The following is a 144179-nucleotide window of genomic DNA, read 5'->3' on the forward strand; positions in this document are numbered from 1 at the left end:
GCAGTGTTACTAATAGTTAATTTTTCTAATTTATTAGAGATATGTTCGAATAAATCATTTTTATTTTTGGAAAAAATCAATTTTAGATGGGATGGAATTTCGTGGGAAACAAATAAAGGAATTTCTTCTATTTCTTTAATAGTGAGTTTTATAGGAGATATTTGGGTTTCAATTCTTTCTAATTGCTTACCCATGATTTTTAGATATAAATTAGTATAATTGTTTTGTTGTATTATATTATCAAGGTTTTTTTCAGTATTTGCAATATTATATTTTTTTATTGGTGTAGCTAAAATTTGAGTATTCCTCTGATTGTACTTGATGACTTCAAAAGGAAGATATTCTTCATAAATAATTTGGTTATTTTCTCCTTTAATCTATTGATTAGTAGTCCTGTTTATGGTAGATAATTGATTTGATTTATATATCTCAAACCATGTAAAGAAAGGTATATTGATCTGTATTTTTTCTAAATTTTCGTAATATTTTTCTAAATATAATCTCTTTCTATTTTTGTAAAGGTTGAGAAAAATGTTATTCTTTTGTGACTATTTTCTTTTTTCATATAATTTTGTTTGAGATATTCTTTGTTAATTTTAAATTCTTCTTTATTCAGGGTATAAATTTGGGCATCATCTCCAACTACTTGAGAATACGTCGGAGAAGAATGTTCTTTTTAGGATTATGAGAGGTAGATGCTTTATCAGGATGGTTAATAGCTTATACTGACGTATCAATAATATTTTCAGGAATGATTCCTCGGATCTGGGTGTCAAGATTTTGGGATCTAGTATCAAAAGATCTGGTGTCAAAATTTTAGGATTTATTTCTAGAGATTGATGTAAGAATAGATCTAGGTGTATGATAATTGGAGGGTGCTGGAGAGGAATAATGTGAAAAAGATCTTCTAAAAGGTTGAAAAGCTATTTGAACCGTCCCATCCATTTTTTGATCTATATATTCGAGATTATCTTTAGAATTATTTTTTATCTTGGGTGTTGGGGTAATATTCTCTAATTGCCATTCATTAGGAAGTGTGACTTGATTCCAATTGATTTGTTTAGGAATTTGTATACTAGAATTTTGTATACTGGATTGTAATAATAATGTATATCCTTTAGGGCTAGTAATTAGAGCTTGTGGTTCTAATGTTGTTTTCATTAATTTATAATGAATCCTATAAACTACTGTTAAAGCATGTGACCCTTTTATCATTTGATAGCCATTTGTCTTAATATTTAATGTTAAGGCGTGTAAAATATTACCATCAAATAATGATAAAGAATAATTGGGATAACAATTAAAATAGACCGGTCCTTGGAACAGGCTGGATTCTACCATTCCAAGTAATGAATCATGAAAGTTATAATGTCTTCCGTCTCTTAAACAAAGCAATACTGAGGTGTTTAAGCCATTTCGAGTGAGTGGCTTTATAGCTACTTGTACTAGTCCAATATGAATAAAAGAATAATTTTGGTTTTTATGACGATTAATAGCTTCTTTTGTTAAGAGTTGTAATGATTCATAGTCATTATTTAAACTAATAGTTTTCTCCACTGTTTTAATTGTATAATTTGTAAGGAATGATAATTTAGAAGAAAAATTAGAGATTTTGTATATTTGATTTTTTGGAACATCAGGAATTGTCCAGTCTTGTAGATTTCTTTCTATATCTAATATACTGTAGCCTTCTTGATTAATATTATCAGATTCTATAGGGCTACTAGTGGTAGATTCATTAGGTTTGAATAAAAAATTCATTGAGACAGATTTTAAACAAAAATTTCCTATTTCCAAAGAGAAATAAGTAGATTAAGAACTTGAGGGAACACCACCGGGACCACCCTTATAGCCTTCTGGCTTGAATGGGCTGACCATCGGTTTTTCTTGGCTTACCAACACAAGCTTCCCAATATACATTATTCTCTTTAGTTATGGGTTATATTTGTAAAATTTGTATCAGTGATTCCTTACTCTTTTTTTATTTTATTTTATTTTATTTTTATAAAGCAAGTATCTTCAAATGGTTTCCTATACTATTAATTTCGTTTCTTAGGAAAGTGCAGTCAGCTTCATAGTATTCTATTGCCACTTGTCTACTTTGATATACATGATATTTGGACATCATTAATGTATAATTCTGCCTCATTAATTGTTGTTGTCTTTTAAGATCTTTTATATTATCCATCAAGATTTGTAATTCCATTCTTAAATTATATTCTGTACATTTTAACTCATACAAATCGCGAAAGCCAGTACTATGAGCATAATAGAAATCCATCGAAAATAGCAGGAAAAATAAGATAGTAATAACAATAAGTGGAATAAAATAGCAATAACTATAGCAATAACAATACTATCACCTCATATATATATATATATATGTGTATGTATATTATATGCTATAGATTATTAAAATATTATATATAATATATTATTAAAATTATATATATACTTATAAATATAATAATACTAATATTAGTTCAAACAGAATAAAATCTAGTTCGAATGGGTTTATCTCATAGAAAGTGTTTGGAGGAAAATTTTATGCCAAATACTCTGAAAATTCACTTATTCAAACGTGAAATGCCCCATTCAAACTTACAGGTGGAATTTGGTTACAAAAATATCCTCTGATCTTCTCTACATTTAAAGAAGATGTGAAGAAATATTCTGATTTGTTAGTTCGAACTATCATCTTATCCATTTGAACGTAAAAAGTTGAATTAAATCATAGCAGAATTTGCGGCTTTTTGAAATTTTTGTGTTCGAACCCGTAAATTACCCGTTCAAACAGGACTTCACAGATTCAAATACCTATACCTTCAGTTTATTTTTACGCATAAACTGAAATTTTTGGAGGCAGAGCACAAAGAGTCGATTTTGTGGTCCGTAAGTGAGTGTTGTGGAGAGAGAGAGAGAGAGAGAGGAACAGTTCTAGTGAGAGAGGAGGGATTCATGAGAGAGATGAGAGGTTTAGAGGAGGTATGCATTATTTGTTTGCTATTTTTTTGTATTTCGAGTTACTTTGTATTTGGTTTATTGAATTTGATTTAGGGTTTTCTCATAATGTGTTTTATGCATATATAGGTATCATGGATTCATATGTTTATTGGATAGCAAAATTTTGAGGTAAGATTTCTAATTTTTAGTGATTTGATAATTTATTGTTTTTAACTAATTATATTTAGAAGTTGGTATATTTTTGTTTGTGCAATCCCATGGGAAATGTATCCTATTAAAATATAAATCTTATGAGATTGTGCTTGTGAAAATTATGTTTTCTGGTTTAGTGTTTTGTCTCTGTTTCGTATCTGGAATCTGGGTTCGTCCTGTTTGAGCACTATAATTTTCGTTCTTATCTCGTTCGAACAGAATCTTGTTCAAATAAAATCCTGTTTGAACAGACTTATAAGATTTTTAATTAAAAACATAAGAATTATTAATATCACATGACAATCAAATTACCCGATGGCTATGATTCAAACATGTCAAGATGTGTTTGAACACATGATTGAAAGATAACTAGTCTTAAAAGTCACGACAATCATGTATTTCGATAGCGTCTATCGCCGGTTGGTGCATAGAAAACATACTCGAGATTTTCATATAGCTCTCATAGAATTAGGGGGATTTTTCAGGGACAATTGTAGTAGAATGTTGAAAGTTGATGTATTGTTAAAAATGAAAGCTGACATTGTAGTGATATTATACAAATTGAAGAGTTTGTACCATCTTTCATTCTTTGATGTAATGGTTTATTTGGCTGTGCACCTACCTCGTGAGGCTGTAGTCTCTAACCTGGTTCAGTATAGATGAATGTATCCTATTGAACGGTTTTTTAGAAAACTTAAACGATTTGTGGGGAACAGAGATCATCTGCAAGGTTCAATTACAGAGTCATACCTTTTATTAATTATATTTCCATGGGGTTGATACTAGATTTATGAGACCGGATCGAAATTATGAAGGTGGACAAATAGGAGTCTCATCGGCATTTTTCGCATTTTTCCAGACCGTACGTCTCGTAGGCACACAAGGGAGCTATGACCTATGTGGATGAGAGTTTGAAAGAATTTAATGGTATGTCTTGAATAACTGCGCAGAAATTGACCACCAGTAGTTGAGGTTATTGTTGATCCTCTAAATAAAAGTATATAATTTAAGTTCATGTATAATAATATAGATGCGTAGCAAACATATACAACAAATTCGCACGAATGGTGTAACTGACATTGAAAAGACGCACGAAGAGAAATTTGCCTCGTGGTTTGAACATCTGGTATTACTGTAAAACCCCATCTTATAATACGAATTTCATACCACTAAACTCAACTTCTTTTTCTATTTAACATTGATATAACTATAATAATATTCATAGATTGTATCAAAATATGGTAAATATTTAGAAGAAATCTCACCAGAACTGTATGTTTTGGCATGTGGTCCATCCAGGCATGCCATTCAATACTCAAGATGTTTAGTGCGTGAATATAGGTTTCACACAGCTGACAGAGAATGATATAAGAAAACTCAAAATTGTGGTGTCGTAGTCGAAGGAAGCTATGAGAATGATAACATTGACTATACGGAATTGTGTAAGATATCATAGCGTTAAAGTACGTAAGGGGATATATGGTCTAGTTGTTTAAATGTAATTAGTAGGATGTCTCAAATCCAAGGTTAGGAGTGCGTAACAATGAATATTTTGTGAGTGTCAATAAATCCCGCACATGATATGAGGATGATCCTTTCGTTCTCACTTGCCAAGCGAATCAAGTTTTTTATTTAGATGATCCGGAGTACGAGAAGCCATGGCGGGTAGTGGAGAAGTTTGCACCAAGAAATGTATATAATTACATTCCAAAGGTAGAAGAACTACATGAAAAAGTTGATAGTCCAGCAAATGAAGAAGCATATCAAGAAAACGAAACTATTGTGGATCCATCTGATGAATCATCTGTCAACGATGCTCAGATCCTTTCTCAAGTTCGTGGATCACATTCTGGATATTTGAGGGGTTTAGGATGTTGCGTTAAACCATCCTCAAAATTATCATCCTTTTCTTGAGCCAGATCAAATAACAACAAGACTAAGAATTGGAGAAAACAACACTTGAGATAGAACGATTAAGGTCCAAGGAAAAAGAGTTGCTAATCCAATTAGATGAAGCAGCAGATTTTGAGGCGAGATTAAAAGAGAACATACAGAAGAGACTGGAGACGGAGATACAAAAAGTATTTGAACAAGTTCAGTTAATGATATCCCAAAACTCTATGCCATCACCACAATCTTAAAATTTATTTTTTCTTTAATTGTTTTTCTATTATGATGTTCTAAAGCATTTGAAAATTTGTGATGTATGAGTTGTAATTTGTGTAATATTAATATGATATTTTTAATTAAATTATATTATGTATGATTAATACCGTTCGAACGGTAAATAACCAGTTCGAACGTTAAATTATCATATATAAATCTATTCAAACAAAAAAATACCCATTCAAATAAAAACTAACTCATTCGAACGACAACTTAGAAATACAGTCCATACGTAAGTCCGTTCGAATAATAAAATATTTGTTCAAACAACATTAATATGCAAAACCCCGTTCAAATGGACAGAATTTTCGAAAATAAAATGTCTATTCGAATGAACAGAATTTATGTTCAAACACAAATTATTTGAAAAATTTATTAGTTCAAACGCATAAAATCCATTCCAATACTCCGTCTATTCGAACAAGATCATATATGGTTACTAGTTCAAATCAAAATTTCTTATTATTCTAACAGTACGTGTCAGTTCGAACTGAAACGATTCCATTCAAACAGTTTTTTTAGACAAAATTGGTTCGTCTAAAAAAAATGATTTCGTCCTTAAAAATTATTGTTTGAGATGAAAATATTTTTGTCTTCAAAAACCTTTTGAGACAAGCTTTTCGTGAAAAAATATAGATGAAATGTTTTCATCTCTAAAAACATTTTAGGACGAAAATTGGATTTTTTGAGACAAAATGATTTGTCTCAAAAAACTCAATCTGTGTATTACGATAATTATTTTTATGCAATAAACTACATATAGAGAATTAAAGAGATGGGAATTAATGCGTACGGTAAAGCCTACTATATACTAGTACGTGTAATGTAAGTACTTAATTATGAAATACATGATCGACCATATTACTAATAAAATAGCAGTACTTGACACCGCGACTTTCTGTCACGTTAAGGGTGTTGAATATTGGATGTTAATATATGAAAACAGAGAGAAAAAAAAAAAAAGGAGAGAGAAAATAGATAAGAATTAATAAAAATGAGAGAGGTTTGGTGTGGCGCCCCCAATCCTCCTTATAAAAATACACAGGGATCGAGACGCCAGGATGGTGACGACACGGTCACACATCCCAACGAAGTGCCAGTGTGTGTACATGCAACAGTGTTCAAATAAAATAACGCAGCGGATAGTCAACTAAGTACCAGAATTTATTTACAATCAAACATCAGTAAAGATTTAAATAGCAGTTATACAGTCATCCATAAAATAATTTACAATAGTTTTAAAAGTACAAACGAGTGATCCCAGATCACTCCTCAGGCGGAGCCGTCTCCTCAGGCTCGCCCTCCTCCTCCTCATCAGCATCAAAATCTGCGATACCACAAAATGGTCTCGCAGGTAAGTATAACCCAAACAACAACGTAATACAAAATGCATTAAATGCAACTAACATGCATGCACATGAAAACATGCATTTTTTCACAAAACATCATTTCCCCGAAAATGATAAATTTTCCAACACACACCAAAATCTCATTTTGGTCCAAATTATCCGTAAAACATTTTCTCAGAAAATGATTTACCCAAAAATCAACTCGCACTATTTTCCCAGAAAATAGTGCATTAATCCCAAATACACCATGCATTATTTCCATATGCACCATGGTCTCCCCTATGGACCATCCGCACGTCCTGGCTTCGCAGCGGTGCTCAGTTCCGCGCCCAGCGCGTACATGGCCAAGCACCCACACTACGCAACGAGCGATGCCCAGTTCCGCTCCCAGCGCGTACGTGGCCAGACATCCTCTAGTCCCCGCCAGCAGAAGGACCACGGAGTCGGCACGAGACCCTCTCGTCCGATCCCATTGTCGCCCGGCGACAATCCAGGGGACGTTACTCAGTATATTCCGCTCCCGAGTAACCAGAGGAGCTCCACCGAGTTAATGCCCCATCTCGGCTTGGGGTCGTGATACACACGCACCAAAAATATTATCACATAAAATTATAGCTTTTCAAATCACATGAACATGAATGCAATACACGAAAACCCAGTTTTCTTTTACAAACATGATCATGCATGAAATAATGAAATGCACATGTACCAACACAATATCTAACATCCATCAATGAACAATACCAACAAATCCAACCAACCCATCAACAATCGATATCCAATTCAACCAAATCAACCAAACAACTCCAATCACAAATCCATCCGACCCCCGAACTCTTCGGACTCAGTCCGGCATGCCAAAAATACAGTGAAATGGGTTAGTGCAAAAATACATTTAAATTACGAAAGTTCTTTGGAGAAATACTTACAGTGCAATATAATAATTTTCCGAGGATCACGAAGTTGAAAAAGGTGACGTTTGAGCAACACCACAGTGTAAAATACACTGTGGCCGTGGGTCACAAATACCAACTTTTCAACGAGGACAAACGAAGACCCAAGATTGATAGGGTAGGGCCTAGGGAGGTCGGTGAAGCTAGTGGTGGTGGTGGTTTGCCGTGGGTGGCGGCGCAAGGGGTGGTTTTAGGCCAAAAAAGTGCAAATCGGAGATGGACTTGGTGGGGCTTCACCGGTGACGGATCGGAGCTGGGGTTGGGTCCAATGGGTTGCCAAGAGGCCGGGGATGAAGTGGTAGGAAGATGGTGGCCAATGGCGGTGCGACGGCGGCGCAATGGCAGAAAGTGTGCCGCGGCGTCGTGGGTTTCGTGGGCTTCGTGGAGGCTAACGGCGGCACGAACGGCAGTGATATTGGTGGGGTAGGACGGCCGGCGGCTGGGGAATCTAATGGGCTGGGCGGTGTCGACCACCGCCGGCGGACGGCGGCGCAGCTGGTGGGGGGAGAAACGGACGCGGGGAGAGAGAAAAGGAGAGGGAATTCGCGCGCACGGGGGAGAAAGCCAGGGAGAAGAAAAAGAAAAAGAAAAAAAAAGAAAAGAAGAAAAGAAAAAAGAAAAGGAAAAGAAAAATAGAGGGAAAAGAAATGAGGTCCAATCCTCATAACTTGGGTCACAAAAATGATCCAACGGAAACGATTTTAAAACCACAAGTTAAATAAAATAATTTAAACGTAATGGTAAAGTCAAATTGAAATAATTAAATTCTACGGTAATTAATTTAAATATTAAAAGCAATTTAAATGCATAACAATAAATAAATATTAAGAAAGCACATAAAAAATAATTTCCACCAAATAAAAATCATAGAAATAAACTCACTAAAAATCCAACCAATTAAAAATAAGAGAAATTATTTTAATTACATAAAAATAATTTCTTCAGTAAAAATACACTAAAATACGGGGTGTTACATCCTCCCCCCCTTAAAAAAAATTTCGTCCACGAAATTGGCAATGTCAAATATTGCACCAAGACAAGATCAAGATTCAACCAAGAGAATACTTAGAACATACCGTCAAAATCAATCAAACAAGTATGGATATTGCTCCCTCATGTCGGCCTCTCTCTCCCAAGAGAAATCTTGAGCCAACGGATCACCCCACGCCACTTTCACCATAGGTATTACCTTGGACCTTAACTCTTGCTCTTTCCAATCTACGATCTGGGTCGGGGCAACTTCATAAGTAAGGTTGGGCCGCAGTTGAATGCGTTCGGGATCCACAAAACGTGGCTCTTGCTGTCCAAAACTCTTCTTCAATGAGGACACATGAAACACGTCATGAACATCTCCAAAATAATCTGGCAAGGCAACTCTATAAGCAACAAGTCCAACCTTCTCTACGATCTGAAAAGGGCCAATATATCTTGGACTAAGCTTTCCTTTCTTACCAAAGCGCTTAACGCCTTTCATAGGAGAGACTTTAAGATAAACCCAATCTCCTTCTTCAAAGGATAAGTCTCTTCTTCTTGTATCTGCGTAACTTTTCTGGCGACTTTGCGCTTCAGCCATCTTCTTCCTGATAAACTGAACTTGATCCTTCATTTCTTGAATTAACTCAGGCCCAAGCAATTTGTTCTCGCCAACTTCATCCCAACATAAAGGCGATCTGCACTTCCGTCCATATAAGGCTTCATACGGGGCCATCTGAATGGAGGAATGAAAACTGTTATTATAAGAGAACTCAATAAGTGGTAAGTGATTCTCCCAACTTCCCTGGAATTCCATGACACAAGACCGCAACATATCCTCCAGAGTCTGAATAGTACGCTCTGATTGGCCGTCCGTTTGGGGGTGATACGTCGAACTAAACTTCAATTTAGTGCCTAATGCCGCCTGCAAACTCTTCCAGAAATGGGACGTGAATCGCGGGTCCCGATCTGACACAATACTCTTGGGTATTCCATGCAAACGCACTATCTCCTTGACATATAACCGAGTCAACTTACCCAACGAGTCAGTATTATTAACAGGCAAGAAATGGGCACTCTTGGTCAACCGATCCACAATCACCCAAATGGAGTTCTTCCCACTAGGAGTCCTTGGCAACCCTACCACAAAATCCATAGAAATATCATCCCACTTCCATTCCGGAATAGGGAGAGGTTGGAGTCTACCAGCAGGTCTCTGATGTTCAGCCTTCACCTGTCGGCATGTGTCACATTTCTCAATAAACAGGGCGATGTCCGACTTCATTCCTTCCCACCAGAAATTCTTCTTTAAATCCCTATACATCTTTGTGCTTCCTGGATGAACCGAATAAGGAGCTGCATGAGCTTCTGCTAAAATTCGCTCTTTAAATTCAGAGTCTCGGGGAATCACTCTACGATCCCGAAACCTAAGAATGCCATTCTTATCCTAGCTGTAATGCAAGGGTCCTCTAGACTTTCTGACTCTTTTCCTGATAGTCAACAGATTAGGGTCCTTTCTTTGAAGAGTCTTTAATTCATCAAAATCCACTACTCGGACATCCAAGACTGAAGATAATAATTCTTCTTGCTGTGAACTCTCGATAAGAAGTCTCCTCATTCCACAAAGGAGAGAGTCCACATCTGAAGATTCCACTTCATCCACTTGTTGTGACTTCCTACTCAAGGCATCAGCGACTAAATTTGCCTTTCCTGGATGATACTTGATTTCACACTGATAGTCGCTAATTAGCTCTAACCACCGTCTCTGCCTCATGTTTAGATTCTTCTGAGTAAACAGATGCTTCAAGCTCTTGTGATCAGTATAAACTTCACAGGCTTCACCATACAGATAATGCCGCCAGATCTTAAGCGCAAAAACTATTGCCGCCAACTCCAAATCATGCGTGGGATAATTCCTTTCATGAATCTTCAGCTGACGAGATGCATAAGCAACAACCCGTCCCTCTTGCATAAGAACGCATCCCAACCCGAATTTGGATGCATCACTGAAAATCACAAATGGCTTGTGTGGCTCCGGAAGTGCCAAAATAGGTGCCGTTGTCAATCTTCTCTTCAACTCTTGAAAACTTCTCTCACATTTGTCAGACCATACAAACTCAGTATTCTTCCTAGTCAAGGCAGTGAGAGGTCCTGATAGCCGAGAAAAACCTTCCACAAATCTTCGATAGTAACCGGCAAGTCCCAAGAAACTTCGTATCTCACGAACTGTCGAAGGGCGAGGCCACGACAAAACAGCTTCTACTTTACTAGAATCTACAGCCACCCCTTCTTGAGAAATCACATGTCCAAGAAACTTAACTTCTTCTAACCAGAATTCACACTTGCTCAGCTTAGCGTACAATTGATGTTCTCTTAATTTCCCAAGTGCCAGGCGAAGGTGACAAGCATGCTCTTCCAAACCTCGAGAATAAATCAAAATGTCGTCGAGAAACACCACCACAAAAGAATCTAAGAAAGGCCGAAACACCCTATTCATTAAATCCATAAAAGCAGCAGGGGCATTAGCTAACCCAAAAGACATCACCTTAAATTCATAATGCCCATACCTCGTCCTGAAAGCAGTCTTGGGCACGTCCTTATCTCTTATTCTCAACTGATAGTACCCTGACCTCAAATCAATCTTCGAAAAGATAGCCGCTCCCTGAAGTTGGTCAAACAAATCATCAATTCTTGGTAGAGGATATTTGTTCTTAATAGTCACTTTGTTAAGCTCCCGATAATCTATACACATTCGGAGAGTACCATCTTTCTTCTTGACAAACAACACGGGCGCTCCCCACGGTGAAGTACTAGGCTGAATAAATCCCTTGTCGACCAGTTCTTGCAATTGAGTCTTCAACTCTTTTAATTCAGCCGGTGCCATGCGATAAGGTGCTTTATGCACAGGAGCCGCACCAGGTTCCAAATCAATAACAAATTCCATATCGCGAAAGGGAGGTAATCCGGCAAATCATCTACAAACACATCAGGAAACTCGCCCACAACTGGAATATCTACTAACGACTTCTTCTCAGATGGCGTAGACTCAACTTGGACCAAAAAAACATCTGCTCCACGAGCTATATCTCTCCTAACTTGAATTGCTGATATAATTGTTGGTTTTGCCTTCAACTTACTTCCCGCGAATTCCACATAATCATCATCCGAGAGTTGAAAACCAATTACCCGACTTCTACAATCAATATTTGCTGAATATCGATATAGCCAGTCCATTCCCAAAATTATATCAAATCCCAGCAACTTGAATACAATCAAATCTGCATCCAGTGTCCTCCCTCCAAAATCCAAGGGACAGCCCAAAGCAACTTTAGAGCACCACACCATCTCACCATTTGGAAGTGCCACTACTAGAGTTTGCGATAAAGGCTCCGTGACCAGATTACACATCCGTGCAAAAGTGGCAGACACAAAAGATCGAGACGCCCCAGAATCAAACAAAGTACATGCATAGAAATCATATAGGCGAACTCTACCTGAAGCAAACACATCCACCAGACAATCCCAAATAATCCAACCATAACAAATATTAAATCAAATTAAAATGATTAAATGCATACCAGTAATAACCCCAGCATCGTGGGTCTCTGGAGCTCCGTAATCCACATCACCAGGGGTCACTGCATAAACCCGAGCTTGTACCAACTGTCTCTGGTTGCCCCTTCCACCTCGTCGACCTCCTCGCACTCCTCGCGCTTCTTGCCCTCCTTGAACTTGACCAGGACACTCCCGAGCAAAGTGACCCGGCTGGCCACATCTAAAACACTGAATTCCTCTCTGGCCACACTCACCCTCATGGGCTCTATTGCACCTGTTACAAACTAGAGCTCGACCTCCAGCACGAACACCGGTGGTCGTCTGCGGACGGGCACTAGTCCTTTGCACGAACTTATGAGGCGACCCAGAACTACTCCCTTCGCCAAGGTAACTCCGCCTTTTCTGACCCGGAGGGGAACCTGCTCCAAAACTGTTTTCCCGCTCTGCAATGCTGGCTAAATCCACTAACTCTTGAAAGTCCTTAATCCGAAGGCAGGCCACTTGTTTATGTACCTCATGGCGCAAACCCTCCAGGAAGCGCTCGACCCGCAACTCCTCCGTAGTAATGAGGTGAGGAGCGAACCGTCCAAGCTCCATAAACTTTCTTGCATATTGCTCCACAGTCATGCCACCTTGGACCAAATTATTGAACTCCCGAGCCTTTTGCCTTCTCACTGAAGCAGGAAAGAACCGGTCATCGAACTCTTTCTTGAAACGCTGCCAAGACACAGCAGCCAAGGAACCCAACTCCATTTCTAATAATGTCCGCTTGGTCTCCCACCAATTTGCCGCTTCACCTTGCAGCATATAACTTCCATATAATACCATCTGAGCCTCCGTGCATCCACAAACTTCAAATGTTCTTTCCAAATCTTGAATCCACCTCCTAGCTCGCATTGGGTCCTCCTCCCCAATGAAGGCAGGGGTCCTATGCGTTAGGAAGCGCTCATAGGGACACCCCACTTGGGTTCCTCTACTTGAATATCCCTGCGACGGTCGGAAATTCTGTTGAAGAAATTCTGTCATTCTATTTAATGCTCTTGCCATAGCATAATTTCCATCACCTCTAGGTAACTCATCTTCAGGCACCTCAGCTTGCCTTCTTGGTCTCACCATAATCCTGTCATAGAACATTCTCCAACCCCGCTTAAATCCAGATAATTTATACTCAACCAAAAATAAACAATAATTAAAGCGATAAATAAAATAATTTAAATAACAACAATTAACATAAAATGACATAGCAACAAACTCATAATATAAAATAAATAACTTAACTTACATCACTTTTAAAATTTTTTTTTTTTTAAATAATAAAAATAATAAAAATAATTTTCTGGTACTATCTTAAAGGACATGTGGTTTTACCCAGAGCCGAACTGCTCTGATACCACCTGTGGCGCCCCCAATCCCCCTTATAAAAATACACAGGGATCGAGACGCCAGGATGGTGACGACACGGTCACACATCCCAACAAAGTGCCAGTGTGTGTACATGCAACAGTGTTCAAATAAAATAACGCAGCGGATAGTCAACTAAGTACCAGAATTTATTTACAATCAAACATCAGTAAAGATTTAAATAGCAGTTATACAGTCATCCATAAAATAATTTACAATAGTTTTAAAAGTACAAACGAGTGATCCCAGATCACTCCTCAGGCGGAGCCGTCTCCTCAGGCTCGCCCTCCTCCTCCTCATCAGCATCAAAATCTGCGATACCACAAAATGGTCTCGCAGGTAAGTATAACCCAAACAACAACGTAATACAAAATGCATTAAATGCAACTAACATGCATGCACATGGAAACATGCATTTTTTCACAAAACATCATTTCCCCGAAAATGATAAATTTTCCAACACACACCAAAATCTCATTTTGGTCTAAATTATCCGTAAAACATTTTCCCAGAAAATGATTTACCCAAAAATCAACTCGCACTATTTTCCTAGAAAATAGTGCATTAATCCCAAATGCACCATGCATTATTTCCATATGCACCATGGTCTCCCCTATGGACCATCCGCATGTCCTGGCTTCGCAGCGGTGCTCAGTTCCGCGCCCAGCGCGTACATGGCCAAGCACCCACACTACGCAACGAGCGATGCCCAGTTCCGCGCCCAGCGCGTACGTGGCCAGACATCCTCTAGTCCCCGCCAGCAGAAGGACCACGGAGTCGGCACGAGACCATCTCGTCCGATCCCATTGTCGCCCGGCGACAATCCAGGGGACGTTACTCAGTATATTCCGCTCTCGAGTAACCAGAGGAGCTCCACCGAGTTAATGCCCCATCTCGGCTTGGGGTCGTGATACACACGCACCAAAAATATTATCACATAAAATCATAGCTTTTCAAATCACATGAACATGAATGCAATACACGAAAACCCAGTTTTCTTTTACAAACATGATCATGCATGAAATAATGAAATGCACATGTACCAACACAATATCTAACATCCATCAATGAACAATACCAACAAATCCAACCAACCCATCAACAACCGATATCCAATTCAACCAAATCAACCAAACAACTCCAATCACAAATCCATCCGACCCCCGAACTCCTCGGACTCAGTCCGGCATGCCAAAAACACTGTGAAATGGGTTAGTGCAAAAATAAATTTAAATTACGAAAGTTCTTTGGAGAAATACTTACAGTGCAATATAATAATTTTCCGAGGATCACGAAGTTGAAAAAGACGACGTTTGAGCAACACCACAGTGTAAAATACACTGTGGCCGTGGGTCACAAATACCAACTTTTCAACGAGGACAAACGAAGACCCAAGATTGATAGGGTAGGGCCTAGGGAGGTCGGTGAAGCTAGTGGTGGTGGTGGTTTGCCGTGGGTGGCGGCGCAAGGGGTGGTTTTAGGCCAAAAAAGTGCAAATCGGAGATGGACTTGGTGGGGCTTCACCGGTGACGGATCGGAGCTGGGGTTGGGTCCAATGGGTTGCCAAGAGGCCGGGGATGAAGTGGTAGGAAGATGGTGGCCAATGGCGGTGCGACGGCGGCGCAATGGCGGAAAGTGTGCCGCGGCGTCGTGGGTTTCGTGGGCTTCGTGGAGGCTAACGGCGGCACGAACGGCGGTGATATTGGTGGGGTAGGACGGCCGGCGGCTGGGGAATCTAATGGGCTGGGCGGTGTCGACCACCGCCGGCGGACGGCGGCGCAGCTGGTGGGGGGAGAAACGGACGCGGGGAGAGAGAAAAGGAGAGGGAATTCGCGCGCACGGGGGAGAAAGCCAGGGAGAAGAAAAAGAAAAAGAAAAAAAAAGAAAAGAAGAAAAGAAAAAAGAAAAGGAAAAGAAAAATAGAGGGAAAAGAAATGAGGTCCAATTCTCATAACTTGGGTCACAAAAATGATCCAACGGAAACGATTTTAAAACCACAAGTTAAATAAAATAATTTAAACGTAATGGTAAAGTCAAATTGAAATAATTAAATTCCACGGTAATTAATTTAAATATTAAAAGCAATTTAAATGCATAACAATAAATAAATATTAAGAAAGCACATAAAAAATAATTTCCACCAAATAAAAATCATAGAAATAAACTCACTAAAAATCCAACCAATTTAAAATAAGAGAAATTATTTTAATTACATAAAAATAATTCCTTCAGTAAAAATACACTAAAATACGGGGTGTTACATTTGGATACGTATGCAATGAAAATGTATCTAGAATATTGAAATGATAGTATTCGCTCATGAAGAGGATTACATATGTTTTAGTCAGAGATTATTTTCCTACTATTCTAGGAAATTTTTAACTTATGAACATCAACCATATTAATAATACAATGGTACGTATAGTTGATGTGACTTCCTGTCACGTTAACGGTGTTCATAGGGAGTTATATATATATGTTTGAAAACAAAAAATAATAAAATAAGAATTGATTTAAAAAAGAAAGGAGTGGGTATGCCAAGAAAAATGTATATTCTACATTGAAAGAATAGTATTCTGTCAAGAGAATATAGCGAGTAATATTAGATGCAATCTTACAATATATAAGTCTCACACACTTTTTTTTTAAAAAATATAAATAAATCTGATAACGACATGAAAAAAATTATTTTTTAATTATGGATCTTAATTTTTTCAAAGATACTTCATACCCTAATATTATATCTAATTTTATTCAAATTTAATATGTTTTAATACTATTTTAATACAACCTATAGAGAAATGTACTACCATTTCGGAAGTTGTTTTCTACACGAGAAGTTGAAGACAGCATGTATTATATGGCATCCTAATATCATCTAAACTACTAACTGCATTTTTATTATTTTTCAGCATAGATAATATATAGATTATAATCATAAATATATAACCAATAAATATCTTTCTGCAGGAGTTGAAAAATCATCCACGTAATAAAATAGTAATTGGTTCAGCCACGTGATTAATATACATTTAATTTCGTGGGTTTCTTACACGAAGTCTTTTTCAGCGGATGGACCCGGCAGACATCTTTTAAGATCAATTGACGAGAGACGAAAGCCAGGTTTAGGGACACAAAAAAAGACACTGTTTTCGTGTCTATATATTGAGGCCACAAATTATCGAAGAAGCAAGCAATCTCGATCAGTGCACGAACTTACGTAATAGAAGAAGATAAAAGCTAGCTTTCGATTGATAATGGCTGTTTTCGCTGTACCCATATGGCTTCCACTTCTCCTTCTCCTCCCCATTCTGCTACTCTTGAAAAACAAAATTCATGGTCGGAGGCAAAACAAAAACCTTCCACCAAGCCCTCCAAACCTTCCCATTATAGGCAACTTGCACCAGATTGGTGATTTACCTCATCAATCTTTGTCGCGACTTGCCCAGAGATATGGCCCCGTGATGCTCCTCAAATTCGGTGCTAAACCGATTGTTGTCATATCTTCTGCTGAGGCTGCAAAAGAGGTCTTGAAAGTTCGTGATCTCGACTGTTGCAGTCGACCTCTCTCAGCCAGCGCTGGAAAATTGACGTAAAATTATCAGGACATAGTCTTTGCACCTTATGGTGAATATTGGCGAGAGATAAGGAAAGTCTGTGTTCTTGAGCTTTTTAGCGCGGCAAGGGTGCAGTCATATCGTTCCATCAGGGAAGAAGAAGTGGCTTTGCTTGTGAATTCAATATCTCAGTCTTCATCTTCTGCAACCCCTGTGAATCTCCTGGAGAAGATGTTGCCTCCTACTGCAAGTATTCTCTGTAGGATTGCTTTTGGAAAGAGCTTCCGGGGGAGTGATTTGGATAATGAGAAGTTTCAAGAAGTTCTTCATGAGGCTGAAGCCATGCTTGCAAGCTTCAGTGCATCTGAGTTCTTTCCATACGTGGGATGGATTGTGGACAGGCTCTTTGGTAGATTTCAAAGAATTGACAAGATCTTCCATGAGTTGGATAGCTTTCTACAACTAGCAATTGATTTTCATCTTAATCCTGACAAGACAAAAGAGGAACACGAAGACCTCGTCGATGTGCTGCTGAGAATAGAAAGGGAGCAAGCCAAGTCTGGTGGAGCAAAATTCACTAAAGATAACATTAAGGCTATCCTCTTCGTAAGAACACAATCTTTCCTCTCATGCAATGTTATTTATTACGGTTTCCTAATTTATTTTTGCTTCAAGTTTTGATCTTTAGGTATACAGAACATATATACAAAAGCATAATCTCTCAACTTATTATCCCAACTTAATTTCAACTAGAAGAAAAATATACATACAAAATGAATCCTGTGGTATTGGGAAAGGATCCCTCGAGTTCTTACCCGGACATAAAATTCTCAAATGGTAGAGAGAAAAACACGTCAAGGGGACTGATCTATATCTTTATTCATGTTACGTAGCCTTGTAAGTGGGAGTTCGATCCCCTTACAATCTTCAAGTCTATAATTTATATATATATAAATTCTTTCTTATTCACTACTATATATAATCTCCACTTGGACAATAAGAAAAGATCTTGATTAAAAAAGTAATATAATAATAATAATAATAATAATAATAATAATAAAAGACTTTGTATTTGATATCTTTATGAACATATGTACGGTTCTGATCACCTTCTGCTTAACCCTCATATTTGTGTACCAGGATATATTTGTAGGCGGAAGCAACACTGCTGCAGTTACCACTGTATGGGCAATGGCAGAGCTTGCAAGGAACCCACGAGTGATGAAGAAAGCACAAGATGAAGTCAGAAATGTCGTCGGAAGCAAAGGAAAAGTCGCAGAAAGCGACACTCCTCATCTTCCTTACCTCAAGACGGTATTGAAAGAAACTCTCAGATTGCACCCTCCGGCTGCAATGCTTCTTCCAAGAGAAACTATGGCACCCTTTAAGATCAGCGGTTACGACATTTGCCCAAAATCATTGCTGCAAGTAAACAACTGGGCAATAGCAAGAGACCCTGAATATTGGAGAAACCCAGAAGAATTCAACCCAGAAAGGTTCGATGATAGCTCTATTGATTATAAAGGGCAAAACTTTGAGTTATTGCCATTTGGATCTGGTCGAAGAGGTTGTCCTGGGATGCATATGGGAACGACCACAGTTGAGCTTGCACTCGCCAATCTTTTGTACTGTTTCGATTGGAAATTACCTAGTGGGATGAAAGAGGAGGACATTAACATGGAGGAATCGACTGGTCCCGGCCTTACCCAGAAAAGAACACCACTAAAACTAGTTCCAGTCAAACTGTTTTAGTGGGAGTCAGAAAATAGCGTTAGCTAAGGAGCTTCCCCTCTGGAATAGCCTCTTCTGTCGATACATAGATATGTTGCTACACTACCGCATTTGAAATAAGTGGCAGCTAACAAATGGCGTGTATGCCTTACTTTGTTTCTGATGATCATTGTTAATTTCTCTTCCTAATAAATGATGTAATTGAGCACAAAACCCCTGCACGATTATGGGACTTTGGGCATTGTTATTGTTCAATTTATCATTTTGTATTACATTGATTTCGTATCCTAGATGAGTTTTAAGGAGATTTCAATCTTGTTTTAGATGGTATTCTTCATACTACTGATACGATATAATTTTATTTATAAGAACATTTTAGATTAAATTCTTCTTAATATATATATATATATATATATATATATATATATGTCAATCTACACCATTTATGAGATTTTCCAATATTACCTTATCAGCGATTTTATAGTACATGAGTGGACTTTTACTGTACCACCCGGGTCTAGCAAAGAGTAGTTTTCAAAATATTTTTGTTTTTGGATTTATACATATGAAGAGCCTAGTTAATTTTCGAGTATTATTTTTTTTAATATACTGGTTGCAGGTCAAAATTGTATTTTGGCAAATAACGAATTTTTTCATGGGCTTGCTATTTTAATAATTTCCTTAAATATTTTTAGATCGGATGAAAAATCTTTTTATGAGCCGATGATTTTATGGAACAAGTGTTTTTTCTTTTTTTAAAAAAAAAAATTGAGTCAAGGCCCAAAACTTAGGGAAAAAGCCCATGGGCCAAATATTTTTTTTAGGCTAAAGAGCCCAAGCCTGTGGAAACGATTCTAGACTCCGTCATGCTCGGTTTCAAGTCTATTTTCCATTTTCATGCATGTCCCTTCATCCTTTTTCTCTAGGTTTTTATCTGTTTACTATATATATATCTTATATATATGTTAAGCATTCTCAACCCTAGAATAATTGCCACTCGTCCTCCTTTTTCACAGAAGGTCAAACCGAGATCTCCACTCCGCTGCCGCTAGCAAGGACCCTTGTCGTCAACCACAGTCTCCATCACCCTCCGTTTTCTTTCACTATAAACAAAGTGTGAATCTGCTTCTGTGACCCACTGCAACCCCAAGTTGTTATCGCCCAATTGGTCCACCCTATATGAACCTCAGTCTAGACCTCACCACTGTAGCGAGCCATCGTTTTTCCTTAAAACACCAAACCAAAGGTCTCGGTTTGCATCTAGTAAACAGCCACCCCAAAGCCAATCCATGTGCTAGAACTCCACAGAACACAGTCCATGCTGGTACCTCTGCCACTCTGAGTTCACCACTCAACCGTGCCCCACCGCCCTTCTGTGAACCTCGGCCGGTTCTCATCTATCCGTAAAACACACCACTCTTGTTTTTACACCAAGAAATAGAGAATTGTTTCCACCACCGTGAGCCATCAACCTACCAACCCACGCCACCAGCCGTCGTACCGTCGCTCCCAGTCCGCCGCATGCCACCTCAGTCTCTCAGTAAGACACCAACACTCCTTCACCGTATCTCCCTCTTTCAGCTTGCTCTCCCTCCGTCTCTTCTCTCACATTATCTCCCTCTCCCTCATTTCAGCACTCTCTCTTTCTCTTTCCCTATGCAACGCCAACAGGAAAGTCACCATCACCTCAGCCCAGCATCCATCACGCTCCCACTGTGCCACTGCCTCGATTTTCCTTCGGTAAGTCCCTGCCACCGCTCACGTTTTGGCCTCTCTTTGTTTTTATTTTGTTGTTATTGTTAGTTACTTAAAAAGGAAACTATTATGTGTCTCAGGTAGCCTGGAAGGTGAAGGGTGTTATTACCATTTTGCCCTTTTATTTTGAAAACATCAATTGATTTTGTATTTTGTGTTTGTAACGTGGGCTGCATGTGATTTTTATTTATTTGGACTTAGGTGCATGTGGATTTATTTTGTTAAGTTGGTATTTTTAAGAGACTAATATTTTTATCGGAATATTTATTAAGTAAATATATACTGATAAACTTTTGTAATGATCAGTAAATGCAAAATCTTATTTTGAATCTTTTTAAAAGAATATTTTTTATTTAAACAAAAGTATGATTTTCTACTTATAATGATTTCGATATAGTTATGTTATTTAGTTTTATAAATTATAGTAAGATCCCAATAGTAAATAAGTTAGAATTTAATGTTTTAGTCGAAGTTATTAAGTTAGATATTGATGAGTTTAGAAATTGATGGTGGTATTTTAGGAATTATGAGAATTTTAGATTTTGAGGATTAAAATAAGTTATTTTAGCTTCTGAGGCTTGAATATTGAAATACCTGTTTGATTGGAAATTTACGGGAATTACGTGATTATGTTATACGTGACGATTATTTTTTTGTTCAGCATTTTTTAGGAAAATTCTGAAAAGCTAAGAAGTCCAAGTAAGCAGAGTTCTTATGCTAGATTTTGCATAAAAATAAATAAAATGGGCTGAGATTGATTTTTGGAAAAAGATGCATGTCATGTTATGAAAATAAATTTGAAACGATCCTAGTTATTTGTTTCTGCATAACTCATGAAATTTTGTACAAGAATAAAGTGCTTTCTATCATGACCGGTGTAGACATGAGTAAAATTTTGGCATTCTGTTTCTGAACAATGCAAAAGAGAGTAAATATGAAAAATTGTGCATAAATCATATTTTTGTGATTTGATTTTGTTCTGCTCTATTATGAAAATATTTTGTACTCTGATATAATATGATGCGATTTCTGAAACCTCTGGCATGACATTTTGTTTCTGTTCTGTTCTGACCATACCACGAGTTTAAAACTGTGGCCTCTTTTTGGGTTGATACGAACTTTTCTGTTTCTGGTGCTCCCACTTTAGAAATAAAGTAATTTTCTGCGTAGTATTTCCTATGTGCACACTCGGGACTCCAAAAATGATAAGGGGAAGATTCACATTCTGTTTCTGCTCCGTTGGTTGTCAGAGTTTGCACAACCCTATCACGAGACTTAAACATGAAAATTATATCCTGATATGATGTTTCAGTTATGATGTGCCAAAGAAATTTTGAATAAGAATATTTTTGAACTTTCGCTCTGATATTTTTGATAACATGCTCTCACACTAGATTCTGAAAATAAAAAGTATTTTATTCTGCATTCTGAACTCTGTAAATACTCATGTTTGCATATTGTTATATGTTCTCTGCTTACTAAGTTATTGATAACTCAACGCTTATCTCCACAATATTTTTCAGATAATTTGAATATTCAGCTGAAGATCAAGAATATGGAACATGGGTGAGATGAGTTAAAAATAATGAATTAAACATAGAAGGTTTATATGAGTATGAAGCTTTTTATTCAGTAAACTTGTTGTTCTCTGATGATGTGATTTGTTGGGAGGTTGATGTTTATATTAAGACTTTGTATTGTCTTAGAATAATTATACTGGAGTAATTGATGTGAATTAATTAGTATTTTGTGTGATAGAGAGAAATTGGAGTATGTATTATGTGGTTGGAAAATGATTTTTAGGTGACATGAGTTAATTCTCCGGACCCCTTGGAGACGGGACGTTACATTTATTGCCATATGAACCGTAATAGTCATATCTCATTAGTGCCTCCTATCTATAAATGACCAATTTTGTCCCTCCAGGAAGGATTGTTCATCCAACCATCCCCTTATTGTTTCAAATCATGCCCTTTGACCATGTAGCTATGTAACCTAGGTGTTTCTTTAATCCCATATGAGCTACATGCTCTTTGAATCCTTTTAAAGGCAATCTATTGGTCATAGAATCAACTACCATTTCAATTTATAGAATGAAGTCAACCTTGATTTCTCCTCTTTCTACTAAATCTTGAATATAGTTGTAATTCATATGAATGTGTTTTTTTTTTTTTAATATTGTTATTACAAAACACATTAAACGATCTTGCATATATATCCAACCTTAAACTATGAATAAAGCATTTGATCTAGGGTTCATTGCTTACCATTGTATTGTATGCAATGTACTCAACTTCTATAGTAGACTTTGCAATACTCTTCTGTTTTTTACCCATCCATGAAACAACCATTACACCAAATCCTCAAGATCTTATTGTGTTCCTTCTGTTTCCCCTTGCTAGGACGTTGTGATTTGTAATAACCTTCTCCCAACATCTTCTTTTCTTGAACTTATCTAGGTATGTATTTGCTATTGTTTTTTTCCTTTTATTTGGATTGTTAATTAAATCTTTATGTAAAATACAAGTTTTAGGTGTGTAAGTCTCACGGGCTTTTTGTAAGAAAGTGAGTTTCATTAGAAAGAAGTAATTTTGTTTATAGATTATTATGATAGGATCTATTTTTTTAATAAAAGACATGTGTGAGATTTGTACAAATCATTATTCTTTATATATATATATATATATATATATAATATTTATATATATATAACCTATGATAAAAGATTAGTTAGGTCGTATGACATAAGTTTTGTCGTAGTTGATTGGCTAAAATGCTCCTGATACAACTCTGAGGTTAGATTTGGCTGCGTTTGGATGTTGAGGTAATCTCAGATGATCTAAATTGATATGTAAATAGTAATTTTTAAGTATTTCATTGATATGTGTTTGAATGTAAATAGCTTGAGATATGTGTTTGGGGTAATGATAGACTTACAACCCTTTTACCACCACTTTACTATTCTTAGTGTATTTGTTTTTTCTAAGTGTTTTTTTAATATCTTTAATCATTAAGAAAAAATTTAAAAAATATACAATTTCATTAATAGTCACTTTCTTAACCATTAAGTAAAAGAAATTTTTTTAAAAAGAATTAAAAAATTAAAAAGAGTAGCAGAATGTTAGTAGAAGAATGGTAAGACTATTATTATTTATGTGTTTGAATGTATGAAGTAGGTTAAAATGAGTTTAAATTTTTTATAGGAAATTAAAAAAGTAGTAGGTCACATCAATGATTGATTTGAAATTAGTTGAGATGATTTAAGATGATTTCAACAATCAAACACACCTATTAAATAACTGTACTAGAGTTATTCAATAATAATATATGAGAGGAGCTTTGAGAAAAAAATTATTCTTATTTTTCAGATAAGTGAGTAGGACTAAAAGAAATATAAATGGTCATATTCACAAGTTTCAAGTAATACACATAATATTAGGAACTCTATTATTTTTTAATATAAAATTAAGATAGAGAAATGATATTTGCAGTCATATATTATGCAAGTATCATGCATTTTTTTAAAAAAAAAGTGAGTAAATATGGGATTCACATAAAAAAATAATTTTTTTAATAATGGACCTCACTCTTTTTTAAAATGAGTGTGCAATGCTTACACAACGTATTACTATACCTAATATTACTAATTAAGATAATAATATAAAAATGTGTGTGTGTGTGTATATATATAAATTTTATAAAAATTATATTATTTAATAATCAATCATAATTTTAATTTTATAAACAATTCATTTAATAAACAAATTCAACAATTTAAATTCATCCGAATTGATCACGATCAACTTACTTAATATTCTTATTTATTTATTTACAGTATTTGTGTGTGATGGTGGCATAGGATGAGCAAAGTGAGAAATATAATTTCTCGTTTGTTTTCACAATTATTTTTATCTTATCTCATCTAATTATTATAATTTTCTTAAATTCCTACAAAAAATAAAATAAAGAAATTCAATTTTTTCAAATTTTAAAATAAAAATAATATTAAAAAATATATTTTAACAATATTTTATTGAACTTTTAATTTTAATCTTATCTCATCTACGAAAATAAACGAGGCCTAAATCAAATCAACTTTTGTTGCCAAAATTTAATTTTCTTAAATGAAAGTCATTTTTATTTAATAAAATTCAAAGTTATTTTGAAAAGAAAAACTATTTTTGATGCCAAATATTTGTGTTGCTCCCTTAACTGGACGCTACGAGTGAAATGTCTAAGTGATAAAAGCTTTTAAAGGATCTACAATCGCTGAAGAAGTGAATCGAATCGATCTCTCTGGTTTAGGAACGAAGAGCACCACCTACAACATTAGGGTTAATTCAGTCAAAGAGGGTTTTGCCCCCGATGGATCTCCTCTACACCTACACTAACCAAAATGACATCGAACTCAACGACCAAGAGGACCAAAACCAAAACCCTAATCCCAACAAGCCATCACCAAACGCCTCCCCACCTGCCTCCTCCCCGGAAAGTCCACCGCTCCCAAGGTTGATGACATCATGCTACCCCTGACGGTGGCACAGGCCCATTAGGCCCTGTCCCGATCTGGCACGTCGTTGCCTTCAACCCCACCTACGACCAGCTCTAGGCCCCCATTTACAACCCCACCCACCCCTACGCCAAGGACGACATTGCCCAATGCATGTGCAACCACAAGCTCGGCTTCGTCGAGGATGCATCCATCGAACCCTTCGTCTTCGATGAGGAATACAACACTTTCCACAAGTACAGCTACGCTGCCGACCCCTCCGACTTGGCTAGCAACAACCACGTCAGAGATCTAGACGCTTTCCGTGAAAATGACTCCATTGCCATGAAAAAAAATATAGTTATTGTGACGATTTCAGACGTTCAAGTGAACAAACAATGGCAAGTAACATGCAGCGAAACAATAATCGTCGGAAAAGACTTATTTAGGTAATTTTAGCCACTTTTTGCAATGAAAAGTGGCACTGCAAAAGTGCCTTTTTCTTGTAGTGATAGTAGGAGTAGGGATATAAAAACTTTAATCTCAACTCATCTAATCTCATTTTCAAAAACAAACGAGGTTAAATGTTAATTATACTGAAGCGGGGTGCTTAATTAACTTAATAACAAACTATTAATTACTTGATCTGTACATACGTACGTACGTTCAGCTGGTTGAATCTAGCTTCAGTGGGTACGTGCGCGCAGTTACGTAATCTTCATTCTTAATGCAACAATCTCGATCGCCGGCAAGTGGCCCGCGGGACTATGGCGACGTTCCATGCCAGAAATATTCTTTTAGTCAAGAATTTGACTACCAAACTGCTTTCTAGGAAGTCCTCCTACGTCTTTAATTCTGGGTTTCTAGCTAAAACGCAACCTGCAGGAGTACATTCATAGCCTTATAATCTAGAATATGGTTAGGCCGTCAGCGTGTATATATATATATATATATATATATATATATATATATATATATATATATATATATATATATATGGTCATTGAGAGAATTCAATTAGACCGTCTGATGATCAACGTACTGCGCTCTAGGATGAAACTTTTGAATGAGACTTCTATTTTATCTTTTCATGAACTCCATATGGAAGACCAGATCATGGATATATATTTTACAAGAAATATAAATATAGTTTACATGAGAGAAATGAATGGTCATTATCATATTAAAATAAATATATATCTAAGAATAATATTAGAACCCAATATAGGACTAGTCGGTCGCTTGGGTTGAAATTGGAAGTTTCGATCGGATGAAGAGTACTGCATGCATGCATGTGTTCTAGATCAACAAGTCTAGCTAGTTGTTGAAAACGGATACAAATTTTGTTCAGCTCGATGTATTATTACGATAATTATTTTTATGAAATAAACTATATATAGAGAATTAAAGAGATGGGAAATGCGTACAGCCTACTAGTGTAATGTAAGTACTTATGAAATACATCGACCATATTAATTACTAATAAAATAAAATGGCAGTTGACATGACGACTTTCTGTCACGTTTAGGATGTTCAATATTGGATGTTAATGTATATATGAAATCAGAGAGAGAGAGAGAGAGAAAAAAAAATAGAAAGAGGGAAAGTAGATAAGAATTAATAAAAATGAGGGAGGTTTGGGTATGTCATGAAAATGTATCTAGAATGTTGAAATGATAGTATTCGCTTATGAACAATATCAACCATGTTAATAATACAATGGTACGTATAGTTGATATGACTTTCTGTCTCGTTAACGGTGTTGATAGGGTGTTATATTTATATATATCTGAAAACAAAAAATAATAAAATGAGAATTGATTTCAAAGAGAAATGTACATTCTACATTATAAGAATACAATCTTACGATGTATAAGTCTCATGCACTTTCTTTAAGAAAAAAGAGTAAATTTGATAACCACATGATAAAAAATTATTTTTTTAATAATAGACTTCATTTTTTTTCAAAGAGAATACACGAGACTTCACACTCCCAAGATTATATCTAATAGTATTCAAATTTAATATGTTTTAGTACTATTTTCATACAACCTATTAAGAAATGCACTACCATTTTCTACATGATCAGTAGGTCATGCATGCATTCATGAGCTTCTAATAATAATTAACAGCTAATACTTGTATTTTCGTTATTTTTCATTGAATAAATAGTAAATATAATTAATAACCAATAAATGTTTTCTACACAAGTTGAAGACTGCATGTATTGTATGGCATCCTAATATCAACTTAACTACTAACTGTATTTTTATTATTTTTCAGCATATATAATATATAGATTATAATCATAAATATATAACCAATAAATATCTTTCTACAGGAGTTAATGAAAAATCATCCACGAAATAAAATAGTTGGTTCAGCCACGTGATTAATATACATGTCGTGGGTTTCTTTGAAGTCTTTTTCAGCGGACGGACCCAGCAGCCAGCAAACATCATTTAAGATCAATTGACGAGAGACGAAAGCCAGGGTATACAGACAACAAAAAAAGATACTGTCGTCGTGTCTATATATTGAGGCCACAAATTATCCAAGAAGCAAGCAATCTCGATCATTGCACGTACTTACGTAATAGATCAAGAAGATAAAAGCTAGCTTTCGATCGATAATGGCTGTTTTCGCTGTACCCATATGGCTTCCACTTCTCCTTCTTCTCCCCATTCTGCTACTCATGAAAAACAAAATTCATGGTTGGAGGCAAAACAAAAACCTTCCACCAAGCCCTCCAAGCCTTCCCATTATAGGCAACTTGCACCAGATTGGTGATTTGCCTCATCAATCTTTGTCGCGACTCGCCCAGAGATATGGCCCCGTGATGCTCCTCAAATTCGGTGCTAAACCGATTGTTGTTATATCTTCTGCTGAGGCTGCAAAAGAGGTCTTGAAAGTTCGTGATCTCGACTGTTGCAGTCGACCTCTCTTAGCCAGCGCTGAAAAATTGACGTACAATTATCAGGACATAGTCTTTGCACCTTATGGCGAATATTGGCGAGAGATAAGGAAAGTCTGTGTTCTTGAGCTTTTTAGCGCGGCAAGGGTGCAGTCATATCGTTCCATCAGGGAAGAAGAAGTGGCTTTGCTTGTGAATTCAATATCTCAGTCTTCATCTTCTGCAACCCCTGTGAATCTCTTGGAGAAGATGTTGCCTCCTACTGCAAGTATTCTCTGTAGGATTGCTTTTGGAAAGAGCTTCCGGGGGAGTGATTTGGATAATGAGAAGTTTCAAGAAGTTCTTCATGAGGCTGAAGCCATGCTTGCAAGCTTCAGTGCATCTGAGTTCTTTCCATACGTGGGATGGATTGTGGACAGGCTCTCTGGTAGATTTCAAAGACTTGACAAGATCTTCCATCAGTTGGATAGCTTTCTACAACTAGCAATTGATTTTCATCTTAATCCCGACAAGACAAAAGATGAACACGAAGACCTCGTCGATGTGCTGCTGAGAATAGAAAGGGAGCAAGCCAAGTCTGGTGGAGCTCCGTTCACTAAAGATAACATTAAGGCGATCCTCTTCGTAAGAACACAACCTTTCCTCCCATACATTGTTATTTATTACGGTATCCTCAATATAAATATACAAAAGCATAATCTCTCTACTTATTATCCCAACTTAAGATTTCAACTAGAAGAAAAATATACATACAAAATGAATTCTGTGGTATAAAATTCTCAAATGGTAGGGAGAAAAACACGTCAAGGGGATAAATATCATGTAGGACATATATCTCATATCTCTCAGCTCCCACTTACAATCTTCAAGTCTATAATATATATATATATATATATATATATATTATTTCAACACTTGAGGACAATAATAAATATTTTTTTTTTCAATTGAAACTTTATAAGAAAAGATCTTGACTAAAAAAAGTAATACAATAATAATAATAATAAAAGACTTTGTATTTGATATCTTTATGAACATATGTACGGTTCTGATCACCTTCTGCTTAACCCTCATATTTGTGTACCAGGATATATTTGTAGGCGGAAGCAACACTGCTGCAGTTACCACTGTATGGGCAATGGCAGAGCTTGCAAGGAACCCACGAGTGATGAAGAAAGCACAAGATGAAGTCAGAAATGTCGTCGGTAACGAAGGAAAAGTCGCAGAAAGCGACACACCTCATCTTCCTTACCTCAAGACGGTATTGAAAGAAACTCTCAGATTGCACCCTCCGGCTGCAATGCTTCTTCCAAGAGAAACTATGGCACCCTTTAAGATCAGCGGTTACGACATTTGCCCAAAATCATTGCTGCAAGTAAACAACTGGGCAATAGCAAGAGACCCTGAATATTGGAGAAACCCAGAAGAATTCAACCCAGAAAGGTTCGATGATAGCTCTATTGATTATAAAGGGCAAAACTTTGAGTTATTGCCATTTGGATCTGGTCGAAGAGGTTGTCCTGGGATGCATATGGGAACGACCACAGTTGAGCTTGCACTCGCCAATCTTTTGTACTGTTTTGATTGGAAATTACCTAGTGGGATGAAAGAGGAGGACATTAACATGGACGAATCGACTGGTCCCGGCCTTACCCAGAAAAGAACACCACTGGAACTAGTTCCAGTCAAATTGTTTTAGTGGGAGTCAGAAAATTAATAACGTTAGCTGAAGAGCTTCCCCTCTGGAATAGCCTCTTTTGTCGATACATACATATGTTGCTACACTACCGCATGTGAAATAAGTGGCAGCAAATTAATGGCGTGTATGCCTTAATTTGTTTCTGATGATCATTGTTAATTTCTCTTCCTAATAAATGATGTAATTGAGCACAAAACTCCTGCATGATTATGGAGACTTTGGGTGTTGTTATTGATCAATTTATCATTTTCATGTATTATATTGATTTGGTATCGTAGATGAGTTTTAAGGAGATTTGAATCTTGTTTTAGATGGTATTTTTCGTAATATTGATACGACATAATTTTATTTTTAAGAACAGTTTAAATTAAATTCTTCTTACTATATATATGTCAATAATTAAATTTTTTTAAGGAGCTTATTTTCAATACATCGATTTACAAATATAATTTTTCACGAAATGATATAAAGACGTCACGCCCAATATGAAAATATATTCATCAAACAATATAAAAGCCCACTCCAAAATAATTTGGTGTAATACCAGCCATTTAGTTCCATGTTCGAACGTTTGTTCTTTATATGCGAACGTTCTGATCAGAAATAGTAATTTAATAAAATTAAAAAGTATACATATAGTTTCATATTACACCATAAATATAACAACTAATAATGTCTTATAGAGTTCCAAAAATAGACAATAAAAGTTTATAATAATAATGATGACAATAATATATTGATCATTTCTTCTTCTTTTTTCGCCCACAATGATCTCTCTGAAGTGACATAACACATTCCATATGGATCATCATCTCCCTCTGTATTTGCTATTGGATTTTAATGCGTATTCTCTCATCGTGGTCTCTTTGTTGCTCTTGCAAACATGTCTCTAAATCAGACTATCGCGATAAGAAAGACTCCAAATCCTACTGTCTCGACTTCATATGCTCAATTTCTTGGCGTGCTACATCTAAGTCTTTAGTAAGATTGTTAACTTCTGAAATCGAGGTCGTGGATGATGAATCGACACGCTTGAAAGAACATCACAAACCTCTTAACAAACCAGACTTGGTCCCGAGCACTTGCGTGAATATGTTTGTCACAAGGAGAGGATTCCTCAGAGGCTAATTAGATCTCAATCATTTTTCCTACAATTATAACAAAAACACACAATAAGTAACATATTAAAAGAAATGAGAAATCAAATATAATATGAATTCACATGTTGCATAATTTATTCACAGAAAATAACCTCACTTACTTAATTATCTTTAGCGACAGGATCAACCCACTCACTATGCTCATCAGTGTGAATAGCAGCATAGATATGAATGAAAGAGAAATTTTCAGGATCATCACATTTCTAACAAAGCCACATTAGTAATTTTAAAAAATAATATTAGTACTCAAATAAAAGAATATTATAAAAATGAGTGAATTTAATAAGTTATTAATTACTATTTTATCAGCAAGACGTTAGAATGACCTTGAACCGACGCGATAGTGGATTGTCAAAACCGTTCTATTCTATACATTGATAGAACATAAGTGTTGCAGGAGAAATTAACAATGTTAAATATAATATATGAAACCAATATAGATGTAAATAACTTATAGGGAATAAATCTAAAAATACCTGATAATCTAGACTTGCAAAAAGATCACAATACTTCCTACAATCGTTTAACTTCGTTTTCTGGAACAGCCTCTTCCAACATCTCGAATTTCTTGAAATGGTCATAACATCATCCCTTGTGATGCCTATATAATGTAGCCATCAACTCATTCACAGTTTGCACTCCTAGCTATGGCCAAAATTGAGGTCGAATTTATTCTAAGAAGTGAATTGCGTAAAAAATATGAAATCAAAACATCTCTAAAAAAATTTACGATTGTATATAAACTCACAGTACAAAACTCAGAATGTGAACCTTCACCTCATTCGGAACATCTTTCCATGATCACACATAAAATGGGGCATAAGTTCGGACTAGTGTACCAACATATCCTCCAGTGAAGTTATCAGAAATGTTGATCTTGATTTTTCGGCGCCTTCTATTTCTTTCCAGAGCAAGGTCGCATGTTAAGTCACATCCACGACGTGACAAGACATTAGCTAATTTTTTTAAAATTATTAAATACAGTCTCCAATGTAATGAAATATAATTAATTATCAACAAGATTTTCTTACTGGTAGGTGTCGACTGGTTGTCTGTCTCTTGTACATCAACTTGTTCAGGGGCAGAGTCCTTAGTTGGGAAGTCATGAACGAGTTCGGGACTTGGGGGAGGAGGCACATTTCTTCGTTGTTGTTTTGGTGGCATCCTTGAAATGATTAATATTTAAAAAAAAAATTAGTATAGAATAATTTATAAAGAAAAATGTAATGTACTGTCACCTATGTAAATAAAATATTTAATTCTTTTATTCTTCATCTCCAGATGTATTTTTCATGCTTGTTTCATTATCGACTTCAATAACATTTTTGTCATTATCATCTTCTTCTTCTTCTTCTTCTTCATCGACTTTCTCTTCGAATTCTTCTTCTTCTTCATCTTCTTATTCTTCTTCTTCACTTACTTTATGAACTGAATGATCATTTAATATGAATGGGTCGAGATGTACGGGTGGGACGTCATCTCTACATAAGGGGATTAGTTCATGTGCACCAAGGTCAACAAATAAATTAATACCCTATCCATTTTCCTGGTAGGCCTCTATAATCAAAGTGTCATCTTCATCTCCACAATGATCATAATCCGCTACCATTCCTGCATCATAGATATTCTGAGGCACAAATTTTTGTACGACTCGTCTAGTTATCTCTCCACTATTTTCATCAGCTCCTTTAATTGGATCAACCACGTAATAGACTTGAGAAGCTTGACAAGTCAATACGAATAGATAATTTCTGTATCATTTACATGCAGTATTGACACTCGTAAAGTGACTATCCTATGTATCGAAACTCGACCACCGCCTATATTCCACCAATCACATTTAAAAGCCTATGTCACATTCACACCCAAGTATTTCAATCCAATAATGTCACGTATGATACCATAGTAGTCAATATCATATGTTTCATGACTTCCCTCGACCAACACACCACAATTTTGCATCTTTCGATTATGTTCACAATCCATAGTATGGAATCTATAACCTCAAAACCTGTATGCATGCAATTTAGAAAAAACTAATGAGGGATCATTAACACGTTATTCCAAAATCTAACAATTTAAATAATAACAAAATTATTAAAAGTAAACAAGAATTAAAATGGTTCAAAATAATTTTTAAGTCATGGGATATTAAAAATGCATACGCATTGTTCAAACCATCCAGGAAATTATTCTTCGTATCTCGCCTTTATATTCTTTACGTCTTATGTCCTAAGTTTGTCCATGTACTTACTGTATAGAAGTACAAAAGAATAGCATATTTGAACACAATAGTTATATAATAATTTTTTTAATTAAAATTATTCTAAGTATGCAGCGACTTACCCGAGATAGTCATCAATATCCTGACAATTATTCAACACGTACCACTGAACTTTTTCTAACTCTCATTAATTAAGTCGTATCCCATTTGTGCACCGAAGGGTCGTACATTATAGGAAAACATTGATAGTTCACGAGGGGGAGCAGTAGCAAGATCAGCATTCCGCTCTTCACGATTAAATCGTGTCTTAACACCACGAAAATATAGAGAGTAAAATGTCAATCATTCATCGTATATATAAGCCTTTGCTATTGAACCCTCAGGTCGGGCTTTATTCCCAACAGTACGCTTCAATCTACCCAAATATCTTTAAATTGGATACATCCAACGGAACTACATCGGGCCACCTAACAGTACCTCCTGAGGTAAATGTATTGCTAAATGGACCATTATATCAAAAAATGATAGTGAAAAGATCTGCTCGAATTTACACATTATAATAGCAATGTCTTATTCCATCTTCCGTAACATATCTCGATTTATTATCCGAAAGCACAAATCCTTGAAAAACATGCAAAGTTCAGTTTTGGCGACACATACATTAGAAGTCAGTTTCCCATGAATTCCCACCGATAACAATTTTTGTAAAAATACGTGACAATCATGACTTTTCAGTCTACTTATTTTTCAATCATCAGGGCTCACGTATCTACCAAGATTGGAGGCATAACCATCTGGCAACTTCACACGTTGCAACCATTTACAAAAATCCATCCTCTCATCCCTTGTCATCGTAAAACATGCATGCGGCAGAACCATCTTAATGCCTTCCATTCGCAAATGCAGATTATGTTTAATTCCTATTCTCTCAAGATATTTCCTCGTCTTAATAGTGTCTTTCATTTTTTTGTTAATGCTAATCAATATCCTCAAAATATTATCACAAATATTCTTCTTTATATGCATTACATCCAAACTAGGTCGCAACATGCATGATGGCCAAAATGGTAAGTCAAAGAAAATACTACGCTTTGTCCAATTCAATTTTGCTGCGCCTCATTTTCTCTTGTTCTTTCTCTGACCTTGCCAAAATTTTTCGCTCTAACTTCCAGTAGCTGTTCGACTATCTCGTCCCCAATCAACTCCTTCGGTGCAGTTCTGTCCTCAACTCTCCCATCAAATTTAGCATCTTCCCTTCGCCATGCATGATTTGCTAATAGATACCATTGATGACACATAAGCACATATTCTGTGAATATTTTAGTCACTCACTTGCAGTTTCTTTATTACACGTGAGACATATTAACTTCCCTTTAGTACTCCAACCGAAAAGATTCTCATATGCTGAAAAATCATTTATCGTCCACATTACTGATTTGAAAAGATATCGATGTATATGCAACAAAAGTTCTGACTCCTATTTCCCATAGATCTTTCAACTCTTCAATAAACGACTACATGAATATGTCAATATCATTCCCCGGTGATCTTGGGTCGGGGATAAGTAAAGTTAACAAAATGTTTGGTACCTTTATGCACCTCCATAGTGGAAGATTATACGGAATCAACATTATGGGTCAAGTGTTGTAACTTGTACTTATATTGCCAAAGGGATTGAATCTATCCATTGTTAGTCCTAGATGCACATTGCGAGCTTCGTTGCCAAACTCTTGGTATTGATCACCAAACCTTTGCCATGCAAGTAAGTCAGTTGGGTGCCTCATATATTCGTCATTCTTAAATCTTTTTTCCTCGTGCCATCTCATATCTTGAGTTTTTTTTTTTTACACATATATAACTTTTGCAATCTGGATTTCAGCGAGAAATAATGCAAAATTTTCACCGGAATATTTTTATTACCCTTTCACCTCGACTCTCCGCATACGGGACAAGCTTGTTTTTGCTCATTATCCTTCCAAAATAAAACACAATTATTGTTGCATGCATGTATGGACTTGTACTCAAACCCTTACTCCTTTCTCAATTGTTTCGCTTCATAAAAATTCTTTGGCAATGCAGAACCTTTAAAAAGCACCTCATTAAATAAGTCCAAAACCATGTTGATTACTTTTGCTATGTTTTGTACATCTAGGATAAAGCTCACGCTTTGCATCTTCCCACATTGTAGAGAAATCCTCTGATTTAGTCCCTCGGTCACTTGAGTCATCCTCATCTATTTCATCCATAAACATCACAGCTTCAATGTCACCCAACATCTCCTCCATCTCATCTCGTTCATTAAGGTCATCCTGCTCAGTATTTTCATCCATGTGTTGAATATTAATATCATGACTGAACATAACCTCGATTGATTGTTTATATGACTCACTATGTATTAGTTGTTAATATATTAGTACATAACATTAGTTGTTAATTATATTGTTATTAATATATTAACAATACTAGACTATTATACTATACTAGTGCCACTATGTACTAGTATAACATATATACTATTACATAGTGTTATTAGTATAGTTTGTATTATGAGCTTAATATATGTTAGTAAATAACATTAGTTGTTAATTATACTTTATTAATATATTAACAATACTAAACTAGTATATATATTATACTAATGCCCTATGTACTAGTAAATAACATTAGTTGTTAATTATACTTTATTAATATATTAACAACACTAAACTAGTATATATAGTATATATATTATACTAGTGCACTATGTACTAGTATAACATATATACTAGTACATACTGTTATTAGTATAACATATATTATTAGCCTATAATATGTTAGTACATAACATTAGTTGTTAATTATACCTTATCAATATATTAACAACACTAGACTAGTATAGTATATATACTAGTACATAGTGTATAAGTATAGTGTACATAGTGTATATGTATAGTATATTATAATATATATTAGTACATAGTGTATAAGTATATTATATTAAGTATATTACATATAGTATAATAATAATATTCTTGATCGATAATCACATATTCACACTATAAAATAGCTATATTATCAATAATAATATTATTAGATTATATAATATATAACAACTATTATATATTATATTATAAATAATATGTTATTTAGTATAAATTATAAAAAGTTATTCTAGAGACGTTTGAACGTACCAATATAACATTCGAATGTATCAGGAATTAAGTGATAAGCATTCAAATGTAACAATATAATGTTCACATGTCTTAGGAATTAAGTGACAAACGTTTGAACGTTAAAATAGCAACGTTCAGATGGCTTTCTCACTCATTCTGTAACGTTCGCACATTAACACTATAACGTTCGAGCGTTACGTGTATATAAGCTTCCATCCGAATGCGAAACTGCATTTCAAACGAATCCTCTCATTTTCCTCTCGTAGTCTCTATCGCAAACAGCCGCCAAATCCGTTGTTGCCGTCGTCAAACTCCACCACAAACGTCACAAAAGGGGTAGGCATCCCTCTTTAACCTTTAAGTAGGTTTTTTTTTTTTTTTTTTTTTTTTTTTTATGTTTAATGGAGGTTTTGAGACTTTCCAAAACTCATTGGTGGGTGGACTTTCATCTTGATTTTTTGACCACTACGAGTTGCCAATGGCCAAATGACTATTATAGAAAGCTTTCTTGAAGTATATACTTCATTTCTACTGTGGCTTTTGGCCACTTTCATTGTGTTTGAGGTGTTAGGTAATGACTGAGTCAACTCAGCCATTTCTGTCTCATAACGTTCAATCGTTAGTTCCTCATATTCGAGCGTTATATCTTTCAAATGAGTAAGACTACATAAACATTCGCACGTTAACCAAATAATGTGCGAACGTTCTATAGTACGTGCGAACGTATTGAGAGTATCTGCGAATGTATATTTTATATTTAAACCTACGTTTGTAATGTTCGCACGTATAATCGTTCATATTCTTGAGCGGCACATATGTGCGAATGTTAGTATTATATGCGAACGTTATTTAACATTCGTTCTAATGTAAAACCTTTCAGTTACCAGAAAGGTCAAAAACGTTCAAACTAATAGTTAATGTACATTTGAACATCTTAATAAATAGGTTCAAGAGCTTCCTCACATGGGAACGTATTTGTTTTGTACTTTTGAATGTAATAATTTTCTATTTATTTTATTAATACCGTGCAAACGTATATTTGGTTTAATTCGAACGTGTATTTGCCTTTATCACGTTTGAACTTAACTCATCTTACGTTGGAATGCTTATCCTAGAGGAAATTAACGTATGAATGTAAAACTTAAAAGGTTCGCACATATAAGGTTAACGTTCGAACGTGATATTTTACGTTCGAACGTCTTCTTGAAATAATTTAGATTACAGTACATAATATGCATCATAGTGCTAATATTGCTCAATTTTTTTCATTTGTTTAAGGAAATGGCTCATCTTTTAACGACTAGGAAAAGGGCGAGAGAAGGAACAAGTGAGGACACATCTCGAATTAGGGCTCGAACAGTGATGTCCGAACGAGAAGTCATGATCAACTAGTTCGACAAACTCATATAGGACCATAAGAGCGTTAGAGACGTGTTCATTACGAGAGACTGGATGAGTATCTGCACATTAAGGGGTAGCATATACCCTTCAATAGTTTGGGAGTTTTATATGGAGATGTACTTCATGCCTCAAGATGCATCTTTTCACACGATGATAGTACACGGTGTTCAGTTCAAGGTCTTAATGGATGTCATCGTCGAGTTTATGGGGATCTGTCGCATAGCTGAGATATCGACTGTAAGAGATGCTCAGCCTAGGGATGGATCCCAAGTAGATGTAAATGTAGGCACTTATGCATCATCTACTGGCCCAGTTGACCAGTCGGAAGGTGAGGATACTGATGAGGAGGATGATGACTGAGATGAGGATTTATACATCCTCACTAGGAGAGACCGAGAGCAACTCGATAGGAAGATCTCCTTCAGCCAGGTGCAACTCCTCCCTTTTTTTTGCACGTTGTATCTTATTATTGCAATAAATGTGGATCCTGTGGCACATAAGGAGACATTTAGTCAGACTTGCGCACAGTTCCTTATACGGGTGGCACGTGGAGAGCTCATTGACTTTCCACTTCGTATTTTTAAGAGAATCCATAATAAGGCGAGCGTCGTCTCTACAGACAACTTTCCATATAGAGTCCTTATTACCAAGCTACTACTGGCCCAAATGGTGCAACCCCAGGCGGAGGAGTGGCTGACAGAGTAGATCAGCCCTATCGACATGACCACACACCTTAAGAGCATTTGACAGGGAAGGGGGCATGCTCGATGTTAGCTTAGCCTTGCACGAGATATTGTTCCTCCAATCCAGTCTGGGCCCGATGTTGCTTCCCATATTGGGAGTACTAGACAACTACTGACAAGTACATCTATGGAAGATGCGTGGCCTATTTGGCTCAATGCACGCTTTGCTTGGGTTGATGCGATGGTCTCAAATATTACAGTGTACATCGACTGATAGATTACCTCAATAGAATAGAATGTCACCGATTTTGTCACGGATGTTGGCTATCAAATAGATATCCTAAACGAAAAGGTCAACACATTGACTAAAGATTTTAATAAATATGTAAACAACTTGTACTGAGTATTTTTCACTTCTATCATGTTATTTACAAAATCTTATCATATTTAGTATTTTCTTTTTATAATATATAATGAACAATATTATTTAATATATCTACTGGTTTTGAATTTCAATCCTCAATCTTTTTAATGTTAGCTTATCCAACTTTAATATTAAATCACTGCACTTCAATTCTCAATATTTTTTAATTTGAAATATCCAACTTTAATATTAAATCAATTAACGTTCAAACGTTGGTGCCAAAAATTTCCACGTTCGCATGTAAATAGCCTCAACGTTTGAATGTCCAAGGCACGTTCTAACATGAATATGTATACGTTTGAATGTAATGCAATTTCTCAACTACCTTCAGTGATGGTTTCCATAAACCGTGACAGTTTGGGTATTGTCACAATTGCCAAACCGTCAAAAAACTCATTTATGTTGTAGTGTCTACTAGCTGCTTACAACATTCAAATGAATTCCCAAGTAATTTTCATGTTTATTAAGGAGAGATCACAGATTTAAGTAGAGATCATAAAAATCTGTAATTTTATTGTATTTGTCCTCAAATGAGGATTGCTCACGGCGGAGAGTGCTGGACTTCTCAAGTTATTACACCTGAAATAAGTAGCGTACGTTTATTGTTCTACTTTATTTTTTGTAATATCTTGTATTTTTCAAGGTATATATATTCATCTGTAATTGTTAAGGCAACTAATAAGGCTTCAGTTCCATACAGCGATAAAGAGATCTATATATGTTACCAGCACTAGATCCATACAAACTTGGAAATACCAATATTTCCTTGTACAACCACCTGGTTTATGGTCTAGCATTATCACAAGGATCTATTAATTATGTTATAATATATTGCCATGTAAAATCTATTATTATAAAAAGGAATACAAACTCCCTTCTCGGTACTTCAAGCTAAGAGTTCTTCTCCTTCAATTCGTTCTCAAGGTTTTAACAAACCTTTACATGGTATGAACAAGCCATGCCTTCATAAAGCTCTTCTCTCAATCCTCTCACTTTTAATATGATGGCACACATGCTTATTACCAAATTAACCTTCACTAGTTATCTCTTATGGAAGAGTCAATTTCATCCCTCATTAGTTGTCAACGTCTCCTAGGTTACATAACTTACGTTGATGGCTCCATCACTGAACCGCCATCTACTATTTTGGACAAAGATGGTCACATGGTTTTAAATCCTGCTCACACGACATGGAAACTGACTGAACAGCTGATCCTCAGTCTGATTTCTCCTCTTGGTCTGAAGAGGCTATGAGTGTGACCACCTTCTCCTACGACACATGGTGGGTTCTTGAATACTCTTTCTCTCACAAATCCAAAACTAGGGAGATTCAATTGAAGGATAAACTTCAACTCTTCAAGAAATGTATCCGATATGTTGCTGAATATTCTCGAGTTTTCAACAGTGTGTGTGATCAACTTTTAGCCATGAGTTGTCCCTTGGTTGATACGAATAAAGTGCATTGGTTTCTCTGAGGATTAGGTCCTAGTTTTTCTTCCTTTTCCACCACCATTATGTCTCACTTTCTAATTCCCAGTTTTAAGGATGTTGTACCTAAGATTCACAATCATGATCTCATTGTTAAGTCTCTTGAGACTCAATCCGAACCTTCCGCAACATTCACTACTCAATGGGATGTACATCAATTGGAAAATGGAGGCCGTCCAACTAGGAGCAGAGGTGATTGCTTGGGCCGTGGTGGTGGTCGAACTTCTTACTCCTGCACCAATGGCTCTCATAATTCTCGACCATCTTCTTCAACCCACAACAAATCGACATGTCAGATTTGTAGCAAACTAATCTGACATGTCCCATTTGGCAAATAAACCTATGATAAAAGATTAATTAGGTTGTATGGCATAAGTTTTGTTGTAGTTGATTGGCTAAAGTGCCCCTGCTACAGCTCTGAGGTTAAATTTGGCTGCCATTGGATGTTGAGATGATCTTAGATGATCTAAGTTAATATGTAAATAGTAGTATTTTATGGTTCCCATTGAGATGTATTTAAATGTAAATAGATTAATATATGTGTTTAAATGTATGAAGTAGGTTGAGATGAGTTTAACTTTTTAACTTTTTATAGGAAGTTGACAAAATAGTGAGTTCCATTAATAATTAATTTGAAATGAGTTAAAATGAGCTGATCTGATTTCAATAATCAAACATACCTATTAAATAATCATACTAGAGTTATTGAATAATAATAGATGAGAGAAGCTTTGAGAAAAAAATTATTATTATTTTTCATATAAGTGAGTAGGACTAATAGAAATATAAATGGTCATATTCACAGGTTTCAAGTAATACACATAATATCAGGAACTCTTTTATTTTTAAATATAAAATTAAGATAGAGAAATGATATTTGTAGTTATAAATTATGTAAGTACCGTGCATTTTTTTTAAATGAATAAATATGAGACCTACAAAAAAATAAATATTTTAATAATAGACCTCACTTTTTTTTAAATAGAGTGTATGACGCTTACACAACATATAACTATATCTAATATTACTCATTAAGATAATATCTTTATATATATAAAGAGCCTACAAAATAGAATTTCCTTATTTTAACGGAATTTTCTTGTTTTAATAGAATTTCCTTATTTGCATTAACTTTACGTTAATCCTCTGTTTGCAATAATTTGTTAAGCCTCCAGTATAATAACTTTAAATCGAAAACAATGCATAGGAATAAATCAGCAATGAAATACAAACCGACACAAACAACTCTCCAAAAACTAAAATCCTTTCCTTCTTTGTCTCTTCATCTTCTCTTTTTCTCTTCATCTTCATGAATCGTATCTGCAATCCCTGATCTGCTAAACACTGGTTCGCCAAAGCCCATTGATGCTTGTGATGCGGATAAATGAGCTGGTTTCATTATCGAAGGCGAGGCCTTGGTGTCGTCGCTGTCTTTGGGTAAAATAATTTCAAAGCTTTAGCTTTTGCATGTGCTCTTGAGTGTGTTTGAAATCTGAGTTTTTGTTTGAGTTGTGCATTTAGGGGTTGGTGGTGGATTTAGGTGGAGCTGCCGTAGATGCTGATAAATCAAAGGCGGTCGGCACTGCACTACGTTTGAAGAAGCTCACGGCGAATATTAAGCTGGATTTGATCGTGTTTCGAATTTGATCGTATTTTGGGTTTGGATTTTCGTAGTTTCTACTGGACCTATGTTTCGTGCATTTGGGTTTGTCTAGATGGTTTTGCATTTTAGGGGTTTTGGGTTTAATTTCTTTGAATTTTTTTAATCATTTAAAGCTTTATTTACTTTATTTTTTTGACATTTGAATCTAGGGTTTACTGATATTTTGGTTTTCAAGGGCGCCAATTTTTGCCCCTGTTTGATCGAGTGTAGTGATTTCAGTTTTTGTCTCTTTCATTTTCGTCCGTTAAGTGGATTTCGAAGAAGTTAATTGTTTTGGGTGTCTGAACAGTCTATGGCGAGGCTTTTTCGGAACGCTTCCATTTTTAGACACTATCTACATATTCCGGAGGTCACTCTCTTCACCCATTTGCATACCATTTTTTAGAGCCTTTTTTCATTCAATGTTTATTCGGGGACTCTGTTTCTCACACTCTCTTTGATCACTGACCAAGTGTGCGCACTTTTAAGAAATGGAAGTTTGGAGAGATTGGAATCTTAAGGTTTGGGACCATTGAAGATAATGGTCCTCGTGCAAATGAGCCTATTGCACCTGTTTGACCCAATGGAGTTTGGTAGCTTGTTTCTTCTAAGAGGCAAAAAAAAAAAAAATGTAACATGTTTAGTTTTAGCCTCTTTCGGGGCTTTTTTTTCTTGGGAAATAAAATGGGAATTTTCATATATGAGCATTTCTTTTGTTTTTCCCTGTGTTTTTGGTCATTGAAAAAAATATATGCTTTTGTTGTACTATGTATTTAAGGTTTTGATATAATTGTTTCTCTTTATTTGCCTCTTTTACAGTTTCCAGGTTTGGCGCATTTGAAACTTATTTAAGTTGATCTATTTATCTGATTGCTTATCTGCAGGGCTTTAGAAGAGTCAAATTGGGCATTTCTTCTCAGTTTTGCGAATTTTCTACAAGAGGTGCTAAAATTATCTGGCTGTTGACAGAACCATAGTTTGGGAATTCTTAAATTGGTGATTTAGGTCGTTGTTGAATTTTATTTCAGCACCTTTGGCGTGTCATAAATCAGTCTTGTTTCTCTAGGCCCATTGAATTTATGAAAGACTCATCTGGATCATATAAATTCTTTGTTTTCTATATTGGAAGTTTTCTTTTTTGTCGTCCAAATGTATACGTGAGGTAGTACGATCCATGCGTGGATGCCATTTATTTGTACTAAGGCTTAATTGAGAGTGTTTATGAGTGGAAAGTTTGACAAACTGTACTTTATTTTGTGTTGCATTTGTTTTTTGATGCCCTTTCTCTGTCTCTTAATGAAGAGTCCCAAATTTACAAGAAATCCAAAGAATAGAAAGCAAATGAAGATGTTATAGTGGAGAAGGAAAAGATCATTCAAGAGAAGTCAAATTACATTGCTTCGTTGCAGAGTGAGATCGCATTGCTCCAGAGGATTAGCATAAACCTCTGCATGACCATTAACTAACAACAATTACTAATTTCTTTAAAATTACAAGTAAAGTGTACACGCCTTATTATATTCAAAGACCTCTAATTTTAATGAAATTAGTAGCTACTATTGTTTAATGCTTACGGCAGGTCTCTATAATTTCAGAAAAGAAGGGACTTTAGATGCGGAGTAGGTTGGTAAGGCTTATGCATGTGATGGTGAATGCAAAATAGGGAGAATGCAACCTTGGAAACCCAGGTAAATGAAACTAAGAGGAAAGTAAACTATTTGACTTTGAATCTAAAGAGAGTTACTTATCTTGCTAGATTTTGTTTGGAAAGTATAACTTATGGTTTTGTGTCTCGTTGAAATACATTTTGTTATGGCATACAACATTACAAATGTGTAAGGATGCTATTTGCTATTTAAACATTATAGTAGTTCAATTCTTCCGATTTTCCAAGTTAGCAAGGATACGTGGCTTGGCACAGTAGAAATTGAAGGTTCTAGAAGCAGGACTTCTCTTGATTTCTCACCTGCCACTAGAGAAGATTAATGCGTTTAGATGTTAAAATGAGTTGAGTTGAGTTGAGATGATAAAATATTGTTAGAATATTATCTTTTAATATTATTATTATTTTTGGATTTGAAAAAATTGAATTGTTTATTATATTTTGTGTTGAAATTTAAAAAAATTGTAATGATAAGTTGAGATGAGTTTAATAACCAAACGAAGCTCACAACGGCTCCTGCAGATTATTTGTAGGGCCCTAGAGAAATCCAACTAGAAAATACAATGAGTCGATGCAAGTCTGCGTGGTGTTGTTATATCTCTTACTTGTAGATAATTTGCCGAATTTGCAAGTCTGCGTGGTGTTATTATATCTCTTGCTTGCAGATAATTTGCCGAATTTGCTACTTAGGCATGTCATTGGACGAATGGGTTTCCATTGAACTAATCTTTTCATTTTCTGAGCTATGCACTAAATTATTCATTAATCATTTTTTTTTTTTTTTTTGTAAAAAATCATATTGTTTTTTCTGTTTGTGCACATTACTAATCTGTACAAATCTATTTCACCCAAACTAGGCAACCGTGCTTTGCACGTTGGTCCTCACCTAGTTATATAAAAATGTGTGTATATATATATTTTATAAATCTTATATTATTTAATAATCAATCATAATTTTAATTTTATAAACAATTCATTTAATGAACGAATTCAACAATTTAAATTCATCCAAATTGATCACGATCAACTTACTTAATATTCTTATTTATTTATAGTATTTGTGAGTGATGGTTAGGATTGTAAAAATAAATCGAAGAACCAGAAAATCGGCTCGAACCAGTTGGTTTGGTCCGGTTTTGGACTGGTTCGGTCCGAGACTAGTTCCTCCATTTTAAAAATCAGTCATAACTGGTCCGGTCTCAATCTTATATTTTTTAGGACTAGATCGGTTTGCATATTTATATATTTTTAATTAATTTTTAATATTATATATAATATTTTTTATATTATATATAATTTTTATAAATTATAATTATATATGAAATAATGTTATATTATAATTTATAACATAAAATTTTAATCTTAAACATGAACATTTATTTGATCATATTTTTAAATATAAAATATATATTAATTACATTTTATGATTTAATAAATTCTCAACATATTTATTTTGATAAATATTAATATATATTAGTATATTAATTACTATATTATCACTAACATATAGTAATAGTATTATACCGATAGTATACTATATATACTAATAGTATTAGTGTATTACTAATATTTATATATATATATAAGTATAAAATATTATAGATTTAATATATATGAAAAATCAAAAAATCGGGTCAGAACTGATAAAATCAGAAGTATCCGTTTAAGAGAATAACTGGTATAGTATCAATTTTTAAAAATATAAAATCGATTTATACTAGTTTTGTTTAAAATTTATTTAAAATCGAATAAACCATATCGATTCCACCCAGCGACAGTGGCATAGGATGAGTAAAGTGAGAAATATAAATCAAATTTTGTTGCCAAAATTTTATTTTCTTAAATGAAAGTCATTTTTATTTAAAAAATTCAAAGTTATTTTGTAAAGAAAAACTATTTTTGATGCCAAATATTTGTAATGCTCCCGTAACTGGACGCTAGGGCGAAATGCCTGAGTGACTAAAGATTTCAGAGCATCTAAATCGGGGAAGCAGTGAATTGAATCGATCTCTCTGGTTCGGGAACGAAGAACACCACCTGCAACATTAGGGTTAATTCAGTGAGAGAGGGTTTTGCCCCCGATGGATCTCCTTCGCACCTACACTGACCAAAACGACGTCGAACACGACGACCCAGAGGACCAAAACCAAAACCCTAATCCCAACACGCCATCACCGGAAGCCTCCCCGCCTCGCCTCCTCCCCGGCAAGTCCGCCGCTCCCAAGGTTGACGACACCATGCTAGCCCTGACGGTGGCGCAGTCCCACCAAGCCCTGTCCCGGCCTATCGACCCGGTCCAGCACGCCGTCGCCTTCAACCCCACCTACGACCAGCTCTGGGCCCCTATCTACGGCCCAGCCCACCCCTACGCCAAGGATGGCATCGCCCAGGGCATGCGCAACCACAAGCTTGGCTTCGTCGAGGATGCATCCATCGAACCCTTCGTCTTCGACGAGCAATACAACACTTTCCACAAGTACGGCTACGCTGCCGACCCCTCCGCCTCTGCCGGCAACAACTACGTCGGAGATCTAGACGCTTTGCGCGAAAACGACTCCATCTCCGTCTACAGCATACCGCAGCACGAGCAGAAGAAGAGGAAGATAGAGAAGAAGAAGGAAATGGAGGAGGATAAGGACCCCGAAGAAGTCGTCGACAAGGTGGAGCTTGATAATCCTGCGAGCGACACCTGGTTGATGAAGAACCGGAAGAGTCCTTGGGCAGGCAAGAAGGAAGGTCAACAAACCGAATTGACGGAGGAGCAGAAGAAGTACGCTGAGGAATACGCGAAGAAGAAGGGCGAAGAAAGAGAGAGAGGCGGCGAGAAGGGCGAGACTGTTCCAGATAAGAGCACGTTCCATGGTAAGGAGGAGAAGGATTATCAGGGTAGGTCTTGGATCGCGCCGCCCAAGGACGCCAAGGCCACGAACGAACATTGTTATATACCCAAGAGGTTGGTGCACACTTGGAGCGGCCACACCAAGGGCGTGTCCGCAATCCGGTTCTTCCCGAAACACGGGCATTTGATTTTGTCAGCGGGGATGGACACGAAGGTGAAGATTTGGGATGTGTTCAATTCTGGCAAATGTATGAGGACCTACATGGGCCACTCCAAGGCGGTTCGGGACATTTGGTTTTGTAACGACGGCACCAAGTTTCTGACTGCCGGGTATGATAAGAATATCAAGTACTGGGATACAGAGACCGGGCAAGTGATATCAAGTTTCAGTACCGGGAAGATTCCGTACGTTGTTAGGCTTAATCCGGACGAAGATAAACAGAACATCTTGCTGGCGGGGATGAGCGATAAGAAGATTGTTCAGTGGGATATGAACACGGCACAGATTACGCAAGAGTATGATCAGCATTTAGGAGCCGTGAATACCATTACTTTTGTCGATAATAACAGGAGGTTTGTTACTTCAAGCGATGACAAGTCGCTTCGTGTATGGGAATTCGGGATTCCTGTGGTCATAAAGTATATTAGTGAGCCGCATATGCACTCTATGCCATCAATTTCGCTCCACCCTAGTACGAATTATCTTGCCGCGCAGAGTTTGGATAATCAGATTCTTATATATGGCACGAGAGAGAGGTTTCAGCTCAATAAGAAGAAGAGGTTTGCCGGGCACATTGTGGCCGGGTATGCTTGCCAGGTCAATTTCTCACCTGATGGACGGTTCGTTATGTCTGGAGATGGTGAGGGTAAATGCTGGTTTTGGGATTGGAAGACATGCAGAGTCTTCAGAACTCTTAAATGCCATGAGGGAGTATGCATTGGGTGTGAGTGGCATCCATTAGAACAAAGCAAGGTTGCAACATGCGGCTGGGATGGATTGATTAAGTACTGGTACGTGAGCCTTTCATTCTCTGGTATTATAATTAGTCAACAAAACCCTTTTCAAGGTATTCATATATGAATCTTGTTTTGTATGTGCCTTGTGTGTGTGGGGGTGATATTTGTAGTTATAGAGTGCCTAAACGCCGTGCACTCCTTTTAAAAAAAGTGAGTAAATATGAGATCCACGTGAAAAAAAGTTTTCCACTCTTTTTCTAAAGGAGTGCACGGCGCTTGCATAACTCATGACTGTATTTAGCATTACTCGTGTGATCTTAAACACATGCGCTGTGTGAAAACACACACATATCACTATTTCTCATGGATTGATTTAGGAAACCAAAAATTGCTCTTTGTGGATCCACAGTCCATTGCCCTAACATATCACTATTTCAATAGCCGTTGTTTGTCTTCCTTTCATTGTAAGCTCTATTCTCTCTACATGAAGAATCTCCCTCTCCTTCAAGCCCGTATTTGCACACCTAACATTCATGCATTTAAGGATTTCCACCTTGAAATGCTAATCGAGATGAAGGGGGCTGCCTGACCCAAGAATCAATCCAACTAATGCTTTAAAATTCTAATTACTAACCTGCTTGCAACAACTCATTATTGGTATGGTCATTTGGTGTAAAACCCTGGATTGAGTATAGGATTTGGTGAATGGTATTCCACTATTCTTGGGAGGGAGAAGTTCTTGGCCTTTATAATGATCAAAGCACCTTCTACGAAAAATGTGGGATCTCATTCACTAGAAAGGACGAGATTTTCATTCTCCCAGACAATGTGGGATCCCATTCACAACATCCTGTACTCACTCTGGGACATTGCATCTTGAGCCTAGGGTTCTCTACTATTATTAAGCTAGGAGTTTAAAGCATTGGTAATGTGTTCTTCATTATTATGTTTGTTGTTGCAAACATGGTGTTCCTTTCTCCAGAGCTTCATTAGCTCACAGCAGCTAGGCATTTCATTCATTCAGTGAGCTCACATCCTTCCAGAACTTATACGTAAACTGAAAAGGAGGGTGAAAATGCCCTTGTTTGTTATCTTAGATCTTCTGAGAAATCCATTCACTTACATCAAAGGCTGATGATAAAATTACATTATATTCTATGAAATGCATCATAATTGGCACATAGATTTTTTAGCACTAACTCAAAAGTAATTCTTTTTTTATAAGAAGATATTTTTTTAATATTGAAATAGGCATAGTCCACTAGAACACAAATAATTATGAGGGCCTTCTTTTAAGCAATACGCTTCAGACACTTGAGAGCTGGGGCATCTCAAATGCCATTGACTCTCTCATAACTCTGAAATGCATGCGTGTTGAGTTGCTTGTATTCCAGCCTTCCTAGTCTAATAATAATTATGGCCAAACAATACCAATTAAAATGACATAAAAACCAAATTGTTTCCCACTGACCTGAACCTGTTCTCGTTATCACTTTTCTCCCATATGGCAGTCTAGGAGTTTAAGCTTTTTAATCTCATCACCATTTATAATGTTTGGTGTGTGCGATTAAGGGTATTTTTGTCAGCATGTGAAATGAGGCTGCTAAAACAATGTTCATTATCTGTCGGTAATCTAAATTAGTAGAACATAAGGTAAACGGTACTTACAGCATTACTGGGAGAGATGTTACCTTCAGACTATATAATGAATCCTGTTTTATATACCCTTAAACCCATAGGGTTATAGAGTTTTTGCTTCCAACGCTTCCCTCACCTTCACGTTGCCATCCACTTTGTCATTGCTAGTACTACATGGACAGAAATTCTCTCTGTGGATATTGTTAATGCAAGAAATCTAGAAGGTTCCTTAATACATAATTGGTTGCATTGGCTCTTTGTCCAAAACTATATCCCAGTATCAGAGTTGGTTTCTTTTTTTCTTTTTATAATTTTTATGTCATCCATGTAAAATGCCCAGAAGGATGACAAATTTTCTAATGTATGTTGTTCCAAATATGTTGTCAATATTACTCATGGGTACTGTAAGCCTGCACTTGTTACTCTACAAGGGTACTATAACCATGCAACAGTACAATTCTGCTCATGCTCTTTTAGCCATGATTTGTGAGGGTTTTCATGCCTTTTTAGTCATTTTTAAGTTAGTAATAGTAGATGGCTGGGATTGGAGATGTTTAAGTTGTGAGATAAATTTTATAATAACTAGTAAGATAAATGTTATCAACGAAATAGCCAGATAAATAAGTACGATGTGGTCAGTTTCACTTGGATCATCATGTCTCTTCTTGCTGCCTGTATGGACATGATCATGCAATAGGGCTGCCACTCATTTTCTCTTCTTCTGTTGACTTTTAGATCTTCCTTCTGAAGAATAATGTTAGTTTACTAGTGATTCTTGTGACCTATGACCTGCCTCTCTCAATTTCATATTGAATGAATGATTTTCGTCACCCTTTCGTTTCTCCTTATACTTCCTATGCAATGCCTACTATATTTTAAATCATCACATTAAACCTGGAGTTCTGAGAATTGTTGGTAAAAGTGCACTTAAGCGCAAATTGCCAATGCCAAAGTGTTTCACTTAACAAAAGCAAAGCACATTTACAAAAGTGTGCTTTAAGGGGCTCTCTTTTGTGCTTTTTTGTATGAGCTGAAAGTACAAAATAGTGCGCTTTTGTAATTTGAAAAAAAAAAGGCTACGTTTGGAACATGAAAACAGTTGAGCTCATCTGAGTTGAGTTTAAATTTAAGCCTAGCCAAACATCCAAACACAACTCCCAAATCACTAAACATCACTCAACTCAAGACATTTTTATATGTGGGACCCACAACCATTTTCAACTCAACACCTCTTTACACGCGGGACCCACAACCTTTTCAACTTTCCATAAATACATATAAACTCATCTTAACATCCAAACACATCTTAGGTGGGTTCCACAAAACTCATTCCACTATCTCAACTTACTACTATTCATAAAGAACTCAACTCATCTCAACTCAGTTCAACATCCAAGCACAATCTAAAACTCATTTCTAGACCAAGAAAATGATGTAAACAAATATTTTTTAGTGTTTAGTTGACATTGAAGATCATTTACGTCTCATCACCACATTATGTCTCATTTGATGTGACTTATCAAAAAATGTCTCATTTTATGTGTATGCTTTGAACCCGATATAATCTTCCAAGTTGGTTTTCGAGATCGGTTGATTGATTGCTTATGTTAGCATAACCCGAGATACCTAAAATATTGAGCTTTTTGGTATATTTTGATTGAACCATATACTTTAGTTTGATTATGGTTATCAAATATCATAGGTGTGCCTTGCGTCTTTGTTTGTTTTTTTTCATGGTATTTAATGTGCTTTACGTCAATCAAGCGCGCACTTGTACTTTGTGTCTAGGCTCTAAATGGCATTTGCAGTTAAGTGCGCCTAGTGATTTAACCAACATTTGTTGCAAGTTGCAACTTTGCTCCCACCTTTCACCTTTCACTCCCTGTATGTCACATGATAGCTCAGTGAATTCGTTCAGCATTATGGGTGGTTAACAGTTCACTTCTTTAAATCTGGTTTGCAGGGACTAGTTGCTTTTCTGCACTATATGGCAAGTTGCTAATATCATCTGATCAAAACCTTCCTTGGACACACCAACCAGCTAGAGGACAATAGAAGCCAAACTGTGCCTTCGAAGTTAATATTGTGGTATTGGGTCCTTCGATGGAATAAAAGTAAACATGCTCGGTCAGAGTTCAGAACTTACAAGGGCAACACTAGAAAAAGGATGGACAAAATTGAACAACTTTTCTGAGTTAATTTATCTTCAATCGTGTTATCAGAAGAAGTCAGTATGCGAAAAATGCTCTTCAGCTTGTATTACAATTTACTTCTTTTTACCTCTTGTAGAATTATTTTGCTCATCTTTTAGCCTATTTTCACATCAAGACTCGAGCAGTTTGGTGATGGAATGTATTTGTATTAGTCTTTTCTGTTCTTGTTGGGAATATCATCAGCTGAATTTGCATCTCTTACTCACATGATAGAACCTATCTGTAGATGACGGGTGAATGGGTGGATGCAAGCTTGACATTTCGTAAAATTTTACTCAAATTGGCAAAGCTTGGAAACCTTTTGAATGTGGAACTTATCTCATGTCAGCGTATCTTATTCAAGATTGGACTCAAGATCAAGTGATTTGGAGGTCTAGAGATTGGTCCAACTCTAGGACTTAGAACGGGAGAGAAATAGCTTGAATTTTACATATTTATAACGGTCAAAAATGAATTTTTCAAGAAGTACTAAATGCCTAATTAATAATTTAATGATATGAAGTTAAGTTTACTTGAATTTGAAATTTTTGATAAATATTTTTATGAGAATTTTAAAAAATGACGGCACTTATTCAAAATGGGTTTTGGAAGAATATTTTTCACAAGGTTTTTTTTATATTTCCTATTTCTAAACACGAGGCAAGTATACTTCATTGGCCAGACCACAATTACCCTGGGACCCGAAATTCAGAAAACCCACGAAAATTATATATATATATATATTTTATGAATTTTTACTCGAGATAGATTTTATAAAATTTAGTTTTTTATTGTTTCAGGTAAAAAAAAAAAGAAAAAATGAAAAAAGAAAAAAAAGGGACATACGAAAGAATCTAACAAGGTGTTATTAATAAAGTGCTATTTTTATATTTTTATTTTTTGAATTAGGGAAGGAAAGTATCGAACTCGGGCAGGATTGGGGTGAGAAGAGAATTTTATATTTTGTTTGAGAATTTAAAATATTATGTTTTAATATTATTATTATATTGAGATTTGAAAAATATGAATTGAGATTTAAAAAAATTGAATTGTTTATTATATTTTGTATGAAAATTTAAAAAAAATGTAATGATGAGATGAAATGAGAATTTTATAAGAGAATTTGTTAGAATGATTGTTTTGGCAATTTTTTTATTTTTTTTGAAGGTAAATAAAGTGTTATTTGATAGTGGCGATAAAGATGTAAATAACTTCGAGTCCGAGACGCAAAAAATAAAACATAGTGAAACCGAGATGGGGTGTGTGTGGATGATGAGGCATCTGCTCCATTCGAACCCTTCGATGGCCTCTCTTTCCCCTCCTTTGCACCAATCCCCCCTCTCCTTCTCATCTCCCAAACCACAACTCTCTCTCATTTCCCTCGTCTTCTCCCTCCCCCGTCGCTCGCTTTCGACTGTCGCTTCTTCTCCTCCGACCCCTCACGTTTCCGTCCACCATAATTCCTCTCAATACGGTGAGTCTACCTATACGTCATCTGTATTCGTTTTACGAAGATGGAATAGTATTGAGTGGAGTTTCCATAAATCAATTTATGATTTTGGATTTGTGATTTCATGGTTTCTTTTTTTTTTTTTTAATGTGGGGGCGTGTTTTTTATTTTTATTTTTAATTTTGGATAGGATATGCTGGTGGAATTGGAGTTTCGGGAGATGGCTCCAAGGTGCTTCTTAAGGGGATGAAATACTCTGAGCTCGAAGTAATTCCTGAGCTTAATCTTTATCCGATTTGCTTTTCGTTTTCCTTTATTTGTTTCTTTGTACTCAGCTGCTTCCATTACGGTGGTGCAGTTAACTCTATATATGTCATTTCTCATAATAGATGGGAAAAATCTTCAATTTAAACATGGTTAAGTGGTGTTTACGATATATTTTTTTCATTGCTTTTAGAATCTTTTTTTGGCTATTTAGAGAAATAATAGTTCTTTCAATGTGCTAAATTAGCGATACCTGAATGCTTATAAGAAATTACATTATATGTAATGTGGGCAATTTTACCTATAAAAAAAGTGTAATGTGGGCAATTTTTCAAAACAAGATATGCCTGGTTGTGTATTGTTTTTAGTTTCTGAAGTATAATTGGATTCCCATTTTCATGGAAATATCTATACTTTGAGCTTCTTGGTTGAGATCTTCTTGGTTGAATCTCAAGACTTAATATTTCTAATAGTGAGAACTTGCTTTGTCAGAATTGGGTTCAGTTACAAGGATACAGACCTGGTCAGGCTCTAATGCTATGGAAGCGCCTTTATGGAAATAACATTTGGGCACATCACAGTGATGAGTTGGAAGGTTTTCTACTACCTTTTTCAGTAGCATATTAGAATATGTCACTGCATTGTTATGTAATCTCCCTAGTAACTTGGTTGGCTGCTGATTTAATATATTTGTCAATTTTAAGTTCATGCGATGGTTAGATATATATATATATAATTCTAGGTCAATATTCTCTCCCTCTGATTGGCCTGTTAAGTCTTATGAATTCTAGTCTGTGTTGTATGATAGGTTTGAACAAAGATTTCAAGAAAATGTTGTGTGAAAATGCTGAATTCAAGGCTTTATCTTTGAAAGAAATTCTCACAGCATGTGATGGAACTAGGAAGGTAGATATGATCTTTTCCTTTTCTAGCTGCACATCTAATTCATGTTATTTATTTGTCTTTAGAAATATTACTTTCATTTCTTCAGAATCTTCTCATTGATTGTGAAAAATGGCAGGAGGTTGCAGATATTATTTAAATTGGAAGATGACCTGGTAATAGAGACAGTTGTCATACCTTGTGATAGGGCAGGACTACTGTTTGTGTCTCCAGTCAAGTGGGTTGCGCCATGAATTGTCAATTTTGCTACACTGGCAGGCAAGCTTTTATTTTTCTCCTGGAACCATGCAACATATATATTCCAATTTCTAGTGTCCTAGACAAGCTGCATGTATTTTGAATATCAACATATTTTTCAGGATGGGTTTAAAGAGACATTTAACTGCAGCTGAGATAGTAGAGCAAGCTGTATTTGCCCGGCGTCTACTCACGAGTGAAGTTGGTTCCATTACCAATGTTGTATTTATGGTTAGTCGACCTTTCCAGACACAATTTCATAACCCTGGATCTTTTTGGCCAACATAAACATAATCCAAACATCGATTAGCATACAAAGGCTTTCATCCATTCAACCTTGCAATTCTCTTTTCCTGCAATGGTGCAGTAGTGCATTTTGTTCTAGAGTAAATGTTGTAATTGTGAAGCATATGTGGTTTGAAATTTTTATTGAGGTATTTTATACGTTCTATTGATGCTGCTTTGGTTCTATATCTTCTCACGATAGAAAGAGAAAACATCACTTTTTATGAGGAAACGACATGCATTTTATAGGTAATTTTTTAGTTTAAGGGGCTACATCCATTGTATTAATGACTATGATAAAGGCATGCAAACACTTTGAACTAGTTCTTTATAGGTAATTTCATTTGCTTTAGCTTCTCTTCATCTTTTAGCTATATAATCCTTCATACATGCTTGACTAGACTTTCAAGACCAGAAGTTGTCTGTTCTTGTGACTGTATTTTCTTTTTCTTCTTCTTTTGCTCTCTTGATTTAGTCACACACTCACAGGGACTCAATTAAGCCTCCGATCTCACTGCCACTCCTTGCTTTTCTTTTTTTTTTTTTGTTTGGGGGGGGGGGGGGGGGGTTGTTGCGTGTGGCAGAACTAGATGTCACAAAGGCCATTAGCAAATTAGCAACTGTATTTTCTTCATTTGTGTATGATACATGTGAAATTCGTAACTTAGAGAAGAGAAAGAAGTAATGTAAAAATATGAACCTTCTTTTTGTAAGTAATGTAAGTATTCTTATAATAGGGTATGTGCTTGTATTTGTAGGGAATGGGAGAACCACTTCACAACATTGACAATGTCATAAAAGCTGCAGAAATTATGGTGCATGATCAAGGCCTTTATTTCAGTCCTCGCAAGGTCACTGTCTCAACCAGTGGGCTTGTTCCTCAGCTGAGGCGTTTTCTTCGTGAATCCAATTGTGCTTTAGCTGTTAGCTTGAATGCAACAACTGATGAGGTACTACTACAATTTATCTGGTATGCAGAACACACAAGTGCAAAGAAGGTTTGCCTCACTTACACCATAAACATTACAGGTCAGAAACTGGATAATGCCAATTAACCGCAAATATAAATTAGGCTTGCTTCTTCAGACTCTTCGGGAGGAACTTCGCTTGAAGCATAATTACAAAGTTCTCTTTGAATATGTAATGCTTTCAGGAGTGAATGACAGGTCGGATAAACCTTTCTGCTTTTCCACATTTTTGACTTGGATATATCATTTATTTGCCATTTCCAGCTATCATGCAAGGCTGCTACATAGTTTTATGTGGTTCATCCAACAATATTTGTGGCTTATCGCACTGGCTTTGACTTAAATGATATTATTTTTTTTATCAGTAAATAAGAAATTTTATTGATAATAGGCAAAGCCAAGTGCACAGGACATATACAAGAGCCACACTTAAATGATATTATGCACTATTATAACCAATCTAAAAGATTTCCATGAGAAAGAGAGAGGGGGTGGGGGAGGGGATGTGTCTTTGTGGGACAGATGATATTACTGGAAATCTGATAGCTTTGTGGTGGGTTCTTACAATAGCCATGTGTTATGCTGGTCAAAGTGAAGACATCATGCCATTGCTATGCATGACCTTGTTCTTATTTTTCAGTGATTTAGTGATGTTCCCTAGTTAGTATCCCTTTGCTAACAAGTCCTTTTCAACATGTTTTTTCTTTGGACAATGGCTGTAGATTTTAAAGGGCTTGATATTCATGGCTTCCTTGTATCTATTTCTTCTCTGCTCGAACTAGGTGTTTACTTTTGTATATGTCCTGTGTACTTGCTATTCGCCTATTCTTTTATTCATACTAATAAAATTCTTACTTATCAAAAGAAAAAAGTATCCATTTGCTAACAAGCTATTGATGGACTGGATATGTAGGTCATTTAGTCACTGTTCTCCATTCCTTGTGCTTGGCCTGAATTTTTCAGAATTTTTCTAGAGTTATCTTTCTGGTGTTATTCAATTTTTTTTTTTTTTTTGTTAATGCCACACATTTTTTGCATTCCTTTTTTTGCTCCAAGCAAAGAGATCCAGACAATATCTTATGTTAAAACGCCAGTCATTGACTTAGTCTGTGTTTCTGTTTGCAGCATTGAGGATGCCAAGAGGCTTATTGATCTTGTTCAGGACATTCCATGCAAGATCAATCTTATATCATTCAATCCTCATACTGGATCCCAGTTTCGACCAACCAGTGAGGCAAAGATGATTGAGTTTCGAAATGTTTTGGCTGAAGCAGGGTGCATTGTTTTCTTGCGACTTAGTAGAGGTGATGATCAGATGGCTGCCTGTGGTCAGCTTGGCAAGCCTGGTGCAATCAAGGCTCCTTTGCTCCGTGTACCAGACCAATTTCAAATGGCAGTGAATATGTGAATGCGATTTATTTTCGAGAATGTGATGATGAGTTGTGCCAAATTGGTGCAAGTGCAAGTAGTGCAAAAAAAAAAAGAAAGATGATGCTGAAGGATCTACATATGCATTTGGTAACAAAAAAAAATGGTATTTTCTGATACCTTGGACTTGTTTGTGTAGCAGAATAATATGGAGCTGAGCTTGAGTGTTTGACCTCTATGAAATATGATTTTTTCCTTTTAGTAGTTACACCATTTTTCCCTTTCCCGTCCTGTTATTGGTGGCCTTGTAGCCATAATTTATAGGCTAGATTTACACCCAGCGGAGAAAACACATTGATGCCCTAAGAGGGTTGTCATGACCAACTTATACAAAAAAAAGAGGGTTGTCATGACCATAACTTCCCATAACAGAGTTCAGAAAGCATTCAATTGAATGAAGAGGATGCTAACTTTAGATGCTACCTCTCTTATTGCTCATAGACTTGTACTGGTTTTGTTTTTGTTATTCCTTGATGGTATTACACTAATACTAGAACGAGTGCTAGCCTGAAATCTTTTCTTTTTCGCACAACCATTTGAAAACTTGAAAAATACTACATGTATATTCTAATTTGATCTTACCATGCTGATGTGGCATTGTTTATTATCCTTCGAATTTCTTTCTAAGAGAGAGAAAAAGAGAGAAGAGAGAGAGAGAGAGAGAGGTGGTTCAAGGTTGATATGTGGGAGCAAAATTGCTTCGGATGGTGATTTGTGTAGTGTGATTTTTGAGCGAAGTGTTTAGAGCATCTGAGCAGAAGTTTACGTATATTCTCTTTGAATGAAATAGGGTACACAAAAAGTATATAAAAAGACATTTAAAGATGTGCGAAGTCAAAATGTGTTCTGTTATCTTTAGAATTTTCTTTCTTTTTTGGATAACTATTAATTATTTTTTACAAGCATCTTATTAGGAGCTTATATCCCCTGGACAGGCCCCCTTGGTTCTTTCTGCCTCCCGCTCTTGCATGGGCTTGGCCCCCCAAGCTCGTTCCACCTGGGCGGGTGCCCCCGTCTGAATGGTAAGGGGATTGGCCTCCTGGTCCGTGGCCCCAATGGGCCCATTGGGCTCAGAACATGTATTTGAGCTATTTTTGAGTCTAAAATCCATTTTTTGAGCTAAATTTGGCCTAAAACCTTATTTTACTAATATATTAAATTAAAATCATAAAACACAAAATTAAAATTAAATGTATAAAACATAAAGCTGTTAAGATCTAAGTTCTAACTAATAATTTTAATCTAAAACTATTACAGATTAGTATAAAAGTATTACAAATTGTCAAATAATTTGAATGAATAACAATGTTTAAATAATTGAAATACATTTAGAAAAGAGAAACAAATGTAACAATATGAACATGTAGGCTTGTAGCAAGATGAGATGGATACTCCAAGTCGTAAGCAACATTATAAACCTGAAAAAAAATGAGAATACTAATTAATAACATTATTAATATTAGAATATGTACAAACTACAAAAAATTAACTAACAAAGTTAACAAAGCAATAGTGGTGTATCAAAGTCAAATTGTGACTGATGTAGATTGAGATGGAGCCTCCTTTCCCGAAATTATCTATGCACCAATTTAATTTGAAATTAAGTTTGTCAAATAAATACAATACAACCTATTATAAGCAAAGGTAAAATAATGAATTAAGAGCGACTACTACTTCCAAACTGATTAATATCATCCTCCTTATAGCTCTTTGCAAAGTTTACCACCTCTGAAACTTGAATATGCTTTAATGTGATTCAATTCTTAGTGCAAATCAAAACCTCCATAATGTTAGAAGACAATGAACTCCGAAATAGATCCAATATGCATCTAGGGTTGTGCAAAACCTCCGCTGACTCCGACCAGTCAACACTCGCTCTGGCTCCAACTTCGACAGAGTCAGAATTTGAAGTCGGAATCCATATGGGCTCCAAACTTAGACTCCGAACTTCTACCTTAAAAAAAATGTTAAACAACATCGTTTTACATATGATAGTTAACTAACTAGCTGAAATTATGTCATCCCATTTCAAGTGGAACAACATTGTTTTGTGCACATCGAGGTCCAAAACTCAGGACCCCCTTCTCCCCCTCACTCTTTTGCGAATCTTTTCTCTCCTTTCTATTTCTCTATGCCCTTCAGTCGTTTTGCTCCTTTTTGTTGTTGTCACGACACCGTCTTGAGCCCAGCCCCATCGTCGACTACTTCATATCAGTTATCGCGACGCTGTAAGTATATTTTGGCATCCTAATTTTAATTTTTATTGATTTCAATTTTTAGGGTTCCAAAATTTTAGGGATTCTCCAATTATTTTTGCCACTGAATTTAATGTAAATTTAATTTAATTATTGAGTTCATTTTGTTGTTTGAGGGCTGTCCCTTTTTTAGGGATTTGAAAATTTTTAGAGTTTTTCTCCGAATTGGGGGTTTTGAATTGGGGGATTTCATTATTATTGAGTTCATTTCGTTGTTTGAGAGCTGCCTAGTTTTGTACTAATATTATTGAATTTCAATTTTCAACCTTTGAATTGGAGGATTTTGATTTTCATACTAGAGTTTTTCTAAAAATTGGGGGATTTGAATTGGGAATTCCACCAGATCACACAATCTATTATAAATAATGATGCTCAAAGCTCATACAATCTATTAGGAATAATGATGCTCAAAGCTCAAATTATAATCAAATCTTATTTATTAAAAACGTTTACATAAACTGCACAGTTAAACAATGGGTTAATTTAATTAAATAAGTTTTGTCTTTCCACAATGCATATGTGTGATTAGTATATTTTCTTTTAAATCTATGTGATTTTTAGCATTTTTTGTTTCTTTTTAAAACAACACACATATGGTTTAAAAAATAAAATACATGTTCAGTGCTGGCCACCACTACACGTCTGTTAACAAAAAAAGAATCTCAATTCCTGGATTCCATATGGTGTGGTAGTTGCGCGTATTCTAGTAAAGAGTGATCTGGCCAAATTCTGTGAAATGGTCTTAATGTGTTTCCAACAATATATTCTGGATACATATTACTTTGAATTATCTGAAAGTCATTAGAACTTCTTAATGTTGTCTATCCTACAAAAATTAACATTCTCAAGTTTAGGAGAATTCTCATGGAATATCAGATAGAACTCCTAACAGCTAATAAAGGTTGAAGCTTTCATTAAGAACATTCATAAAGGTTGTGATGTACAATTTTTTGTGAATACTGACAAAGAACACTAATGCAAAGTTTCTTGATGGTCTTGTTCATTCATGGCCTTGGTTTAGAAAATAAAACTAGTTAATTATAGTATTATCCCCTTTTGAAATCAAAACATGAGACGACCACTAATTAGACTTCTTTTTTCTTTTATATTATTTTTTGAAATGGACGTTACAGCATATATATATATATATATATACACACATTATAGATTTTTTTCCCTCTAATTTATTTGCTTCTTAAATTCCTTATTTTTTCTTTTCGTAGCATGTATTTATTGGTTTTTTTATTTATTTTATAAGTGTAATTGATATGGATATGGATGCTATACCTACTCGGGACCATCGTCCACAAGGAGATGCTACAGTTCCTACACCAGCAAATACTTCAACCCTTAGACTCACATCTAGAGTAGTTACTTCTTGTGTAGTCGAGTATTTATAGATATAGAAAATGATGATTTTCATAATGAAGAGGAGTTGGATATTGATGTCGGTCGACTGCCATGACCTAATAAAAAAAAGTCGTGGACATGAGAACATTTCACCAAATTTTTCGGTGATCGTGAGAATCCTCAAGCAAGATGCAACCACTGGGTGACTTTATGGTTGTCATTCGAAGAAGCAATGCACTTCTGTATTAATAACACATCTTACGAGTTGCTAGCGATATAAAATACACAAGGGATTGGTGGCCAATGATCAGAAGAAGATCAGTTATGAAACTTCTACAACCATTGATGGTACGTAGAGTAAGAAATGATCAATCATTCGATACAGTGAGAAGATGTTGAGTGATTTACTTGCTGAAATGATCATTACTAATGAGATTTCTTTTCGCACCATTGAGAGAAAAAGCTTTCGTAGATTTGTGCAATCTCTTGAGCCCTGATTTCTCATGCCTTCATAATGTACGGTAATATAAGATTGTTTGAAAATGAATGCCAAGGAGAAGGCCGAGATGAAAGACATGTTTATTACCACTGACCAGAGTGTGTCATTTACAATTGATATATGGATGCCCATAGAGAATCTTAGCTATATGTGTATCACAACTCACTTTATTGATAATGAGTAGACATTGCATAAGTGAATTATTGGGTTTAAACAGATTGAAGATCACAATGGTTTATTCATTGGAAATGAGATGGATGACTATATAAATTATTGAGGGATTATAAAAGTATTTGGTATCATAGTTGATAATGTCAGTGCCAATGACACTACAATAGATTGGTTCAAGCGGAATACGACAGTAAAAGATGATACAATTCGTGACAATGAGTTTATCTATGTTCGATGATGTGCTCATATCATCAGCTTCATAGTTAATGATGGGTTGAATGAAGTTGATTATTCAATTATCAAAGTCTGCAAACTTGTGAGGTACGTGAAGGATTCCCCCAAAGGCTTGGCAAATTTAAGGTTATAGTCGAACAACTTGAGATCTCATCTTCTAGTATGTTGAGTTTGGACGTTCCCACTCAATGAAACTCCATATACACAATGTTGGATGTAGTGCAAAAGTAACAAAAAGCGTTCAAGAAGATGGAAGCCGAGGATAGGAGCCTGAGATATGCTTTGCTGGAGCTAATAGAGGGGAGAAGGGGGCTCGTGGGCCAGATATTGTTGATTGGACGAATGTGAGTTACTTTATTCAATTTTTGAAATTCTTTCAAGACATAATTGTGTGCATATCTGGTTCCAAATGTTGTACTGCAAATATGTACTTTGAGGAGCTCTCGAGACTTTATGACCACTTGCAACAGTATTGTGATGACACTGTCAAATTGTTGAATGGTACGACTATGAGGATGAAATTCAAATATAATAAATATTGGAGATGTTGAGAAGATAGACAGATTATTCTTTATGGTTGCGATTCTTGACACTCTATATAAGTTGGTTATTGTAAAATTTTTTTTAGGGACATCCTTGATGATGAGAAGACTGATTAGTTTATTAGAGTGTTGATGAATAATATTGATGACTTATACAGCCATTACAACAACAATGGTTAGTCTTCAAGCCAATGTGGTAGCTCCTCATGATCGACTGGCTTGACATCTTCCTTAGATGACAAACAAGAAGGGGTTCAATTGTTTTGATGCAAAAGTATCATCAAATCCTAGTATCGAAGAATATTGTTCAATGTAATTCTGAGGTTGAACGTTATTTTATGGAAGATGTCAAGGCACCTAGTACTACATTTCATATATTAACTTGGTGGGAGGTTCATTATACTAAATTTGCAGTTCTTTCTCGAGTAGCCTAGGATGTGCTAGTCATTCCTGTCACTACGATTGCCTTTGAGTTAGCGTTTAGCATCAAAGGTCGCATGTTGGATGCTTATCGAAATTCATTGGTTCCAACCACCATGGAGGTCCTCATTTGCACACAAACCTGTCTAAGTTCAACACCTATTGGACTAGATATTGCTGATGATGCCAACAACTATAAGTTTGAATCGGGTAACTTTATGATTTTAACTTTCATTTTCAAATTATTAATTACATACTTTTAATGTTTTTATTATTTGAGCTATAATTTTTATATTTTTTTAGGCCTAGCTGTGAACTCCAAAATAATTACAAATGATTGAGATGGACACATCATGGGATGGAGTCTAGACTATCCAATAGATCATTAACTTTCATGTGAGGTACTTTAATGTTAGTATGTTTAATCTGGCTAAGTAGTTTAATGTATAATTTTTTTTTTTTAAATTTCCAAAACAATGTAGGGTGCTTGGAATTTGAGGCCGATGGTGCTAATAATTATTTATTGTAAATTATAGCCTTTTTTATTATGATATATTATTACATTGTAAATTGGTTGATGACTTTGGTGAAGTTGGTTAGGGTTGGTTGTGATTATAGTGATTGTGATTGTAATTTTGGTGGTTGTTTGGTGGTTCCAAGCATTTTTAATTTACATTGTGTTTGTGATTATGCGTTTTTTTTTTCTTTTGTTTTGTAATGTATGTAATTTACTCAATATATTTATGTTTTTTTTATAGTATTTTTCAGAAATGGGAAGCTCACTGGGTTGTTGGTGATTTTTAGTCTTTTTTTTGTTTTTTTTTTTTTTAATTTTTGTAACAGGTTTTCAGAAATGGGGAGCCCAAATAGAGATTAGGCCTTGGATTGACCCAAGTTAGATTGGAGCTTAGAGCTATGATAGCCAACTCTAAATTCTAATCGGAGTCAGAATCTAACTCCCAGTGGAGTCAGAGTCCGAAAATACCTTCGATCGAAGGTGGGCTTTCCGACTTCATCAGAATCAAAGCCCACTCCTATATGCACCCATCAGTGCTAAACGCAAACTCTAAGGCTACAGTAGAAATAAGAATAACCAAAATACTGAGAGCTATATCTCCAAGGATGTGATACTTGACTAGATTTACCTTCTACCAAGTTATGATATCAAACTACTCCGCATATAATTGTATGTGCACCGACAATTGTCTCTCCAAATCCAATTGATTGTTTAAATTCTTTCGAAACTCGAGGGTATAGCCAAAACTTATACCTCACTTACATTTTTCTAGCCTATCGATTTCAGGAGTAAATGATGCGGTGGATGGTGAAACTTCTATAGTAATACTCCTGTATGCAACGAACTCATAATTCAACCTATTGAGGGTGTCATAATTCAACAAACTCATAACTCATAATCCGCCCTTCCCTTGATGTTAGTGCTTTCAATCCATACACCATGCCATCAATTTTGTACTACGGGTTAAGAGCAATAACCACATATAGGAAAATGTTGATATTATTCAAATCTCCCCAATACTTTTCATACTTGAGCCTCATGATTAATGCCATAATCCATAAAGTAGGATCAATACTCTTGCACATTTCATTAAATTACTCTTTCACTTGACAAACTCGTTGATAATATTCATTGGATATTACATACAAAGACCCATAAATGATATATGTCACCTCATAATCGATGGGTCACCTTGATCTCCCTTTGTCATTGTTAAAGTAGTGGACATATTGCATGTCCTCCTCACCCATGACATCAAAGGCATTTATATACTATTCGATCGTTTCTAACATCAAGAATATTGAGTTCCATCTTATAAAAAAATCAAGACACAACATCTTCTTGAATTCAATGCCTGTTGCACGAACAAATATCTTGAACTTCTCAAGCCTACCCGGTGAAGATCTAACAAACCTCATCGTATTTCTTACTTTTGCAACATACTCGTGAACACTCGAACCATCAGTTACAATAAAATTGAGGATATGTGCACAATATATAGCATGGAAATACTCACCACTCAATATTGGCATATTGTCCTCTAAAATATTATTCTTCAAATACTCAACTGCGATATAATTAAACAAGACAATGTTAACTGCTATGTCACAACCCGTTCCAAACTTCATTTCTTTATTGCGAACTTTACCACATTTCCAATGGCCTCACCTTTGTGATTGGCAATTAAACAAAACTTCATAATTTTTTTATGTAACTGCCAATATCTATCTACAAAAGCATTTAAAGACATGTAGTACAAGTTTTGGATGGACGTCCATGTATCAGTAGTAAGACAAACTCTTTGACCCTTCAATTTGTTTCTTAATAAATATTTATGTACACCATAGAGTTTAAGAGCCTCCTTCATCATTGCGTCAAGAAAGAATGTTAATCTTAGGTTCCAAGTACTTAGTAAAGGCTTGGAACCCTTCACCCTCCACAAATTGAAGGGGTAACTCGTCTATTACGATCGTATGAGCTAAATGACTCATACACCCCTCTAGATCATACTTTACAAATCCCTACAACGTACTTCGCCCACTATTCTCCTCCATCTTCTTAAGTCCAATCTCCAATCTAGACTGAATCTTTTCAACTAAAGAACGTCTTGTTAGACTCTTCTTATATTGTTATTCTAAACAGCTTTTCAATTGGGATGTACACTTTGTTTGTGGGTCACTCGGGTCACTACCCTCAAACTTAGTAAAGTGTTTCCACACTATCAAAATGAGCTTATTCTTTTATGGGATCATGGATGTAGGGGTAGGAATAGGTGTAAAGGAGTTAGCACTAGTTCTAATATTCGGGCTTGACCCACTATCTATAGATTAAAGGTTCAACAAACAATCAAACACCTGACAATGACAAGATGCAAAAATAAAACAGAAATTAAAATCATATAAATCACACAAAAACTATTTTGGGGTTTCAGAAACCCCACAACAACTTGGGGTTTCAAAAGTGAAACCTCAAAATCAATTAGGGTTTCAGATTGAAACCCATCATACAAAGTACAAACTATTTTAAGGGGTTTAGTCTCCAAAACCCTAACATAAATTAGAGGTTCAAATTGAAACTCTAAAACTCATAGCATCCAACCTAAGTTGAATCAGAAAAAAACACCAATCAAACTCTACAACACCTAAAATACAACTCCATCCTCCATTGAAACAATCTTATTCTCCATACTCCATTAAAAAAAAGAAAAAGAAAAGGAAAAGGGGTTTCAAGAGATACTTACATATGCAAGACATTGCTAGTACATGGAGCTACATGGTCTCCGTTGTGTATTGGGATAATGGTTGGAAACTTCTCTGCCATTTGGATTGAAGAATTTATTGAGGAAATCGAGTTTTAAATTTCTAGAAACCACACGATTATATAGCCAAAGGGAATACACTATGCCTAAAATCATCCCAAGCGCTGCCAAATTTCCTAATAAAGCTACTAGTACGAGGAAAACTCATATTGGTCAAAGTGGAAGAGAAGGAAATGGTAGAGAGATTGAGCATGGTGAACCTCCGCAATATATAACAAATTGAGTCTTATATGAGTCATATAGAACACCAACACAGAGAAAAATGGTTGAAGGAACTAGTCCATGAGGCTGAGAGTGACTCGAGACAGGGGAAATGATTTCATTAACCCGATAATAAAACAATACCATTTTAAAAAATTTAAAACGATGTCGTTTTATTATATATATATATATATATTCGTGGGCCAGGCAAATGAGATAAATCCTAGGTGGGGGTGGGGTGTTGGGGGTAGGTGGGCTGGATGCAGAGGCCCACCCACCACCCACTCCTATATCTTATAATTTTTAGGTGTAGGTTTGAACATGTTTTTTTATAGTTAAGAGTTCTAATATTTCGGGATGTTATTATATTTATTTTTAATGTTGTAATTTTGTAGAGTAAAATGAATGCAGATGCTCGAAGCAACAATTATACTGCAACCAAGAGTAAGTTATGTTGTCTTCAAAGAATTTCAACAATGCTATTCTCAAATCTTGCATGTTTAAGACTTAAAAAGTGTGTTTAAGATAATGAAATGAATCGATTTGCAACAGCTTAACAGACAACTAAATTAGAAACATAATTATTTCATTTGCACGAGAACCTAATAAAAGGAATTTTATACGCTAATGTGTCAATCAGTTTTCTTTTGAATTAAAATTTTGAGTTGACTTTTTTGCTGAATGAAGACTTATGAAGTCAATGTGTAACTTATTTTTTACAAAGAGTTTGCGTAGAAGTAGTAGCTATGAATGGTTGTAACAGTGTTATCCGTCTCAAAGAGTGTTGGTATTAAGGCCTTGTTTGTTTACAGGAAACATCTCATCTCATCATTATAATTTTTTCAAATCTTCACACAAAATAAAATAAATAATTCAACTTTTTTAAATTCCAAAACAAAAATAATATTAAAAAATATATTTTAACAATATTTTATTCAACTTTTTAACTTTAATCTTAACTCATCTCATCTCATCTCATCTCTGAAAACAAACGAGTCCTTATTTCTAAACTTGTTGAGCTAAAATGATATTTTTGCTAGGCTATATAATATATATACTCTCACTACCTCACACATTAGATTATGTATAGTTTTTGGATTTTAATATTTTTAAGAAGATTCATTTTATTTATCTGTCTATAGCATATATTAAAGTTGTTTTTATTTTTTTTAATTTTTATTAAACTAATTAATTTATTCTTTTTATCCTTTTTATATTACATACTTGTTAAAGAAAAAAAGTAAAAAGATAAAAAAAAAAATAAATGTGTGATGTAAGATTGATGAATAATTAAAATATATATTTTTTTAATATTATTTTATTTTAAGATTTGAAAAGTTAAATTATTTATTATATTTTGTGTAAAATTTAAAAAAAATTATAATAATTAGATTAAATGCGATAAAATGAAATGAGTTGATAATTATTGCGAAAACAACGAGGAAGATGCCCATTTTCTCAGTACAGAAATTAAACGCAATTTAGATTTTGTTTTTGTGCCCCGTGACTCCGTCGTGAGTCGCAGATCTCTCGTTTTTCCCAAATTTCTAATAATGGCTGACCCTCCTGCAACCCCAGAACCCAATCATTCACAACCCGAACTCGACACCCCCAATCCCTTATCAAGCCAACCCGACTCGGCGCCCGCCTCCTCACCACCACAACAATCGTCGATTCCGTCGTCCCCACCTATCACTGCTAAACCTACTTCAAACGCTCCCGCTCTAGCCTCTGCGTTTCCGCCGCCGCCTCCACCATTGCCTATGGTCTCCTATGCGCCGACTCATGTCTCCGGCGGAGCCGTGGCACCTTCATTCCGGCCGGTTCCGCAGTTCTTGCCGATGCCGAGTCCCGGTTTGACTAACCCCAATTACCAGAACCCTGGCGGGGTTCATACCCCCGGCGTGAGCATGGCGGTGAGTGGCGGCGTTGGGGCGGGTCCGATGTCTGTGCCGCAGCCGATGCTGCCTTATCAGTTTCCGCCGGGTCATCCTCCGAGGCCCTACCCGCCGCCGATGCCAAATGGGTACCCAGCGGTTCCTCAGGGTACTATACCTCCTCCCGGTGGGTTATTCTGTCTCTTTATGTTTGTACATGTATATTCTTACCTTCTCGACGAAAATGTTTGCATTTTCATTGCCAAATTCTTGTTTTTTTCACGTCTGAACTCCGAACTCCTCATTTATGTAATTATAATGTCATTCTTGAAGTTCTTGTTGGGCGTTGTTTTATCAGCTATAATCTTTGCTACGTACACCAATCAAAGAGGGTATTAGTAAGCCTTTTAACCATCATCCTTGGCGCAGCATCAGATGATTGACAATAACAAATAGATTTTCAATCGGTTAATATCATATCGAGGGAATGATAGGATGATGACTAGAAGGGTTATGAACTCATTTCTTGTATCCATTATTGCCAGTTACTAATATAATTATTTTTTTATGTGCAATTTATATTCCTCTTGAATGTTTTGACAAGATTGTCTAACCTTTTCATATAAATATGTTTTGACAGGATTGTGTGTGTTTTTATTAAAAATAACATATGAAATAGCTGTTAAAGTACATTAAGGTTAGTTGTATGATATATTGGGGAAGTGTTTCTTAGAGATGAGTTGGGAAAGATTTACAGAATATGGGTTGGTTAAGGGGTATCGATGACAGTATCTTTTCTCCTACAGCATCTTGATTGAATACGGTGGGAAAGGTTGGAGGGCTTCATTTTGCTTAGAGACCTCACTCTACAACTCCTTTTTTGGTATGGGCATATTTTTGCTTGGTTTCCTTGTTTGTCTTTCATATTAACATTGTTTTAATGGGAAAAAAAAAAGCCTTTGAGATTACGCATTAAAGAATATTCAGGTTTCAGAAAGTTATATTATCCCATTTGTCATGTTGCATGTTTATTTTAGAGGCTACTTTCTGGTAGTTATGAGAACACTTTCCCTTTCATGGGTTTGTGATTTGCCAGAAGCTGACCATGTTTGCCACTGAATGCTCGTTGACTTGTGTTCTAAGGTATTGAAATTCTTTCAGTTTCAGCTCCCTCGTTTTCTATTCATGCTGCACCTTGCGCTTCTACACTTCTGTTAGATGAATATGACGAAATTTACATGTAGTTTTGTGCTATCAAATTTCCTTTGTGCATGAGATGGTTGAAGTCTCATGATAATTAAATGTCAATTCTCTGCACTTGGTGGATGGGATGGTGTGAGAAGGCTAGTATGTTGTAAATGAATTCATAAGGTAAGCCCGCTTTATGTATCCATGGTTTATGAACTGGATCCTTCTTTTTAACATTTCCTTCAGGTTATCTGTTCAGCCGGTGATAGTTTCCATGCCTGTGCTGCCATCTCTTAAATGCTTTTGATGTGTGGTAACAACATTCAATTATTCGTTACATACTTTTTCGTATATATGTAGACTGGTGATGGGATTGATATTTATTGTGTTTTGTTCGTTAACTTGTTCTGATGCATTTGCATAGGTAATTATTTCCATTTGCAGGACTTTCTCGTTATCCATCTCCATACACACCTATGGTTCGTCCTCCATTTCCTCCACGCACTCCAGGAGTGATTAATGGCCTTCCAGCAGTGTCACGCCCCGCAATTCCAGGGGTTCCTAGAGTTCCTCGCCCCATTATACCCCCTGTTGTTATGCCAATTATTTCTATGGTTACACCAGCTGAGAAACCACAAACAACAGTTTACGTTGGTAAGATTGCATCAACAGTGGAAAATGATTTTATTCTGTCTCTCCTTCAGGTAGGTTGTTGACTTTCTGTGGTCAGTGTCCTATATATACTCCACTACTCTGTGTTCTTTCTCATTTTGTATACTATCTGAACTCTCTACATTTTCTGAAGCTTTGTGGACCCATCAAAAGTTGGAAACGTGCTCAAGATCCCACAGACGGGACTCCTAAAGGATTTGGGTTCTGTGAATTTGAGTCTGCTGAGGGGGTTCTTCGTGCATTGCGTCAACTTAGTAAATTTAATATTGATGGGCAAGAATTGGTGGTATGTGAAGATTTCCACGTTGATATTTTTCTTGTGCAGATTTTTGATTGTTCTGTTAGTATTTTATCTCATCTTGAATGTTACGTGAGTCTGAGACCGAAGTTTGCATTCTGGAAGTCTATTTTCTTCAGAGTATTTATTACTAAATGCCCGTTTCCACTCTCCATCACTAATGACCTAGCATCCAAATTATCCCTCTAATCTTGTGCCTCTTAAATAAGTAGATCAGCTGGGGCATTCAATCATAAAAGATACTTTTGGATTTATGCAGTTGCCAAATCTTAACTCTTTTAAGATATAGTTCTGCCAAGGCCTTTAGAACACATTCCTAAGCTCAATAACTAAACCTGAGGTGAAATAGTAAATACTTCACTTAAAAATAGTATTAGAACTTATAACATTTGAGGATGTTATTTGTTGCCAAGATTTCTGTTTGTGATTTCTTTGGTTTTTCTTAGATTCAATTGGAAGCCGCTTTCAATGATGAGGCTGAAAAATTTATATTACGCAATCGTTACCATCCATCTTTATCAGCCGACTCCCCTCTTTCCATCTTTCCTTCCAGAGTTTACCACTCTTCATAGCTTCTTGAACTTTTTTTAGGGTCTCACTCCCTGAGTTCAAGAGTATACACTCGCATCATATGGCTCTGTCCTGGAATCAGGACCTCTCCTTTCCTTTGACCAATGGGCGATTTGTTTTTTTAACTGATTTACCTACATATAACATCTATAAATGAGATTTGTTGCTGATAATTGAAATTGCAGCCCTTGGTCTTACAAAGACCTTGAAACCTAAGCTTGTGAAATAATTGTCCACAAAAGTTTTTATGTTCATCATTTTACTACTTTGTGCGGTGATTTGGATGAGTCATTGACTCATTACTATTTGATTTGAATAAGATATCTTTAGTAGGGAATTGGCTTGTTGGAGGCCAAAGCTTGATGATTTGTTGTTTGAGGTAATTGATTTGCAGAGTGCAAGCTACTTGGAGAGACCTTTTGACGAAGATGAAATTTATAAGGTCATTACCAGCATGGCCAAGGACAAAGCGCTGGGTTTGGTTGGTTTTACGATGGGATTCTTTCAAAATGTTGGGACATTGTGAAAGGGGATATGCTGCAGGTTTTCCATGAATTTCACTCTTTTAAAAAGTTTGAAAAATGCCTTAATGCGACGTTCATTGCTCTCATTCTAAAGAAACATGGGGTTACGACAAATGAGGAGTTTTGTCCTATACGTCTAGTTAGTGGGGTATACAAGATCATCTTGAAGGTTCTTGCTAGTCGATTAAGTCTAGTGTTGGAAAAATTATTTCCAAGCCTCAAAACACATTTATTCGTGGGAGACAAATTCTCGACTCAGTTCTTATTGCAAATGAATGTTTGGATCACAAAATACGGGATGGAGTTCCAGGCATCCTTTGCAAGCTTGACATGGAAAAGATATATGATCATGTGAATTGTGAGTTTCTTTTATACTTGCTCGGGAGGTGTGGTTTTGGTGATAGGTGGATCTCATGGATTAGACATTGTGTTTCCACTGCTCGCTTTTTTGTTCTAGTTAACGGCACTCCTACGGGTTTTTTTGACAGTTCCTGTGGTTTGAGGCAAGGAGACCCTTTATCCTCTCTTTTGTTTGTTATAGTTATGGAGGTACTCGGCCGGATGGTGAAGGCCATGGTTGGAGTAGGGTTCCTATTAGGGTTCCAGGTGGGTAATGACGTAATGATTCTATTATCATCTTACATCTCCTATTTGCAGATGACACCGTACTTTTTTGTGAAGCGAACCATAGTTAGATTCAATCGCTTTGAGCATTGTTATTATGTTTTGAAGCAGTGTCGGGGCTTAAGGTGAATCTTGGTAAATCCGAGATGATTGCAGTGGGTGTGGTGACCAACATTAATAGCTTAGCAAGCCTTTTGGATTGTCAGGTGTCTTCGTTGCCTATGAAATATTTGGGCCTTCCGTTGGGAGCAACGTTTAAGGCTAGAGCTATTTGGGATGGGATAATAGAGAAGGTAGAGAAAAGGCTGGCAGGTTGGAAAATGGTGTATTTATTGAAAGGGGGTCATCTCACTTTAATAAAGAGCACCCTAACTAATTTCCTCACCTATTTTTTTATCTTTGTTTCCTTTGCTGGCATGGGTGGTGAATAGGATTGAGAAACTCTTTCGGGCATTCTTATGGGGGGCCTGGGGGAGAAAAGAAATTCCATTTAGTTAGTTGGCCTACCGTATGTTCCCCAATTTCGAATGGGGGCTTGGGAGTGTGCAATTTGAGAACATTCAATAAAACTTTATTGGGGAAATGGTTATGGAGATACCACTTGGAGGGGGAGTCATCGTGGAAGGAGATTATTGACGCTAGACACAAAAGTGCTTTTCTTTTTTTTTTTTTTTTTTTTTTTTTTGGGGGGGGGGGGGGGGGTTGGTGCTCCAATGGAGTGAAAGGAGGAGGGGTATGGTGTGAGCTTATGGAAATTTAAAAGGAAGGGATGACCATGCTTTGAAAAACATATCTATTTTGTGGCCGGAGAGGGTACTAGAATTAGGTTTTGGCGGTATGTGTGGTGCGGAGATTGCACTCTTGATATGATTTTTCCAGCTCTCTATCGTATTGCTGCTATAGGGATGCTTTAGTGGCGGATGTGCGGGTATTTTCCCACGGCTCTTACCAGGGGAATATCCTTTTTACTAGGGACCTTCATGATTGAGAATTGTGCACTATCTCAGATTTTTTTAGATTGATATATTCCATGGGACACCTCACGGCACAGAGAGATAGAATGTAGTGGAGGTCCAATGACAATAATAAATGTACAGTCAGGGTGTATTACAAATTATTGACATCACAAGCTAACGCTCCCTTCCCCGGAAGAATATTTGGAAGTCTCGTGTGCCTTCTAAATTAGCTTTCTTTGTATGGACTGCTGCTCTTGGAAAGATTTTAACCACGGACAATTTGAGGAAGAGGGGATGCGTTGTGTTGGATTGGTGCTATGTGTAAAAAGAATGGAGAATCAGTGGATCACCTCTTATTACACTGTGAGGTGGCAAGGGTGCTGTGGGATGGGATCTTTAGAAGGGTTGATATTGCTTGGGTAATGCCGTCGAGGGTGGTGGATTTATTGGGCTGTTGGAAAATGATTCAAGGTTGTTCTCAAGTGGCAGCAGTGTGGAAGATGATCCCATTGTGTATCATGTGGTGCATTTGGTCAGAAAGGAATGAGCGTTGTTTTGAAGATAAGAAGCGCACAGTGGCGGAGCTGCAGAATTTCTTTGTACACACTTTTAATGCTTTGGTTTTCAGCTTTTGTAGTCAATGGGAACAATGTGCATGACTTTTTGTCTTTAATTTATCGTTCATAGAATGTATGTAGGTGTTCATTTGTATACCTCCTGTGTACACGGGATATGCCTATTTCATTCTCATTTATAAAATTTATCTATTACTTATCAAAAAAAAAAAAAAAAAAAAAGAAAAGAAAAGAAGATATCTTTAGTTAGTATAACTCCTAGGGTTTGGCTCCAGTGGTAGGGGCTTTGGCCTTGGTAGTATGCTCCCTCTAGGTCTAAGGTTTGAACCCTTAGGTCAAACAATTTCTAGGGGCCACGTTCCATCGGTGAAATGCCGATGATTTACTTGATTTGTGTGATGGAGACGCATTACACGGGTCTGGGGTTTAGTAGGGTAAAATACATGTTATGTTTGCATGGTCTCTGGGTTTCCTCGTCATTTTTAAAAAAATATGTCTTTAGTTAGTATGATTATTGTGTTTTTATGCTGCTATGTTTTTGTTTTAAATCTGATTTTGGTATTCAACACCAGGTTGATTAGATTATTAGAAATAACCCATCTTACTAGGTTTCATTTATACTAATCTTGTTAATTTTTTAAATATTTTGGGAAATAGTTTTGTAGATGCTGACTTAATTGCTTGGGTTTGCCTACGCACATGGGTTAAGAGGAAATTGTTATGCTGGACCTAGGTGTTCACCTCCCCAAATCATAAAACGAGCAGTTTCTTGATCTCTGTGTATTCCAAAAATATGGATGTTCATTTCTTATTCTTTCCTGAATATATTTTCTTTTAATTTTTAATTTTTTAGTGTTTGATGTTGTCTCTCATAATATTTTATCGACAGTTAAATGTTAATCAAGCAACAAAAGAATATCTGGAACGGTATGTTGATAAACAAACTGAAATCTCAAAGAAACGTAAAGATGCCCAAGCTGCAGAGCCTGAGGAAGGGGAAGAAACTGCAGTAAATGTCGGGGAGAATGAACATCTGAAGTTCTCTGTAGAGGACTCAAATAAAGAGGAAAGTGGTTTGGGGAACAAGGAAAATAATGATTTAGCTAGTTTTGGAATTGTAACTAATGAGGACAAGGAAGCTGACCTAGTGGCTTTGGACAAGCTTACAAGCATGATAGAGGAGAGACTAAAGACCAGACCTCTGCCTCCACCCCCTCCCCATCCACAAGCAACTGGTGACGGCCCTGGAAATTCAAAATCAGACGTGCCTGCTAAATCAAGGGATGGAGACTCTGAAATGAGAAACGGTGAGTCTTTATTGTGGAAATGGATTGTTTTATGGTACTGTATGAAAATTGATATGTTTTTCTTGTGAAATAAAAACTGATCATTCTTCATACTTTTTTATGAAAAATATTATATGCTTGTTCATATTTTACAGATGCAGCTGAAGATAAAAATGATGATGAGATAACTAGTGAAACCAAAATGGCTAGTGAGCATGATAGGCCTGAAACAAGTTCACCTGATAGGAGTAGAAGGTATGATAGGAGAAGCAGAGATAGAGACCGAGAGCGGGATTTGAAAAGGGAGAAGGACCAGGAGATTGAAAGATATGAAAGAGGAACAGAGCGAGAGCGAGTTAGGAAAGAAAGGGAGCAAAGAAGAAAAATTGAGGAGGCTGAGCGTCAGTATGAAGAGTGTCTTAAAGACTGGGAGTATAGAGAAAGAGAGATAGAGAAACAGCGGCAGTATGAGAGGGAAAGGGAAAAAGAGAGGGAACGTAAACGGAAGAAGGAGATAAAAACTGATGAAGATGATGAGGATGGTGATTCAAGAAGAAGGTGGCACTGGAATATGTTAGAGGACAAGAGAAAGAGGAGGCTATGGGAGAAGGAAGATGACTTGGCCAATAGGTATAAAGAAGAGGAAGAAATTGCTGAGGCAAAGAGGAGAGCTGAGGAACAGCATGAGAAGCAACAGAAGGATGCATTAAAGGTCTTTTCCAATAATGTAACAAATAAAATTGCAAAAACTGTGTTGGCTGAAGCATCCAGTACTGAAATAAAAGATAATATTCTTGGAGAGGGTTATGAAGGTGCTTCTGCTTGCGAGAGCCATATAGGTAACTGGATTTATATTTTCTGTGCTTAATTTTTGCTATTATTTCCCCATCAACCACTAATTTTAAATGGGCCATGATTTTGAAATGATAGGTGAATCGAATGTACAGAATGGTACTGGTGAAGAATCAACCATATCGTCAATTGGTGCATCAGATACACAGCATGCTGGTAATGCCCCTGCAAAGAAGTTGGGGTTTGGTTTAGTTGGCTCTGGAAGACGAACTGCTGTCCCTTCTGTTTTCCATGAGGAGGATGATGATGCACATAAGGAAAAAAAGATGAGGCCCCTTGTCCCGATTGATTACTCAACTGAGGAACTGGAGGCTGTCCAATCTATCGTACCTGGGGCACTGTCGCCAAATTTGGCTGCAGCAGCAGAATTTGCAAAGCGCATATCAAATGTTAATCCCAAAGACGATAAGCCTGATGTAGAAAGGGAAATAAGTAGACGTTTTAATCACAAGTTGAGCCAGCCGGGTAGGGACCAGGGTGATGAGAATGTGAATCACACCAGAGTTGACAAGGAGAAGATTCTTGACCAGGAGCAAGGGCTGGATAAAATGAATACGCCAGATAACAAGAAGCTTACGAGTTTAAAGCAGTTGATAGATATGATACCAAGGACCAAGGAAGAGTTATTCTCACATGAGGTTAACTGGGCCGTGTATGACAAGGTATGAAATCTTACTCAGGCCATGCTTAAATATTAATTATTTAAGTTTTGAAACAGTCAGCGCTCAGAATTATATGCTGGATGTGTGGATTCTTGAGATTTTTCTTTCCTTTTGTACCTTTTTCTAGTTTTTTTTTTTTTTTTTTTGGGGGGGGAGGGGGGGGGGGGGGGGGGGGGGGGGGGGGGGGGGGGGGGGGGAGGTCCCTTATTCTCTTCATGAGTAATAGTCGATATTGCTGCCACATGGCTTGGGAACCTGGTAATTGGACACAAACGCCAGGTTGTAGTTGGACCTGCTAAGGATAACCAACTATACCATGCATGTGATTTTTCATCTCAACTCATCTCATCATTAAAATTTTCTCAAATTCCCACACAAAATAAAATGAACAATTCAACTTTTTCAAATCCCAAAACAAAAATAATATTTAAAGTGTATACTCTAATAATATTTTATTCAACTTTTAACTTTAATCTCAACTCATCTCATTTGTGAAAACAAACGAGGCCTAAATCTTAGAGGTATTCAATTTTTTCCCATATATGAACCAGCATCCCACGATACTTCTCCCGATTATTTTTAGCCCTTATAAATTATATAATCTAGTCTTGGCAGTTTAGAGAGTGCAGATAGCTTTTCAATTGTTCTGTTATTGGGGTAGACTATTATTTTTATTGGTTATAACCATCTTCAAAATGTTTTAACTGTCACGTTCCTGTCTTGCACTTTTAACAGCATGGGCTGCATGAAAGAATGAGACCATGGATTTCGAAGAAGATTGCAGAATTTTTAGGAGAGGAAGAAACCACACTGGTAGATTACATTGTATCCAGTACTCAAGAACATGTGAAAGCATCTCAAATGCTAGAACTGCTACAATCTATTTTAGATGATGAAGCCGAAATGTTTGTTCTCAAAATGTGGAGGATGCTCATATATGAAATTAAGAGGGTAGAGGCAGGCCTTACTTCAAAGTGAAAACTATTATGAGATTTGTGTTATTTGATTGTTGCTTTGTTGCTTGCAGGTTCAGCATCAGTAAGTGATTCTCGAATTTGTTTTGTTGCTTCTAGCAGAAATCAATGAAAAATGGACATTGGTTATCAAGAGGAAAAGCCAATTTGAGATGGATTGCTATATCATATTGAAAAGGATGCTTTAAAGGGTGTGTTTTCTGTTTGTTTCTCCCTCAACCAATTCGATAATGAGAATAGGGTTCATCCATAAACTCATCTGGACACTTTTGAAAGATACCTTTTCCCTTTGACTACTCGTGCTCTACATTTGATGTACTGAATTGCGAAATCCAAAACATTATAGCCTTCATCTATCATCAATTGTTACATAGAACCCTCATTAGTTAAGATTTTGCATTAAAGAGGGGTCATCTTTTTTATTTATTTATTTATCATTTTAAGGTGTATTTTTGGTCTGCGGATACGTGTTAGTTTTTAAGTTTTGAGTTGTAAAATGTGCATTTATCTCCGGACACTTCGATCATTTTAGACTAAGTACTTGGAGGTTATATGTTGTTACTCAACTCTCAATTCTTGGTTGGGATAAGGGCTCCCGATCTTGGCTAGCAATGGGCTGACCTAGGTGGCCTAATCTCGGTCATTGCGGTGGCCGAAGTAGAAGTTTCTACTTGCCCGTAGAGGTGGCCAGTGGCCTTTGGTGTGTGTGTGTGTATATATATATTTTAACTTTTACATCTAAATATATCTTCAATAGATTGCATTACTTTACAAAACACCATTAAAATGTCCTGTCAAAACTTTTTCACTTGCTAATGAATATTTTTACATTATTAGTGAAAATTTCGAGACGGAGCCAAGTCTGGGTCCGCTCCACTCGATTGATTTCGGAACGGAGTTGTTTGGAGTAGGGATTTTTGTCCATTTTCTCGCACAACTATATTTTCTCAATATCCAAACAAAAAACAAGAATTTCGACTCTATTGAACAACCAAGATTTCACAGATTTGTGCAACAAATACAACAACATATTCACGGCAAGAATCAAACTATCTTGTCTATCATTAGTGTCACATTTTCGCTATTTTTAAATGATGTCGTTTTGAGTATTAATTGGTGAAAAAAGATGGAAACATTCAAACAAATGGTGCATGCTCGACCTCATTAAAGAATGAAATACCAATAAACCAACTGGACTGCTCATGCGGTTATTTATATAACCAGCTTTTACTATTTAAATCGGAGTTAAGTTTTTTTTTTTTTCGAAATCCCAGCCAATTTCGAATTTTGACTTTGATGTAATAGCCCGCCAAAAATTTAACGGAGGAATTTTTTTAAGCTTTAGGAATCTCGTAAAAACTCCGAAAGTTTTTACAATTCGGCTAATCGCATTGGTTTTAGTCGGTCAGCATAGTCAGTGTTACCACTCACGATTTTATTTATTTGAGGTATTTAGAAGTGTTAGAATGAAAAACGTTCTGCACTATTAGACTCAGATGAATATTTAAGATTTTATAGTGTAATAAAACAAGTTCGATTTTCAGAATAATGCTTGTTCAAAAACGCGTTTTGAGTTTTTCAAAGAACTTCAGAGTTGAATTTTGATAAACAATTTTCACTTTAACGTTAGTATGATTATTTAGGATTTTCAGTGCAAAGTTTATTTTTCACTTTTTCGGAATGAATAGTAGCCTCAATGTTGGCACCTAGACCAATATTTTCAAAATCATAGTGTGAAATATCCAAATTAGGTTCGAGAAGTTTTATTTGGATACTTAGCAAGATTTTAGCCACATTTGTTGAATACTATTGGACACTTGGCACCAAGACGAACCTTGAGATGGAAATGTGAAGGAAATCAAGGTTTGTGATCATGCCACCTAAGCAAAACACTATTCCATTCAACCATCCAATTTGTACCAAACCGAAGAAGGTTTCAACCCTAGTGAAACCCTAAGCACTTGGAATCCAATTGAGATCTCAAAATCTTGGTGAAAATCGAAACCCCAAATGGTTTCCCCAAACCCCAAAAGTTTACATCCAAACCCTAATTGAATCCAGTTTTAGCTTAGTGTTTAATTACTTGATTAAATCACTTTCACATACTATTAACCACTCAAATTCATGTTATTATATTACTATTTATTCTTTTAAACCTTGGTAATTTTATTAGGCTAAGAAAAATTGGATTTGAGTTTGATAGCAATCCAAACCCCATTGAAACCCTAAATTGAAGGCCCATGAAATTGAGCCACCAAGGCAAAACTTGTGGACGAAGTTTCTCCTTGTCATGGCAGTCCTTTCACTGCCCAAGTCAGCCACAAATAGTGGTTGATGGGAAGGCTAAGAGCCACCTCACCCCTTCCTCTCACACGGTAGTAGTAGGCAGAACACCATGGACAATAGCATCTGGTTTTGGCTGACACCCCTTCACTTAAAATATCTTTCACACACCTCGTATCACCCTCCAGATGCTTAAGTGTCGTCCTTGTCCATTACCCTTGCATTTGGTCACTTTTCAAGCCTTTTCTTGGAGAGAAAACCAAAGGAGCTCTTAGACAGTTTTTCTGGCCTAACTTGCTCAACTTTTTGGAAGCTGTTTTCAGTGTTTTTGTACAAAGTATCATCACATATTGTTTTCCTCTTTGAGTCTAGTTTCTATTCGTATGTTGTGTGTCAATTTTCATGGTCATTTGATGGGTGAAAAGTTAGTTTAAGAATGAAGAGGTCATTCTAGGCGATAGTTTGGACAGTGTGTGATATTTTGATGATTTTGACCAAGTTATTGGCTACATCTTGGGCTGATTTCTTTATGGTTTATATTTAACATGCTAATATACAGGTTTAATGAATTCATTGCATGTTATAAGTTTTTGATGAGATGTTTGCAAAGATCTAAAAAGTTGAAAACTGGGAAGTTGAAAATAGATTATGTTTTAACTAAGTTTGAATCTTTTGTTGTCAAAGCATGCTCCAATTGCTTTAATATTTGCATATGATTTTCTTAAGACATTGATTTACATGTTAGGATATTATTTTGAAAATTTATGGTGTTAGTTTTAAAGATGAGAATTTTTATGCATGCAAAGGTTCAGATAGGTCTTGTATTTGAGGTTTTCGAGTAGATCTATGTTTTGATGCAAATCTTGCTATGTGATATTAGGTTTGATGCTTAGATATATTCTAGGACTTTATTATTAACCATATGATGTCATTCATTCGTGATTTATTTCATGAAATGTTTCAGATCTAATGGTTCGATCAAAACCATACCACATAGTTTTTGATTTTGGTGAAAGTGTGAAAGCCAAATGTTTGAAGTTAGATTTTGTGGTTTTGGCTTGATGATTCAAAGCATGATAGCTCTTAGGAATGTGTTATGAATGCATTGAGACTATGTTATTGAACTTCTGGAATTCTTGGAGTTGTTTGAAAAGAGATAAAACTTTGAACATCAATGGTTGTGCTTAAGGTTAAAAACTTGAAGTTTTGTATTGAAGAAATTTGTGGTTTTTGTGATGTGAGTTTTATTGGTTGTTCTAGTATGTTATTTGAGCATAGGATATGATTTTTTTTTTGTGTTACATATTTCAGTTTAAGCATGAGAAATGAGGTTGGATAGAATTACAACAAAATTTAGGGTTTTGGCCTATGCATGTTTCGGCTTATGCATGTTTGTCCTAATTGTGATGTGTTTCAAATTTTTCTAATTAGATATTTAGATTTAGGAGAAAATCTACATGATGAATATAAATTTTGGTAAGTTTTGAAGTTTGTATGTGAAATCCTTAAGTTAGGGGTAAAATGGTTATTTTTCCACATGTAGAGGGGTAAAATGGTCGTTTTACTCTAAATAAGTATTTTTATGTTTCTAAAATGTTAGTGAGGAGTTTCTTGCGTTTAGAAATCTCTTCTTACAATTTCATATAATTTATGAGTTTAATTCGTCACGCTACGTTCACTATAAGTTAGCTTCTAACTTACTGTCAGGATATTGTGTATGTGTATTCATAAGAGAACAGTTGTTCATGTTCTTATATATGTCATGCTATTCCATGTCACAACATGTAATGCCCCGACCTCGGAGGTCTAGGGAGTTAACTCCTGACACCTAATAATCAACTCCAACAATGCTAATATATTTCAAAATCCAAAAATATATACTTCCAAAACTCCTAATCAAACGTAAACACTTCAAATTTAATAAACCACACATACTTACATATCATATCCTCAATACAACGACCAAAATAAAAATATCAACTTCTTTTTATGTCTCAATTAACAAAATAGAATAAAATAGAATTGACATAAGTCTCCATAAACCGTCTAAATATATTGAAATCAACCTACTAAATAAATAAATCCACCAACAGCACTAGTACCACGAGGTACCCAATAACTATCCATAGCTAATCTTGCCCACAAACTCTAATACTGATCCTCAGCTGAACCATCAATGTCATCTGAAAACTATTATGAAAATTAAGGAGTGAGTTATCAACAACTCAGTAAGCAAAAAACATATATTAGTATATAGACAAGGGCATTTACAAAGTTCGGTATGCATAACAAAATATTTACTTTTAGAAACAGAAACTACATTTACTTTCAGAATGCATAAGCTGAAACACATTATCAAAAAGTCAGAGCGAAACTTTCATGAAAACTTTCTTATTTCAAAAATATCCCTTGGCATTTTACAGACTGAAACCTCATCTTGGTAGCATATCAGAGTATTACATCAGGACAAATACCATGTTTGATCCTCGTGATAGGGTTATAAACCACCATTATACCCGTGACTGTGCTGTATACCATGTTTCACCCCCGTGGTAGGGTTATAAACCACAATTATACCCGTGGCTGGGCCTTAACGGAAACATAACAGAGCATCATCGGAACCAGATCATATTCAGATACAAAATCAGAAGTTCATGCCAAGATTTTCAGATCGTATCAAAACTGAATACTGAACACTTTTTGAACATTTCTGATATCCAAGAATAATAGACACAAAACTTTTTCATTTAATCAAAGCAAAACTTTTGGGATATTATATTTGCTCTTTTTCAGAGTTCAGAAATAAAATGTTAAAATTAACTCATGTCTACACCAGTTATAAAAAAATACATTTTCTTATATAGGATTTATGCATATGCAGAACAAACATTTGAGATCGTTTTTCAGATTTCTTTTCAAAGATAATTCTTTTGTGCAAATCTAGTATAGGAACCCTGCTTACCTAACCGTGTATTATCTACGCCTTGAGTTGGAACTCTAGCAGTAATACCACCTAAAAAAAACATATACCCAACATTTAATAAACCAATTCAGTAAGCTACTATTTATTGAGTAATAATCCAAAAACAACCCATTTTTTAACTCAATGTCTATCATAAAATTGAACCCGAACAATCCCCTCCTCAAACCATTAGCATTTAAACGCCAACACAGCCACTAAAATCTCTACGCAGCAACCAAACACAACTCATACAACTAATTATCTCTTACCAACATGCATTTAATCAAAGACAACCAACACCAAAAACACCACTCCACCCTTGGCCACCGCTATTCCCAACCAGCTATGTAATTATAAATACCCACATCCACCACATCAATTTCATATTATCCACATTTCAATCCAACCAAGTGATTCCAAAAATATCACACTCACTACACAACTAAACATAAAAGTCTTCACATAAAAACTAAAATACAGATCATAATATCAAGTGTGTATATATATAAAAAATATATTATTGCTATAGATTAACTTACCTAAATTCACTAGTTTAGTACGATGAAAACGAAAGCGAGTGGACGTTGCCTAAAGATTATGTTAATGCCCTGTGACACAACGTCGTAGTGTTACTTGTGATTTACACTTGCAATTAATGAACATCACTATCAAATGTTTCAAAGGGCATTACCTAATAGAGTCTCAATCGGCTTCGCACAACCCCGATTCAAAGCAACCCACTGAATTATAAGCCCAAAACTCACTGAAATCTAGTGAAAGAGATAGTTATCTACGTAATGAGGGATTGAGGGGTCTGAGTGTATGCACGACAAACCAAAACAGAGAGGGTGTGTGTGTGAAAAAATAAATAGAGGAAAAAAAAAATAATAAGGAGACTGAAGTTGGATGGTGGGAAAATGGATTTTTACCAATGTTATCACTTCCTATGCGAGGCTCAATGGCCACAGTAGACTATACATACGCCCAAGGAAAATTCATGAAAATGTCAGAGAGGTAAGAAAAGGAGAACAAAAGAATTGAGAGGGGAAGAAAGAGAGGCTCCCCGTGTGGAACCAGTCGATGGCAACAAAAAGGTATTTGGGAGGCCACAAACTCAGTAGCCCTAACAATGATGAAGAAGGAAAAAAAAAAATCGTAGAGGGGGAGTTTGAGAGTAGTACGATCTTGTTGAGAGGGAAAAACTTGATGTGAGAAGAAAATAAACTGAAGAAAATAGAAAATAGAGAAGTTTTCGGGATGTAGAAAATAGGAAAAGAAAACCGTCGAGGAAGATAGAAATCAAAATGGGAAGAAAGAGACTCACCGAAACAACGTTGTTTATGCTTGGGCCTTCCGGGTTGGACTTCATTTGGACTTGGGCCCTGGGCCCAAGTGTTACACAACATGTATGTCCGTGATGCATTTAATCATATCATGAACTGTTTATATATTACACATTTTATCATGTCACGAAATGTTTATCTGTTATACATTTTATTATGTTACAAAATTTTTATTTGTTACAAATTATGCCATGTCACAAAATGTTCATATGTTAGATGCTATTTCATGTTACAAAATGTCATCTGTTACATGCTATGTTATGTCATGAAATGTTCGTATGTTCTATGTTATGCCATGTCACTCATCTCACGTTTATGTCACGTTACGTTACGTCAGTTCATCTGTTCTTTCATTTCATGTCATGTCACGTCATGTCTCAAGTATAGAGTGTCTTGAAAATCATTTTTTCACGTCAAGTCAAGTCTGTTTATATTTATCACAACCCTAAGTGGAACTCCTTTGTTTACGTTGGAGTGTCTAAATTAGTGTAAAGTTTCCTAGGTTGACAAAGTACTGATGCACACCCAAACCAATAAGAGGTATCCATGTCCAAATTTTACGTTGATTACACTGAACTACCTTAAAAAAGGTGAATTTGTGCAAATATGACAAGAAAAGCTTAATCTTCCTTAGATTGGGGCAATATCCGTTTTTTTTTTCCCAAATCTTCTATTTACGTTCACTTTTGTCTTCTTAGAAAATATTTCGTTTTAAGTTTTGGAAGTGATTATGATTTCAATTTTACCCAAATGTTCAGTAGGATTTTTGTTTACTTATGTAGTTAATTTTCATGCAATAATATGGATTTTTCCTTTTTGGAAAAATCTCCATAATTTCGAATTTTGCAGCTATTTAGCTTGGCTTGTGGGCTTTATTTATTAATTTCAAATTTTATCATTAGTGAATATATTTCAAAGTTTTTCTCTGTTTTAGTGTTTTGCAACTTTTTTCAATCTCAATCCCTATTTTTGTTAATTAACTAGCCGTTAAGATAATCATCATTATTTTGTCTGGCGTCACTTGACATCAGAGCTTTAGTGTGTTCCTGGGATGATTTATCATCAACTTTCATGGTTGGTGGTATAAGTCATGGTTGGAGTGGGTAGGTTCTGATTGAGGAAGCCCGTCACTTTGATCATAACTTACTAGACGTGATGATTGCAAATTTGTAGAAGCAGATATTAGAATTAACCCAACATCTAGAGGCACAAAACATGGAGGGTCAGATGTATGATCATGATTCTGACTCCAATTTTGAAATCTTGTATCATAATCGTGCTTTATTTCATTTCAAGAGTACAATGTTTGGGAGGAACAACACAAAGACCAGGAACATTCTTCCATAGAGTGGAACTCTCCACCTTTCTACTATATCTATCCCAACGAAGATGATCAAGTTGAGGAGGTAACTATTTTTTTAGAACATAAAAAATTTTGAAAAAGAAAATGGGGATGAAGTTTTGAAGTTTGAAGATGAAACAACTTTTGATACAAATAATTATGTTGATTTTCTTGGACTTGAGGAATTTTTCTCAAATTCTCATATAAAAAATATTGTTTTTGAATTTTAGATGTTGGAAAAAGACTTAATTTTGGAGTATGAGATGTTCAATATTATTTTATTTCGAGCTGGTCAAATCAATTTTAATTTTGCCTTGATCTTTGAGACAGGACTACAAATAAAGAAAGAAAGATGAGTTTAGTTGGACATCCAAAAAACAAAGGCAAAAATTCGAGGACGAGTTGTTTCCAACTTGGTACAAATGATGCGCACCCATAATGATATGGGGTATCCATGTCTTGATTTTATGTTGATTACAGTGAACTATCTTAAGAAGGTGAATCTGTGCAAATATGACAAGAAAAGCTTAATCTTCCTTGGATTAGGGCAATATCAATTATTTTTTTTTCCAAATCTTATATTTATGTTTCTTTTGTATTCTTAGGAAATATCTCGTTTTAGGTTTTGGAAGTGATTATAATTTCAATTTTGCCCAAATTTTGGCAGGATTCTTGTTTACTTAGTTAATTTTCATGCAATAATATGACTTTTCCCTTTTTGAAAAAATCTTTATAATTTCAAATTTTATAGCTATTTAGACTGGCTTGTGGGCTTTATTTATTAATTTTGAATTTTATCATTAGTGAATATATTTTAGAGTTTTTTCTCTATTTCAGTGTCTTGCATATTTTCTCAATCTCAATCCCTAGTTTTGTTGATTAACTAGCCGTTAGGATAATCATATCCTTATTCTGTCCGGTGTCAAGTACCTTTAATAGGTTTCAATTGAGGCCTCATTAATTGGTCATCGGAGTGAAGTTAGGCACTATCGCCGATGGTGCCTCCCACACTTTCAATTTCTTGTTACACGTACTTGTGTGGGTGCAGATACCTAACACGAGATACGCATATTACATTTTTTTATAACAGGTATAGATACCTATGATGTGATGCGATATCGTTAGGGATGTACGGCTCAAGGGGAACCATGCGTCAAGACCAGGAGACGAACTAGAGGTTGACCGATTAGAGATAGTCTATTTGGCGATGAAGGCACAACTCAGAGCTCATAGTGTCCATGCTTCGATTTATCGATAGTATTATGGCATCCCTAATTGAGTTGTGTAAGCTACTCAATGGATTAGCCCAGTAGATACTTTATCTTACGCTTGCATTTAAGGATCGCTGTCTCCCATACTCTTGTGTTTACAGACCTTTTAGACTTATGCCATAATCTTGAATGTCTATCACTTTTAGTTTATGAATTATGGTTCAATGTTTTAGGGATATATCTCATTTGGTGCATAGTATTGCTTAAGAAAAAAAAATTATCCATTGCGAATTTTGCAGATTACTAGATGCATGTTAGATGCATTGCATCTTTAATTATCATAAAACAGGGCATGTAACTTTGTGTTGCATATCTCGATACTTTAGAGTCCATCCGATCCCAAACAGAATTTGGGGGCATCACACATTTGACTACGTCAATTTTGGAGGGCCAAAGTTCCAACTTCGACTTCGATTCTGATTTTTCCAATTTTGATTAGAATGAAGTTAGAGTTACCAAGTTTTTTTTATCAGCCCTAACCACCATACAAACATCCTTAGAGTGATATATTTTTTAAGGGTACCATACCTTGAAATGTGTAATGCGGAGGTTATATTGTAAAAGAAATAAAAATTCTAATTTAGTGAGTAGATTGAGAATTCAAAATATAATCCTTGTGTGTTTGAAAGGAGGAAAAGAGAAGGTATGAAAGGCCCCTGCTCTTGTCCTTGTCTATGTTTGTTAAGAAAAAATCTATTCATTATCTATTTTCTTATCATCCTCTCATTATCTCATGATGTGACATTAGATGATAGGCTCACAAATAAAATATAATAAATAATCTCCAATCATCTAATGCCACATTATGAGATGATGAGAATTTGGATGACAAGTAGAAAAACCCTTTTGCAAATATTGAGGAAAAAGTAAAGAAAAAAAATACAGTGAAGACACTGACAGGGGAAATTCCCTTCACCCTCACTTACAACCATGAGGTGATGCCGCCAGTAGAGATTGGGATCCCCACCTACAGAGTTTAGTACTTCGAGTAAGAATCCAATGGTTGACGACTAGAGGAACAACTTGATTTGTTGGAAGAGGTCAGACTGGAGGCAGAGATAAGAATAACCACTAACAAAAGGAGGGTCGAGCGATGCTTCAATAAACAGGTGCACCCGAGAGTATTCAAGGTTGGAGATCTTGTACTCAAAGAGATAGGAACAACAACGTGAGACGAGGGAAAGCTGGTCCCCTGTTGGGAAGGCCCCTACGTGGCCATCGCTACCAACCGCTTAGGCTCCTACTAGCTCCGAGACTCCCAAGAAAACGAGCTGCCGCACCCTTGGAATGCTGAACATCTACGAAAATCTTATTGCTAAACTAACTCAATTATTGTAAATTCATGTTTTCGTGCATATGCTACAGATCCTAATGAAAGAAGTGTTGTATTTCAATGTTAAATTTTAGGGACATAACAAAGTCTCCATTAACGTAATCTCCATCAACGAAATATCCATCAACGTAATCTCTATCAACAAAATCTCCATCAACAATTTACCTCCCCGCAAGGTAAAAGGGATGAGTGTAATGCTTAAGGCTGCTCTATCCCTCTCGTGGAGGAGTGCGGGTCGGCCCTCAGGCACCCAAAGGTAAAAACTTACCTTCATTGTGAGCGTCAATAGGCAGGGTCAGTTCTAGTTACAGACTGTCCGAACAACGTACCTCCTGCGGGGCCAAAAGGGCGGGGTGAGCCAAAGACCACATTATCCCTCCTCGACAGAGAGTGAGTCCATCCCTGAGGCTGGCCAAGAATCTTACCCCAACCTCTGCCACGACAAAGTGTGGGATCAGCACCAGCCTGACCCAAACTTACCCCGACCCCCATTGTGGTGAAGGAGCGGACCAACCACTTTGCTGTCCAAATTATCTCCCCGTGAGGTACCAAATGGATGAGTGTAATGCCTAAGACTGATTTATCCCTCCTACGGTGGAGTGTGAGTCAGTCCTCACCTACCCGAAGGAAAAGACTTACCTTTTTTGTAAGCGTCAACAGGCGGGAGTGGGTCCAGTAACAGACTGCCTGAACAACCTACCTTCCTACGGACCAAGAAGACAGGTTGAGCCAAAGGCTACCTTGTCTCCCCATGACAGAGAGCGGGACCAGCTCCACGACTACTCGAATAACTTACCTCGACTTCCACTACGACGAAGTGTGGGATTAGTACCAGCCTGACCCAAACTTACCATTCCCTACGATGTCAACGGGCAGGAGCGGGTCTAGTAATAGACTGGCTGAACAACCTACCTCTTACGAAAAAGAGCAAGTCCAGCCCCATGGCTGCCCAAATAATTACCCCGACTCCCATCGAGGAGAAGGAGCGGACCAGCCACATTGCTGTTCGAATTACCTCCTCGGGGGGCAAAGGGGCTGTTTGGCTTGAGGCATCCCGACCCTTCCTTGATGGAGTGTAGGTAGTCTTCAACTACTCAAAGACAAAAACTTACCTTCCTTATAACCGTCAATAGGTGGGTGCGGGTCTAGTAGCAACTGTCTAAATAACCTACCTTCTAGTGGACCAAGGAGACGTGTCGAGCCAAAGGCCGCCTTGTCTCCTTGTAGCAGAGAGTGGGACCAGCCCCACGGCTACTCGAATAACTTACCTCGACCTCCACTACGGCGAAGTGTGAGATTAGCGCCAGCCTGACTAAAACTCACCCTTCCCTGTAGATTCAACATGTGGGAGTGAGTCCAGTAGCAGACTGTCCGAACAACCTACCTTCTGCTGGGAACAAAGGGACGGGTTGAGCCAAAGTCTACATTGTCCCTCCCACGAGGGAGATGGGTCTAACTCCGAGGCTGCTCAAATTCTTACTCCGACTCCTATTGTGGCGAAGGAGCGAGCTAGCCACATCGCTGTCCAAATTACCTCATTGGGGGACAAAGAGGCGGTTTGGTGTGATGTATTCCAACCTCTCCCCGACGAAGAGCAGGTCGCGTCCTTTGACCGTCTGAATACTGCACGAAGGAATGTGAGGATCAACAATCTCGCAAAAGCGGTAGACAAATCGCGTCACAGACCAGAGGGCCAGGGTTTGCGAAGTCTAACTCCTACAAAGCTAAGGATAAAATTATGATGGCATTTTTATCTTCCAATCAGGGATTAAATGCACAACGCCAATGAGCAAGAGCGGGTCTAGTTCCAAACTGCCCAAATAGCCTACCTCCCCGCAGACTAAGGAGACAGGTACAACTAAAGGCCGCCTTTTCTTCCCGCGGCAGCGAGCAGGATCAGCCCCACCACCGTGATGCATTGCGGCTGCACACACTAGCGCACATCAAAATAAGTCCTTGGAAATCCCCTCAACGTGTGAGCAACAAAAACCAGCACAGTTTGAGCCCCAAACACAGTAGGCCACTCCTTTTTCAGGCGTTGCCTTAAGTACTTAAACAGAAACCACTACCACCTTTACTTGAAGTAGAAATAGAAACCACCCCCTAACAGCCAAAACAAATTCGGTCAAGCTTCACGAGTTGCTGCCAACCACCATCATCAAAGCCCAAAGCCCCACCGTGCGCCACTCACTGCCTTCCACCGAAGTGCACTATGTTGAAGCAGCACCACCTTCACTCCCTCTCATAAATTGCAGCCACCCAAACACACAGCAACTAGCCACCAGCCCCACGTCCTTTTAACCATACTCCTCTACTATGGCCCCTAAACAAGCCGAGAGAAAAGAAAGCCACCCACCATGAAGCTTCCCATCATGGCCAAATTAGAAGCCCCCACATCTCATGACGTCACACCCTCTTGGACTTCCTTCCGCCCTTGTCGCACTGAACAACAGCAAGCTGCTGCAAAGTGAGAAAACCCCAATGCTGCAGCCCATTCTTGACGATAGAATAATCAAATCGTAAGCCTCTGCCTCCACGAACAACCGACACTACCCAGTTCCTCCAAGCATCAATGCCAACGACATGCCTTATTTTTTTCAACAAAAACATAGCAAGTTGGTGCTCCAATAGAAATCCATGCTTGGTCATCGCTACTAGTCAGAAAGCAAGCCTCCACCGTTGGACACCGCCCAGTTGACATCCAACACCAATGACCGTGAACCTCTCTCCTTCCACGACCACGTTTGAGAACTAACCAACATGGAAGAGAAGCTTGGTGAACTAGTTAGCCTTCCTCGTCACACTAGTATTGGAGATTCGTGACAGAGGCTCTCCACCGTCAGCCTAAAGCCAGCCACTGCACCCCAGTTGCCAACAACGGGAGCTCCACCACTTTGCCAGGACTCACCCTCTCGGTTCCACCCTTTCTCTCTCTCTAGGTTAATAGTAACAAACAACTCTCCCTCTCTCTTCCCCCTCTCTCTCTCTCTCTAGAGTTTCTCCACCATGCACGTGGGAAGTGGAGTGCGCCATCGTGATTTTTGGCTCAAGCCACTATCCCTAGGCACGACGTCATTCCTTTCTCGGTAACCTCTACTGCCAGCACTTTTTATCTTGTTTCTCTCTCGCTTGTGTTGCTCTCAAATAAAAAGGGGCTTATAAAACTTATTTTTAGAAAGGGTAAGCTTTGAAGTTTTAATTATCTTGCTCACTTAGATGATTTCTTTTACTAGGCTGTTCACATGGGCTTTTGGTTTTAGGCTAGATGTAATATTGGACTTTTGTTTGAGTGGGGTTTTATGGTAATAGATTATTAAGTTGGGGCATATATTTTTAAGTTGGGCTTGGTTTTATATTATTTATATATATCTTAAGTCAGCTGATTTTTCTGATGGGTTATAATTTTAAGTTGGATTAATTTTAATTATGGCAGAACACCATTATAATATTTTGTAGAATTTAAGTGTGAATGCCTTAAATAGGCAATGTTCAGAAAGTCACTTTATCGTTTAGTAGTAATTGGGTTAGAAGAATTGGAACTATGGAAATTAGTTTCATGGAGACGTTTAATTGTGTCGTTTATTTTAGATGTGTCAATTTATTTGGGTTACTAGTTTGTATTAATTATGTTTAGGTGATGATCAATTTTGCTTGACACTGTTGAGAAGATTTTTAGAAAAAAATTGAAGAGTCAAGTAAGCGGGGTTCTTGTGCTAAATTTGCATAAAAATAAAAGTGAACTGAGGTTGGTTTGTAAAATATGCGTGTTATGTTTTAAAAGAAAATGTGAAACAACCTCGGTTATGTGTTTTGCATTCACTCATGAAATCTATATGAAAGAGAAAAATATTTTTTGACATGAATAGTGTAGACATGAGCAATATTTGACATGTTTCTGAAATGTACAAAAGAGTGAATATGAAGTCCGAAAATTTTTGTACATGTTATAAGAAAATGTTTTGAATCTGGTTTTGGTCAGACGAAAATGATATGAATATGTTCAGTACTTTGTTTGATATGATATGCATCTAAAAAACCTTTGGCATGACTTTCTGTTTCTATTTTAATTCTGATTCTGATTCTAGTTCTGATATGATTTGAGTGCACCCACTTTGGAAACAAAGTGGTTTTTCTGGTGTTCTTTCCTGTGTGCACACTCGGGACTCCGATAATGAATAAGGAAAAGTTTCACAGTATGGTACTGTTTAGTTTGGCCACCTGAGATAGCACAAACCTACCATGGGGATTAAACATGGTATATAATATGATATGATACGATATGAAATGAAATTATATGATTAGATAAAGATGTTCAATTATGTTATGCCAAATGGTCTTTAAATATGAATAGTTTGAAATGTCATTATGATGTTTTGATAACATATTTTTGGGATATGCATTATGAAAATGAAATGTTTTGTTTCCGCACACTGAACTCTCTGACAAAGCTCATGTTTACATACTAGAATATGTTCTTTGCTTACTAAGTTATTGATAACTCATCCCTTATCTCCACAATATTTTAAGATGTTTTGGATGTTTCAGTTGAGGATCAAGAATAGAAAGCATGGGTAACACTATATGAGCATAGCAGATTAAGTACAAAGAAGGTATTTTGATTATTGGAGAGTTTATTTAGAAGTTGTAATGCTCCGTTCCCGAGAGTCCGGAGAGTTAACTCATGTTACCTGATAATCAACTCCAACATTGCTGATTTACTTCCAAAAGTTCCAAATCAAATGTAAACACTTCAAATTTAATTAACCACAAACTCGATACAGTAACCCAAAAAATATTAACTTCTCTACATGTCACTTAAACTCACATTCCAACAATATAATTATAGACTTTAAATTCACAATATTATAAAGAAATTTTGATTCAAACTAATTTCCTCAATATAATCAATTCTTCAAAATGCCACGTCATTAGAACACAATGAAATTTCTTAACAAAAATCGCCAATACTCATAGAAACTTTATATTCTTAATCCACTATTCTTAAGTCGTCTCACCCATTGCTTCATAGTCTTGATCCTCAGCTAAAATATCTAAAATCATATGAAAATATTGGAAATAAGGGAGTGAGTTATCAACATCTCAGTAAGCAGAGAACATATACTAGTATGTAAACATGAGCATTTATCAGACTTTGAAATGCTGAACAAATATTTTCTCTCAGAATGCAGAATCAGAAAACTTATTTTCATATGTTACCAAAAATATAAGAGCGGAACTTTAAGAAAACATTCTTATTCAAAATTTCCTTGACATAGCATTACTGAAACATCATATCAGAACATAATTTCATATTTAACCCCCGTGGTAGGTTGTGCATTCTGCAGAAAACCAAGCAGAACATAAATCACCATGAATATCAAAGCAACTGCACTCAGAACAGAAAACCACTATTATATCCGGTAGTAGGGCAGAGGTCACTATTGTCTCCCATGACAAGGCCAGAGGTCACTATTGTATCCCGTGACAGGGCTAGAGGTCACTATTGTATCTAGTGACGGGGTCAGATATAAGAGTAAAACAGAATTAGAATCATATCAGAATTAGAGTCAGAGTCAGAACAGAATCATAAAGTCATGCCAAAGGTTTTTCAGATGCCAAATTATTCCAAAACAGAGTATTGAACAGATTCATATCATTTCACATTTTTCAAAACAGATTCAGAATATTTTCACGTCACATGTAAAAATTATCAATTTTCATATTCGCTCATATTTTTCTGAGTTCAATAACAGAATGCCAAAAATATGCTCATGTCTACACCAGTCATGTCAGAAAATATTTTATTCTTATACAGAATCTCATGAGCAATGCAAAACAAATAACTGAGATAATTTAACATTTCTTTTCATAACACAACATGCACATTTTCAAAATTGACCTCACTCCATTTTACTTCTCTACAAAGTCTAGTATAAGAACCTCACTTATCTGTACTTCTTAGCTTCTCTGAATTTCCTCACAAAGTGCCAAACGCATATCAATCATCACCTATAGAAAATTTACGTAATTTAAATAAATCTCCAATGAACAAATATATTATATTTACACCTGAAGTACCTATTTTAATTCCTCAATACTTAAAATTCTCTTAACTCTAAATATCATCACTTTCTAAATTCATCAATATCCGCTATAACCAACGTCAAACTCAAAACACCAATTATTTAAACCCGAAACAGCCAACCAAACTACAAAAGATTTGTCAGTACAAAAATATATTTAAATCTCAAGAAATTCTTTGAAAAATTACTTACAGTGTTAAATTATAATTTTTGAAAGATCAAATAGGTGCTAGAAGTGGTGGCACAACAATGCAACGGTGCAAAAAATGGACAAGCGTTGTCGATATAAAAAACTCAACTTTTGAACAGGGACAAACGAAGGCTTGGGATGGCTAGGGAAGGGCTTAGGGGTGTTGGTGAAACTACTGGTAATGGTGGTTGGTAGAGGGTGGTGGCATGGGCGGTGTTGAAGGCCAAAACACCCAAATAGGAAATGGGGATGAAGGGGCTTCAACGGTGGCGGATCTAGGCTGAGAATGGGTCAGTTAGGTAGTTGGGAGGTCGTCGGTGCTGTGGTGAAAAGATGGTGGCCAATGGTGGCAGCACGAGGGCGTTGGAGCACAAAATCCGCTCGGCTTGAGGCCGTGAGTGGAGGCTAACGGGAGGAGCTGAAAATGAAAGGGGAAAGTCGCCGGTTGGAGGGGAAGAAAATGGGAGGGGTGGTGTGGCTCACGGACGACGCACAGCGGTGCTGTGGGCTGACAAAAAAAATGAACGGGGGAGAGGGGATGGGGTGTCGCGCTGGAGGAGAGAAGCAGAGGAAAAAGAAGGTGAAAAAGAAAGAGAAGAAGGAAAAGAAAAAGAAAAAGAGGGAAAAGGAAAAAGGGAAAAAGAAAAAGCGAGGGAAAGAAATAAGGTTCAATCCTCACAACTTAGTCACAAAATTGATCCAACGAAAAAAATTTTAAAACAGTAAGTTGAATAAAATAACTTAAATGCAGAGACTAGTTAAAATAAAATAATAATAAAAATCCAACAATACAATAATTTTAAAGTCCAACATTGAACTAATTTAAAATAAAGAGCAATTTAAATGTACATCATAATAAATTTCACAACTTAAAAATCATAAAATAAATCCAACGAGAAATTTGATAAATTTAAAATAAGAGAACCAATATTTAAAATAATTAAAATAATCATTTAATTAAAATACACTAAAATACGGGGTATCACAGTAGTTTTGTTTTGTTCTCTCGATTTGATATTCTGAAAGGTTGACGTTTATTTTAAGGCTTGGTGGTGCCTTATTTTAATGATATTGAGGTAGTCAGTTTAAAACAATGAGATATATGTGTAATTGAGAAATTGGAGTTTACATCTATATTGTGAGATATGATTTTAAGTGAAAGGTATTAACTCTCCGACCTCTGAGACTGGGGCGTTACACAACACCATAGTGAAGGACTCACCATCCTTGAACCTCTCAACCCAGCCACTAGGAACCACTAGACGCTAGCCTAGCACTGCCACTTTTTAGGAAAACGCAACCATAGATACGTTGCATGCCCTTCTTGTAATGCCTTTGATATGTTTTTACAATTTAAACTTGCATGATCTTAATCTGTAGAAATTATATAATTACCCCTGTCAATAAGTGTTGATCATAGGATTTATATTTTACCATATGATTGATACAAGAGAAATTAGGTGTTTGAAGGTGGAAAATAATTTAGATTTTTTATTATATTTGTTGAAGATATTTAATGGATGTTGATTAATTTGGAGAGTGATGATATTTGAGGGTTACGAAAAGTTTAGATTTTTAGGAAAATATGTTATTTTAGTATTTAAATCTTGAACATCGAAATAAGTGTTTAATTGGAGATTTAAGTAAGTTACGTGTCTATTTTATAGGTGATGATTATGACACTATTAAGGAAAAATTCAGAAAAGATAAAAAGTCTAGGTAAGTAGGGTTCTTATACTAGATTTTGCATAAAAGAAAAAACCAAGGTTAATTTTATGAAAAACGTGTATGATATGTTTTGAAAAGAAATATGAAAACAACCTCACTCATGTGTTTTGCATTAATAATAAAACTTTGTATAAGAATGAAGTATTTTCTATAATGACTGATATAGATATGAACTTATTTTAGCATTTTGTTTTTGAACTGTGAGAAAGAGCGAATATCAGATCTAAAAAATTTTGTGTTGATTAAGTGAACATATTTTGAATCTGTTTGGAATACGTGAAATGATCTGAATCTGTTCAGTACTTTATTTTGATATGATGTGGCATCTAAAAACTTTTGGCCTGACTTTCTGATTCTATATTTGTATATGATTCTGTTCTGATTTTGATCTGTCTCGTTGAGGCTCTGCCATGAGTATAATAGTGGTATACAGTCTCCCCATGGGTATAATGGTGGTTTATAACCTGCTACGGGAGTTAAACATGGTCTCTATCTTTATGTGATATTCTGATATGATATGAAGATGATGTCTCAGATTGTGATATGCCAAATTATTTTTGAATAAGAATGTTTCTGAAAGTTTCGCTCTGATATTTTGATAACATGTTTTGATTCTGTATTCTGAAAGCAAATGTTTTGATTCTGTATTTTGAAAGTAAATTTTTGTTCTGCATTCTGAACTTTGTAAATACTTATGTTTGCATACTAGTATATATTCTCTACTTATTGAGTTGTTGATAACTCACTCCTTATCTTCACAACATATGTTTTTTTAAATGTTTTGGTTGTTTCAACTGAAGTTCAAAAATAGAGAGCATGGGTAAGACTATGTGAGCACAGTAGATTAAATACAAAGATGATACTTTGGTGATTGAAGAACTTTATTAAGTAGTTTTGTTTTGCTATGTTGACCGGGTATTGTGGAAGGTTGACATTTATTTTGAGACTTTGTGGTGCTCTTAGTTACTTATTTTTGGAGTAGTTGGTTTAAACAATGAGATCTATGTGTTATTGAGAAATTGGAATCTATATATGTACGTGAGATATGATTTTAAATGACAAAAGTAACTCTCCGATTCATTTGGGACCAGAGTGTTACAAAGATAGGCAGAAGAACAGTAATCCCCCATTAAATCAAAGATGACAAAAATGGTGTCCATAAATAGTGTGGATCGAGAATCTCATAGGAAAAAGAACCTACGACCACTCAAAAAAGTTGCGGAAAAATGAGCTAGTGACCAAGTGTAAAAATTAAGGTTGTGTTTAGATGTTGGGATAATCTGAGATGATATGTGAATAGTAATATTTTGTAAATTTTATTGAGATATGTTTGAATATAAATAAATTGAGATATGTGTTTGAATGTATGAAGTAAGTTGAGATAAATTTAAATTTTTTATATGTAGTTGAAAAATTAGTTAGTCCTATCAATGATTAGTTTGGAATGAATTGAGCTCACTCCAACAACTAAAGATAACCTTAAGTGTCATGAGACTCACCAATGTACATAGTGCGTTCATTTTTGCACATGGATCATTACTATTATGGAATCTTGTAGGACCTAGATTTGCACATATATCTCTTCAAAATTCATTATAGAGTTTGAAAAAGGAACTATAAGAAATTACTAAAATTAATAAACTATATAAAAAAAATAGAAGAATAATATTAGAATATGCAAGCTGCCTTTAACAAGTGTAATATTATGGCAACAACAAGAAGAAGAAGTAATGTTAGGATGTACAAGCTGCGCATTCATTTTGAAAAGAAGTGAAGTGCATTAACGTGCAAGATAAATGAGCATCAATTCCCATTTTTAAGGAGAATTCTCCAACCAACAAACATGACCATTTTCCATCACCAGAGTCCAAATTACCTGCCTAGCTATATGATTCTCTATTGTCTATATATAGCATGTTACCACATCAAAAGAAAATCAATTAAAAGTTACCAACAAAATGAAATTATTGTCCAAAAGCGAAATGAACATACGGAGAAATAATAGTCATGCACATATATATGAGAGTTTACAACATAATTCATGAGGTGTACACTGCATCAAACCATTACGTACAATGTTGAACTGTTTTTATTTTATTGGCATTCTTTCATGCATATATAGAAGCCACATATAATATAATAGATCAAGCAAGTACCATTAATCAAATATATATGTTTTATTTCACTAACAACGGGAATATTGAAAGCTCTGGCCTGGCCGCCCAATTGACTTCAAAGGATTGAAAGAAACGTGATTATTGGTTCCACAAACTCTACGTTGGAAAGCGACATGATTCCAGCTTCTGCATACTATGGCTGATGATTTTCTTCTTCGTCAGAATTCTCAACCTTGCTTCACAGATGATAAAAGCATCAGACATTATTAATGTATCAGTACTGAGGATGCTAGCCAGCTTTTCATAAAAGAATTGAAGGAACAAAGGGTATTTGCATGCATATCTTTCTACACCACAAACTTATAACAATGAGAAGCTGGATTGAAAATTCTTTTTTTTCTCTTGATTAAGATCAAAGCCATATGCATATGATCTCTATACTAATAGTAGCTGCAATTGTTTCTACAGATACAATAATAGTTTCATTATCACCATTAATTTTGATTTGGCAAAATCTGATCTTTATCTTGCAGCTTCAGCTTGCCCTTATCTTTAATTTATCTGGGTGTGCATCGCTTTCTATATGCTTTAACAGTGTTTACTAGCAAATTAGTTCAGAATAGTAATATACTGATCATAAGATGTTACATGGTGTATATGATATAGTTGTGTGGGAAATTATGAATACGCGCGCTTACCTTTTGGGTAAATAACAATCGAGTATCATAATCTGCCTCCCAAAGCCAATGTATGGTGGTATTAAGGTCATGCTCCCAATGCAAATCATCTTCATCTTCTGTTGCTTGTACTCCTTTCAGTTTTGGTGTGCTTAAGACTCCATGACAGAAAGTCTTCATCTCGGTGCAACATCTTATAATTACTTTCTCCAAAGATGGAAACATTACAGAGGAATAACCTCCAGAGCAAAAGTTTGTCAGGTTTGGCAAGCTATCAAGTTCCAAGTATGTTAAGTTGTTGAAAGTAATCGTCACATTTGCTTCACCATCCTCCATTGCTACTATTTCTGTAATCCTTTTGCATTCGCTTATAGTCATTTCCTTGAGTTGCACCAGAGTTTTGGCTGTTGAGGATGTCACTAAATTGATCAATCCATGACAATTCGATATTTTCAGATTTGTCAAATTTTGAAGAGATACCGAATGTGGCATTAAGCTTTTCAATTTGGCGCATTGTGACACTTGAAGAATGTCCAGAGTATGAAAGATTGGGCATGGCTCATGTGCGTCTCCTTTCCACAAATGTGTTAACATAGGAAGACAATGGAGCTCGAGTTTTCTTAGTCGTGGGACTAATTTCTCTCGATCAAGAAGTTCATTCGGGAATATTTCTTCCCATCCACTATAATATACTTGCAGTTCCAACAGATTTTGTAATCTTGCAAGAAAGGATGGAAATACTGAAAACTTTCCAGGCCATACGGTACTTTGTTCGAAGTTCAATATCAAAACCTCCAAGTCTGGGAACGTAACCTATAAAAGAATCAGAACATTAATAAACAAATTAAAGAGAAGATGAGTAGTTAGTATTCCTAGGATTTATTGTTAAAATATGTATAAATAATTAAATATATATCTTCGCTTGAATTTTTTTAGACAAGTCGTGATTTTACATGCTATAAAAACTGAGGTCCTAAGTTCGATCGTCAAGCCCAAAGTTAAGTAGAGATTGACATTTTTTCCATATTGTAGAATTAATGATTGGGTCAAAAAACTCAAATCATTCAGGGATTCTTGCAAGAGTAGTTGATTGGATTGTTACCTCCTCAACTACAAAAATTGGCTGTTGAATGCAAGTCTCAAGTTGGTTGATCCGATGACTTGTTTCCAAACATTTTGAAGCAAAAAAGTTAGCTTTATGACATCCCAAAACTTGCAATTTTTTCAAAGACGGAAATTCCAAAGCATGCAGCATCCCTTCCAAAAACCACTCGAGTTTTGGCAAATCAGATAGAGTCATATCAGTAAGATGCTCCAATTGCGGGAGACTTGTAGGCACTGAGGCTGTTAAAGCATCATGTCGTTCAAATATAGCTTCCAAAGAACCACAATCCATTATATGTAGAGAAGTTAGACTTTGGAATGTTGTAAGCAGATTAGATTGAAAGATGCGCAAAAGATTTTCACAACCAATAACCATTAATAGACGAGTATTGGAAAAGGAACTCGCAGCGACTTGATCGTGCCATAAAATTTCCAACTTATCCATTTTGATAAGATGCAATGTCTCCAAGCTCCGAAATGACATCTGTAAAATTCATGTAGTTAAGAAATACCACATCCCATTATAACAACATAACATGTTTAATTATTACAACCTGACGCAATACATGGATTAAGTTACGTTTTATAAATTTATTTTTATAATATCTTTTTGTAGACCAAGATGACGAATTCATTTTAGTATTATAGTCTGTTGTTAAAAAAAAATAAATAAATAAATTAATCTTGTACCTCATCCACCAAGAAAAGGGGTTGTTTAATGCACATCTCAGGCGGGCTTTCTTGAACTGTTTCTTGAAAGCTCACAAGTCCGGAAGCCAATATCTCAACTTTCTCACATCCAATGACCAACAACGTTTCCAGCATTGGCCACTCTGAAATATGCATTCCTTGATAAAACCACTTGAGTCTTGATAATTGTATAAGATGCAGACAAGTTACTCGAGGAAAAACCAACGACCTTGCTACTGCTTGATCTCCTCCTCCTTCGACTGCCACAATTTCCTCCACCCCACACTCAACAATCATAATTTCCTTCAATTGCTTGAGATATCTGACGATGGAGGCTGGGAATAAACTTTTCAAACTCTCACATCTCCAAGCATTTACTACTTGTAAATTTTGAAACATGGAAATTATTTGGGAGTCTTTACTCCATACGTGCTTTATTTTGGGTAGACCATCTAGATGTAGTGTTTTGAGATTATGGAAGGCAACCTGCAGGATTAATGTCATGTCATGTATCAATCAACGACCCCAAAGATCTCTATGCTTAGAATTTGAAAACACGCATGCAAGATTAAACAGGGGAATAGTACAAAAATAGCACTAATTTGGAAACAATGATCCACTCAAAAAATCAATATATATATATATATAATGAGGTGCAGTTGGAGGGTGCCTTTCGTATCTTTATAGAGTGCTTATTTGAGGAGGGGAGGGGGATCCAGTTCAAGTACTGATGCTGGCTTATAATTCGATTCGTATGCTCTTCTTTTCCAATGTTGAAATGAGTGCATCCAGAACTATTCATTATTTTCTTTTGGGTACAGAAGCTTTATGGTAAAGACTGAAAAATATGTCAAATTTCATAATTTCAAAATTATCCTTCCAAAAGTTCCCATATTATTTAACTTTTAAGTAAACTATTTTGTGACTTTGAAATGAACTGTCAAATGTAGTACCTGATCATGTAGAAGTGACATGTCAGGATCATGGCTGATTTCTCCACCATCCCTCATGAATGAATTATTTGTGCTCAAGAAGCTCACAAGCTTTGGAACGTCTTCTAGCACCAAGGTTTCCAGTCGAGGAAACGAGATCATATATCCATCTTCTATTCCCCGTTCTTCTTCTTTCACGACTATTGCACCCATGTTGTTGCAACTTTTTATCTCCAATTCTTCAAGTAATGGAAGGCCCCTGGCAATGGATGATGAGAAGACATATCTTAATTTATCACAGCTTATCACTTTTAAAACTCTCAAGTTTTTAAAGGATGTTAAGCGAAGTTTGCCGTGACATATTTCTTCTAAACTAATCATATTCTCGAGAGCGAACGTCTCCAAGGTAGGAAACGCAATAACCGGTGTTCTCAAGTTAAGGATATACTTGAGCTCAGCACTATTTTGGATATGAAGATGCTTAAGTTGCTGAAGTCCTTCTCTATCCATTTCGGGTATGACACTCTCAACACCGTTTAACTCGTCTAAATGAAGATCTTCCGCTCCCTTCCATAGCAATTTGACCCAAGACTGCAGTTGAAAGCATGGGTTGAACTTCAGTTTTAGTGTTCTCGAGGTTTGTCTAGTACTATCAATCCAATCCCAGACATCTCCTATGCATATTGTGTATCTCTCTAACTTTTCGAACATTAAATCTTTCGGTAGATTGTTGACATCTGGAATTTGTATCTCTAAACTCGTCAAATTTGACAAATGCTTGAACTCAGCAAGGCTGGCATTTTTTCTTTCATCATTGAGACCTTCATCATCCCATTGAACAAAGCTGTTTCCCAAATACAACTCTTCTAATTTGACCAAACTTGATATGACATTTGGAGGAATCATTTCGAGTTTGGAACAATTGCTCAAATCTAACAACCGCAAGCGAACCAATGACTCTATTTCTCTTGGCAGTTTTGAAATGTTAGAATGAAGAAAACTAAGAATTACTAAATTCTTGAGTTCTCCAATCCCAGACATGTCTCCCAAAACACATTGATCCAAGCACAATGTTTGTAGATTTCCAAGGAGAAGAAGAGACGAAGGAAGTGATGAAAGTTGCATTTTTGTCAAATCTAAAACTTCGAGCTTGTCCATCCCTTGAAAAAAAGTGTCCGGTATCTGCAAAGAACGATCTTCTAAATGAACATGAAAGAATCTTAATTCGGGACATTCCATTTCATTGGGAAGTTGATGGATATCTCCACCAAGAATAGAGAGAGCTTCACATCTTTTGAGTGAATCTACATCTGGCCATGTTTTTAGCCCACCATCGTCTCTGATGACAAACATATTATGATCCTCTGATGCAATTATTGTAGCGACATCACGAACAATATCATGCATTCGAAATATTCCATGAATGAAATTCTCTAGCAGCAGACAAGAGTCTCTTAGTTTACCAAGTAGTGAATCTAGCATGTTTCTTGCTTCTTCCAATGTATCAATGCCATCATGAAAAAAGCCATAACCACAACAATACTTCAACAAGTCACGATAGAAAACAAAGGCACGCAGTTGAGAACAGAGCAAAAGGAGGGATTTAAGCTGCTGAGACTCAAGATTCTTATAACTCAACTCTATAGGAGAATATACTGTTTTTAGCATTTCTGTGACGTGTCTGGGAGCCAGTCTTCTTAGCTGGCGCAGGGCATCCTTCCATTCACCTAAACTCTTATTTTTTAATGCCTTTGAAACTGTTACGAGTGCAATAGGAAGACCTGCACACTCTTTAGCTACCTCAGTTGCTATGCCTCTTACGCTAGGATCTTTGACAGACTCACCCGCCATCTTCTCAAACAAGTCCCATGCTTCTTCTTTCAATAAAGTCTGAACTGCAAAATCTTTTTGGGTGCCCATTCTGCAAGTTAATACATCTCGATTTCTAGATGTCAGTACTATTTTGCATCTTTCAGAAGGAATAATTCCTATTTCCACCAAATCAAGTTGTTTCCATATATCATCCAGGATAACAAGTATCTTCTTGTCTTTCGATAGCCTGCTTCGTAGATGACTTGCTCTCCCTTTTTCAGTCTCTTGATCAAACTTTAGACCGAGCATGTCAGCAATCTCTCCTTGAATTCGCCTTAAATCTGGACTCTCCGACACGATTGCCATAGCCACCTCATCGAATAACTTTTCTTCATTGACTTTCCTGGCAATTTCTCTCATCAATGTACTTTTTCCAACTCCAGCCATCCCCCATACACCAATCTTGTTGATATTAGCATCTTCCAATGCCTCCATAATTCCCTTTGCAACTGACATTCTCGACTGCAAGTTCACGTAATCCATGTATCTTGTAGTCACCGACGTTCCAGCTTCTAAAGCAGGACGATAAGAAACTCTGTTGAAGTCTCGATTCTTAAGAAGTTCAGCAATATTTTCCACTATATTCTTTGCTTCTTGGCTTAACTGATGTCGTTGCCTCAAGTTCAGGCATGCCGCAATATTAGACCTCCTCGTCTCTACTTCTTCTTCTTCGCCTTCATGAATTTTCGTGGTGGCCAATTCTATAATCGCACTCGCCTTCGTCAACCACGTGTTGACATCATCTTCAATTTCCTCACCATTTCTTATAGCAGCACAAATGGAGTGTTGCACCTTATTTTTAGCATCCTGCAAACACTTAACCTGATTCTTCAGATCCTCCATGTTGCTGCCATAGCGGCATGAATAACATAGCCACTGTCCAACTGGTCCAACAATGTACTCTACGATTGCCGATGCAATTGCACCAACGACCTCCATTCTTGTTTCAGTTTTTTTTTTTTTTTTTTTTTTTTTTTTTTTTTTTTTTTTTTTTTTTTTTTTTTGAAAAAAAAAAAAAAAAAGAACTTCAAAGAATTTTGCGCGAGTAGACAAACTCAAAACCAAGGAAGATAGAAGTAGGATGACAAGAAAGCACATGGAAATACAAGGAAATAAATTCTTGCAGAAAGGAACATATCAGAAATGATGATGTGGTCAAGCACGGTGGGTTCCTCTATCGATCATTCTTTTCTCAATACATAGCTTTCGATCTTCATCAGGCCCGGCCTCCGGTTACGCCTTGTGCTGAACATTCAAATGTGTAAACATGAGGTGGTAAGATAATTATTAGAATATGTTGTGAAAACCACATCGGAGATGGACACAAGAAGCGGCGACTACGTACCTCTGTTTTAGCGACATCATGATCATGAGCATTTCTGCAGTGAAACATTAACAGAGTGCGGCGGAGAAGGCAATATGACTGACTTTATGTGGTGTAAATTAGAGTGAATGATGGAGGGAACTAAAAGCAGTAATTAGAGCAATCAATCACAATGGAAAAAAGAAAGAAGCATATAGAGAAAGCAACATTCTTGTAATGCAATCGAACATGGTCTAAAAAGTTCAAGTTGCTGATCTTAATGCTTAAGCCATAAGCTAATTCTGTCGATGCCTAGCCATGATTGAGACTTGATGTGATATTCGAACATGATGCGCTCTAAAAGCCCCGTAAAGCTAATGATCTGGATGCCTCTTCTTGAGATCGAACCAACATGGTCTAAAAAGTGCAGCTTCTTCATGCTTAAGCACCAAGCTAATTCTGCATGATGCACGACGTTAAACTCGCGGTTGGTGTTGGTGGCATATAAGGTTGTTGCTGTTAATAAATTCTAAGAAATAACCACGAAATTTCTTATTCACATTGGGCTTTTTGAATTTAGCTAAACTTTTAAATTTCTTCTTTATATATATTTGGGTCAATAGTGACGAAAAAAACAGCAAATACATTTTGTTGGGGATAGCTGGGTCAACCCGTTGAGTTTTTACACCCTCCAGACTTCAAAAAATTAGTTGGATGAAATTTAACGGTCTAGATTTTTCTGACTTTAAGTCAATCATTTTTTAAATCTAAGGTTATAGCCTTTGCAGATATTAGGCCATTGATTGTATCGGATATGAGATTATATGTTCTACAGGTTTTAAGAAATGATTCTTTTCAATTTTAAAGTTGTTTGTTGCAGCTGAGAATGAAAGAGAGCATTTAAGAGTACAATTGAGTGTGTATGGATTTGGGAGACAAGAAGTTGGATTGCTATCAAAGTTTGATAAGAGTCATTTTGGTAGGTGCTGAAATGGAATAGACTCCTAGTTTAGACATCTTGGCAAAGTTATCGGAGTATGCAACGGAAGTGTGGATTTTAGTAGTATAATGGTTTGAAAGCAAGCTTGGTGAGGGTTTGGAAATTAATGACTTGAGATCATTTAGGACTTAACTCTAGAGAGTTTATTTTTACTATTCATAGGAGGTTAAATATCTATGTTGAGAGTGTTCTATTTACTATTTCATATGGGGTTAAGCTAAGAATTTGTGTGAAATTATTATTAGGCTTTTTATCAAGTACGTTGTGGAAGTTTACACCTTGAATTGGATTGGACACTTAAGTGTATGATAATTGATACAATGTGCGTAAGCTTGTATGTCTAGGGGGAAATATGTGAAGCACGAGGCTAAAATATTGGAGGGTCAAAATTTTGGAACATTAGGATGGGGATAGGCATGTAATGATTGTAACAACTTAGTATTTTAGACTTTGCTTTTCGAGCAGCAAAATTTGAGGACGAAATTTGTTTAAGGGGGAAGGATGTAACATCCAAGCCTAGCCAAAGCCGCAATCTATAAACTTTTTTTAGGTTGTTATTTATGTGAAGATTTGATATTTATTGGGTAATTTTTGAATAAGTCACGGACTCAAAATATTATTACGATTGAATATGAATTTTATTGGACTTGATAATTAGGTCAAAGCCCATGTACTATTTATGACCAAGTGAACCCTAAATAATTAAAAATTGACCCAAGAAATTCTTCTAGAGGCTCGAAGATATTATTGGAGGAATGTTTTATTTTGGACATGAAGATTAAGGCCAATTTAAATATTTGTGTTCAATTTCAAATCGATTAGGGTTACATTTCTAAAGTCTCATTCTCATTAAAATTCTTAAATTGACTACTGATATATATAAATATATATATATATATATATATTCAGCTCCATACATCGTGGGTGGATCTTATTGTTCTTCAAAATCCTAGTTTAGTTTTCTAGTTACTTCACCCAAATTCACCACTCTAGTAGCACGATTCTCTTCCACGTTGAAAACTCGGCTACCCAAACAACTTACAACTCCACAACCACTGTGCTACTAAGAGGGGCATAGAGACGGGTTAGCAAGATGCTTCCTGGCCTCTCCCCCAAGGAGGCAACATGAATTCCCATGGCGCGGCTTAACTCTTAGGGGAGATTTCCATCCCCCCAAGCCGACTGCTGCAGATGCAAGCCAACGAACACTAACAACACTTCTCTTGTTTTCTTTCAATCACATGCCAAAACAAAGCACAACAACGTAGAATGGAAGAACTAAAGGACTAAGTGGGGTAAAGCACATTCAGGAATATAAGCTAATCTCATTAATGACCCCAAGTTACAAAACGAAGCTGCAGAGTTACAACATGAAGCCGCATAGTTACAAAGAACAAGTTACAACACGAAGCCACAAAGTTACAAATAGCCATTTACAATGTAAAGCAGCGAATTACAATGACCTACAACATAAGTCAACAAAGTATGACAGAAAGTTGTGAATGTGTCTCAAACTAAAGACTGATTAGATTATATTCCAGTAGAAGTGGCAAACAGAGATCTCCATCACTACAATATGCCGATAACACCCGAGGTTACCTCTAAGAAAATCAACATGGATGTAATGAGGCAATTAATTGAGTCGTATAGTGATAGAAACCACCAAGACACTGCCAGGGGCTGCCCGCCTGCCTAGGAGTGTTGTGTGCTGGACTGTGGGAAAATGAAGGTGGAAGGCGAGGTTGGGAAGCAGGACAGAGGTCACCTTGAAGTTGAGTTTAGATGCAGGATATGAAGAAATAGAATGCATTTATATATGAAAAAGGCGAGGTTGAGCTTTGGAAGAGGAGGTTTGAAGCCAGAGTCTCGAATAGTAGAGAAGAGTAAGACCCATCGAAGGAGCTGCAAGGAGTGCAGCCGAGGAGAAGCAACCATCAGTGGGCAGGACTGTTCCAGGCAGAATTACCCCTAAGGGCGCTCGGGATTAAATCCCTCCTGAGGAGAATAGCCCACTCCTGGGACGCTTTATGCAAGGGTAACTCTGGCACACCCAGAACCTGTAGGTCACATTGGAGATTCTGGAGGATATGGGTTTTCATCCATTCCAAGCCATCGTTGTAACCGAGGTACCAAGCGTTATTGTAAACACCACGAACATATGAACAGCTCCTCCTGCAGAACACGAATGGTAGCATCACAGGCCTCCAAAGCGCACTTTGCTTGGCCTGATCAGTTTTCAAGTCCTTCCTTTGCTTCCTCTCCTTTTCCAGGGCCTTTCTCTTGTCCGTCAGAGGCTAGGAAGCCCCCTCAAACAACTTCTTCAGCCACTTGTACAATTGACTATCGAAGTCTAGTCACTTGCACAGCTCCCTATTTTTGGCCCACAGCCACTCAAGCTTTTGCTGACAGTCGTCAAGAGACTTCTGCAGCACCTCCCTTTCCTTAGAAGCAAGCGTCGCCTCAAGACGAAAAACGCCAACCTCATCCTGGGACCTCAACAAGTCAACGAAAGCCTCCTAAACCTATTCTCTCTTCTTCTGCTCCACTGCGGCACAACATAAAGCCAACTATGATAGCGAGCAGAGTGCTCGCTAGCCATCTTCTCTCGGCCGTCCACAATTAACGCTGCTAGACGCTCCATGCCCTACCATAGAATTCCAGGTCAAAATCAAAGAAGGAAATAAATAGGAAGTGAGAAGAGCTTGCAAGCAAAGATCTTACCCCAGCAAAGAGCCTTTTGAGCTGGTTATCTGTCTTATGGATGCGGTCGGCATGACTCACCGCAACCATCAGCCGAAAGTCCACTGGGAGCTCATCAACAACCTCCTCACCAACAGTCTCCTCGACCCGAGCAATGGTACCTACCATTTCATTGCCAGCTGAAGTGACCTTGACCTCAGGAGAATATAGTGGATGGGACTCCAAGATGGGAACCCGCTCAGGAGACCCCTTGTCCTTAGCAAAATGCTCCACGGGCAGGGGCAAAAGTGCCTGCTCGAGAGCCATGCCAAGGGTTAGGGTGACTACTAAAGTCCCCTCATTATGAAAGGGCCCGGTGGGGTTGTAGGGATGGTTTTAGCAGCAGACCTACAAACCGGCAGCTTAGGTTCAACATTGGCGACAACTCCTCGAGCTAGCAGCACGACACTCGAAAAGTTCACGATCGTCATCATCTTCTTGGACGATGACGGCTCGGGCTGAATAACAAGCACCTTGGCAGAAGAACTTTCGTGAGAAACAGGAAGGCCGTCGGAGTCATATATGATGGGGGAGATCCTTCAGAGCTTTTTCCCTTTCCTCTCTACAAGAGGGCTGGGAGAGCGACTGCGGGCTCGAGACGTGACCTCCCTTAACTGAAAGCCTACGTTCGAAAGTATATTGGTGGCCGAGAGAGGGGGGGGGGAGAATACCGACGAAGGCTGTCTTCAGCCAGCAGAGCCTCCAAAGAAATGTCTTCTGGATGGGCCTTAACCCAGGTATGGACGACCTCGATCCTAAGCTTCTCGTCCGGGGTTGCGGTGGGACAACGACCCTTGTCACACTGCCCACGAACCCCCCCCCCCCCCTCCCCAATATGGCATCAACAGGGAATAGGCACCAATTGGCCTGGCCGACAAGGAACTCTCGCTAAATAGAAAGAAGAATTGACGATCCCACCCCCTTATGGTAGTATACTGCAACTCCAGCCGAGCCAACGTCTGGACTAGTTTGAAGCAGTAGGTGTGACGGCCTTGCCTCAGAATATTGTGGGTGAGGAGAAACTTGCATGTCATAAGATCCAGGTAGTCAACCTCGGCCTCCTTCAACGCTCAGCGCTAGATGATGCAGCATAACACAATAATCCTCTCCGCACTAGGAGGGAGTTGAACAGGCACCAACTCAAAGAAACCCAACACTTCTCGCACTGGAAGATAGAAGGGCATCCTAAGGACACAAGAGAACACGACGGGGTACACTGCAACCTTGGTGGTGTAACATCCAGAATCTACTGCCCCTTCAGTAGGAAGAGGCACCAGGAGTTCCACCATCCAAGGAACCCTATAGTTCTCCTTCAACAACTCCAACTTAGCGGAAGTCACTTTCGAAGACTCGTTCGAAAGGAATTGGAGAGGTAACTGTAAGGGAATTTCCCCCACTTCACAAGCCCATTGAGCTTCAACTTGATACCCTGCCCCATGGCTCAAGCTTACCCATGAACCAAGACATCCACAAGAAAAGTTGAACAATGATGGCTGATGGGATGAGCAAGCCTAATACAGCTCAGCCACACTTCATTCATGGGAACTTGTACAGGGCAGAAGGAGAAAGATGGAGAATCCTTGATCCTCTGACAAGAGGACATCGCATGACCACCAAAGATAAAGCAAATTAGGGAACCATGCCGCATTAATGACACTACTACCTGAGCTACACACCACATTAATAATGCTGTTGCAGAGTCACACCGCATTAAATGAGTCTGACAAAAAGAATAGTACGAAGGATACGGACTCCATAGTGGTAGACACGATCTATCACCCCTCCCCAGACTCTTCGTATAAATAGCAACTCCCAGGTATGAGAAACTTTCTTTGATCCCTAGACTCTCACTTATTTAAAAACTTCTAAAAGATGATACTAACTTTGGCATTAGAGACTCTTTGGCTCCAAGGCCACCCTCTCCTAGTTGCATTCTTCTCTATTTTTGCAGGCCTAGTTTTGAAGACCTGAGTTGCTAAAACTTGGCCCAAACACGTACGAAACAAGACGTTAACGGGCATATTCTTTTAACAAAACTTAAGTAAATTTCAATCTTAAATGGTTGGTTTTAAGTTTACTTCAAAATTGATTAAAAATTTGAAGAATTAGATTGTGTTAGACTCACGATATGTACGGTTGATTGAAGTTTTTCGCTCGACGCTAGCTTAACCAAGACTGGTGATTTCACATTGGCTAAACACGTTGCGGGATGCTTAGTTGAACAAGAGGAAAATTGGCGCTCTCTAGTCACACGTGAGACCACTCAACCAAGCGAATTGACTCGCTAGATGCGTGTGAGATGCTTCAAGTAAACTCTCATTAGACAAGTGCGGGACATCCTTAATCAAGCGAAAGGACCCGAACTTGACTGAAAGAAGTTGACAGAGGGAGGGAGACAGAAATCCGAGATTAATTGCAAAAGTGGATCATAAAGAAACATCTTTATCGTCATGCAATCACTCATGCCCTCCAACTTTGAGGCCTTGGTTCTCTTTATTTTTGAAAAGTCCATAAAAAAGAAAACATAATCATGGATTCAGAGCCATGCTGGGTTCTTCAATGGAGTGACAACAGCTTTCACTTGCAAGTAATTGGAAAGACCGTAGATTCCCTTTTCTCTGCCGTGCCCACTCATTTTGTACCCACCAAAGGGAATTGCAGCATCGAATGTATCAAAGCAGTTCACCCACACAGTCCCAGCACGTAATGCCCGCGTCAAAGTGTTGGCAGTGTCTATGTCCTGTGTGAACACCCCAGCAGCAAGCCCATAGGGTGTGGAATTTGCTCTATGTATCACGTCGTCAAGGTCCCTGAAATCAGCCAAAATACCTTATCGCACATAAAAAATGCAAGGTCACAAATGATATTTTTCAGAAAAAAAAAAAAAAAAAAGGGTTCGTTTCTCACTTGTATTTCAATATGCTCTGCACGGGGCCAAATATCTCTTCCCTTGCTATCAACATGTCATCCTGATATAAAATTACAGTTAGTTGCTTTGTAACCCTATATATTTCAATCTTCGCGGTGAAATTGAAGATATAAGTAAAAGATGTACTTTAACATTCGAGAATACTGTTGGCTTAATATAGTAGCCCTTGTTGCCAAGTCTCCCACCCCCAGCCTCTAGGGTAGCTCCGTCTTCTACACCAGATCTTATGTACCCCAGGATCTTCTCAAATTGTTCCGTATCAATCTGGTTTATTTGAGTAAGCAAGCAACAATCAATGTTACAAACATCAAGGCCATAACTGATATAATTGGGCATTATAATATCTTTTGTGTACTTGTAGTACATAGAAGACATAATTGGTTTTTTTCCCAAGATGTTCTATAGCATTCTAACATCTTTTGGATAATTGTTTTGGACAAAAAGAACAATAAATCTTAACCTGGATATGGAAGTGTTGCACCAAAAAACCCATGAAATATATAGCAAAAATTATAAATGCAAGCTTTGAAGTTGGGTTTACTATGGGAGGAACTGGTGCTCACTCACCTGAGGACCTTGTTGAGTGCCCACCTTGAATGGGTCACCAACAGCACGTTTCAGAGCAAGTGCCTTTGATTTCTCTACAAACTCATCATATACACGCTCATGAACAAATGTACGAGAGCCAGCACAGCAACATTGTCCCTGCAGAATGCACAAACAAAATCATGATCAATAAAATGGATTTTAACTTCCTTAGGACCCATTATTGGGTCGAAACAATTTCTTGAACAAACCTGATTAAAGAACAAAGCAGAGTGGGCAAGCTCAACACCCTTGTCTACATCAGCATCCTCACATATAATAAATGGAGATTTCCCTCCAAGTTCCAAAGTTACTGGCTTAAGATTGCTTTTTGCGGCCATTTGAAGGACAACTTTTCCTGTACTTGTTGATCCAGTGAAAGCAAGCTGCATAGAAATTACTATGATTTGAGTAGACATATAAGCGGAGATTAGTACAACATGAGAATATTTCCTAAATTGTAGTATGCTCCCTAATCATTTCACCAAAGAAATGACACAGCTTCATGCTAAACATCCTTACGATAAATTTACTCTGTTGAGAGGCATACTACAGCTACTAAGAATGCAATATAAAAGATATCAAAGCACCTTATCCACATCCATATGACTAGAAAGAGCTGCACCAGCAGTTGGACCAAAACCAGAAATCACATTTAGAACACCAGGAGGAAGTCCAGCCTGTCACAAAGATTAGGAGTCAGAACAAAAATTAGATTTAAAACAATTTATAGTCAGGTACGGTCTAAAACAAATCAAGTGCTGTCTATCTGAAAGGAAGAATGAAAAATACAATACATATAAGCTTGTGCATGGTATCAGAACAAAAGTTTCAACAAGAGCTTCATACATCTTTTTAATCAGTTGAAATAATTACGAGATGTCGGAGATAGATATTCAATCAAGAAGTTTTAGGTCCATTTCTTGTGAAACATTATTTCAAAGAGAGAGAGAAAAGAAAAGAAAACACCGGACATTTAGAGTATCACATAAGTGCTCATATTTTTTTTAATAAGTCTAGCGCTCATATGATCATGTAAAAGAATTTATCAACTCAAGTATAAAAAATTAGGTGGTAGAAATATAACCTTTTTTCAGAAAAAGGAAGACACACTTTATCACCCCAAGAATTTTAAAATTAGGAAGTAAAAATCTTACATTTGGTATGTGGATAAAAAATTCACATGTTTTGAGCCGTAAACAGCCTTGGAACCCAAGTACGCCAGACACCAAACCCCAATGTGAAAAGAAGAGGCAAAATTTTTTGTTCATTCTCTACCTCATGCAAGAGATTTGATGCAAGGAGAGCAGACAATGGTGTCTGCTCTGCAGTTTTCAGAATGATAGTGTTGCCACATGCTAATGCTGGCCCGACCTTCCAACCATACATGAGAAGTGGAAAATTCCATGGAATAATCTGACCTACAACACCAATAGGTTCATGCAAGGTTTGCACATGGTATGGGCCATCAGCTGGGACTATTAGACCATGAATCTTATCCGCCCAACCTGAAAGTTATGTTATATAAATCTTAGATATCTCATAAATATAGAACAGACTGTTAGGAACACTCTAAAGCTATAAGCAGAAGAACTATATTCCTTATATTTATATACCAGCATAGTATCGCATTAGACGTGCCAACATTGGGACTTCAATTTTAGCAGCCTGTTCATATGGCTTGCCATTGTCCCAAGTCTCAAGGGCTGCAAGCTCATCATTGTGCTTTTCTATCAAATCAGCAAAGCGCAAAAGTATCCTTTGTCTTTCCTGGGTGTATAAAGAAATCAATTGTATAGGTTTGGAGACATTAAATTGTTGCAAATGAAAAATGAGATGCACAGATAAGGTATAGTTACATATGCAGGCATCTTTGGCCATGGTCCTTCATCAAATGCCTTGCGAGCAGCAGCAACTGCTCGATTTACATCTTCAGTATCACCTTCAGCAACATGAGCAATCACATCCCCTGTCCTGGGATCCAACGTCGGGAAAGTTTTTCCTGAGGACAAAAGAAGCCATCGCATAATATTCAGTACATGTCAAATAACAGTATAATTTGTCTCCGTATGTCCCATTTCCTAACAATTGATGTTGCAAGCACGTAATACATCTACACTTGCAAGATCTTACCTGATGCAGCGTTGGAAAATTGTCCATTAATCAAAAGCTGGGTATAATTTACTTGAACAGGTGGACTGACTGGTTCCTCAATAGCAGAAGCAGTGCTATATTTACTTATTCCTCTGCTCAGACTAGAAATATTGCCACCTGAAGAAAATAATATTAAATCAAAGAAGACTATGAAGATCTTCTGGAACCACCTAACCAAATCCAAAGAAACAAAAACAGACAGTATTTGTTCAATAAATTTACATTCCCCACTTCATGTATTTTAAGAAATAATGACGTTTTCTTTACTCGAAAGCATTCAAATTGATTTAGAAATCTAGATATCCCTAAGTTTTAGAAATTAAAAGTGGTACAGAACCAATCTGCATAGTCCATTACCACGCTAGGAAAGCACAGTTGGAGAGCAAGAAAAAGGACTAGCAAAAGTAAACGAGTAGATATAAATGAGAGCAGTTTGGGAGAAACAAAGCAAATGAGAGAAGGAAATGGAAATAAACATCCCTGCCTTTTAACATCAAACCCGTTGGTCTTTTCAACCATAATCTCATTGGCACCACTGTTTAATCATCTTTATCATTTATTCATCCAAACACACAAAACATCAACAAAATAATTCAATAAAGTGGAATATTTTCTAATCTTTCATTCAGATGCTGAGAAACAGAGGGGTTTTTTTTTTTTTATTTTTTTTTTCCAATCAGAACTAAGACTTGTCTTAGTAGACAAGGCTGATATTTGGCTAGCATTTTTTTTTTAATTTTTAAAAAATCAACTTCAATTTAAACGTCTTCTAATCTCGTAAAGAACTTTTCTGTTTCTATCTTTTTATCCAATCATTTGCTTAAAATCTCAGTAAAAAGTTACAAGTACAAAAACCAAAACAAAAACTACACTTAAAAAGCATATTCAATAATTTTTCAGCTCTATCTCTAGTTTCACAAGTTCAAAACAAAATATATTTAAAAAAAAATTATTAAAATGGTTCTTATATATTTTCACAAAATCCAGTACAGAACACATCTTTACAAAATTCTAAAGACTTCCCAAACATCTCAAAATTTATCTTAACCAAAGACACCTAGGTGTCTCGAACATGGTTGTACAGATCTTTTTCCCTTCAGGTTGTTCATAAAATTCCGTTTCCCAGGAAAAAAAAAAAAAAATCAGATCTTATATCAAGTAATGTAAATTGTAGCGTTAGGCAAACCAGTCTTAGAAACATCGGATATAACGATGATCCGATCATTAAAAAAGCCAAAAAATTATGATCAATCACAAGAATCCCCATAACAACCAATTAACAAACGAAGTAAAACGAATTAACGAAACAAAAACATTATAAATAATCACAAACAACTCGAGGTAGCGATACAACCACCTCTAGAGTGCAAAGCAGCAGAAGCAGAAGCAGAAGCAGAAGAGTAAGGGCGAGAGAGCAGCCAACACTTCCTCAGACTCGCCATTGAGTGCACCGTCAACGTTTGCGTGCTTTATCTGCTCCATATATACATCCAAAAAAACATGAGAAACGTACCCGCAACCAACCAAAGAGATCCAAGTTCGCCGCCACCGAATTGATAGGAAAAGCTGACGAAAAGCTGATGAGGAGAGTTGATAAAGGTGAACCGTAAGATAGTTGATGTAATATGGTAAATTATAAAATTATTTTTATTATAAAATAAATTAAACGTATCATATAAATATATATTAATTTATAAATTTAATTTAAAAAATTTTTTTTTTAAAATCTAATCATATCATTTTTTTATAAAATCTAATCATATCATTTTTAAAAATTCTTTTAAAAAAATAAATTTCCAAACTAATATAATGGAATACATCACATCTGTATGAATTTAATTTATCAAACAAAAATATTAGAGATTTTTTCATCTATCAATTTTGTACCTCCTTGACGTATGTAGGAAGTCTCCTTTTCAAGGCCTAGTTTTAGATGATGGCGACGTACTATTTTGACAATAGTTCTCCTTCTGGATAATGATTATTGGACATGATTCTTCTAGAAATAATTGATAGATAAATAATAATATTACTATTTTCTTGATTTTATTATTATTAAGCGTATTGATTGATGTTAAATAAAAATCATTTAAAATATATAATATATTAATTTGTGTAATTAAAAAATAATAAAATTAATAAGAACATCAATATTATTTGTCATGAATTATGAATTACTTCATATCAATTGTACGGAGGAATGGGAATACTATTCAATTGCAACTTGGATATTTGATTTAGTCAAATTATGACTTGTTTCCTTAATAATTTTCTCGATCGATAGTCAGAAGTTAATCTTAGCCGTTCAAAAAGTTGACGATTGATAGCTATAGAAGCATTAGCTTTTGACGATTATCGTCACATGATTTGTTCATCCACGTCAGCTCATCTTATCTTAAAAACACTATTATGATATTCAATTTATATTTATATATTAAATGCATGTCTTTTGCTTTTTAACTCTTGCCCGTATATATAGTTTTTTTTTTAATTAATATATTCATAAAAAACATTGGATTTTTATAGAAAATCAAAAGAGCTTATACAATATAATTATTGTATTTTTATAAAATATAATATTACTTTCTCCATATATGATAATTTATTTTTACCGAATCTATAAGCTGTTTTAACTTTGGAGCTCATTAAGGGAAAGTTTAGATAGTAAATTGAGATAAAAATTGAAAGTTGAATAAAATATTATAAAATATTATTTTTTTAATAATATTATTATTTTGAGATTTAAAAAAATTGAATTGTTTATTATATTTTATATGAAAATTAAAAAAAATTATAATAATTAAATAAGATGAATTAGACTTTTGCATCCAAACCGGACCATTCTCACTACACAACAATATTTGTTCACACCATTCATCTACATTTTGTATTGTTCCCCAACTCAATAATTTTGTGAGTAGAAAATATTAAATGCAACGAAAAAGAAAACACGTTCTTTATAACAACGTGAATTCATTTTCTTTTTTTAGCTAGTTTGAACTTTGACATATGCTTGAGCCATACATCATCTCATGATCTCTTTTCAACATATATAATTATTTTTTATATTTATAAAATTATTATTCTTGATCTTAAACTGAGTCATCTTTTTTTTTTTTTTTTCTTTCTTTCTAATCAAGAATATTATAGATTAAAAGAGAAATATAGAGATAACGATGATCCTTTCTACTATCAATATACAAAAAATAACTAGGAATATTATCTAAGAGTAGGCTTCTAAAAACATGATTAGTAGCTACCCACTACGCAACTGAGTGTGCAGTTCGATTTTGGGATCGATATATCTTAGCAAATTTTCAGTCTTGATGAAGATTGGATATGTACTGAATGTCCTTTATAATAGTTTATATGTTCCAAAATGAATAGGTATTTGGACTTTCAATGGATGTAATTACTGATTCGGAATCCCCCTCGATTATTGCAAAGCATTGAGTTGATGCCATATTGGTTGTGAGCAGCGCTGCTCTTGCTTCTGCAATTAAAGGGATAGTGGTTTGTACCTTTTCCGTTATTATTTCCAGAATATCTCCACAGTGACTTCTTCGAATTGCTGAGACTACTGAAAATTGATCACGTACTGCTACATCAAAAGAGAAACTTTGATAGTTTGGAGGCGGAGGATACCAATTTTCTTCTTTGCTTTTTTGATCTACTTTTTCCTTCCACGTTTCTTTATAATCTTCATAGATGCACTTGATCAGAATGCTTGCCTCCTCAATTGATAGAGAAATGTGATTATGAATGATGTCGTTTCTCTTTCTCCAAATAAAGTCTATCATTATGACTGCAAATAGTTGGAAGTGGTGCATTTCCTCTTTCCGAAGCCCCAATTCTTTTTTCGGATAGATAATCATTTGGATCCAGTCTGATATAGAATCAATAGAAAAATTTGCAAGGTTTAGAGGCCAACTGCTTTGTTGCCATAGAATTCTGTTGAAAGGACATTCGACAAATAGATGCAACATAGTTTCTTTCTCATGGTTACAGAATACACATTCTTCAGTTTCTTGGTAGGGAATGACTTCACCAATTCTTGTTCTAGTAGGAAGAATATTCCAAAGAAGTTTCTAAATCAGTAACTTATGACGATCATGGATTTTAAGACTCCACATAGGCTTGAAGAGTATCATTGAAAGATTTTGCTGAAATGGAACTTGATCTTGTATTGTAGCTTGATATGCAGTTTTGACTGAAAATTTCTCATTATAGCCCAAACCACTTTATCCTGCTCATATGCTCGTATTGGTATTGAGATTTTTTGTATTTCTGATATGCTTCGGTGATTCAAAAAAAAAACTTGCATTTTTGGAACATCCCAAATCCGGGAATTATTTATTATGAGATCTGAAATTGTAAGAGTTTGGTATTCTAGATCCATACCTTGGATTGTCTGTGGTTTGAAATTGACCAGTGAGGGAATCCATGGATCCCGCCAGATATTTATCGATTCTCCATTATAAATTTGGAAACATCAGCCTTTTTCTAGCATATCTTTAGTTTTGAGCATTCCCTTCCATATAGATGAGTCTGATGCCTTCTACGAAGCTTCCCAAAGTGTTGTGTTATTCAAAAAATTTAGCAGTTAGAATTGAATGCCACAAGCCATTTCTCAGTCCACTTAGTTCTCATCCTGTTTTTGCTAGCATAGCTTGATTCATCTTTTCCATTAATCTGATACCAAGACACCTACTTTCTTCGGCTGACAAATAGATTTTTAGGACTTCAGTGTCAAATTATGAGTTTGTCTTTCGAGAATCCCCACAAAATTTTTTGAAAGCTGCATCAAGAGTTTTACAGGACTAACTTGGGTAGCTGGAATGTATTCATATGATAAGTTGGTAGCGTACTTACTATAGACTTGATTAACATGGTTCTGCCTACCTGGGCTAGTAGTTTTGACTTCCAACCTTCTAATTTTTTCTCTACTTTGCTCAGCATTTCACTGTAGTCTTCTTTTTTGCTTCTGCTAAAGGAAGTGGGTAATCTCAGATATTTCATTCTGGCTGAGGTTGCTTTGAAAGGTAGCCACAGGAAAATAGATGTTTTGTTGCTTGATTTGTGTTTCTGATGATAAACATTGAAGATTTGCTCAAATTGATTTTCTATCCTGGCCAGCTTTGATATTTTGTAAGACATTCTGAAATGTTTCAAGCATTTTTCCGTGACCTTGGCAAAAATGATTGTGTTGTCTGCAAATAATAAATGTGACACCGTTGGACTGATTCTACTAATTCGAACTCCTTCCAGCTTATGTTGAGCTCAACCTTTAATAATATCCTAAAAAGAGCTTCTGTGACCAATATAAAGAGACAAGGTAAAATTGGGTCCCCTTGTCTAATGCCTCTCTGAGATTTGAAGAAGCCTCTTAGTGAACTATTGATGAGAATAGAGAATGACATTATTGTTATACACTCCTTTATTAGATTTATCCATTTTTTATTGAAACCCAGATTTTGCATTACTGTAAAAAGAAAATCTCACTTCACCTGATCGAAAGCCTTTTCCATATCAAGCTTAATAGCCATTAAACCTGTTTTCCTTGTTTTTCTTTTGAGATGGTGAAAAAGTTCATGAGTTTTGATGGTATTTTCCTTAATGTTTCTACTTGGGACGAAGGCTGTTTGAAGTGGAGAGATGATTTTTGGGAGTAGGATTTTAAGACAATTGGTCGTGATTTTGGTTATGATCTTATAGCTGACATTTGTGAGACTGATAGGGCGATATTGGCTTGGACTATTTAGACAAGTCATCTTTGGGATAAGATCGATGTTGGTATAATTAATCTACTTTAGAAGCTTCCCACTGCTAAAAAAAATTCTGAACTGCCAGTATGACATCTTGTTTAACAATACTCCAATAGTGCTTAAAGAATAAAGATGTCATTCAATCTGGCTCTGGAGCTTTATTGCTGAGAATCTATTTTAGAGCTTCTAATATTTCCTCTTCTGCTGGTATTGCAATTAGTGATTCATTCTCTATATCCGAAACTTGCTTTTCGAAAAGATTATCCAGTTGATCTGGGGATCCAGAACATTTAGATTTGAAGAGGAATATATAGTTCTAAAATGATTAATAAAAAAGTCTCTATAACAGTAGGGTTCATTGACCAATTACCTGGTGCCAGTTTGATTGAGTCAATAGCATTCCTTCTTCTCTGGATGGTAGTTGTCAGATGATAGAATTTGGTATTTAGATTTGTTGAGGTAAGCCATGTGAGTCTAGATTTCTACTTCCATAAGATTTCTTCATATTCTCATTGGTTGTGAAGTCTATGTTGCAAGAATCTTTCTTTTTCTTGATTGGAATGAGTCATATTGTCTTCTTGTACCTTGAGAAGCTCATTTTCAATCTGATGTATATTGTGGTTGATTTTTCCGAAGTGATCTTTGTTATAGACTTTAAGTGCTTCTTTGGTTGACTTGATTTTCTTGTATAGAATATAAGATGGATTGCCCCAGTGAGGTTTACACCATACTTCACTAATTATTTAATGGCTTAATGGCTCACGAGTCCAAAATTCTTCAAAATTGAAAGAATGATCTTGACGAATATTGGCTATAGTATATAACGAGATGGGATGATGATCTGAGGCTGATGATATAAGATGTTGCAAAGTAGCATATGAAAAAAGTAATCTTAATTCTTGATTTGCAATAGTTCGGTCTAATCTTTCTTTTATGAGTGCTTGACCCTGTCTATTATTGGTCCATGTAAACTTTAGGCCCATGTAACCAATGTCTATAAGGCCGTTCCTATCCATAAGAGCTTTTAGGCCCTTACTAGGATTATAAGATATAAGTCTTCCACCAGATTTTTCCGATTGATCAATGAGGTCATTAAAATCTCCCAGACAAATCCAAGACCTTGGAAAAGCTTGATATAATGAGTCTAAATGGCTCTAGAAGCTAGCTTTGTTATTCTATTGGGCCGGTGCATATACATAGGTAGTCATCCAAAGTTGATGTGTGGGATCAGAGTAAACTAAAATTGAAATTGCATTAGTATTTATATTTACAAGTTCTATTTCTACACCCGGTCTCCACAAAAGAAGCAGGCCTCCTTTTTTACACACTGCAGGATAGTGAACAAAAAGATGAAAATCTAAACTATTTATAATAGATATGGTGCGATCATTCAGCACCAATGTTTATAACAAAAAAACTACATCCGGGTTATGTTTCCTAATATTAGCCCTTAAGTTTTTTATTGCTTTGGGTTGGGCTAATCCCCTGCAATTCCATGTTATTGTTTTCACTTGGATGGTGGAGGCATTTTAAGCTTGCCTCGCTAGCTGACTTGGACTTTCCTTTTGGGTGTATTTTTGGTCTACTATATGGACTGACTTTTGCTTTCTCTTTTGATTTTTTTTCCTTGCCGAGAGAACTTGAATGCATTTCCAAAAGAGTAAGTTCCATTGAAGCTTCATCCGTCTGTTGCTTTGAAGGATAACTTTCAGTTGGGTCTATTTGTTCCACTTTGATGAGGTGTTGAGTTCTTTATGGAGCTTCAAAAGACTCAATTTGTTGCTACCTTTTGGAAGTAAGATTGACTTGGGAGTCACGCTGGACTTCTTTAATACATACATTTGAATTTTCACTGAGAACAATTTCACTATTTTTAGGATCAATAGATAAGTTTGCTGCCAATTCAATCTGCATGAGACTATTTTCATAATGAACACTTAAATCTTCTATCAGCTAGAAATTCATCTGATGAGGTGGCAATTCCAAGACTTTTGCAGAAGCTGGATGAGAAGGAGTGTGAGTGGAGAAAACATTTGGATCACTTGGAGTCAAAGAGCTATGCATTTGGGCCATTAATGGGCTAATATATGAAGATGAATTAAAAAGAAGTTCGGGCTTGCTTCAATAGAAATAGTGTTTAGGCCTATTGAAGTGAATATCCTGCAGGCCCATGAATAAAGGCCTTGATTCCTTTTGAGTATTAGATTTAATCCCAAGCTCTATTCCTAGCCCAAGCCCAACTTGTTCTTTCGGTTTGTTATAGCTTTTCATAGTCGTGTATATCAGCTTCCATTGTGATCTCTATGGTGGGTGATGCTGTGTTGACTCAATGGCTGTGATAAATGAAGCTGATTCTTGTATTCGAGGATTACATTCATCTACCACCTACACCTTTGAGCATGAAGACAAAAAGGATATTTTGCTCTGATTCGAGGTAAGGTTGCTAGATTCTATAGTTGGCTGAACAATGAAGAAATTAATGTTTCTTGGTGAAGAAATTAATGAGTTTGGATCTTTGTAGCTGTACGGGTTTGCTGAGTGTTTTCCCATGGATATTTCGCCCGGTTGCAGATAGCTCGATGAGGAAAAAATCAAATAATGCAAATTTGATTTACTAGCTGAAATCTCTTCGATATGATCACTGGTAAGACTATTTTGATCTTTGAGAGTAATCTCCTATTGTTTGCTTACATTGAGGATTTTTTTTCCTTTGTTATACTTGCCGATGGTTAAAACTAAAGATGAGAAATTAGTAAGAGGCTTTGTTTCTTCATACTACCCACCACCTGTTTGATGAAAAGCCTTACTATTATTAAGATTGTTTTGAAATTCTGCTCTTATCCATGGGCCGTACACTAGTCTTGTTGGAGGTGGACTTAAGAAGCCACAAAATATTTGGGAGTAACCAAGCCACCTGCATGCATAACAAAAATCTGACAATTTTTCATATTTTATAGCAATCCATATTTCATGGTTGCCTGGCCTTGGCATCATGAATTCTTGCTGAAGTGGTTTGGTGATATCTAGCTTAACTTTAATTTTAATAAATTTTCTGAAGGCTAGACCATAAAGAGGATCTCCTCCACTTTGATTAAATTACCGAGAGCTTTCCCTATTTCAATGGCATTGTTGAGAGTGATGTGATCAAGGGGTAGACCATGAACTTGTACATTGAAAGTTGCATGATTTAAACTGATTTCATGGAGAATAGCTCACGGAGACCACGGCTTCAGAATAAGTAAATGCCCTTTAATATTCCATGGAGCTTGATTAAGCACTTTTAACTTATCTTGGGATGTTCTAAAGGTAAATATAAACTTGTTTATATCCAGTTCTTCAATAAGAAGATTTTGGATGGAGTTTCAAGAGGCTTTAATACTAGAATAGATTGCATATTTGTTCAGAGGTCTATTTGCAACTAACCTTCATATCAGAATTTTATTTGATGTAGCTTGTGATGGGTCTCTGTTGTGTCTGGAGCAGGTTGGAGATTGAGATCATTCCATGACAAAGCTTTTGTCTGAAGGATCAGTGAATCTATATCCATTTGATGAAGAAGATGTAGTAGGAGAGGCTAGTGCTTGGATTGAATTTGTGGAGGGTTTGATATTCTGAATGTAGACGTAATAACTCCTCTAGTGTATAAGATGAGTGCCCTATGTTTGAGATGAGTGCGTGAAAGAGAGCAACAATAAGTGTAAAAACATATTTCTACCTCCTAGACAGAGAAACTCTGACTTCTCTCTAGTCGGTATTGAATCTAAACTGAGTCATCTTTAATCACATTAGTTGACACTATAGATTTTAAAATTAATATATTAATATATATATTTTTTTCCCAGTTACGAGGAACCTAGCTATATATTTGAGCAATTTCTCCTCTGTTTATTTTTCTTTCTTGGCTAGCTGCTTGTCTTAATTATGAAAGCAAAAACTTCGAAGAAATCTCAGTTTTTCAGTATTGAAATATTTCTGCCAATGTCGATAATTCTTCCACGTGCTATTCTGATTGGTTCACTCAATTTTTCCAATCAAAAGTCAAAGCTACTTTCTCTGAAGGCGATGCCCATGTGATAGTTTAATAAATAGGTATATTAAAGGAGGAGGATTTTTTTCGTAACTTGTAGTATTGTGATAATTATAGAGTAATTAATTGCTGAGATGATTAGCCTAATTTGATTATACAAATGATATGAAATAAAAATTAAAAATTGAATAAAATATTATTAGAATATAATTTTTTAATATAATTTTTATTTTAAAATTTTAAAAAAATTAAATTATTTATTATATTTTTTTATAAAAAATTTAAAAAATTATAATAATTATATGAGATAAAATAGTTTAAACGTTACCAAGACTTAGAAAAGTCAATACATGCCGTAGGATCGGACCGATCGGTAGCTTAATAGTCTTTGGATTACTTCTAAGAGGTTTGGTATGTACTAGCTAGGCCATTACTTTGAACTTTATCTTAGAATATTAATATTAGTCGTTTACGGTTTCATTGAATTTCTAAGTGGGAATAAAGTTTAAACTAAAGCTCAAACACGGATTGAGGAAGCGTCTGCAGCTTCCTATCGTCTAAGACTCTAAAGCCCATTCTATCTAGTTTTTAGCGGGTCGTACAACATATTTAAATTTTTATATCGATTTAGAATTTGTAACAGTCACTAAACCATCACGTACAAAAGATATTATTTAGTGATGGAATATTATTTGAACAATGTTCGTACGTATAAAAATTATGTTCAAACGTCCATAATATACCGTTGTTTTAGAATTCAATATGCTTGAACGTATATCGCAAATGTAAATCACAAGTTTCAACGTATATTTATACGTGTGAATAGTGTTAGAAACCATTTAGGTGCCTTATTAATCTCTTCTCGGGCCATATGCGAACCATAAACCGGCCTTCCGAAGTAAACCTTGCATCCTCTTTGCTTATTGCTCCGATCAACGTGCGTGGATACAAATGCTTTGATCCTCAATCTCGAAAGGTCTATGCGTCTCACAATGTTGTGTTCAATGAATCCCAATTTCCTGCCAAGACTGGTTTCATTCCACAGGGTTCATGCGAAGTATCAACCAACTTTGATAGTCTTCACTTTGTGATCTCAACCAATGTATTAAATATCGTTCCGGTGATTATTCTTGTTTAAACATTGGAATAGAAATATTTGGTATCGTTGTGTTCCGGTATATTGTTTCGAGATTAACTATATATATATATTTATATAAATATTTATATATATATAAACTAATAACTAATAAAATAAATACACGTATATTAAGTTTGCATCATGTATGTGTATATGTAGGAATTGACAATTTATAAAATGAGTGAAAATACTAAAAGAAAAATAGAAATATTATTGTTAAAAGATAATATTAAAAAAATCATAAACTTAAGTTGAGACATACAAAAAAAAAGAGTAGAGAAAATATTAAAAATAATGATATTTAAGAAAAGAGAGAATGATAAGAATGAGGTTTAGCATTCTATTAGATACTGGGTGCAAGTGGTAGCGGGTAAGGTTACGAAGGTGAATAAATTGACAGAAGGGGATGTGCGTTTGTTGTCTCGGCTTTGTGTGCAAATTACTAAGCCCAAAGAGAGTAAAATTCATCTGGTGCAGTGGACCAAACAGGGCCAGGCAGAGTAAAATTAAATGTGGATAGATGTAGTTTAGGAAATCCTGGTGTTAGTGGAGGGGGTGGAGTTATTCGGGATGAGTCTGGGGTGCTTATTGCTGCATTTTCAATGGTTTTGGATATGGGTCTAAGGCTGGATGACGTGCATTGCTGGAAGGCTTGGTTCTTTGTAAGCAACTTGGCTATGAATCGGTAGACATTGAGTGTGATTCATTAGTGGTGGTTTCCTGAATTTTAGCTAAACATTGTACAGTTTGATATTTATGGAATTTTTGGGATAAGTTATTGACTATATTAGATGAGATGATTTTTTCTATTATTCATTGTTTTAGGGAAGGTAATAAAGTTGCTAATTTCTTGGCTAAAAGGGGTGCTTTGGGTGAGAATAAGTTGTATAGGGAGGTCGGGCAATTTCAAAGAGAGTTAAAAGGATTGTATAGGTTGTATAAGTTGGGTTTGGCTTCGACTCGTAGTAGGTAAGGTATTGAAGGTCATAGACAAGGGTGGTTTTTTGGTTGAGTGTTATTCTGAAAAGGTTTTCTTCCGCCATAAGTGAGGGCCATTAATGAATAAGAGGATTCATCGTTTTTTTTTTTTAAATAAAAAATTATATAAATGCCTTTTAAATTTTTAGAATTAATTAAATATCATCTAGATTCAAAATTTACAAAAATGTCATCCAAACTCAAGAAAATAACAAAATTGCCATTAAAACAATCCAAAATAGAATAAGGCCCAGAATGCCAATTTCAGTTGGAATGGGGCGGAAACTTGGAACTAAACAGAACTAGAATGTAACACCTCATTCCCCAAGGTTAGGGATGTCACATGCATCCATAAAAATAGTCATGCATAATCTACTCTTTCTAAGCTTGGTCCGCCTACTCATACTCATCATCCTTATCTAAGTGGTTAAAAATATGAAATAAAATTAAAATGAATCGAAAACTTAATAAGAAACTCATCACAAAGTAAATATAATAGATAAAGTTTTCATACTGAGAGCTTAAAATCATAATTGTTCATATTTATGTTAATGTTATGCATAATTTGCCTTGATTTATCTGAATTAACTGACCGATCTGATTGTTATAACTTATCTGACTGACCAACACACTTAACCCTATATATAAGATTGTGCACCAGCTCCACATCGTATGGCCGTAGAGGGAGTTGTTGAGGTAGTATTCTTGCATATTACAGTGACCACGCTTGAGTCTGCGGATTAAACATCCGCCTTGAATTTGCATTGCTACTATGCATATGTCCATCTTAATAATTGATATTATCTTGCAATTGAACATAATAAAACTTACATGTCTTATGTGACGTGAGATGCATGACATACATAATACGTACATAATTATAAAATACTGAAGTGCACTGAACATGATGCATAATTAACATGATCATGTAATATGATGAATGACATGCTTGTATAAATCATGACATATGTGGTACATAAAAAGTAGCTATCAAGAACGGGTTTTAATAATAATCTATCTAAACTAATTAACATGTACTGATCATAATTTATGATCAAGCTACATTGACTTATTGTGATGCTTCTTGAATTTTACTTCGTAGCTTATTATCTATGAGAAGTATGAATCGTCACTAACATTTTTAGAAAAACGTGTCGCTATACTTAATTAAATTCATACAAGAAAAATTAAATTAATAAAATATTCAATCATATACTAAAATTAATAACTGCTAAAATCATATAGTTATTTAAATACTAATCTAATATCTATTCAAATATACTTACATAAGGAATATATATTTTTATCTAAGTCTATAAAATAACGGTGAAAACATTCGGTTATTAATAATTAATAATTAAAATTCTATCGGCTAATCATACTTTAATACTTAGTAATATATTTTAAATATTTTCCTAGGAAAAATAAAGTTTTTGGGCTAACATAAAATAAACTAATCCCACTTAAATAGTTTCTTAAATAATTAATTCAAGTCCATTAAAACTCAAGTTGAAATTACAATAAGCCCAACTACAACAAAAGCCCACGTGGATTCAGCCCATCTAAAAAGTTCAGGTCGTTGTGGTCATAATACTTAAAATGCTTAAAAGGCTTTTATAAAATGGCTACACGGCAAGGGGATTTTAATGGCAATTTTTGTAATTATACTAATATATGTATGTACTTTTCTAGAAAGCTGAAAACCTAAGATTTCGTTTGGTTATACAGATAAAATGAGATAAAACGAAAAATTTATGAATAGTAGTGAGATAATTTGTGAATAGTAGTAAAATAATTTAAGTTAAAGATATTTTATGAGATTTTGAAAAATGTGATAGAAAAAGTTGTATAAAAATATTGTAAAGTTAAAATATTGTTGAAATGTAATTTTTTAATATTATCTTTATTTTGAGATTTGAAAAAGTTGAATTATTTTTTGTGATTTGTTTGAAAGTTTGAAAAGTTGTAATGATTAGATGAAAATATTAAACATTTGAAATTGAAAAATGTTTGTATTTATGATGTTTGGATATTGAGATAAGATATAAGATGGTCTCAAAGATTTGTGAAACCAAACTGGGCTTATTCTAGAACCAGAGGGTTGTATGGCATAACTTACCCAAGGAAAAACAGAGACACCGTGTAGAAAAAGGTAGGGCACAACGAAGATGGTGGCAGAGGCGAGAACCACGGTGGCATTACTCGGCTTCCCATGTGCGTGGTGGAGGAACTTGGAGCGGCAAAAAGTCGACGGGAGTGAACCATTTGGCAATTTCTAGGTTGACCGAGTGGTTTTCCGACGATTATCTTAGGTTCACGTGTATGGGCTCTCCTTTGGAGGTTCTCGGCGTGCAAGTTGGCACGAGGTGGAACCTAGGTAGTTGCCCATTGGCTTATGGTGGCTGAACGATGTTGGCTTGCTTGTCCGTAGTGGAGGGAGTGAGACGTGGAGGCTATCGTGCATGGGACTGATCACTTTGGGTGGTTTTTGTTGCGGTTTGGGCTGCTGTAAATGGTGAAGGGTGGCAAATGTTAAGGGTATTATCGATCTTTCACCCAGTACTAGCACACAACCTAAGGACCACAATGCAGTCACGTAACAGACTCTGCCACAACCTGCGATGCCATCCTCTGTGTGAGCTGCATCATGTAGCAACATTCCTTTTGTAACAATATTTGATTCTTTCAGAATATTCTTTTATAATCTTGTATATAAGGCAAACAATTGTAATAGTTTCAGAAAATGAATAAGAATACAACTAAGTGTTTATTCAACATGGTATATAAAGCCACTAAGGATTAAACTCCAACGACATCATCTCCTTCCTCCCCATCTTCTCCTACGAATCCCTTCGCTAATTCAAATCCCTTTGTTTCAAATCCCAATCCCAACCTTCCCCACCTAAATGTCTCTCATACTATTTCTGTCAAACCTACTCCCAATAATTACCTATTGTGGAAATTTTAATTGGTCCCTTACCTTCGTGGCCAAAGGCTTTATCAGTTTGTCGATGGGTCTTTTCCCTCTCCAAAACCTCTACTAGACGATTCCACCCATAATCCTGCCTATGAAACTTGGTTGCAGTAGGACCAACTGGTTTTGTCGATCCTCATTTCATCTCTTTCGGAGCTGCTTATGGCATAGGTTGTTGGATGTGCTTCAGCTCGCGCTGTTTGGCTCTCACTTAAGTCAACTTATGCTTCGGCATCCCAGGCTTGCCTTCTCCAAACTCAGTTTCAACCAGCCTCCCTCAAGAAAGGCGGTGACTCAATCTGTTTATTATCGTAAAGCTAAAGCATTGGCTGATTGTCTATTGAGGGGCGACCTCTGCCTCCATCAGAGTTTGTTCCTTATCTTCTTGCTAGCTTAGGACCTGATTACGATCCTTTTGTTCTATCTGTCACCACCCGAATTGAACCAATCACACCTGAGGAATTGATAGGTCATCTCCTTGCTCACGAAGCCTGACTCCAGCACCATTCTCATACAAGCCTTTTCTCAAACGAGGTATCTGCCAACTATACTGCCAAACAACATCCTGCACAACGTGGTGGTCAAGGTCCTAATCGTGGTAGACAAAATCATTACAGAAGATGTGTTGTTTACAACAATCGTGGTGACTGTGGTTCGCCGACAGGTAACAATGATAATGGTTCCTCTCCTTCACCTACTAATCGTGTTGTCTGCTAGGTCTGCAATCGGTAAGGACATAGTGCTCTCACTTGCCTCTACAGTTTTAATCAAGCTTGTAAAAGCCCTACTCCTATCTCTATCAATTACTTCTTTGCAAATTATGTCACGGATTAAACTTGGTATTCGGATACTGCTCCCACAAATGACATAACAAGTGACTTGTCAAACTTGAATCTCCAAGTGGCTGATTATCAAGGCGAGGAGAATCTGCTTGTTGGTGATGGTAGTGTTGTCCCTATTTCACATTCTGGTTCCGCCTCTCTCTCTCTTCTCCAACAACCACTTTTCTTCTTAATAATATCTTATGCATTCCTTCCTTTCAAAATAATCTCATTTCAGTTCAACAATTATGCATTGATAATAATGTCTTCTTTGAATCTTTTCTGACTCTTTTTGTGTTAAGGATTGCCACTCGGGAAAGACACTACTTTGCGAAACCATCAATAACGGCCTTTACTCCTCTTCACCACTCTTTCAGCTCTCACCACTGTCATCTCAGTTCCCACATGTCACTCTCGACTTGGACACGCCTTTCTTAAACTTGTTCGTTCTATCTTGCAACAGCATGCTCTGCCTTTTGATCCTTCAATAATACCTCTGTTTTGTGATGCATGTGTCAAGGCTAAGTCTCATTGTCAACATGTGCTTCCAAGGCTTCAAAAATCTAATGAACCTTTGCAATTGATTTTCTTTGATTTATGGGGACCTTCCCCACATGAATCTCACGATGGTTATCGGTATTACATTAGTTTTATTGATGACTACACTCGTTATTCTTGGTTGTTTCCATTTCAATCTAAGTCTCAAGCCTTTTCTGGTTTTGTTAAATTTAAGACTCATGTTGAACTTCAATATAAAACTTCTATTAAACAGCTTCAATCAGATTGGGGGGGGGGGTGAATTTAGATGCTTCTCTCAATTGCTTGCCATGAATTTTTCACTGAATTACTTGCCCACATAATCATACTCAAAATGGAATTATAAAACGAAAACATCGACACATTTTCAACACTGGATTATCTCTCCTTGCACATGCGTCTATACCACTTATTTTCTGGCCCCAAGCTTTCACCCATGCAGTTTACTTAATCAATATTTTACCATCTGCCTCACTGAACAATGCCTCGCCATATTTCTTGCTTAACAACAAACATCTAGACTACAAATCATTATGGACTTTTTGGTTGTGCCTGTTGGCCACTCACCGCTCCCTACAATTCTCACAAGTTCAATTATCGATCCATTGAATGTGTCTCTCTGGGCCTTAGTCCAGGCCATAAAGGCTATACTTGCTACCACATACCCACGGGCTAAGCCTACACATCCATTGATGTTAGGTTTAATGAGTTCTCCTTTCCGTTAAAAAATTATAATATCTTTCAATCCAGGTCTAAGCCCACTCATGTAATGCTTCCTTCTCTCCAACAGTCTATCTTATCACTGCCCACTGGCCCATCAACTTCACCTTCTATCTTAGGCCCTCCTCCCTTTTTTCCAAACCTAAGTCCATCCTCTACATCGTCTCCAACTCAATCATCACCCACGCAGACTTCTTCCACCCATGCTTCTCAGCCACCTGCACATTCGATGGTGACAAGGTCACACATAGGTTCCATTCGACCACAACAATTTACTGATGGTACCATTAGGTGGCCGCCACCAAGAGCATTTTTTAGTGACAAATCTGTTGTGCCCGAAACTCCTACATGTTACAGTGTTGCTCAAAAATATTCTGAATGGCGAGATGCAATGGCAAAAGAGTTCCATCATGCCTTAATTGCTAACAATACTTGGTCTTTAGTTCCTTCTTCTTAGGCCTCAAATATTGTTACTTGCAAATGGGTTTTTCGAACAAAACGGTTGGCTAACAGTTAAATTGAACAACGGAAAGCCCACCTCATAGCAAAGGGATTTCTTTAACATTCCTGGATCGACTTTGAAGAAACATTCAGGCCAGTCGTAAAGGCTACCATTGTCCGATTAGTTCTTGCTCTGCCTGTCTCTCATCAATGGAATATTCAGCAATTTGACATCCAAAATGTACTCTTGCATGGGCCACTACATGAAACATATTCATGTCTCAACCGCCAGGCTTTATTCATCCTAACGTTCGCTCTCATGTTTGCAGGTTACATAGAGCCATTTATGGCCTTCATCAATCACCAAGAGCCTGGTACTCTAGATTGAGCTCATATCTGATTGATCTTGGTTTTTATATTTCTTCAGCAGATTCATTTCTTTTCATAGAGTCATCAAAGACATGCACCACCTTTGTTCTGGTATACGTGGATGATCTTCTCATCACTGGGTCATCAACATCGTATATCTCTGAACTCATTATTGCCTTGTGGGTTGATTTTCCCACCACTGATCTGGGTTGTTTACACTACTTTCTGGGTGTTGAAGCTACATTTAACTCTAGTGGCCTCCTTCTAACACAACAAAAATATATCATGGATCTCCTTTTATGAACTAACATCCATCTCGCAAAGCTAGTTAAAATCCCGATGTCAACCACAGATAAATTAAGCGCATTCTCGGGTAATTTGTTTAAGGATCCTACTCTCTATCAAAACACAGTTGGTTCATTGCAATACCTCTCGTTCACATAGCCTGATCTAGCATTTGCAATGAATAAAGTATGCCAATTTATGCACTCCCCTTGTGTTCCTCATTGGCAGGCGGTAAAGCGGATCCTACGCTATCTCAAACACACCTCAACACTTGGTCTGCAATTGTCACCATCTTCAAGCCTCAATATCACTGCTTTTTCCAACGTCGATTGGGCAGGATGCCCTGATGATCGGTGTTCTACCAGTGGATATTGTGTATTTCTCGGCAACAATTTAATTTCTTGGTCATCCAAGAAACAACCAACGATAGCATGTTCGTCCACTAAGACAAAATTCAAGGTAGTTGCAAATTCCACAGCTGAAGTAATTTGGATCCAAAATTTGTGCCGTGACTTAGGTGTGAATCTTCGTCAGGCTCCTTTGATCTACTGTGATAACATGAGCAGCATTTATCTATCATCAAACCTAGTGTTTCACACCTGCACAAAACATGTCAAAATCGACTTTCATTTTGTTCATGATTGGGTCCTCAACAAATCAGTTTAGGTGGCATTCCTCTTAGGTCAAGATCAGCTTGTTGATACTTTGACAAAACCCCTTTCATCTATTCGATTCATCAAAATGTGCACAAGTCTATGCCTCAAACACTTGCCGCTTGAATTGAGGAGGGATGTTAAGGGTATTATCAACCCTTCACCTAGTACCAGCACGCAACCTAAACACCACAATGCAATCACGTAACAGACTTTGCCACACCTTGCAATGCCCTCCTCTGTGTGAGCTGGTAACAATATTTGATTCTTCCAAAATATTCTTTTATAATCTTATATCTAAGGCAAACGATTGTAATAGTTTTAGAAGATGAATGAGAATAAAACCAAGTGTTTATTCAGCAGCTAACGTCAGTTTCATGGTGAAGGAAGCTTGAACATGGGGCTGTCGTGCTTGTGCAGTGCTTCTTTCCTGTTGGTTGCGGTAGTTTGGATTTGGCCCCCATCAACGAGTTGAACGGCGACTTGCATGGGGGAGGTGCTACGGCGAGGAGAGGCGAAGGGTCTGTTGAGGTTTGCGAGGAGTTCCTATGGTGGTCTCCATGGTTTCAGCTTGTTTACTTGTGTTATACAATGGCTTCACTGTGGTTTATGACAAGGCAAGGGCTGAGACATGGGGGAGGCTTGCTGGACATGGAGGAGATAGGGTGGCTAATGTTGGTTTCGTGGTGAAGGATGCTTGAACGTGGGGTTGTCGTGCATGTGCAGTACTGCTTCTTTCTTGTTGGTTGCGGCGGTTTGGGTTTGGCCCCCATCAATGAGTTGGAGATGGCTTGCATGTGAGAGGTGCTATGTGAAGGAGAGGCGAAGGGTCTGTTGCAGTTTGCGAGGGGCTTCATATGGTGATCTCCATGGTTTCAACTTGTTTGCTGGTATTGGACGATGGCTTCACTATGGCTTACGACAAGGCAAGGGCTGAGACGTGGGGGAGGCTTGTTGTTTTGTTGTTGAGGGTAGAGGGAGGAATGTCGTGGGGAAAGGAAATGAGAGGATATAAATAATTGAGAATTCTGGCATGTAAGTTAGTTACAAAATTATTGAAATCTGTAGAACCAAGAAATCACCTGAAGGCGGTGTCTGCAGCTGGTGGAGGTAGAGATGATGTAACGACCCGGGCCAGTATTATAAAGATAATTTTATTGGGATTAGATTACGTTGATGGGCTATGTTGGAAAGCCCAATTGCAAATTATTGGATAACCACGGACCCAAAATTTATTTCTTGGCGATTAATAGTTTTGTGGGATCCAATAATTATTTTACAAGCCCAAAAATATTATTGGATGAATTGGGCTCATTTTCAAACTTAATATATCGGGTCACATGTTACTAAAGCTACTGAACCCATTATAATGGACCTAACCCATGTTTAAATGCGTAAAGACGATGCAAAGTCGTAGAAAAATCCTAAGCATTAATTAACATCCAGCCACTATTTTAAGCCGTTGTACATCTCATCCTCCTTCATTGGAATTTGTTCCTTAATTCCACCGGTATATATTTATTTTTATTATTATATATATTTAAATTAGGATCTTGATTTAAATTATTTTATATATTTTTAGACTCAAACGTCGAAACCCTCCTGTATTTATTTATCTCTTCCACCAGCCTTTCAGTCACTCCATAATAACTACGCCCAATAACTACGCCACAAGAAAATCGAGATCCTCGTTGCCGTAGCACTCCCACAAGTTAACATCCATTTCGGATTGGCTCCACCATATACTGCCCACGTCTCACGTCCCACGTCCCACGTTCACCATGCCAAGACCACAACCAACGTCAAGCCGAATACATGGAGACCCTTACATGAATCCCTTCACAAACCAAAGCAAAGAACTGAGCACAACCATGAAGGCGGAAGCTCGGATCTCCTCCACCCAAAGCACGGAATCAACTACCGAAAACCACTATTTAGCCATTAGCCACCCAGTGCACCACCTAAGAACCTCTTTGTTTTAACACACCAAACATAGAGCAAACTCATGGCAGGGCATCGGGAGCATTTCAAACTGACACAGAAATTGCCGACCACCATGTGGGGTTACTTCCTCCATGTTTCAAAAGTCTTCCGCTGCACTAGTGATTCACTGAAGATAAACCGCACCATGAAACTTCCTTTCCACCCCACGCACAACCAACTTCCTCCACGATTGGCCCAAGTTTCACCCAATTCGTTGTTGTCGCTGATGAACGTAAGTTCGAACATCTAGAATTGCTATCGCACTCACCCTAGCTCCGTCGTGGTCTTCCCTCCTTCTCGATAAGCTCTGCCACCAACACACTCTGCTTGGATGATTTTCTCTATTTAATCCATTTCTATTAGGGTTATAAATGAACCAGTCTGTTCGATAGCCCGCTCGGTATTCGCTCAATTAAACTCGAATCGAACTCAACTCATGAAAAAAAAAAACTCGTTCCTGAAAGCAGATACCTACTCGATTTGTAAACGACACATACCATACAAAACTCGGCTAAGACTCATTAAGGCCTGCTCATTTATGCTCGAGTCGACTTGTTAGCTCGACTCGATTAAAAACTCATTCATATATTGATAAATATATACATACACCTATGTATATATAGATATATATATATGTGTATTAGCTAATAATATAAGCATTCCACTTTTATAATTAAATATATAATTTGTAATCTAATTACTTATATTTATATAGTGAATATACTTCATAGGTATATTTTATAATTTGGATAATAATTAGTCGATAAAATTTAATAATTTCATATACTAGTATGTAGGAACATATATGAAATAGATATATACTATCATATTAAGTGTATATATTAATAATATATGTAGGAATATAATATATTGTTATTTTGGATAAATATCAACTAGTTAGATATTAATTATTTATAAATTTTTTATATTATAATTCAATAGAAGTTCTACTTGTTAGTTGTATAAATTCAATATTAGATATTTTAATTTTTTTTTATTTAATTTATTAATTATTAAATCTTATTCAAAAAACTAAAAAATAAACAATTCAAGCTCGAGCTCGGCTCGATTCAACTCGAACTCATTTGTGGGACAAGCTCCGAGCTCGAGTTGAGAGTTTAGCTTATTGAGTCGAGCACAAATAAAAGTTAAAAAGAAATCTCAAGCTCAGGCTCGAGCTTGAGTTTGAGTATTTTGAGTCGAGCCGAGCTCGACAAGCCAAAGACCGACTCGGGTCGACTTGACTCTATTACAACCCTAATTTCTATGTAGCTCCTATTATGAAAATTTTATCGAGTTGGGTTTGGTTTAGTTTTGTTTAGCCCATGAACTTTATTTCACAGAAACTTTATTTTTTCTATAGAAAATATGTAAGAAATTTAAACTATATTAGTTATTATTAATTTTACAATTTGATTTCAGTAATAACTAGTAAGTGTTTAATATTTTATCTTAAACACTTAAAATTTCTGATATGAAATGGATCTTTAATGTTATTATTATAGATCTTGATATATTTATACTATTAAAGTTTTACATTTAAAATAAAGAAATATGTTAAGAATATTTAAATGATATTAGTATTTATTAGATTTTTTGTGAAAGTGAATAATTATGTTAATTATAAGAAAGTAAACCTATTTTAAGAATTGAGGTCTCCATAACTTTTTTTATTAGAAATGAATATAGCCCAAGTATTATACTAAATTATAATTTGGAAGTGAAAATATATTATTAGTATTTTAAATAATTTAAGATATCAACATTCATTGAATTTCATATTAAACAAAATATTTAATCGATTACTTTTTACAGTATGAATTTAATTAAGTGGGATATAGGACATGTTTTCGAGACAGATTAGTGACATTTAACGCTTCGTATAGGTGACGAGCTATGAAGTGAGATTCAGGAAGCAGCGCAACGAAGAAAGTAATTTAATCACAAATTAGGATCATCACAGTTTAGTTTATATAAATTATTATTAGAGCTAGTTCTTTGAAAACCATTTTTATGTACCACTCATGTCATATGCAAGCATGTCACCCAACATAGCACACGATCATGTCATTCAACATCATGTTCAGATTTAGAAATTTACAGTTATTTATATCAATATGTATATCATGCATCTCATATCGCATAAGACATATAAGCTATTTTAAGTTCAAGTGAAAGATAAGATCATATAAGTTAATCAGTAAATCAGATGGCCATTCAAATGCATAGTACAAATGCAGTTCAGATCAAAGTGGGCGTGTAAGCCACAGACTCAAATATGGTCCACCATAGTATGCCAAAGTATTGCACAATTGGCTTCCTTTGCTGCAGCAAGGGAAGTTAGTGCATAACCTTACACACATAGTTAAGTGTGTTGGCCAGCCAGATAAGTTAGATCAATTGATAAGTCTGATCATAAACCATATATGTTATAACAGTCAGTTGATTAAGATAAATCAAGACATGTCATGCATAGTATAAACATCAGTATGATCAGTCATGATTTTAAGCTCAGCATGAAAACTTTTATGAAAATCTTACATTTATTATGTTTACTTTGTTATGGGTTTCTTACTGAGTCTTTGACTCATTTTAATTTTATTTCATGATTTTAAACCACCCAAATCTTGATGATGATCAGTGCAAGCAGGCGGACCAACATTAGATGGAGCAATTGGATTTAGGTCCAGGCTTTATTTATTTATTATTTAGTTAATTTATTAATTTATGAAATCTCTTGCCTAGCAATTTTTATGTAAGAACGTAACATCCCTAGCCTTAGGTAAGTAACATCCCTAGCCTTAGGTAAGAACGTGACATCCTTAGTTTTAGGGAATGAGGTGTTACAAATGATGATCAATGTACGTGTATGGTTTTATACAAGAGTTTGGGATGTCAAGTAAATGGGCTTGGCCCTTTCCATGGGTCTTTGGGTCTTGGGTTGGGTGGAATTGAAAACTATGATCTCAACCCCATCACTGCTATCTCTAACATCTACAACAACTCCACCGACAGGAAATCCACCTATACCTATGTTATCATTACTTACTGCACCTACCGAGCCAATCAATAATCCTCAAAATCTCACTCCACAACCTTTAACCTCAACATCTCCTTCCTTACCCAACATTCACACAGTCTTCACCTTTTAGTCCGTCTTGCCCTTCACCAAGAGTTATTGCCAAATCCCAAATAGATATCTCAAACCCAAATCCTTCCCTGACTTCAAACTCTATCACACTCCCAAATAGCCTCTTTAGACTCTCTAAGCTACAAATCTTCCACCTAAGCCACAGACTTATCATCAGGCTACTTCAAATCCAGATTGGGTTGCTGCAATGAGAAGTGAGTATGGGGGTTTTTTGTAAAATAATACCTAGACCTTGTGTTCTAGACCATCCATGTAACACCCTAACCCCGGAGGTCCAAGGAGTTAACTCCTGTCACCTGATAATTAACTTCAACAATGCTAATATATTTTCCAACTCTGAATATATACTTTCAAAGGCTCCAAATCAAACATAAATAACTCTCATATAATTAACCACACAATCATTTATCAAATCCTAAATACCATAAGCTAGATAAAATAGATAAACTTCTCCTCATGTCTCAATTAATGTAATAAAATGAAATAGGGCTTACATAAGTCTTCATAACCATCTAAACATAATAAAATGCGTCTACTGAATAAACAAATCCACCAACAGCACTAGTACCCTAAGGTACCCAACTACTATTCTAAACTAATCTTGCCCATGTACTCTATTACTGATTCTCAGCTAAACCATCAAAGTCATTTGAAATATTGTGAAGATAATGGTGTGAGTTATTAACAACTCAGTAAGTAGAGAATATATACTAATATGTAAACATTAACATTTACAAAATTCAGAATGCAGAACTAAAATATTTACTTTGAGAATGTAGAATCAAAACATGTTACAAAATATTAGAGCGAATTTTTAAGAAAACATTCTTATTCCAAAAAAAAAAAAATATATCTTTTGGCATATCAAAATCTTAATTATCATCTTCATATCATATCAGAGTATCACATCAGGATATATACTATATTTAACCCCTGTGGTCGGGTTATAAGCTATCTTTATACCCGTGGTGTACCGTATATCATGTTTAACCCTCGTGGTAGGGTTATAAACTACCATTATACCCGTGGCGGGGCCATATGCCACTATTATATTTACAGTGAGGTCGTATGCCACTATTATACCCATGGCGGGGTTGTATACCAGTATTATACCCATGACAAGGTCGTATACCACTATTATACCCGTGACAGGGTCGTACACCACTATTATACTTGTGGCAGGGCCGTATATCATGTTTAACCCCCGTGGTAGAATTATAAACCACCATTATAAACCATCATCTACATCTTGAGTCCGCACTCTAGCCGTATCACAGTAACCTAAATAAAAGTTTAATCGCTTGTAAGTTAAATACTAATCCCCACACAAAATAATAATAATAATAAAATTTGCACGAGCTTATCCCAACATAACACAAGCCTCTAGCTAGTTTAGTTTATAAACCACCCAAACAACCATATCTTTTCACTAACTAGCACATAGCCTTTCACAGTCACTCCCTACATTTCACAAACAATCAAACCTGCAAATACTTCAAGCCCGAGCATCCACACAACTCGCCATAGTGCAAAAACAACCAACCCATCATGACCAATCCAATAATAGTCATATAGTAACCTGGTCAGTCCCACGTCTAAACCTAAACTACCATGCTCATCAACCCAACTGCCCCTTTTTAACCTAGTAAAACACATTAGCTCAACAATCCACCAATCAACTTCAATAGTATCTTAGAGCTTCACCATAGACAATGCCAACTCAAGCAATTACTACCCAAACTCCGAACATCCAACAAAGTACATAAATACCCTGGACAACCACATAACTTCACCCTAATTAGCAACAAACAACCTAAACCTTCATATCTCAATTCAACAGCAACCACAATAATCCTTCCAACTACTCAAATAGCCTCAATCTCAACACCAACAACACAACCACAAATCAACACCATAATTTCGCATCATTCGAAATTTACAAATCTACCATCATAGTAGTACATTGCAAAAAGAACAAAAATTACTATACCTAATTTCGTGCGATGATATGTGGGATAGGGAATGACACTCGTTGCCTAGAGATGCGATTACTTCTCTACTAGCACTGGAGAAAAGGAAATTGATTTCATTCAGTAGGGAAACCACAGTGTAACATAGCTAACTTGAATTCTCCTAAGAGAGGGAATTACGTTGGCAACAAGAATCAAGGAGGTTCACACTATCTGACTAGAATGAGACAACCAATACCCAACAAGAGCAGTGTTGCACAACTATACAACGGAGAAAATATATACATTAAATAAAATAATAAAATAAATCAAGAAAAATAAAAATACATTTATAACACCTCGGGTGTACAAATGAACACCTAGAAAATGAGAAATGAGAGATTTAGATTGTGAGAGAGAGAGAGAGAGAGAGAGAGAGAGGGGGCTAGACTTATCAGTGTTTCACACACGGTGAATCACGGTGGCTGAAATCGATTGAAGTGAAGAGGAACTCTAAAATCTGTGCTATAGTTTTTTCATAAATCAACAATGGGAATGAAGGACAAATGGGGTGTAATAGAACAGAGGGTATGTGAGAGTTCGTGTGTGTGTGAGAGTGAAAACAGAGTGTGTGAAGATTCAAGTGTGTGCTTTATAATTTGAACCTTAGAGAGAGAAAGATGTATATATATGAAACTTAAAGAGAAAAAGTGAATGAAAAGTGGGCTTACTGGCGTGGAGGGCGTCTGACAATGATGCTAACTGTGTTGGGTGGCACTGCTCAACGGGGAGGGATAATCAGCATTGATGAGGGCCACTTACGATGACGCCTTGATGGTGATGGTGTGCGACAGAGAAGAGGGGTGAAGATGCTCTACGAGGAGAAAATTTGTGAGGATGGAATACCAACTGCAAAGAGAATAATAGGTAGTAGAGAGAGAGAGATCTGAGTGACGGGGGAAAGAAGAGGAAAGGAAAAAAATCAAAACCATACAGACATGGGGGAGTTGGAAATCGGGGTGGAGGGATTTTTGAGATGAAGGAACAGATGGGAAAGGAAAACAAAAGCCAAAATCATCGTGCAAAAGAAACTGAAATGGGGGAGAAAACTTACCTAAAATGCATCGTTCCATCCTAAAGGGCTAGGCTTCCATATGGTCTGGGCTTGGGCTTTGGGCCCAGGTATTACAATTGAATCATAATATTGTTCGAAACATGTGGATATTCAAAATCAAACATAAATCCGATCGGATTGTCGACCACTACAAGGCAAAGGGCTTGGATTAGAAAAGTGGGGTAGACTATCATGAAACTTTTAGTCAAATGGTGAAGTTTACTACTATTCGACTAGTACTTGCATGAGGTGTTAACTTTGGTTCGCACATTCGACATTTGGATGTGTCTAATGCCTTTCTACATGGTGTCTTGGCTGAAGAGGTGTATATGGAAGCTTTGAGGATCAAACTAACCTTGATTATGTATGCAAATTACACAAGTCTATCTATGCACTTAAACAAGGACCACATGCCTAGTTTATGCGAATGTCACAATTACTCTTAAACATTAGTTTCATAGGTTCAAAGGTGGATCACTCATTGTTTATCTATCAAGTTTACCATGTTCATGTTTTCCTACTTGTGTACATGAGACTCCAATGGCCAGCTTTGACAGGCCAAATATGTTGCTGACCTCCTTGCATGAACTCAAATGTGTGAAGCCAAGCCTTAAAGAGCACCCTGCATAACAGGCTCCAAATTATCAAAATTTGATAGTGAACAACTACAAGATCCTTCCTCTTATCGTCACATTGTTGGAGCAGCGCAGTATGTTACTCTCACCAGACCAGATATAAAATACTTTGTCAACCAGTTTTGTCAACATATGCATACTCCAACTAATGCCCACGAGATTGTAGCCAAGTGTGTACTTCGATACTTGAAAGGATCACTGGATTGTGGACTCTTGTATCACAAAGATGACTTAACACTCACTGCATTTTGTGTCTCTGACTGGGTGGACAACCCTGATGATCGTTAGTTTGCCAATGGCTTTGGCATATTTCTTGGAAGGAAGCTAGTCTCTTGGTCTAGTAAAAAGCAACATGCAGTCTCTCGATTTAGTACCAAAGTAGAGTATAGGGCTTTGACATGTACAATTGCTGAGCTCTTCTGGTTGCAAATGTTGCTTCAGGAACTCCAAGTACCACTTCGTGGTCCACCTATGCTATGGTGAGACAATGTAAGAGCCATTCAACTAGCCTTCAACCCGATGTTTCATGTTTGTACAAAACATATTGATGTGGACTTCCATTTTATATGTGAGAAGGTGGCTAACGGTGACATCCAACTTCAACACCTCTTTACTTTAGAACAACTTGCTGATATTTTCACTAAAGAACACTCAGCAGACTGCTTCTATTACCTAAAGGACAAACTCATGGTTGTTCTACCCATTAGTTGCAGGGGTGTTAAGGAACAAGATAAGATAGTATCTTCTGAACATTAGAAATCAAGTGCAGATAATTATGCATGTAATCAAGTGGATAGTCTTTGTAACTGGTCACACCTATCATGTATTACAATATAGCTCTATAAATAAATTAATCACATACCTAATTAGGTGGCTATTGAAACCAAATCAATTATCTTATTTTCAAAATGGAAGAGAAATGAGACCATATATACTTTTGCAGCAAGCTAGGGGATTGTCATGAAAAATGTGGGCCAAAGATTCCTAGTGCCTAGAAGAGTAGCAAACATGCTTTGATGCTAATGGGATTCCACATTATAGTACTCTCTCATCATTTTGAATAGCTTTATTCTATAACTTCCATATGAAAACAACAATCTTCAAAGGAAGAATGGAGTTTCGAATACATCTTGAAAATAGAAAACTCGGTACTGAACTTTTTAAGTTACAAGCTAAACCTATAGTGTATATACCTTCATTAGTAGGCCGTTTCCATATGTGAGCATCTTGCCCCAGTTGTAATTTGACACAGTAACTACAAATTTCACCAATGAAAGAAGAATTCCCCAAAATAACAATTTTTTTGAAAAAACACTAGCCTAAAAATCTCTTGTCCACTTACAAAGGTGAGTGTTAACAACATGCATGCAACCGGGTGACTAACACTCGCACCTCAGCAACGCGATCGAGAATGCCTCTTGCCATAGCAGTGAGGTTGAGAAAACCTTCCACCCACTTACAAAGCTGAGTGTTAGCAATGCACATACGATCAAGCCTAAAATTCTTGCCACAACTGCTGCATCGGGTTACCTCCGGGAATGAGCCTCTAAGATCCATAACTAGCTTGTGCGGTTTGCCTTCAGGAACAAGTTGACGGGCTCGACAACTACCTGAGATGGACCTATGGAGTCGAAGAGCTCCATAACTACTTAAATGCAGGTTACAACAAACAAACTCTAACCTTAATACCAAAATGACAACATCAATGTCAAATCTCCTCAAATGGGCAATAAATAAATAAACAAACAAACAAACACTAAACACTAGTGGCAACAATAATAAAAATTATCGTCAAATATGGAAATATGCACACTTTGCTAAAATAAATAGTCATATGCGACAACCAGTGCACTCGATTATTAGGCAAATGCTCACAAAAACAAACTTCTCAAAGGCCTATCCTCAAAGGCCTTTACTATGAATTTTGTAAATTGTCCTTGAGCTCCACTCTCAAAGATTTTCATTGCATTACATGACAACATAAAACCAGGGAAAAGTTTCCATAACTTATTTTTCTACATTTTTTATAGATTATCTCTATCACAGTTGACTTGAAGATTTTCAGGACGTTTTTGTTAAACAAGTCGACTTTAAGTTCGCAGGCATCTATTGGAATAAAACGAATTGGGTCCAGCCCATTGGGAGACTATCACAAAGAAGAGATAATACCAAAATGTGAAAGTAATACAAACCAAGCTGGACCTAACTACTCTAAAAAAGGAAAGAGACCTCTATAAAAAGAGGGAGTCTTTATATATTTTTTAGAGACTTCTATACGTAGAGAGATTCCTAAGATTTTCTCTCTAGAAGGAATGCATCTTCTTCAACCTTCCTAAAATCATAATTTCTTCCGTTATATTGAGAAATATGTGAGACTATGAGAGATTATGCAATCATCAAGTATGGTGGATTTCACCCCCCAACAATCCGTAGATGTAAGCCTTCATGCCAAACTACGCAAATTTCTATGTCTTTCTATTTATTTATATTTCATATGTTTTAGTTATTATTTATTTTAAGGATGAATATCTGAACACCATATCAATACCTAAGCAATCATTGTGGGCTATTTAACTGTATTGTTAGGCTTTGACCATGTCGAGAAAATGCATCAACATTAATGATCCAACCTTAATTATATTTTAAGGCGCATATTATAACCTCTCGTAATTTAGCATAGATATAATAAAATAGGGACTGAAGAAGTGGCAGTTCAAGAATGGAGAGTTTAATTATTATTATTATTTAGAAAAAATCTATTTAAAAGCCTTATTGTAACACTCAACGTTTTTTATGTGAAAGCCTTCTACATCATATTATGTGTTAAAAAATGATTGATACTTTTAACTTTTTTAAAACTGTAATGGATTCCATAACAAGGGGAATCATCTTTCCCGGTGATTCATTTTCGTCGGAAAAAGCAATAAAATCGCCACCTATCACATTTCCCATCGATTTATAAATCGTTGGAGAATGGAGTTCACTGGTGTTAAAGTCCCATTTCTGATCTATTCCAACGGAAGCCAAAAATTGCTAGGAAAGATTTTCTTTACCAGCGAATAAAATTCACCACAAATAGTACATTTTATCGTCGCAATTACACGATATGTTTCAGTTGTTAATCGTTGGGAAAGATTAATTTTAGCGATTTAATACTGTCACTAAAAGAGGAAAAATCGCCGGAAATATACTTTCCTAGAGATTTTATAAAATCGCCGCAATTGACTAAACGGTTTTGAAAT

At 36.3% G+C, this 144179-nt stretch overlaps 6 protein-coding genes, 2 long non-coding RNA genes and 1 pseudogene across 20 annotated transcripts; 5 read left to right on the forward strand and 4 right to left on the reverse strand.

Annotated features, from left to right (window-relative positions):
• The first annotated feature begins 16765 nt into the window (after positions 1-16765).
• Positions 16766-19055, forward strand: LOC121257055 (annotated as a pseudogene).
• An 8511-nt stretch (positions 19056-27566) lies between these two features.
• On the forward strand, positions 27567-29969 carry LOC121257047 (cytochrome P450 71B9-like). The gene is made up of 2 exons (XM_041157910.1): positions 27567-28622; positions 29086-29969. The coding sequence occupies exons 1-2, from the start codon at positions 27717-27719 to the stop codon at positions 29695-29697; spliced, it is 1518 nt and encodes a 505-aa protein (XP_041013844.1). The 5' UTR covers positions 27567-27716; the 3' UTR covers positions 29698-29969.
• A 13515-nt stretch (positions 29970-43484) lies between these two features.
• Positions 43485-58377, reverse strand: LOC121257757. The gene is made up of 3 exons (XR_005939277.1): positions 58367-58377; positions 53289-53294; positions 43485-43619 (listed from the first exon to the last, which is right to left on the reverse strand). It is a non-coding gene; the product is annotated as an uncharacterized LOC121257757 (long non-coding RNA).
• LOC121257754 (pre-mRNA-processing factor 17) lies at positions 45424-51382 on the forward strand. Its single transcript, XM_041158962.1, has 2 exons — positions 45424-47384; positions 50932-51382. Exons 1-2 carry the CDS (start codon positions 45616-45618, stop codon positions 50936-50938), a joined length of 1776 nt encoding a protein of 591 aa, XP_041014896.1. The 5' UTR covers positions 45424-45615; the 3' UTR covers positions 50939-51382.
• LOC121257755 (dual-specificity RNA methyltransferase RlmN) lies at positions 52375-56899 on the forward strand. Its single transcript, XM_041158963.1, is given in 10 exon segments — positions 52375-52634; positions 52801-52877; positions 53367-53469; positions 53683-53780; positions 53906-53960; positions 53963-54035; positions 54137-54245; positions 55058-55249; positions 55329-55465; positions 56393-56899. Coding segments are annotated over 10 exon segments (1347 nt in total). The 5' UTR covers positions 52375-52414; the 3' UTR covers positions 56676-56899.
• An 8773-nt stretch (positions 58378-67150) lies between the features above and the next one.
• LOC121257752 (RNA-binding protein 25-like) lies at positions 67151-77033 on the forward strand. 11 transcript variants are annotated; one of them, XM_041158952.1, is made up of 10 exons: positions 67628-67766; positions 68386-68462; positions 68617-68722; positions 69014-69080; positions 69212-69471; positions 69573-69725; positions 73876-74293; positions 74428-75111; positions 75203-75786; positions 76522-77033. In XM_041158952.1, exons 4-10 carry the CDS (start codon positions 69065-69067, stop codon positions 76762-76764), a joined length of 2358 nt encoding a protein of 785 aa, XP_041014886.1. In that variant the 5' UTR covers positions 67628-67766; positions 68386-68462; positions 68617-68722; positions 69014-69064; the 3' UTR covers positions 76765-77033. The 11 variants fall into 11 exon arrangements, with proteins under 11 accessions (XP_041014884.1, XP_041014886.1, XP_041014891.1 ...); XM_041158957.1 differs by having other exon boundaries at positions 68676-68722; XM_041158951.1 differs by having other exon boundaries at positions 68617-69080.
• LOC121257756 lies at positions 71584-81890 on the reverse strand. Its single transcript, XR_005939276.1, has 3 exons — positions 81877-81890; positions 81334-81343; positions 71584-71823 (listed from the first exon to the last, which is right to left on the reverse strand). It is a non-coding gene; the product is annotated as an uncharacterized LOC121257756 (long non-coding RNA).
• Positions 81891-97290: 15400 nt separating this feature from the next.
• On the reverse strand, positions 97291-103660 carry LOC121257590 (probable disease resistance protein At4g27220). Of its 2 annotated transcripts, none has more exons than XM_041158657.1 (5): positions 100837-103660; positions 99884-100369; positions 99192-99677; positions 98111-98902; positions 97291-97644 (listed from the first exon to the last, which is right to left on the reverse strand). In XM_041158657.1, exons 1-5 carry the CDS (start codon positions 103624-103626, stop codon positions 97606-97608), a joined length of 4593 nt encoding a protein of 1530 aa, XP_041014591.1. In that variant the 5' UTR covers positions 103627-103660; the 3' UTR covers positions 97291-97605. The 2 variants fall into 2 exon arrangements, with proteins under 2 accessions (XP_041014591.1, XP_041014592.1); XM_041158658.1 differs by having other exon boundaries at positions 97291-97648.
• A 6517-nt stretch (positions 103661-110177) lies between these two features.
• LOC121257591 (benzaldehyde dehydrogenase, mitochondrial-like) lies at positions 110178-114923 on the reverse strand. 2 transcript variants are annotated; one of them, XM_041158659.1, is made up of 11 exons: positions 114752-114923; positions 113377-113514; positions 113103-113245; positions 112860-113013; positions 112522-112751; positions 111834-111923; positions 111456-111629; positions 111226-111363; positions 110785-110922; positions 110637-110698; positions 110178-110539 (listed from the first exon to the last, which is right to left on the reverse strand). In XM_041158659.1, exons 1-11 carry the CDS (start codon positions 114837-114839, stop codon positions 110266-110268), a joined length of 1629 nt encoding a protein of 542 aa, XP_041014593.1. In that variant the 5' UTR covers positions 114840-114923; the 3' UTR covers positions 110178-110265. The 2 variants fall into 2 exon arrangements, with proteins under 2 accessions (XP_041014593.1, XP_041014594.1); XM_041158660.1 differs by having other exon boundaries at positions 114755-114920.
• Positions 114924-144179: the final 29256 nt, after the last annotated feature.

This window comes from Juglans microcarpa x Juglans regia, chromosome 3S (genome assembly GCF_004785595.1).
Source record: "Juglans microcarpa x Juglans regia isolate MS1-56 chromosome 3S, Jm3101_v1.0, whole genome shotgun sequence".
Taxonomy (NCBI): domain Eukaryota; kingdom Viridiplantae; phylum Streptophyta; class Magnoliopsida; order Fagales; family Juglandaceae; genus Juglans; species Juglans microcarpa x Juglans regia.

Coding starts and splice junctions, on each gene's coding strand:
- LOC121257752 (XM_041158950.1), top strand. CDS start 67,256: ATGGCTGACCCTCCTGCAACCCCAGAACCCAATCATTCACAACCCGAA. Junction 75,112..75,202: donor TGCTTGCGAGAGCCATATAG/GTAACTGGATTT, acceptor TTGAAATGATAG/GTGAATCGAATGTACAGAAT. Junction 75,787..76,521: donor ACTGGGCCGTGTATGACAAG/GTATGAAATCTT, acceptor CACTTTTAACAG/CATGGGCTGCATGAAAGAAT.
- LOC121257754 (XM_041158962.1), top strand. CDS start 45,616: ATGGATCTCCTTCGCACCTACACTGACCAAAACGACGTCGAACACGAC.
- LOC121257591 (XM_041158659.1), bottom strand. CDS start 114,839: ATGGCGAGTCTGAGGAAGTGTTGGCTGCTCTCTCGCCCTTACTCTTCT. Junction 113,246..113,376: donor ATTTTCCAACGCTGCATCAG/GTAAGATCTTGC, acceptor TTTTGTCCTCAG/GAAAAACTTTCCCGACGTTG. Junction 112,752..112,859: donor TCTAATGCGATACTATGCTG/GTATATAAATAT, acceptor CATAACTTTCAG/GTTGGGCGGATAAGATTCAT.
- LOC121257590 (XM_041158657.1), bottom strand. CDS start 103,626: ATGGAGGTCGTTGGTGCAATTGCATCGGCAATCGTAGAGTACATTGTT. Junction 99,678..99,883: donor CCCTTTTCTTGGTGGATGAG/GTACAAGATTAA, acceptor TGAATTTTACAG/ATGTCATTTCGGAGCTTGGA. Junction 98,903..99,191: donor CAATTTTTGTAGTTGAGGAG/GTAACAATCCAA, acceptor ATTCTTTTATAG/GTTACGTTCCCAGACTTGGA.
- LOC121257047 (XM_041157910.1), top strand. CDS start 27,717: ATGGCTGTTTTCGCTGTACCCATATGGCTTCCACTTCTCCTTCTTCTC. Junction 28,623..29,085: donor ACATTAAGGCGATCCTCTTC/GTAAGAACACAA, acceptor TTTGTGTACCAG/GATATATTTGTAGGCGGAAG.